The sequence below is a fragment of the Schistocerca serialis genome, chromosome 2 (assembly GCF_023864345.2).
Source record: "Schistocerca serialis cubense isolate TAMUIC-IGC-003099 chromosome 2, iqSchSeri2.2, whole genome shotgun sequence".
Classification (NCBI taxonomy): Eukaryota; Metazoa; Arthropoda; class Insecta; order Orthoptera; family Acrididae; genus Schistocerca; species Schistocerca serialis.
Window position 1 is genome coordinate 401,193,887 of NC_064639.1, and position 144,179 is coordinate 401,338,065.

The 144,179-nt window shown below is 41.1% G+C and overlaps 1 protein-coding gene across 2 annotated transcripts; it reads right to left on the bottom strand.

Annotated features, from left to right (window-relative positions):
• Positions 1-42,085: 42,085 nt before the first annotated feature.
• LOC126457233 (ribonuclease P protein subunit p30) lies at positions 42,086-120,548 on the bottom strand. Of its 2 annotated transcripts, XM_050093362.1 has the most exons (8): positions 120,360-120,545; positions 104,149-104,288; positions 102,722-102,796; positions 90,418-90,486; positions 78,748-78,954; positions 58,774-58,841; positions 55,849-55,928; positions 42,086-42,347 (listed from the first exon to the last, which is right to left on the bottom strand). In XM_050093362.1, exons 1-8 carry the CDS (start codon positions 120,451-120,453, stop codon positions 42,196-42,198), a joined length of 885 nt encoding a protein of 294 aa, XP_049949319.1. In that variant the 5' UTR covers positions 120,454-120,545; the 3' UTR covers positions 42,086-42,195. The 2 variants fall into 2 exon arrangements, with proteins under 2 accessions (XP_049949319.1, XP_049949320.1); XM_050093363.1 differs by lacking the exon at positions 78,748-78,954 and having other exon boundaries at positions 120,360-120,548.
• Positions 120,549-144,179: the final 23,631 nt, after the last annotated feature.

The following is a 144,179-nucleotide window of genomic DNA, read 5'->3' on the forward strand; positions in this document are numbered from 1 at the left end:
TCGTGGCAAGTCGTGAGAGGTAGTCAGCCATAAGGTTTTCTGCTCCCTGTACATGGCAGACGTCCAACGTATATTGTGAAATCAAAGTCCAGGTGGCGGAATCGTCGAGGTGAGGTATTGGCTGGCAGGTTTTTAATAGCGTCAGCCAGAGGTCAGTGGTCCAGCCCTCAATGCCATCTCTGAAGTACCAAACCGCTTTGTATATTGCCAAAAGCTCACAGTCGAAGCTTGACCATATTTTCTGGGAGTTGGTAAGTTTCTGCAAGGAAAACTGTAGGAGTTGGGTTTCACCAGGGACTTCCTGTTGTAGCATCGACCCAATCGTTTGATCGCTAGCATTGGCCATTATAACCATATGGGCATCCAGCAATGGGAGTGCCTGGGTGGCGGTAGTCTGAGCGAGCTTAGTTCTGATGCTCTCGAAAGATGCTTGCATATCAGGAGTCCAAGTAAGCTTACATTTGCCAAACGTGTTCTTGCCGAGAAGCGGCTCTGTGAGTGGCTGTAGTGTTTCTGCAGCATGGATGAGGTGTTGTCCGTAAAAATTAATTACCTCTTTAAAATGGTGCATCTCTTGTAGTCTGTTGGGGGTGGTAGGTTATGGATTTGGTCCATCTTCTACAGGGTGGGGCAGATGCCCAAAGAATCGATGAGGTGGCCTATGAATGAAACACATTTTTGCTGGAGTTGGCATTTTTCCTTGTTGACCACAACACCATGCTCTGTTAGTTTGTCAAATACCACTCAGATGTGTTTTTCATGATCTTGAGCTGTTTGTGAGAAGTTAATTACTACATCCAAGCAACATTAGCAAAAGTGCACGGTAAAAAATAAGCCATCAATGAACCTATGCCAAGTCTGGGCTCCATTCTTTAGTCCAAAGAGCATAAAGAGGAATTTAAATGGGCCAAATGGTGTAATTATTACTGTCTTTGGTACGTCCTTCGTGGCCACTGGGATCTGTGAATAAGCTCTTCTGCAGTCGATCATTCTAAAGATGGTTGCACCAGAGCCAGTTCCTGGGAGAAGTTCTGAATATTGGGATTGGGGTAACTATCAATGACAGTGTATGTGATCAAATGCCTGTAGTCCCCACTTAGGCGCCACATTTTATCTTTTGTCATTCTCATAGTAATCAGTGAGGCCGACACACTGTTCCGTAACAGTTCCTCAATCGCGGCCTTGGCTGTCTTTAGTTTGTGTTGGGCAAGGCGGTGGGGCTGGTGTCAGACCGGTGAACCAGGGGTAGTTTTAATTCTGTGTACAATACCATCATGTATGATGTTAATCTTTTTACGGGGCAGATGTGGAGTGGCACGTGAGGCACACAATCCACTCGCATAGGTTATATCACTGTTTACACCCGACCTGTTCGTGAGGGCAATGTCACTATTTTTGTGCGGCCCGCTTGCGGGAGTGTCATCACCAGAAGTAAGAAGCACTAGACTGATCTGTGGTTCTGAAGGCCTGGTGGTGTCTCGCACACGGGGCTCTCATTGTTGCTGGTGTGATGACAGCTGTTGTTATGTGATATGCAGTTGTGCTCTAGGCTCGGAGCATCGGTTGCACAGGTGTTTATTAGCTGTTCACGAGGTGGCATTGGTGCGGTGGAGGTTGGTATATGCAGTAGGTGCGGTTTTAAGCTCCCCGAACAATGCCTAGCACTTTAGTGTGAGGTCCGGTACTGTTTTAGAGGTAGCAGGAGGCGGTGGAGTCTCGTCCATTGGTAGATGGTCACTGTTTACTCCACTGATTGGCATGCGGCCATCGCGATGTAGTAGTAAGGCCCTATCCAGGTCAGGCAAAAGTTTATAATGCCTCAAAAATTTGCGCCCAACACTGGCTCTATGGTGTCGGCCATGAAAAACGTCCATGGGTGAGGGATGTGGTTGTCCACTTGAACAGTGATAGAGGCCACGCCTATCACGGGAATCGCTGACTCGTTCACAGTGCATAGTTGTACAGCGGATGGTGTACATTTTTCAGGTGGCAGCTGAGGTGGCAGCGTGCTAACATCAGCGCCCATGTTGACAAGATGGTTGTCATAGACGAAGAGCCGCCCGCTGTTAGAATGTAGATGCGGTATATGGTGAGTGTTGTCATGTTTTTTAGCGAGGCAGCTTGAAGCAGGGGAGTGACCCAATGCATCTGTGTAAGGCCGCTGTTCTAGTTTGGGTAGCTGCAAGGTTAATGACAGTGGCACACATCGGCACTGAAGCGTACGCGGAACCAGCATGGGTGGTGTGGCCAAGTAGGCGCAGCGTCCTGGTCAGGTGAGTTTTCACAATTAGGCATGGGTTGATGGCCGGTCATAAATGCGGTGGGTGGCTGCTTACATTCTGCAACAAATGTGGCACCTGGGTCTGTCGTGGCATCTGATTGTTGGTGCCTCGCCGCAGTGGAGACTTGCGGGGCTGTTGTTGGTGTGGCATGGAAGTGACTGTTGGTTGGACGCAGTGAGCACTGTGCCACGGTCTCCCTGGGTGCGGCCATTGTGCAGGCTGCCCACAGCTGGCTGTAGATGTAACAGGTGTTGTCAGAGTTGGAGCTGATGCAAGTGTTTATCAAGGCATTATGTTGCGCTAGGGCAAGCATTCGGTCGGCAAGGCATAACCGGGTTTCCAGCAGTCTGTTGTCATGCATTAGCATGGCCATCTGTATGGTTTCTGGCAGCTTGAGAAGCCATAGTGACCAGAGAGCACGATCTGTTAGGTTTGTGTCGATTCCGAGGCGTATCAATTCGGAGCCGTAACCTGTACCAGAACGCTAACCAGGTATCGTGGTCCAGCGACGTTTTAGCGAAGGCTAGGTGGAGTTGTTGAGGTGAATATGACAGGCAATGTAGTATGAGCGTTTTTGTTGTCTCGTATCTGTCAGTGGTGTCTCGTATCTGTCAGTGGTTAGTGCGTGCAGTAGGAGGTCACTGATAAGATCGGTCTTGGTTTGGAGGTGGGTCAAAAGCACTAAAAATTTGTCATGGTCGTCTGTGATCCTGACCGACTGCATCATGCCCTCGCAAAATGTGAATCATGCTTGTGGAGAATCAACTTGTAGTGGTGGCAGTTGTAGCTCAGTGTGTGCCTGGCGGTAATCTGCCTGGTGGCCAGGGGCCAGGACCTGCTTGAGGTTGTTGTAATCATGCAAAGTACATGCTGCGGGTTCGTGAACACCATCCGGTGGTGCTGGTAGAGACGGCAGGTGGCATTGCGGCACTGTAGTCACGCTTGGCGTGTCGCTCATGCGGGTGGACAGGTCCTGGTTTAGTGACAATCATGGCGAATGGCGCATCGGTGTAGGGCACCCAACGCGGTGGCTATTGTAGGTACTTCTCGTGTTCCCACGGTGTGTGGGTCGTAGTTGCAGTCAGACTGTATAGTATACTGTGGTCGTGAGGTGTGAAAACCCTGCACAGTTGCAGGTACACACGGTGTGCCTGTTTGTTGAGTGACATCACATGGCAGGCGTGGCCCGGAGCGCACGCAGTCGTTGTTGGTGTTGGTGTGATGTCTTGTGATGACGTGATGCGGGTCGTGGCGTGGCCATAACAAGTGTTACATCACCCGGGTGACGTACGAAATGCGCAGAATGTAAAGTTCAGGCTTAGGCCATGGAAAGAGGATGGTCTGGCACAGGAAGGTCATTTGTAGGATGGATATGTCCGCAATAACCCGTAAATATCGGTTCTCTGCAGTGGAAGGTGGTCATGTATGTTGGCGATTGTTTGTCAAAAATTGTGGTACACTGGATTGTGTCTGTAATTTGGTACATTGCACACGGAATGCTGATACACCCAGAGTCATTAGAATGAAAATGGGTGTGGCGTAGTTCATTAACACTGTCACTGATAGGTATATTAGTAGCACTGGTTAGGTGGGATGTGGAGATGGTGGTAGGCAGCCATTGTTTGCTGTATATGGTCACTGCTGATGTAGCACAGTTAATTAACACTTTCACTGCCATGTGCATCATATTTGATGCACATCGGTTTTGCCATTTTCGTCTTGTGCATCATATTCGATCATGCGAGGGTTTGTGAGTATTTACCTGTGGTGCATGGACGATCACACCTGCATTGAAATCAAATGGGCGTCACGTCACATTATACCGGTAGGAGGTAAAAATATTGTGATGTTGGTTTTGTAGTGGCAGCAATGGATGACAGGCAATTGTTACCTGTTTACAGTGTAACATCAGTACGTGTTCCCTGCTGGCACCGACATTTTGTTTACATATGTGGGATTGTGTAGTGCTTGTTTGCAATATGATTTTTGTGGATGTTCGGTGAAAAATGGATTCAAAAGAGGAGAGAATTCGAAAATGGTTGGAGGAATCAAGTTTATCTGATGAATCACTGGAAGTGGTAGTGATTCCAACCCGGATTAGCGTGCTCATTCCTTGAGCAAGTGTAGTAGTGTAGATGAGTAATTCCTTTGAAGAAAAAAAAGGTACACATGCAAGTTACAAATAATACGTCTACAACTGGGGAAACAAAGTTTCATCTTCCACTGACGAAGGCAGTGAAAGTGAGCCATTATCTGAAGAGATCTATCATGCTGATGGGTTCCCTATTTCACGAATAAAGTGGTCTGATGTACAGGGAAATTAAACAGAGGAAGTGTAACAGGTCAGGTGTATCAGGACATCATTTTGCACCAGTATGTCCACCTTTTCAGGGGTGCAGTGGTTCCCACCATCCTTCTGATGGATGATAATGCATGGCCCCACCGAGCTGCCATCATGGAGGAGCACCTTGAAACAGAAGATATCAGGCGAATGGAGTGGCCTGCCTGTTCTCCAGACCTAAACCCCATTGAACACGTCTGGGATGCCCTCAGTTGACGTATTGCTGCAAGTCTTCAAACCCCTAGGACACTTCAGGAGCTCCGACAGGCACTGGTGCTAGAATGGGATACTATACCCAGCAGCTGCTCAACCACCTGATCCAGAGATGCCAACCCATTGTATGGCCTGTGTACATGTGCATGGTGATCATATCCCATATTGATGTTGGGGTACATGCGCAGGAAACAGTGGCGTTTTGTAGCACATGTGTTTTGGGATGGTTTTCTCAGCTTATCACCAATACCGTGGACTTACAGATCTGTGTTGTGTGTGTTCCCTATGTGCCTATGTTATTAGCGCCAGTTTTGTGTAGTGCCACGTTGTGTGGCACCACATTCTGCAATTATCCTTAATTTACGAGCATGAGTGTAGATACACACAAACACATACAAAAACAATACTCAGAGAACCATTACAAATTCACACACTACCCATTCTTGATGTATGCCAGTTTAGGTTGACCCTTTTTTCATCCTTGCCTCATATTGGGAATTCCTTTTCACTGTCCACATAGTAGTTCAGACAGTTCTTAGTCTCATCATTATTGCCATTTTTTTCCTTCGGTGCCGAGCAATACATTTCCTGGCAGTCCTCATTTTATTACATCCGGTAGTTTACACATTTTGTACAATATATTTCATTATTTTGAATCTGAAACTTACAAACAGGTATTAGCATTTGGTAACAAAAACCATTTCTTTTCAAGATGACATCAGGTAGTATAAACATTATAGATATTCAAATTAGGCATCATATTCATGATAAATTCATTATTACGAGTTTACAAGAGAAGACGTCATGCATTAAGAGTCCCAAATTTGTAATTTTCTCTCCCTACTTTCTCATCCAGCAAAATTTTTCCTCCACAGTTACTATTCAGACTTCATGACTTTACACAAAGTTAGGTTATCACATACATTAAGATCAACACAACATTATTAAATACATTGCAAGTTATTTCTGCCAATGTCTGTGGCACTAGAAAAACATCTCACATTTATTTTATATACATTTAGCAGGCCCATTTCCCCTGCCTTTATCACAAACTTTTTTTTTTCATCATCATATCTAACCCTTTCAAAAACTTCTAGACATATTATAGCATTCTTTTCATCTTATTTTCATTACTCTTCCAAACATATAATAGGTTCTACTCATTTACATTCAACATTTGTTTTCCTGTTACCTCCTTTGCTACTGTACCCACTTTTCTTACTCATGCCTATCTATTCTAACAGGGAAAAAGGAAAGATGATAGATTCAGTTCATAGTGACAGAAGAGGAAGATTGACAACACAAAAAGGTTGTCAACAACTCAAGCACCTGGTGTTCATCAGACATGTAGCATTGCATAGATTACAATGCCCTCTGAAGGTTTCAGATCATTCACTTCTATTGAGATATAGTTTTAAGCCTACAATATTGTGCATCCCTAACACTTTCTTCGACTTTGGGTACACTAGGAAGTATGCATTGGCATGTGGAGTTCCTTGCACTTTGAGTGGGCTATTGTAAATATATTTAAATTTATAAATTTCATGAGTTTTTACTAAAACTAAGTCACCAATTTTGAATTTAGTTGTCTTAAGTCCCTTATTATGTCTTTTGGATCTGGCGTCCGCCTTTTCTTTCATTCTTTTTCTAACCAACTCTTTTTTTTTTTTTTTTTTTTTTTTTCAATTTAGGTCAATAACTACAATAGGTGGAAATTGCAAAGTTGCTTCAATAACACATTTATTTTTGCAATTTAACAGAATTTCTTCAGGTGTAAAACCTGCAGTTTCATGATAAAGTGTATTCATAATTTTCTCAAAATCTCTAATAAACCTGACCCAGGCCATGTGATTATGATGGCAGTAGGTTCTAAACAACCTGCCTAAGTCACACATGTATATTTCTACAGGGTTACTGGCTGGGTGATAGGCTGAAATATATTTTACTTGTACATCATTCTGTTCCATGCTTTCTTTCCATATTTTAGATATAAATTGAGGTCCATTATCAGATAACACCGCTTTTGGTTTACCAATCTTATTAACCCTTTGCCTTACGATTTAAGTTCCGTTAGCGTGAGCCGTAAGTGGCTGCAAGGTACAGATGCGCCTTTCGATTGCCAGCACTTACACATGCTAAGGCTGCGGTGCACTATGCCTGGTGGCGTCCGAAGTCATGCAGACGCCCTCGGGATTTGTAAGTACGTATGTGTGACACCAGTAATGTGACATTTCTACAGGTATCATAAATAATGACAATTACTTGCCCATTGGAAATGAACATTCATTGTCTCAAATGCAACAATATATTCACAAATGTTTTATTTCCCTTTATAAGCAAACATACATTGATGAAATACATCTCAATAATAATATTCACAACAGTGCAATAATCTAAGACTGTATAATATTTTGTTCAAAACATTCTGGGACCTGTTACGTTAGTACGTTGGCAAACATATTTTCGAACGCAACGTCTTCACAATGACATGTACACAAATTTAATAGTCTTCGATTGTATGATATCGCAAGACAATCTGGCACATGTAATGCAACCTTGCACTTTTTGCATTCCCACGTTATTTTGCTGCATCATTTATGCTTTCTGCACACTACACATCTCGCAGGATTTACTTTTGATGGTGTTGTACAAATATGTTTGGGAAAATGCGCCCAATGTTGCGTGTGTAGTCTTTGTGGTATATCGTCGGATGCTAATCGTCCCTTCCGATTATATTCCGATAAAGGTGTAGTTTTCAACAACGATTCTGCAATGTGAATCCTATATTCTGCGTAGTTCTGTCATTTGCTGCAATGTATTTTGTAATACAAAAGGTATGTGTTAAATAAAGCAACATCAAATAGGTAAAAGAATACCTTGCGGTATCGTTTCATACATTTTCTCATCACAGGGAAGAATGCGAGTATCTGATCTTGACGATCAATTCCAATCATGCCTCTAGCGTTTTCGACGACACATTTCAGTTTCCATGGTGCATTGTGGAGAGGTGTGTCTGTGGAAATCATTTCTGCTGTTGAATGTTTTGTGGAAAGCATGTAAACGTCTTGTTTATCTTTCCATTTTAGTGCCAATATTCCATTGTAGCTCCTCACTGTACATTCTCCCTTCTTTAATTTTGCCTTCAGGAAGTCTGTGCACATATTTTTTCTGTTTGAGCGCACTGTTCCAATCACATTAGCTTTATTGGTGAGGAGAGTTTTGAGAAGTTTCGGTGAAGAAAACCAGTTATCTAAATACAGAGTATGCCCTTTGTGTAACACTAATGTGATAGTTCTAGAACTACACTTTCAGAGGTACTACCACAAGCATCACATTTGTCACTACCCGTGTATATCTTAAAATCATAGCAGTATCCTGAACTTGACTCACACAATTTATAAATTTTAATACCAAATCTCACTCTTTTAGATGGGTTAAATTGTTTGTAGGATAAGCGCCCCTTAAATTTCATTAATGATTCATCAATGGCAATATTCTCTTGCATTGTGTACATTTCCTTAAATTTTTGCTTGAACATATCTATGACTGGCCTTAGTTTGTACAGCTTATCTGTGTTGTTGGCTAAACTGTTATATGCTAGATGCAGAAATCTACTTATGTGCAGAAATATCCTGAACAGCATCGTTTTCCTAAATATTGGCGTTTTTATAATAGCCCTCCTAGACCAATACATCTGAATCAATGGTTTCCTTACTTCAGCCATGATTATACATAGCACAATGTATATTTTTATTTCATTACAGCCGATAGGAGACCACCTTTGGTCTATTTTTTGTCTCTTCTGTTCACTGTAGAGTACGTCTTGTGCATATCTATTCATCTCAGTTACAATGTTTCCCCAAAATGTACTATTAAATATTAAATAGAAAATGTGTAATTCTCTTACGCTTGAACTCACGTGCTGTAAAGCTGCTTCCTTTATTCCAGGAATTTCTGTATACATCCAGATTGTTGGTTCATTGTCTTCCTTTTGCCACATCCATGACTGATTGTTGCTGGTAGGTTTGCTCTTCTTTGTCAGTAGCATCTTCAATCACCAGCCGCTTACACCGTTTTCATACAGGAGGTAAAACGTCGCTACCACTGTCAAAATACCTGCAAAATCATTGTTGGCTATGCCACCACATGTCTCCCTTTCCTCATGAATCCATTTGCTACATGTCAGGAACATTGTGAAAGTATTTTTGTAATGTCAGCGGGTCCAAATGCGGCGAAGAACACTTCGTATATGTCGCGTGTACTCGATCAGCTCGGCAACGTGTCAGAGACGTTCTGTTTACATTTGGTGCAGCTGACCGACGACGTCTCCCACACGACATGCGGTTGTTCAGCGCGGTAGTTGATGTTTGGCCAGGTTGGCAAGCTACGTCTCTCACATGAGTTGCGCTTGTTCGGTGCGGCAAACATATCATGTCTCTGATACGTCTAGGTGATGTTTGGCCAGGTCGGCAACTACGTCTCTCACACGACATTGTAAGCTAAGGGGTTAAAATATTCAGTCATTTAGCTGAAAACTGTGTTTGCAGTAGCTTTTCTAATAGGGAACAATTTAATAAATTTAGAAAAGACTTCAAAAACCGCTACAGTGTAATCAACATTTCCAGAAGTTCTTGGAAGATCTCCATACAAATCTACTGACGACAGATCAAAAGTATCTTCTGGGATAGCATTCTGCATATAACCTTGGTTAGCAACTTTTGCTCTTTGACAAACATCACATGACTTAATCCTATCAGGCATTTTCTTACTGGCACCCACATTTATTGTTCACATCATTCAATTTTTCTATACATTTCTTAGGACCACAATATCCCAAAGTGAGGTGGAAGTAGTCTATAACTTCAGTTTCAAATTGTAATGGCCAACAAACTTTCCACTCCTCTGTACCTGTATTTTTCCTTCTGTGCAATATTCCATTAAAGATTTCATAAAATTTACCAATTTTGGGGAATTTGGGATTATTGAAATTTATTTTTACTGATTTTCATACTTTGTCTTCGTTTTGATGGAAAAGCATGCTCCTGCAAATTTGTTCAATATTCTTCCTACCCTGAACTACTTTAATATACCTAATGTGAAATTTACCGTCTTCATTTCCTTCTTCTGGTAAATTATTCATGCCCTCAGGCAATCATGACAAAGCACCTGCTACATAATTATCATTGCCTTTAATATGCAAAATTTCATAGTCAAATTGCTGTAAATATAGAGCCCATCGACTTAATCTGCTGGTAAATAAATGACACTCTTTCAAGAAAGTTAATGCTCTATGATCAGTATGGATAATGGTTTTGTGCCCCCATAAATAATTTCAGAATTTCTTTAATCCCCATATAAAAGCTAATGCTTCTTTCTCTGAAACAGTGTAATTCTTTTCATACTTAATTAGAGTCTACTTGCAAAAGCTATCATCTTGTGTTCTTGATTATTTAATTCAGTATTTTTATAGAAAATTTCAACTCTGACACCATTCATTCACACTAATGCCTGTAATCACATGGAACGGTTCACTCAAAACTGGGTGATGTAAAATATTCCTTCTTACCAATTTGATTGTTAACTCTTCAAAATCCTTTTTACATTCATTTGTCCAGATATATGCACTGTTTTTCTTAAGTAAATGTGGACTATTAAATGTTTGCCCCTTCACATATTTGTGATAAAAACTGCAAAGACCTAGAAATGCTTTCAATTGCTTTCGGTTCTTAGGTAGAGGGCATTTTTCTATAGCTTTCAATATTTCTGGGTCTTTTCCAATCCCAGACGTAGTTACGATATGTCCTAAAAACTTTATTTCGTGTTTAACAAAATCACATTTCTTCAACATCAAAGTCATCCCTCCTGCATGAAGAGCAGTGAACGTTTTATTCAACAGCTCGCAATGTTCTTCTCAACTCTCAGTGGCAATTAACAAGTCATCAACGTAGATGAGTCTAGTACAAAGTTCCCTATGCATCATGGAATCCAATGCTCTAATAAAAACAGAGACAGAAGCATTTAAACCAAAGGGCACGACTTTATATTGACAGCATTTCCCTGCAAATAAGAATGCTGTACATTTCCAGGATTCTTCAAGTAGTGAGATCCGCCAATATTCTGCAGTGAGGTCAAGGCTAGTTAAATATTTTACATCATGTAATTATTGTAATAAATTGTCTAAATTTTCTGGTTGGTCTACTTCTCTCCTGACAATTTTATTCAGTGTCCATGCATCAATAACTCGCATGCCACAGTCTCTTTTACTTACTATAATAAGTGGACTATTATATTCACTGTTGCTTCTTTCAATCACTCCCCATTCTAACATTCTGTCAATTTCTACCTTCTGCTTCTTTCTTCGCTAGCGGTACTGGATAGGGTCTTACAAAAAATGGATCATGTTCAAGTGCATCAATATGGTATTCAAAGTTCTTAACCATACCAGGTTTATCAGAAACACTTCCTGATTAATATATAGAATGGTAAATAAATCATCTTTTTGTTCAGATGAAAGTTCTTGGATTTCATCAACAGTTTCCCTAAAACTGTCAGTCTTCACTTCAGTAGACATTAAGTTTTTCAAATCGTTAATTTCATACAAGCTGGACAACCCATCGTTTCCGGGTTTCAATTCTAGCAACATTGACTCTACGTTAGTATCATGTACAGTTTCATTTTCTGCAAATTTAATTTCCAAAGTATTAGATTCCATATTAATTTTATCAATTTCATTCCCAGAATCTAAAAATACTCTTTCTTTGTCCAGTCAGTCAATACCTAGGATCATTTCTGCACTTAATTCAGGTACAACTAAGAAGTCATGTTCAAACTTTTTCCCTTGTATCTCAAATTCAATCAGTACCTGCTTACAAACGGGCTTACTGGATTTGCCAGTTGCTCCTATAATCTTTAGTCCATTCACAGACATGACGACTACTCCTGGTTTACTCGAGATATTCTCAAAACACGACTCTGAAATGGGACTAATTTGAGATCCAGTGTCCAACATTACTTGTAAAACAATCCCACAAATTTTTATTGGGATAATGGTTTGTTTAATAACTAGGGTGACCAGATGCAGTTGTTTAGAAAGGAGAACAAATAGCTTCAAAAAGGAGGACAAAATAAGAAAAAAAGAGGACACATCAAAGGGGTCAACTGCAGATGTGGATACCACCTGTCAGTTTTGGACAAGTCACATGACTGCCGGGAATTACCGGTAAAACTAGTAGTTAATTGTTACTGATGGTCAGGTGGTGGTTAACTGAGCAATATAAAAAAATTAAAAACATTGATTGTGGTGACAGCGTGGCGTCAATTGTTTTATGTCAACAACATGGAATTGTTTACAAAGCGAAAAACGTAAGACCGTTCACCTCCCTTAATTCGACGCACCGCTACCAACATCTACAATTCAAGCAGCAGCTGACGACATGTAAACTGCACTTTAACCTTCTGAATACAAATAAATTGAATGACTATGAAACAATGAAACAAAACCATGACAGTTAATCTGTCGAGTTATTTCTTACCTTTATTGGCCACTGAGACGTATGTTCCAGCTCCACATATCTTACATTCCGCTTCAAATTCATTTCTCCCTTCTTAAAGCCAGATATTTGCAGGAAAGGACATCAGAAAATGTACACTTTCGTTTAGGCATAGCCAAATATTTTACGTAACTCACTCAGTTAAAAATTACACTCACTGATCACCCGAGCACTACAGGAAGCCAAGCCAATACAAAGCGAAGATACAAAATGAAAATTTTAAATAATCGATATTTGCATTCGCTTATAACCAGATCAACGATAACATCGACGATCCTTGTGCTACCTACTAACACTGCCTTCATGCGAGTTTATCACGAAGGCTGTGCCAATAGTTAAAGTATTTAAGAAAAGAGCAATAGAATGGGACGAATTGTAAATTTAACTGTATTATGCTCAACTTTGGGAAAAAGGTGGACACTGTAAAAATCCACCTGGATCCCGGACAAAGAGCTAAAATGGAGGACATGTCCAGATTAATCCGGACGTCTGGTCACCCTATTAATAACCCTATGTTCTGTTTCTTCCCACAACAAATCCTGTTCGATCATTATGTCATTCCAGGAAATGTTACCCATGGACCTTCCCTGTATGTCTAGCAGCTTTTTTGGTTTCTTTATCTCTATGTCTTGAGAGATCTGTTGCAGTTTCTGCCCTTCTATAATGTTATCAGGCGGTTCTTTTGGTTTTGGAATTTCAAATTCCTTCTTAACAGTAAGTGAAGCTTGCACCAGGTCTGTAGGTTTTTGCAAATCATTCGCCAACACCGTACTATCTAGTGGTTCTTTCAGTTTCAGTTCGGTTTCACTTTCTGGATTTTATTTCGAAAAAATTTCATCTCTTTTCTCATATTTATTTTTGGTAAAAGTGTATTCATTTCTGTTTGTTTCTATGTACTCTTCCTCACTTGAACTATCACTGAGTTCTTCTTCATTATCAGATTTGAGTAAGAATGCGATTTTTAAGCAATGAGGTAAATCACCAATGGATGTTTTAATAGCTTTGGTTTTCTGATTATCTTCCACATATAGTGTTTGATTTATGTTCTCAGACACTTCTTCAGTATCACTTTGAATGTCATCGGCTTTTACTTCATATTTTGTATAATTGTCATGTTCGTCAGTAATTCGCTTTCCATCTTCCTCCCCATCATTATTTTTGAATGATTGTGCAAGATTCATACCCATTTTTACTTCATCTATACCATAGAGGATCTCTTCCTCCACACTAAATTTATTTATACTGCCCATGACATTATTTTTCCTGTTACTCCCTTTAATAATGGTCGCTCGCATACCTTCCCCGGCCCCTTCATTTCTTTCATTTTTCTCTTCTACTAATATTGCACGTGTACTTTACGCAGCACTTCCTATCTTCCTTTCACTTCTACTTACTAAATTCTCATCTACTACTATGCCTTCCCCTTTTATAACATCATTGGTTGCATAAATATTTCCACTTTCAGTCACATCTTCCTGCTCCATTTCATTCCATAACAATGCCTTCTTGCACAGTTCTGCTTTCTGGTTATCTCTGTTACATAACACGTTCGTACTGTTCCCAGTTTTGTAGTCATTTACTCTCGAAACTGGTCTACTGAATTCTTCGATACCACTTGTGTCACTTGTTACAGCCATCTTGTGCGCACGGTGGCCATTTGTCTGCTGTGGGCACCAACCCTTTAACTTGTCACAAGATCCTGACCTGTGCACACCACCGTCTGTCACCACTCCGTGTGCCCCGATTAATGCTGTGTTTTTACTTTTAGTAACTTGTTGTTTGCATTAATTACTCTCATTATATGAGAATGGTTTCTTTACCTTGGGCCTGAAACTGCTGTCTGTGTGAACCTGGCCCTTAACACACACGGTTTTTAGTTTTCTGGTTCACCTCTATCTTGAAAATTTCGTGGCGTGAACCCCCTACTGTGAACCGCAACATTACCTCTTCCTCTACCATGACCTCTCTGTACTATGTTTACTCAAAACCTTTCATTTTCTGTTTGTTCCTTGTGGTCATTGTTTTCTGTCGATCGGTTAGTACTGTTCGGACGGAATTCACAATTCCTTTTCCAATGGTCCTCATCCTCAACTCTTTCTAAAAATGCCAAAAAGCTTCTGCGGTTACTTCATACATATCTTTTTGAAACCTCAGGGAGTTTTTTCCATAGTTCCCACACAATTTCGGATTCAGTTCATCTAGATTTTAAATGAATTAACTTTCGATACCATGCTTCAGAAAACTCTTTCATGGAATTTCTTCGTCCCGACATCATACATCCTAGCCAGAATAAATTATCTCCAGAGGTAAACCTGTTTCTTCTCTGACCAATATTCTTCAATGAAATTTCGTTTGAATTCTTCAAATGACATTTGATTTGTCTCTAGGTTTAGCCCCCATCTTTTAGCATCGCCTGCTAAAGCACTGATCATTATATTAGTTTTTTCATGGTCTGTCAAATAATTAGGAAAATTTCTTTCGCAGTTTTTCACAAAGTCAAGAGGATGCCAACCATTATGCTTTTCAGCAGGGTTGAACCTTTCTTCGCCCTCTAATAATTTACTGTAAACTACATTCTCATTGGCATGATTGGGATTTTCTTTTATTTTTTTTTTCCAAGTCATACACTTTGCCTTGGATTTTGGAAGTGTTGTGCTTGCACTTCTTTTCACAAGTAGCGAATTGTTTGCATAATTCCCTGTTTGTTTTTGTCACTGATTGTTTAATTTGAGCAAACTCGGTGTTACACTCTGTTAATACTTCGGATTTCGGACCGAACATCTTTTCGTCATCCTTCATTACAACTAGTGATTCTACTTGGTCTTCAATTTTTATTATTTCTGAATCAAATCGCTCATTGATGTCATTAATTTTTCTTTGAATATTAGCAATATTAGCAATATTACCGTTGATAGCATCAACTTCAAATTTAAGGTCTCTAATTGCATTACTCACCACACCTACTTTTGTGTCCACCTTTTCGATTTCTTTACAGATTTTTATTCCTTGCATTTCGATCTATTTACTCTGTGTTTGTTAGAGTGTCCTAATTTGGTTATTAATGTCACTACTATGAGCAACTATTTGCTGACCCTGTGCTGCAATCTGCGCAGACAATATTTTTAACAAATCTGTCATAATTGGTGACTTTTTGCTTTTCAATTCTCCTGCACCTTCATATTCAAACGCTACTTCTCGTGGCTCAGTTATTTCTCTTTTGATCTTCGGTGAATCAAACATATTCATTGACTCGTTTGCAAATCCACTATCTTCAGTTGGATCGTCTTTCTTATCTTGTCTTACGTGTGCTACATTCATGGTTTGAATTTGGTCATTTACATTTGTGTGGTATTCCACATAGGCTTGTTGTCATTGTATGGCGGCATCTATGAGTGCACCTGCTGAACTACTATTAGCTAGTGCACTTAGCACACACTCATCCTGCTCATCTTCGTTCATTTCCAGTTTTTTGTCCATCTTAGTTATTGTTATGTTTTTATATCTTTAACTTTCAAACTTAGGTAACTTTCTGTTATTTATTTTTTCTTTTGTGTTACATGTTTGTGCCACTGGACGTTTTGTGCTTGATTTACTTTTATTTTTCGCATAATATTTAAGTTTTTTACAGTCTCTAACTGTAAATTTAAATGACATCCTGTCACGCGGTACCACATATAACACTACTACAACGTTTGTTATATCATTATACAGTTTATCTAGTGACGATAAGATTTTGGTTCTGTGATGGTCGCCAAATATAACATTACTACAACGTTTGTTATATCATTATGCAGTTTACCTAGTGACAATAAGATTTTAGTCCTGTCACAAGGAAGCCAAATATAACACTTACTGCTCAACAGATAGTACTATAGCGGGAAAAGCCAAATACAACACTATACTGCACCGTTTGTTATAGTGGCACAATGTTTACTACCAAATATGGTATTATGTTGCAGTAAATGTTACCCTCTGGGAGGATAGAAGTAAACTGACCATGAGTCAGCTAATGGATTTGGATTGTCGAACCAGAACTTAATATAACAGTAGAAATCAGAAAGCTAAAGATTGAAATTTGGAAAAGTTCTTAAGTAACCAAGTTAGCTTAAATGAAATAAAAATTGTCACCAGCCTAATTAGGCATAGTAATGTGGAACATTATTTTTGATTAATCTGTATAGAGTTATGATAAAGGAAAGCTACTATTGCTTCTTACCCAAAGAAGTGCAATGAACTCTACCATAACCAGACAGGTGGTACAGTGATGCTAGCAGTTATAAATAGTATATGCAAGTTCTCATGGAAATCATTAACGACTTATTTCTTCTTGATAGTAATTACTTTGTTATATATGAATTATGTGATCATCAAAAGTTATGAAAGTCAGCACTTAACCTGAAATTGGACATGGACATAGTCCTATTTCAACAGTTACTTTCCAAATAGAACAAACATAATTAAAAGTCACTTGAAACAGGATTTTTACACTCATTAACAAATAATATTATTTCTACTTTTATGGATAAGGGCAATTACAGTAACTTTATCTTTCATAGCCAAAGACTTAGGTGGAGGCCCTCAAACTGTCTTTCCTAATTTTACTACACAAAGCACACAAAACTATAGAATTTCTTCAAAATGCAATTAGTAAACTCATTGTTCAAGAAAGTTTTCTCATATTAAGCAACACAAAAGTGAGGCCCTTAAACCATCCATTACCATAAAGAAAACTAAACACAATTTTCTGAGACAAATTGTGAGATGCAAATTTTGGTATTATTCTTTCACTAATTTTACTCACCTTACAGGACTTTTAAAACAGTTAATGTCAGTGATCTTTTATACAGTTCCTTAAGTATGACTTTAAAAGCAGTTTACTTTAACTAACCTCAAAATAATGTGCTTGCTTTTGTCATTAGCATAACCAGTAAGTTTCACCAACATAATTAAATGCAGTTAATCTTGGAAACACAAATACTTTGAATTAAAACAAATCAAACATTGTGAAGGTTTTCATAAATGCAATACTAACTACTTCCCTTGAGTTTAGTGAAACCCACAGTGTTTCTATATATCTTGTTGCATTCAGAATTAAGCAACACCAACAATCACTTATTTTCGACCATTTTTCACATACAGGATACTCAGATGTTAGCAATTATGTTGAATAGATCCTAAGAAGTACGATGAGAGGAACCAATTCAAGGGTCAGACACATTGTTTAACATAATTTGCCTTATTATTGCATATTAAACAACATTTAAATGTACTGGTCCATAATCTGACCTCTTAGATTTGCTGAAGTGATGGCGCAATATTGGTGGCGAGTACATAGTGGCTACCTGGTCTTTCCTCTGGATGTAATTTGCTCTATTACTTTCTTCTTAGTGACGAAATTACCAACTTTAGAGCCTTTTACAATAATAGAGCACCATTTTAGAGTCGTACACACATCCGACACCTTTCCATATTAATCCAGGTACTGGATGCCTCATTCGGCACTTGCGCTGTTCACTCACTTGCTCCTCAGGACCAGACTTTCCAGTAGCTAGCTGCCGACTGACTGTGGTCTCTCACTTGGCACCCAGACTGAGTGCCACATCCATCTTTTAGCCTGCGCCGACCACATTTTGGTGCGCGCCAACTCACTTCCGTTACAAGTGGGAAATACTGTTACCTTTCATTTTATGCAATGGAAGTCCCTAGGTATGAACCAGCTTATACATAGTTGCAAGCAAACATATTTCATAAAAACCCAACATCTAAACACATTAATAAGTCAAAATAACATAACCATGATTAAATACTATGAACCTTCCTGGCAGATTAAAACTGTGTGCCCGACCGAGACTCGAACTCGGGACCTTTGCCTTTCGCGGGCAAGTGCTCTACCATCTGAGCTACCGAAGCACGACTCACGCCCGGTACTCACAGCTTTACTTCTGCCAGTATCTCGTCTCCTACCTTCCAAACTTTACAGAAGCTCTCCTCATATCAGCGCACACTCCGCTGCAGAGTGAAATTCTCATTATGATTAAATACTACTTTTCTCCAATTAATACAAAGAATTTAAATGGTAAGGAAAAAACATTTTACACTTCATTACAATAGGTCAAAGACATTACATAGTAAAAAAAAAAAATACATACTTAACATTAAACAGAATTAATCAGTACAAAATATTTACAGAATTAATTATGGTGTTAGAAATCCATTGCCTGGCTGCCACAGTTTTATTCTGTTATGGGCTTTTGTGTTTTGCTGGCGCCTTAATTCTACCTTGCCTTTTCTCTGCGGGGGTGTGTTTACATGTTTTCAAAGTTTTTCTTATAGTTCTTTTGCTATTCAGTGTTTTCAGGAGGGTGTTGCAGAATTTTTCTTTGCTTGTGTACTTATTTTTATTGCTTGCATTGTCTGTTTATTACATTTGCCTATTCCAAAATGAGCTACCCACCTCTCCCACCCCCTGCTCAGGCACCTTAGCTGCAAGCGATGGATGCAACGCAGCCAACACAGATGTTTCAGTTTCAGACGCTGCAGATAGCCATGCTGCTAAACACGGTACAGAAGCTACTAACCCATCAAGCCACAGGCAACACCTGTAGCTTCGAGTGCCTTTTCGCCAGTTTAATGAACAAGAGGAATGGCTTGAGTGATTGCAACAGTATGAAGGCCACGTAATTGCTCATAACATACCAGGTACTTTGAAACTACATTACTTTTTATCCACAGTAGCAAGTACAGTCTTTCGCCTCATTCAGAAATTGTTCCCTACTATCACTCCGAGTGAACTTTCCTATGACCAGGTTGTTGATTCGCTAACTAACTATAATGAACAACAAGTGAATATGGTGGCAGCTAGGTACCAATTCTTTCATTGCAAGAAAAGGTCAGAACAAACTTATCATGAGTAGGTAAAGATTTGCAGGCTATGATGAGGAAATACAAATTCAAATGTGGCTGTGGTGCTTTATATTCTGATGTTATGTTGTGTGAAGTGATCATGTACAATGTACGTGATGTCAGACTTAAGAGACCAGATTTTGAAACAATCAGATTTATCATATCATAACAAAGTGCAAATTCTAGATCATTATGATACAGGTGCCGTGCTGACAAATTTGAGCAGCCACCAATTTGTCGGTTTGAGCCATCCCTCACTTGTGATCGGCCCATTAGGCAGCAACAGCATTTTCACGCCAAGACACATGAACAGTTCTATAAACAGAGAACAGAATTGGTGCTATTTACAGTATAAATGCCAACACTGCCCGTCCAGACAAGCACAAAGTTACGCATGTGGCAAGAAAGATCACATCCAATCTGTATGTTTGCTATGGAACAAACAAAAGAACTCTGCTCACTGATAAAAATCTAGTCACAAGGCCCATGTAATCAATGCAGTGTGTTCAAAGCCTGCTGCAGGGATTAGCAAAACTAGCAAGCGAACAGTTTCTTCAGTGCTACGCCAGTCCAACTAAGTTTTTATTCATTTGTATCTTAGTGGAAAATGTGTGAAATTTCAGGTGAACACGGGTGCCTTTGTTACATTGCTGAATTGTAACATGTATGAACTGTTAAGCTCCGCATGCCTGTCTAAAACTAGCACACACCTGATGGCTTATAATGGACAAGACATTGCTGTTCTCAGAAAATGTACTTTGCCTGTCATGTATCGTTTGCATACGCAAAGTGTGACTTTCACTGTGATACAATTATGCGATTTTGAGAACATATTTGGGCTTGATTCGTTTGGCTTTAACATTCAGGAAAATGTGAAGTCAGTAACTGCATTCAACGCAAAAGACAATCTAACTAGCTTACTGAAAGAATTCCCTGAACTTTTTTTGGCTGATTTAGGCAAGGCTAACAATTTTGTTGCACATATCACTATGAAAGACAACGCTTAGTTGAAATTTTGCCCAGCCAGAACAGTTCCCATTGCATTATGGGACAAAGTCGCTGCTGAACTTAAAGAACTGCAAGATAGCGGAGCAATTGCACCCATACACACTAGTCAGTGGGCAAGTTCACTGGTTTTGCTCCCCAAACCTCCAGGTCACATTTGCTTTTGTGTTGACTTTAAGTGTTCACTCAACCCACAGACTGTGACTGATAACTTATCCATTGCTACATCCAGAGGATCTCATGGACAGATTAGGCGCTGGTCGCTACTATCCAAAAATTGTGTGACGCATATCTTCAAATATCACAACATGAGAATCTCAAAGCGTGTGTGTTGTGAACACTCATTTGGGCTTGTTTAAATTTGTTTTTCCCTTTTGGCAGTGCTTCTGAACCTGCCATTTGCCAACGGTATTTGGCACAGCTTACTGCTCAAGTACCAAACTGTTCAAACTATTTGGACGATATTGTCACAGCAGGTTGTACACCACAAGAACACATTGCAAATTTGCATACTTTGTTTTGTGTGTTATTTGAAGCAGGACTAAAGTGTCGACTGGACAAGTGTCATTTTTTAAAACCTAAGTTGGAGAATCTAGGTGATGTCATAAACAGTCAAGAAGTACATACTCTTCAGTTACATTTTTTAGCCATACGAGACCTGTCAGTTCCTCGCAATGTCACAGAATTCCAGTCAGTTTTAGAGAAAATGCACTATTGCATTCAGTTCCTATCGAATGCTGCACAAATCGCTTGCACCAAAAGAACATCCCCTTCGTTTGGACAGATGAGTGCCAAGAAGCTTTCCCAAAACTTAAATGGTGCATTGCTCAGTGATTGGTTCACTTTGATCTTGACAAACCAGTTGTGTTGCTAGTTGACTCCTCCTTACGGAATAGGTACTTTCACTCAGAGTTGGTGATAAAGACAGGCCTATTGCTTTCACATCAAAAGTGTTGTCCAAAGCTCAGTGAAGTAATTCACCAATAGAGAAAGAGGCATTGGGTATTGTGTATGGTGTCATCAAATTCCACCACTATCTGTACGGTAGAAAATTCTACTTAGTAACTGATCACAAGCCATTGCAGTACTTGTTTCATCCGACGAAGCTGGTTCCTGTACGAACTGCCCAAAAATTGCTAAGATGGGCGTTGTTGTTGTCTCAATACCAGCACAAGAGTGTGTATTGTCTGACAACTCAACATGTTAATGCGGATGGACTTTCACATCTCACAATTGGCCCTGATAGACTTTGACACTTCTGCTGCATCTTGATGTCACATCGATGCTCACGTTTCTTGATTGCTTCAATCCTTTCCTCTGAATTATAGAAAAATTGCAAAGGCCACGAAAGCTGATTCAGATTTGAACATTTTGCTAAAATACATTCGCACATGTTAGCCTTACTCATTGCATAGAATAAAGAACTCTGTGGTGTGCCGATACTTTAGCATAGCCATTGCCTCACTATACAGCAAGGTGTGATTCTTGTTCAAAATGACAGAAGACGGTCACGTGTGTCTATCCCCAAAGTTTTGCAAAGAGAAGTGTTGCAGTTACTTCACCAAGGACATTGTTCGTACGAAACAATTAGCGCATTGACACTGTACTTGGCAGGGTATGGATGCCGAAATAGAACAGATGATGTCACAGTGGCACGCATGAGTGGAAAATCAGTCTGCTCCACCACAAAAATTCTCTGCTCGGCTCAAGTCGGAATCACCATGACAACATGTGCACATAGGCTTTGTAGGACCTTTTTGAAACACTCATTGGTTGATTGTGGCAGTCTCTTATAGCTAGTTTCCTTTTGCTGTGCCAATGAACTCAATAACGCCACATAGCACAATTCAGGCATTGTCCTCAATTTTTTTGCCTCGAAGGTTTGCCTGAAGTTAGTGTCAGACAATGGCACTCAGTTCAGGTCAAATGAATTTGAAACATTCTGTGAACATAATGGCATACACCATCTAACTAGAGCACCATTCAGTCTGCAGTCCAGTGGCAAAGCAGAACATTTTGTCAGAACCTTCATGCAGTAGATGGCCAAACTTCACCCGGCACACACCTGGGATTAAGCATAGCAACTGTTTCTCGCCCCCTATCATTTGCATCCATGAGATGGATCATCGCTAGCGGAATTGCTTCACGGCCACTGCCATCGGACACTACTCCACCTGCTCCACCCTCCTAAGCATTCGACACTGAAGGAAGGTCATAAAAATCGCTTTGTGCTGCATGATATTGTGTTTTTCAGGGTTTTTAGTGGCAGAAGATGGTGGGCGCAAAGTGAGTTCCTTCATCAACTTGGCGCATACATGTAACTCATTTCAGGTCCAGATGGATTATAGTGCCAGCGACATAATCAAATTCGACAGTCATGGGCATAGTCATCCTTCTGTATCTCTTCCCCCAGGTTCACAGATCCCTAGGACAGCACAGCCACAGCAGCCACAACACTGTGAGATGGCCCCATGGAGACAGAGCCTTTGCCTCCTCTTGTCCTACTGGTGGAGCTGGAACTGCCCACGCTGCAGCAGCCGATATCTTCTACATATGGGTAAGGGCCTCAAGAGGTGGACACTTACCCTTCTGGGTGTTTTCTGGGGAATGTTTCCACCAGAGCGCAAGCCAGATGGTGGGATATGACCGATAGTCTGATGTTCCCTACAGCCACAGCTTCCAGTCCATCGCAGCGTCCACCCTCCAGTCTCCCCTCCCGTTGTCTTGTTCCTTATATGACGATGGTCCTTCACTTTGGGGGGGGGGGGGGGGCGAATGTTATGGCATAAAGCCAAGTGACGGCACCCCAGTCGGGAACAATAGAGAAGAGATGGCTATGAGAAGACGTCAGCCAATCGCATGCTGACACACACGACAACGTGACAGTAGTGGCACCTATGTGAAGAGGACATTAGAGCCACAACCGACTGGTGACGCCCCAGTTGAAAAGCAGCTTCAAGATTAGGCACTTGTATAGTAGTGTCAATTCTTGTCAACTCACTTGTTTGTTCTATGTAGCACAGACTTGGAACTGTTTATACTGAACAAGTTTGCTAATTTTGTATGTCACCCTTTGCTTGCGACACGTGTGTGTAATTGCGAAGTTATGTTTTGTATCTTTTTGTTTGGTAATAAAACTCATTAATACGATTTGTTTGAATTGTTTATCTATCGAACTGAGTTCGTAGTATTCCTAGACTCCACATAACTGATGACGGGGGGGGGGAGGGGGGGGGGATGTGGAGACATAATAGAAGGTATTAACAGTTTTTCTACTTCTGGTTACTATGGTTTGTGTTCTATTACCATTACCATTCCTGTTATTATTATTATTATTATTATTATTACTGTTGTTATAAGTACTATGGTTCCTCCTGTTATCATTCTGTCTATTTTGCTGGTTGTGTTGATACTTGTTAACCCTGTCCTCTTCCTCAGAACCTTTGTCAGGTTTATTAACATGTTTCAAAAAATTCTCTAATGAATCATGGGGGCCGCAAACAAGGCCCCAATGAGCCCTCATTGGTAGACATCTTTTCAAGGCATCAATAAGAATAAGATGGTCAAAAGATTTTTCCAGGTGAGGTGTGTTTCTCAGAATATTCTTGCATCAAGAGATTACCTGATCTGTACCTATTAGATTAAAAAATGCTCATTTGATGCCCACCAATTTACTTTCGGACCAGAATTTCTTCAAAAACATCTGTTAGAATTCATTAAATGTTATGTTTGGCTTTACAATTTGATTAGCTCCTGATAACGCTTCGCCATTAAGGAAACATTTGGCTCGTTTAATTTTTGCAGAATCAGGCAAGTTCAGAGGGAAACTATCCCTACGTCGCTATAGGAAATCCACTGTGTGTATTCTGAAATCCCTGGGGAAGTATTCAAGAGATAAATTGTTACAAAATTTCTGCCAATTTGCAGATGTGACACATTTGTTTCAACATCACTTAATTGGGTGTTAACACTGATAGTATGGCTATGAATTTGATCATTATTTAATTTTGGTTCCTGTTTGATGATTTAATTTTCCTGCTTTATACATTCATGTATAATTTTGAATTCAGAGTTCCTTCTAACTACCTCAGGATGAATAACATCTTCAACACTCTCCACATGCAACCATACGTGATCAATCTTATCGTTTACTGTTTGAATTTCAAGGTCAGTCAACTCATGTAATTGATTAAGTTTTGAAAGAGAGTTTGCTACTTGTTCCTGTGTAGCCTGAATTTTCCTTTCCATTGTCTTAACAGTGTCATTTAGATTAACAATACTCTTTTTTAGGTCATTGTTTTAACTTGTAAGTTCAGTCTTTAAATCATTATTCTGACTTGTAAGCTTATGATCCTAGAGTTGAGACTGACTTGTAAGCTTATGATCCAAGAGTTGTGATAATCTTTCTAATAAACCAAGGGCCTGTTCATTTGGAGAAAATCCTAAGAAATGTGATGCCTCAGATGACTGTTGCAGGTTCAGTGTCAATAATTGAGTATACGAAACCTCTCCAGTTGTATCAAGATTTTCTGTGCTTGCCCTATTTGAAGATAATATTGGGCACAAAAAATGAAAATAAATCTACCTAGCCAGACCATCGCCACACGTAACCTCACAATTATCCTGCATATCAACTACCACACGACAAAAGAAAGTTACAAAAATGATAGTCTGAGGAAAAGTAATTTAAAACCTGTACTTATCTCAAATGTGGTCCAATGATGAGTTGCCACACCACACTTTCTGTCTCTTTCCAACTGTTGCCTGATATTTGATAATCACACGTCACAATTAGACTCTGAAATGTAGTGCAAATATCTGTACACAGACTTACACATATCCCAGCTCAGTGACACCATATTAAAATGCCAACCTTAAATGTGTGAGAGGAGGGAATCATTTTAATTACCACTGATGCTGAATGAGAGAAAAAAAAAATACAGTTTCTGGAGTTCTGTCTATGGTTGTACAGTGGTAATAGTGAATTCTCAGTCATACCACCAGAGCAGTTTGGGCGTTCACCTTTCACAAGCATAAAGACTAGAAATTTTCAATCACAGTAAATGAAAGTTCACATAACAAATTAGCTGCTCCATATGATGAGATACTGAACTTTGGTATCCTCGGGGTCTGTTGTTTCAGAAAGTCCCAGAATTTGGCTTTGCTGATGTACTAATATTTAAATAAAACACAGGGTATATCACTTTTCTTGTCTTATGTTGTGACCGATTATCGTGTGCATTAGTGGACTATACAGTGGCCGTCTGACAGCCTCTGAAAGACTCTCACACAAACAGCTTCTGTACAACAATAATGACTGACCTCAAGGGTCACGTGCCATTTCCTTTTATATAAAACTAAACAATTGAATACATTGTTAAATGTAAGATTTACAAAATAACAATTAAAAGTCATATTGCCCTACATGTTCTGATATTCAATTAGGAAAAGTTTACTTAATTTCATAAATTTCAACGAATTTTACAATACAACAATTTAAATCACAGTTCAGTTAATCATAAACAAATCACTTTGAATAAAATATTGTTAACAGCATTTTCGTTTGCTCTTGAGTAGAGCTATGATTTTAAGTAATCATACTAAATAAACATTGTAGCTTTTCAGAAATAGGGGAGAAGTAAATTTCGAAAAATATGTGGTGCAACATGACTGCACATTTCGTATCACGAAATTTCAAAGTTGGATTACTAACGAATGGCTTACTCCCTTTAGTTGCTAATGTAAATCGAGTAGTGTATTAACATGAAATTTAATCTGAGATAGTAAGCTCATTTGTAGTAATTTTTTAAAGGCCAGGTTACGATTGGAACTGGGTATAGACATAACAGTGTAAGTCAAGAAAGTTAAAAATTCGAGCTAAAATGACCTCTTCAGAGAATATTAACATGAGGAAGGAATTTCACACAAGGATGGGAAGATAGTTCCATTTCATAGCCAAACACATGAAGTTATGCAGGCTAAAGTCTGACAAACCCAAATAATGGCAGAACTTTGTAAATTATATAATAGGAAAAACAGTCAAGTGAATGTTACAGGTGAACTAAATATTAACATAACTTTAGGAGATTTTTCTGTGGAGCTGAGGATATTGCTCCTGAGGAAAGCTGCTACTCACCATATAGCAGAGATGCTGAGTTGTGATAGACACAACAAGAAGATTCACACAATTACAGCTTTCGGCCATTAAGGCCTTTGTCAGCAATAGAAACAAAAACACACACACACACACACACACACACACACCCCTCACTCATGCAAACGCAACTTGCACACACGTCTGCAGTCTCAGACAACTGAAACCACACTGCAAGCAGCAGCACCTGTGCATGATGGGAGTGGCGACTGGGAGAAGGCTGGGGCGGGGAAGGTGTGGGATAGTATGGTGGGGGTGGCGGACAGTGAAGTGCTGCAGTTTAGACAGAGGGCAGGAGAGAAGGTGGGAAGGGGGAGGGGGGGGGAATAAGTAGCACAAGGGGGGGGGGGGGGAAGAAAGAAATTAAAAGACTGGGTGTGGCGGTGAAATGACGGCTGTGTAGTGCTGGAATGGGAATAGGGAGGGGGCTGGATGGGCGAGGACAGTGACTAACAAAGGTTGAGGCCAGGAGGGTTACAGGAACATAGGATGTACAGCAGGCAAAGTTCCCACCTGTGCAATTCAGAAAATCTGGCATTGGTGGGAAAGATCTATATGGCTCAGGCTGTGAAGCAGCCATTGAGATGAGGGATATCATGTTTGGCAGCATGTTCAGTAACAGGGTGGTCCATTTGTTTTTTGCCCACAGTTTGTCGATGGCCATTCATGCAGAGAGACAGCTTGTTGATTGTCATGCCTACATAGAATGCAGCAGAGTGGTTGCAGCTTAGCTTGCAAATCATGACTGGTTTCACAAGTAGCCCTGCCTTTGATGGGATAGGTGATGTTAGTGACTGGACTGGAGTAGGTGATGGGAGGAGGATGTATGGGACAGGTCTTGCATCTAGGTCTATTACAGGGGTATGAGTCATGAGGTAAGGGATTGGGAGCAGGGGTTGTGTAGGATGGACGAGTGTATTGTGTGGGTTGGGTGGATGAAGGAATACCACTGTAGGAGGGGTGGGAAGGATAGTAAGCAGGACATTTCTCATTTCAGGGCACGACGAGAGGTAATCGAAGCCCTGGCGGAGAATGTAATTCAGTTGCTCCAGTCCCAGATGGTACTGAGTTATGAGGGGAATGCTCCTCTGTTGCCAGACTGGGACTTTGAGAGATGGTGGCAGACTGGAAAGATAAGGCATGGGAGATTTGTTTTTGTACAAGGTTGGGAGTATAATTACGGTCAGTGAAGGCTTCAGTGAGACCCTTGGTATATTTTGAGAGGGACTAATCGTCACTGCAGATGCATGACCATGGGTGGCTAGGCTGTACGGAAGCGACCTCTTGGTATGTAATGGGTGGCAGCTGTCGAAGTAGAGGTATTGCTTGTGGTTAGTAGGTTTGATATGGGCGGAGGTACTGATGTAGCCATCTCTGAGGTGGATGTCACCATCTAGGGAGGTGGCTTGTTGGGTTGAGTAGGACCAGGTGAAGCAAATGGGGGGGGAAGTTGTTGAGCTTCTGGAGGAATGTGAATAGTGTGTCCTCATCTTCAATCCAGATAGCAAAGATGTCATCAATGAATTTGAACCAGGAGACGGGTTTGGGATTCTGGGCGTTTAGAAAGGATTCTTGTAGATCACTCCTGAATAAATTGACATAGGACAATGCCATGTGGATGCCCATAGCTGCATCCCTGATTTGTTTGTAGGTAATGCCTTCAAAGGAGAAGTAATTGTGAGTGAGAATATAGTTGGTCATGGTGACTGGAAACGAGGCTGTTGGCTTGGAATCCATCAGCACTGGGAAAGATAGTGTTCAATAGTGGTAAGGCCATGGGCATTAGGGGTGTCAGTGTAAAGGGAGGTGGCATCAGTAGTGACAAGCAGGGCACGGTGTTATAAACGGACAGGAACTGTGGAGAGTCGGTGGAGGAAATGGTTGGTATCTTTTATATAGGAGGATAGGTTCTGGGTAATAGATTGAAGATGTTGGTCTATGAGGGCTGAGATTCTCTCAGTGGGGGCACAGTAACCAGCCACAATGGGGCGTCCTGGGTGGTTGGGTTTATGGACTTTAGGAAGCATGTAGAAGGTGGGTGTGTGGGAGCGGTAGGGGTAAGTACAGAGATGGACTCTGGGGAGAGGTTCTGGGATGTGCCCAAGGATTTGAGTAGTGACTGGAGATCCCGCTGGATTTCTGGAATGGGGTCGCTGTGGCAAGGTTTATAGGTGGAAGTATCTGACAGCTGATGGAGTTCTCCCACCACGTAATCCTTGTGGTTCAAAACAACGGTGGTGGAGCCTTTGTCTGCAGGTAGGATTATAAGGTCGGGATCAGTTTTTAGACGGTAGACCGGTTCCTTCTGCAGATGTAAGTTTAGTGTGCATTTTGACAGATTTGGGGAATTACGGTGAGGCAAGGTTCGAGGTTAAGAAATTCTGGAAAGTTAACAGGTGTTTGTTTGGAGGCAGTGGGGATGGATAACGGTTGGATAGAGGACTGTACTGAGTTAGGCATGGTTCAATATTGGTCTTTGGTTGAGTCTGATTGGTTGGGTTGGAGGTCTTTAACTAGTCCTGCATGACTGAATTTGGGAGTGGGGTATAAAAGGTGAGGCCTTTGGATAGGACTGACATTTCTGTGGGACTAAGGCTTTTGGAGGAAAGGTATTTCTCTCCTTTCCGCTACTTACGTCCCCCCCCCCCCCTCCCACCTTCTCTCCTGCCCTCCATTTAAACTACAGCACTTCACTGTCCGCCACCCACACCATTCTATCCCTCCCCCTCCCTGCACCAGCCTCCTCCTTATCACCACCCAGTCGCCACTCACATCATGCACTGGTGCTGCTGCTCACAGAGTGGTTTCAGTTGTCTGAGACTGCAGACATGTGTGCAAGTTGCGTTTGCATGAGTGTAGTTGGTTGGTTGGTTGATTGGGGTTGAAGGGAACAAACAGCAAGGTCATCAGCCTCTTGTTTCAAATGTGGTCCATTCAGACAGTTTGACATCCCAGAAAAGTCAGAAACATAAAAGGTAAAAGGCCAAAAAATGTAAAAGTGCAGTTGTGTTGTCAATGTGTGTGTGTGTGTGTGTGTGTGTGTGTGTGTGTGTGTGTGTGTGTGTGTGTGTGTGTGTCTATTGCTGACAAAGACCTTAATAGCCACAAGCTATAATTGTGTGAATCTTTTTGTTGTGCCTATCATGACTCAGCATCTCCACCATATGGCGAGTAGCATCTTTCCTTCTCTGATATTGTTACATTCCATTCTTTGATATTCCTCCTGAGTCAGCTGCAACCTCCCCCCCCCCCCCATCCCCCATTCCTCCAACCATCCAATGCCCTCGGCACTTAGCCCCTACTAGGCAGCAGTACCAGTGAGCCAATGTCTGCAGAGTTCTGTGTGGTCAGGTCAGGTCTATACTTACTGGATTGAAAAGAAATTCCCAGGCCAACAGTGAGTCACACAGCCTGCAGGAAGATGTTAAATTAAATGTCTCACGGATGGTGCACCACGTACAGCCACATTAGGGTTTCACATGACACATGGCAACGCTGTAGTCGGTGCCACAGTATACAGTTACCACCACAGCTTCAAGCTGCAGTTTTGTCTGCATTTCTATGACTACTGCCTACATTATTGTCTCACTACCAAGGACAATATGACTCAACTTATTTACTCTCTTATCTTGTATGGGCTATTAGAATGATTTGACTTTCCTTTGTGATAACAATGTATCGTGTCCCTGGACTTGAGTGTGTATACAGTTTTGGATTTTTATTATTTTCAGCTGACAACCAATGCATTACAGTTATCAGGCTGTCCGATATCTGTATCTGAATGTACACTGTGATGTTGTACAAAACTAGGATGCCAGTCTTTTGAACTTTCATTATTTTGCTAAGGAGTTTTCTTAAATTCACAGGCAGCCCCAGTTTAGTAGTATGCAGCAGCTACTCAATGCGGGGAGCAGCCAACCAGACAGTAATGTCTAATTACTTCTGGAATATATATTGCTTACTTACTATGGTTGCAGTTTTCACAACCAACTGCACCTCTGTAACCGGTTACGTCATCTCAGCACATAGTGCACCTAGTTCAGTTTTGGATTTTTTTTTCTTCTCTTGCCAGATATGACAGCAACAGCCACATCGATTACTGCCAGGAGCCATGTGTGCCAAAAGTTCACAGGTGGTTGCATGTCTCATGGACCCTACCTAGTATCGACACTCTTGCCAAGACCTTGGGCAGACTGGCTCCTGTCCGCAAACGGACCGTCCTGTGTTGGAGATCTTTCCATGCATCCCACAGGCATGAATAAATTTCTATATAGGAAGTTCAAAAGGAAGTATTAGCTCATTTGCTGATTGCACACCCTCTCATCCATCCTTGACATAGATTCTCTGAATTAGCACTTGCAGGGTATAATAAACATCTTTCTGGGAACACTACGTAAGATTAGTGTAGATTAGATTAGATTAGCTGTACTTTTTGTTCTAATAGATTTATAGTGAGGAAATCCTATAGAATGTATAACATGTCTAAAAACAAGAATACACAGAAAATATTTACAAAGAAGGAAATATATACTAATGTTACTTCCACAGGTCCCAACTGAAATGGTCCTCATGGATGCAGAATAAGTAAAAAAATCTTAAACAATTTTCATTTAAAAGGTAATAGTACATTTATCACAAAAAATGTAAATGTTCTATACACTGAGATGCATATGAGTACTATTAAGACTATTGTAGCCATGCATCCTCAAATAGGATAATCATTTTGCATCACTTTTTACATTAATTGCATTAACACATTGAATTCTTAGATTATAGCAGCCATGTATCATCAAACAGGAATATAATTTTACAACACTTTTTTTAAATTCATCACATTACTACACCGAATTTGTACAGAAATCAGACTGTACATTAATATTTGCACTATCTGATATTATTAACAATATAATGGAAGGAAACATTCCACGTGGGAAAAATTATATATAAAAACAAAGATGAGGTGACTTACCGAACAAAAGCGCTGGCAGGTCGATAGACACACAAACAAACACAAACATACACACAAAATTCAAGCTTTCGCAACAAACTGTTGCCTCGTCAGGAAAGAGGGAAGGAGAGGGGAAGACGAAAGGAAGTGGGTTTTAAAGGAGAGGGTAAGGAGTCATTCCAATCCCGGGAGCGGAAAGACTTACCTTAGGGGGAAAAAAGGACAGGTATACACTCGCACACACGCACATATCCATCCACACATACAGACACAAGCAGTCTGCTTGTGTCTGTATGTGTGGATGGATATGTGCGTGTGTGCGAGTGTATACCTGTCCTTTTTTCCCCCTAAGGTAAGTCTTTCCGCTCCCGGGATTGGAATGACTCCTTACCCTCTCCTTTAAAACCCACTTCCTTTCGTCTTCCCCTCTCCTTCCCTCTTTCCTGATGAGGCAACAGTTTGTTGCGAAAGCTTGAATTTTGTGTGTATGTTTGTGTTTGTTTGTGTGTCTATCGACCTGCCAGCGCTTTTGTTCGGTAAGTCACCTCATCTTTGTTTTTATATATGATATTATTAACACATATACATAGTAGTTCTTCCATGGATTAGTAAGCATTGGCCACCAATAAATCCTTTAGGCTCCTCTTAAATTGAACTTTATTAGTAGTTAAACTATTATGGCCACTGGCAAGATATTGAAAATGTGCGATTCTCAATAATGGACAACTTTCTGGGCCAAAGTAAGCGACTATAATCTTTGTGGTGGAACAAATATAATGGGAAGCAGTAGTTATTTAAACAGGCCTTTGCAGGACATTCTTGACTTCACACCACAAATAATTATTATTACAAATAAAACTTTAGTTTGCCTTAATGAGTTGCCCCGAAAAATAATCTCATATAATACTGTGGAATGAAGGTAAGCAAAGCATCTGCACTGCAAATAGAGGTTTATTTAGCCACTTCACTAGTTCTGTGGTATGCTTCTCCCATTTGGATTTATTATGAAACTATAATCCCAAGAATTTAACACTATCAAATTCTACTATCTGCTTGTCATGATATTTTAGGCATGTAACAGGGAAGAGTTCTCATAAGTTCTAACCTCCATATAGTGTGTTTTTTCAACGTTTAATGACAAAGAATTGACTAGGAACTGTTTGTTAATGTCCAAGAAAATTTTATTAGCCAATCTTTCTAAGACCACACCTGTTGTGCTATTTACAGCAATGTTTATATCATCTGCAAATAAAAGAAACTTGGCATCTGGTATTGTTACTGTTGTAGACAAGTCAAAGTAAGAGCGCTAAGACAGAACCTTGAGAGGGGTCAATTGTAATTACTGTACTGGCCCGAAAAAAAAAAGAAAGTGAATGAGTGTGAGTGTGTGTGTGTGTGTGTGTGTGTGTGTGTGAGAAAGAGAGAGAGAGAGAGAGAGAGAGAGAGAGCATTTGCAACAATACAACCAGCATCTGTAACCAAAATTGGTGGCAAGTTATTTTACTAAGAAACAATGTTAACTTTCAGCAGTATTTAATGGGCGTTAACATCGTGCAAGTCTGTCAATATTGCTTCATTAGCTTATAATTCAGTTTCAGATGAAAACTGGTAAGAAAGCTGTTCTATGCCACAATGAGTGACTGTTCAGACCTAAAAGCATCATCAAGCCAAGGAATCCCGTGCTATTGTGCCAAAACCACAACCAACAGAGACGTTGGAAGAAAGTATGGATTGCACAAATCTAACATAAGACATTGCAATGCTTCAGAAGAAAAATGAGAGAAGGGAGTTTCAACAAGAAAATCTTTCAGGGGACTGAAATGTGGCAAATATTTGGGACTTAAAGAAGTTCTTTCCTACATGCAAAATAAGAAGAAAGATGGGGTACCTATCTCATGAGAAATAGCCCAACTGAAGGCCTCAGAAATCGTAAGTTATAAATGTGCCACAAGCTTGGTTTCTGCAGAGAAATGGCTCTGCTCTCCAATGAAGTACTGTACTAGCACAGAAAATACCAACAGAATTCGATGAGAAAGTAAAGTTCTATGTACTGAGTTGGCAGAAAATCCTAAGAAATTTTGGTCTTATGTCAAAGCGGTAGGTGGATCAAAACAAAATGTCCAGACACTCTGTGACCAAAACGGTGCTGAAACAGAGGATGACAGACTAAAAGCCGAAATACTAAATGTCTTTATCCTAAGCTGTTTCACAGAGGAAGACTGCACTGTAGTTCCTTCTCTAGATTGTCGCACAGATGACAAAATGGTAAATATCGAAATAGACGACAGAGGGATAGAGAAACAATTAAAATTGCTTAAAAGAAGAAAGACCGCTGGACCTGATGGGATACCAGTTCGATTTTACACAGAGTACGCGAAGGAACTTGCCCCCCTTCTTGCAGTGGTGTACCGTAGGTCTCTAGAAGAGCGTAGCGTTCCAAAGGATTGGAAAAGGGCACAGGTCATCCCCGTTTTCAAGAAGGGACGTCGAACAGATGTGCAGAACTATAGGCCTGTATCTCTTAACGTCTATCAGTTGTAGAATTTTGAAACACACATTATGTTTGAGTATGATGACTTTTCTGGAGACTAGAAATCTTCTCTGCAGGAATCAGCATGGGTTTCGAAAAAGACGATCGTGTGAAACCCAGCTCGCCCTATTCGTCCACGAGACTCAGAGGGCCATAGACACGGGTTCCCAGGTAGATGCCGTGTTTCTTGACTTCCGCAAGGCGTTCGATACAGTTCCCCACAGTCGTTTAATGAAAAAAGTAAGAGCACATGGACTATCAGACCAATTGTGTGATTGGATTGAAGAGTTTCTAGATAACAGAACACAGCATGTCATTCTCAATGGAGAGAAGTCTTCCGAAGTAAGAGTGATTTCAGGTGTGCCGCAAGGGAGTATCGTGGGGCTGTTGCTATTCACAGTATACATAAATGACCTTGTGGATGACATCGGAAGTTCACTGAGGCTTTTTGCGGATGATGCTGTGGTATATCGAGAGGTTGTAACAATGGAAAATTGTACTGAAATGCAGCAGGATCTGCAGCGAACTGACGCATGGTGCAGGGAATGGCAATTGAATCTCAATGTAGACAAGTGTAATGTGCTGCGAATACATAGAAAGATAGATCCCTTATCATTTAGCTACAAAATAGCAGGTCAGCAACTGGAAGCAGTTAATTCCATAAATTATCTGAGAGTAAACATTAGGAGTGATTTAAAATGGAATGATCATATAAAGTTGATTGGTGGTAAAGCAGATGCCAGACTGAGATTCATTGGAAGAATCCTAAGGAAATGCAATCCAAAAACAAAGGAAGTAGGTTACAGTATGCTTGTTCGCCCACTGCTTGAATAATGCTCAGCAGTGTGGGATCCATACCAGAGAGGGTTGATAGAAGAGATAGAGAAGATCCAACGGAGAGCAGCGCGCTTCGTTACAGTATCATTTAGTAATCGCGAAAGCGTTACAGAGATGATAGATAAACTCCAGTGGAAGACTCTGCAGGAGAGACGCTCAGTAGCTCGATACGGGCTTTTGTTGAAGTTTCGAGAACATACCTTCACCGAGGAGTCAAGCGATATATTGCTCCCTCCTACATATATCTCGTGAAGAGACCACGCGGATAAAATCAGAGAGATTAGAGCCCAGACAGAGGCATACTGACAATCCTTCTTTCCATGAACAGTACGAGACTGGAATAGAAGGGAGAACCGATAGAGGTACTGAAGGTACCCTCCGCCATACACCGTCAGGTGGCTTGCGGAGTATGGATGTAGATGTAGATACTGGTTAATTTCCAGTAATGTGTCATCAAGTTGCCAAAATGTCTCTCAGTCCCTTTTTATCAAGCTGGCAATGCTGACAAAAAATGCCAGTATTTTCTGACATGCTGAGGAAGACGACAGCATACATGAAAGGGACAAAAAATATCCCATTAAGAGGGACTGGGAGTAATTGTGATATCAGCTGTTATGGCCAACGGGGAAAAGTTATCTCCTTAAATCATTATGAAGAGGAACACTGCAAGCACAGCAAAATTTCTTAAGAAGTTAGTGATTTGCTGCCAGGAAGAGGACTGTATGACAATGCAACAGGTTGTTGACTGGCTCTCTACTGTTTGGAATAACAGACCTCGGAACCACTTTCTCAGAGAGCTATGTTAGTTTTGGATGCTTTGAAAGGACGCCTAGCTGCTGAATGTGGCCATAAACAGTCCGTTCAAGGACAATCTATGAAAAATGTATTCAGATGGGTCCCTGGAAGAAGACCATGCCCTTACAGTGACTGGTAAGATTAAGAAGCCATCAGTAACCCTTCTGTGAAAGTGGATTCTTGCTTCATGGTCGCCAATATTATCAGAGTCCATCATCAAGAGGTTCAAAAAATGCTGGATACTGAATGCACTGGGTGGCAGTGAGGATAATGTGGCATATTGTAGGAAGAGAATGAAGAAAATGATGAGAGAGTTAGAGTGAAGAAATGAGTACCAGTACTTATAGTGATGACACAGAATAGTACAAAATATGCTACCGGTATGTGAAGCACCAATATATTATCCCATATGTGAGAACAAATGTTTATGGTACATATCTATCCCTTACACGTAACTACAAGTAAATTTCTGGTAACATTTCTCTTCTCAACCAGAGTACTGTTTATTTCCACAAAAAAAATATATTTTTTTAATTTATTCTTCAAAATTTAGTTGGGAGAGGGGGCAGATTATTTGTGTTGATGGCTTATTATTGGGTCAATATGGTAGTTCCCAGTCAGATATGCCTGATATTTAATACATGTCTGTTTCCTATAGACACACTCTGTTCCCTTTCAGAGATATAAGCTTTTAACCATTTTGCAGCATTCCAATATTCCACTTTACTTAAAAGGATGTAGTGATTTATCAGTCAACTGCCTCTGACAGATCACGAAATATACCAGTAGCTTTTAATTTATTGTCAAATGAATTAAATACATTCTTGCTGTATGTGTAGATAGTCAATATTGAAACCCTTTAGAAATCTGAACCGTGGCTTTGACAACATATTATTTGTTACCAGATAGTTAAAAAGCCTTTTCTAAAATTTTCAAAAATTCTGGAAAAATTGAAACTGGACAGAAATCTGATGGTGTTTCTTCATTTCCTTTCTAAAACAGTAGCTCAACTTCTGCATATTTCAACCACACAGGAAATGTTCCATTGATAATGGCTGGTTACACAAATAACATGTTACTAAACTCAGGATCACACTCTCAGTTTACCTTTGTTGGTATTTTAGCACATTCACTAGACCTTTTTATTCCAAAAATTTTATGGTGGACAATACTTCTGATGGTGTAGAGAGGGTCTATTCATATTACAGAATTATTTGTAATGACATGTCTGAGACATTCCATGACAGCATATACTGAACCTGACAATCCATCTTTTCAGTAACAATTATGAAATGCTTGTTAAAAAGTATTGCAACGCAGCATTAATCTGTTAACCACATATAATTTATTCTTAATGCTATCTGCTCCTCTTCCTCTCTGGTTCTGCCAGTCTTCTCCTTCACTGTACTCCAATTGTCTTAATGTTGCTATAGGATGTGCCAATCTTTTTCTCATAATGTATTTGTTTCGATGTCTGTATTACTAACTTCAAAACTGTTTTCAAATAAGGTATACACTTTATTAATGAACTTGTTCTTTCATTCATGCCATAAGCACTTTATACGTCACTCCCTATCTTGTTTTGGAGGAGATTCCTAGATTAATCAACTTTTAGCTTCCTGACTACTCTCCTGAATTCATATTTATTAGATTTTATATCATGATCAGTATTAACATGGAACAAAAGGAACAGCACATCACGGGGTAAGAGGCCATTGACAATTAGGTCACAATATAATTTTGTTCATTAGACCTCTCTGTAATGATGGTATTAACGGCTGTTTTTGACCAATTAGGTAGCCTAGTTGGGAAGTTCAGAGTAACAGTTAAGTTGAACGATAATGTTACTGACTATAATTAATTCTCCTAGGAAAAATTTTCAATAAAAATCTACATAAAAATCATCTTCATTTTTTGCTATTAAATAGTCCAACAGAGCATAAGGTGATTCATGAACAGATTTAAAGTACTTGCCAGTGCTCAACATACACTTGCTATTGCGAAGGATTTATTATGGAACTCCACTTCTTTCACACATGCTTCCATATGCAGCTCTAGGCAAAATATGTGAATGTCAAGGTTCTTAAATTTATGACCACTCATGATGAATGTCACAGTTACTCCTTTCTCCATTGCTGTTTTACAAAAATGAGATGGTAACCTCAATCCTATAACACTTAACAGCCTACATCAGTAGTCACATGATATTAATAGGGGGGCAGGTTATATAAACTGGGTTTAATGACTAATTCATTGAAGCAGACATCATCATCATCTGCTCTGCCCACAGGCAGGTTTTCACATGGCAACTCAATGCTCTCCTGTCTTTCAACATACTGAGTGATCAAAAAGTCAGTATAAATTTGAAAACTGAATAAACCACAGAATAATGTAGATAGAGAGGTACAAATTGACACACATGCTTGGAATGACATGGGGTTTTATTAGAATAAAAAAAATACGAAAGTTCAATAAAGCGTCGTCTGGTGATGATGGTGAGCTCAGCCGCCACTTTCGTCATGCTTGACCTTCCAGGTCCCCAGACCTCAGTCCGTGTGATTATTGGCTTTGGGGCTAACTGAAGTCAAAAGTGTATCGTGATCGACTGACATCTCTACGGATGCTGAAAGACAACATCCGACGCCAATGCCTCACCATAACTCAGGACATGCTTTAAAGTGCTGTTCACAACATTATTCCTTGACTACAGCTATTTTTGAGGTATGATGGTGGACATAGTGAGAATTTCCTGTAAACATCATCATCTTTGCTTTGTCTTACTTTGTTATGCTAATTATTGCTATTCTGATCAGATGAAGTGCCATCTCTCTGACATTTTTTGAACTTTTGTATTTTTTGGGTTCTAATAAAACCCCATGTCATTCCAAGCATGTGTGTCAATTTGTACCTCTCTATCTACATTATTCCGTGATTTATTCAGTTTTCAAATTTATGCTGAGTTTTTTATCACCCGGTACATTTCAGATCCAGGTGATTTTCACTTCTCTTTATATGCCGTCTATATCTTATGTTTCCTCCTCCTCTTCTTCAACCTCCTCCCACAAACCACACCTTCCAAAGTATCTGTTATCAAGCGCTCCCTTCTCAATGTCTCATCCAGTTTTTCTTCCTTTCTCTTAAAACTTGCAGCACTCTTCTACTCTCACCAACCCTTTCCAACACTATTTTCCTACTCACTCTTTCCATCCAGCTTATCTTCTCCATTGTCCTCAATATCCACATCTCGAATGCTCGAGCTTTTTTTTCATCTTCTCATCTATGTACCTGTTTCTGTCCCACAGAGTGCCACATTCAAGGCAAAACACTTGCCAAGCCTTTTCTTGGCACCTTTATCTAGTTTGCCACTAACAACCTCCTCTTTATAGTGAATGTCTCCTTCACAATTGCAATGCGAATTTTCACCTCCTGGTGGCTTCTCAGGTCCTCAGTGATTGTACTTCCAAGATATGTAATTGGTCTTACTTGGCTAGTAATAATTTGTCCTATCTTAATATTTGCAATCTCCTTTCTGTGTTGATCACTATATTATTTGTTTTTGCAATATTGATTCTCGCCTCATGCTCCACACAAGCTTCACTCAAATCTTTTAGCATTCTATTTGCAGTTTCTTCACTTTCTGCCAATAATACCATGTCACCAGCAAATGTTATACATTTTATTATCTTCCCACCAACACATATTCCTCTTTTTCCATCTAAGCCTTAATCTGAATTGTTCCTCCCCAATCCATCTGTCCAACTTAGTATATAGCCTTCTGTTCAGTAATCTGAGCAATACTTTTGTTGCATGAGAAATTAGACCAATAGCCCTATGCTTTTCACATGTTTCAGCATTTCTCTCGTCTCACTTGGTATCATCACCATCGCAAAAAAAGTTATTAGACCACTCCCCTTTGTTGTATATCTCATTACAGGTGTAGACTAGTTCCTTCCTTCCCCCGTTTTCCGAACTCTTCAACTCTTCTTCTGGCAAATTATTGATTCCACATAAGGTCCAATTCTTCATCACAATGCAGATAAGTAGTTTATTAATTTTACTTTTTAGTTCTTAAATATTTTGATACCATAAAGATAGCCAGCATTTCACATTGCATTTGGAGAAAACAATACTGCTGAATGCTACAAATTTTAATAAACAACTGTTTGTGCTGATATGGCATCAGGAAGGGGATCTAACCATCAACTGTCCCTAAAACTGCTAAGTCCAGTATAATAATGCCGACCTCTTAGCGAAACACGAAAATGCAATGAATAGGAGGAAGAGTAAGAAGAAGAAGAAGGAGGAGGAGGAGGAGGAGGAGGAGGAGGAGGGGGATGTGGAGAGAAAATTCTCAAAATGAAGATCTATTTCAATCCTATCCTCTCTTAAAGCTTTATTTCTTTCTGTCCTCCCTACTCTAAAACAGGTTTTCCTCTGATACTTGTAACTAACTTTGTCATTTGTGACAGTGCCTACCCCTGTTAGGTTTCTTCTATTGGCCCAGCCAGTTTAAAGTTCCTGCCCTGTTGAGGTGAAGGCTATGCCTAGTACAATCCCATCTACTGACAGATATAACTTCATTGGTGTGGAAAGAACTATTTCATAATTAACCTGTAGTACACAGAATAATCATCGACAATGCAAAGCAAGCATTGTAATTGCAGAAATTGAAAATATTTTATGAAACATAGTATTCTGTTGCTATTGTTGTGGTTGTGGTGGTGGTCTTCAGTCTCAAGATTGGTTTGATGCAACTCTCCCATTAATCTTTCTGTGCAAGCCTCTTCATCTCTGCATAACTACTGCAGCCTAGAACCATTTGAACCTGCTTACTGGCCTGTATTTCCTATCCACTCTACTTCAGTCATTATCAGTTATTTTTCTGCCCAAACATCAAAACTCTTCTACTACTCTGAGTGTCTCATTTCCTAACATAATTCTCTCAGCATAATTTGCCATAATTAGAGTACATTCTTTTACCCTCATCGTACTTTTGTTGATGTTCACCTTGTACCCTCTTTTCAACACACACATTCCACACACCCATCTTAAGGTCCTCTGTCGTCTTTAACAGAATTACATTGTCATCGGAGAAACTAAAATTTCTATTTCTTCTCCCTGAACTTTAATTCCATTTCCCAATTTCTTTGTTTCCTTCACAATTTACTCAATGAAAATATTGAATAAAGCTGGAGATAGGTTACAAGCTTATCTTACTCCCTTCTCAACTACAGTATCCTTTCATTTCATTTGACTCTTACAAATGAAATCTATTTTCTGTACAAGTTCTAGATAATCTTTTACTCCTTGTATTTTGCCCCTAATACCTTAAGAATTTCAGAAAGTGTACTCTAGGTAACACAGTCGAAAGCTTTCCCTAAATCTACAGATACCATACACATAGATTTACTTTTCTTAAATTTCTCTTCTGAGGTACACCAAAGGGTCAGTATTGCCAGACATGTTCGTACATTTCTCTGGAACCCAAAATGATCTTCCATAATGTCAGCCGGCACCAGTTTCTCCATTCTTGAGTAACAAATTCCTGCCAGCAACCACGAGTTATTATTCACTCCTGTCAGCATCTTCCTTCTTTGGAATTCAAATGATTACACTTTTCTTAACATCTAAGAGTATTTCGCCTGTCCCACATATCTTACACATCAGATGGAATAATTTTGTCATGGCTGGTTCTTCCAAGGATCTCAATAATTCTTATCTGCTCCAGGATCCTTGTTTTGTCTTATGTTTAGGTGCCCTGTCAGAGTATCATATATCTCCCATCTCATCTTCCCCTACTTATTCTCCTCTTTCTATAATATTGTCCTCAAATTTGTTTCCCTTATATAGACTCCCTACATATTCCCTCTACCTTTCATCTTCATCTTCTCTGTTTAGTACCGGCCTGCCATCTGAACTCTTGATATTCATACAGTTGCACAGACAATATCTATCTTTCCCTTAGTCATGCATGCTTTTATAGCCTTGCAATTGTCCTCTACTCATTCCTGCTTAGTCATTTTGCACTTTCTGTCAATCTCATTTTCTTTTATGTCTTTGTCCATTTCACCTACTGCATGTGCTGCATTTTTATGTTTTCTCATTTCGTCAATGAAATACAATATCTACTGTGTTATGTGAAGATTTCTACTAGGCCTTGTCTTTTTACCTACTTGATCATCTGCTACCTTCCCTAGCTCATTTCCCAAAGCCATCCATTCATCTTCCACATCATCATGATTTATCCCCATGCAACATGAATCAAATTAACTAAATAAGTAAATAACTTGTTTTCCCCTGTTCCAGTCAATCATTGCCTAATGCTATCTTTGAAACTCTCACCAACTTTCAATTTCTCCAGGTTCCATATCCTTAATTTCCTCCCTCTCTGCAATTTCTTCAGTTTCAGTCTAGTCCACAAGTGTCCCTGGAAATATTTTGTAGTTTAAAATCTGGTTCTGAAATTCCTGTCTTTATCAATACACAATCAATCTTAAACCTTCTGGAATCTCCTTACAACACTAATATTAGGATGGAAATATGAAGAATTTTATTAAAAAATCACACAAATAATAACAATAATTTATGCTGATAACAGTCAAAGTTGTTTACAACAGTACAATTAAAAATACGTATATCACTGTTTCATTTTCTTTTGTGTGGGTCCCAAATCTTCTTCATCCATGTTCACTTCCTGGTCACAGATGTTTGTTATTGACACTTCATTACTTCTTCCTGGTGATGTATCACTTTGTATACACGCAATGATCTTGCCACAACGTCGGCCATCTGTAAAATAAAATCAAGGAAATTATATTAAATACAGTAAAAATCACTGCCAAATACTGCTGCAGTCAGAAAGGAAGGGAGGAACATTACGGTTTGACATGGCACTGACAGTGAAATCCTTATATATGAAGCACGAGTTCTGATAGGTGGAGGACAATGAACAGAATTTGCAGTTTCAACCCATATGGAACACCCAATCACTGGCCTTAACTGATTTTGTCACTAAACGGAATACCTAAATCTGCATGGTTGGATTTGAATTTAAACCCCACCATTCCCACGTAGGTGTACAGAGTCTTGTTCATTGCACCATCTAACTCAGTACTGCTGAAGCAATAGAGTCCTGCTGACATACGAAAGAACAGTCTGTGCCATATATGCTATTTCCCCCACTACGGGTGGGGGCAACAGGATAACGTGACAAAACCCAGTGCACAGAAGCTTCCCAACCTTAAGCAAGATAATCCACATAGTCCAAAAACTGATGTATTTTGATTTTTATTCATACATTAAACCAAAATGAATGAATAGTAGTTAAAGACTCACAGTGTTTAGAATTCAATACAGTTTCCACTTCTTGTGTCAGCAGCATGGTCCATTTCCCATTCTCTTGTTCAACAAGGAATACAGCAGATGTGCAAGCAGTATTTGTGGCAATAATATAAAAGTATATTGTACTTCATACCCTGTTGATGAAAGACATTTTTATTGTGTACATGAACACAACGTTGGTTGACTGGTTGATTTGGGACAGGGGACCAAACAGTGAGGCCATCGGTCCCATCGGATCAGGATGGATGGGGAAGAAGTCGGCTGTGCCCTTTCAAATGAACCAGCCCAGCATTTGACTGAAGTGATTTAGGCAAATCACAGAAAACCTAAATTGGGATGGCTGAACATGGGTTTGAACCGTCGTCCTCCCAATGCACCACCTCGCTCAATGTAAATAAAAGGCTGCTTGTTCCATAAAAACACGGGAGAACTGCCGGATATCAGTAACGTCCTGCCACGATATTTCGGCGCAGAGTCTTCTGGCCATCTTCAGGTGAGTGCCACTGTAGTAGTACTGGCGAGTACGCGCTGAGCTCCGCTATTTAAAGCTGTACTGAGGTGACATTGCGCATGCGCTGCTCAGCATGCGTGTTCATAATGGCTCCGTGCGCTGTGCCTCGCGCCCTCCACTGTGAAAGCCTGGCGTATCGATATCAGGTCGATTTCCGTCTTTATGCAGATAACTACGTCGACTACAAAGTTTCTCTAAACAGGATTCCAAGCAGAGTTTAGCTGATAACCGTTATCTCGATAGATGAGAGTCTCGTTGTTGATAATCGAGCTCCAAAAGTTTGATGTATGGGCCAAAATTTTTGTGTCGTCGTAATTCATGGAATGCTCTGTGGAAATACAATGTTCGGCGATTGCGGACTTGGTGGGTTGGAGAAGGCGAGTATGCCGTTGGTGTTCCACAATGCGTTCCTGCACAGTTCGTGTTGTTTGCCCTATATATGATTTGCCGCATTCACACGGAATTTTGTAAACACCTGGTTTACGAAGGCCCAGGTCGTCTTTAACGGATCCCACCAGTGATGAAATTTTGGAAGGAGGGCGAAAGATGACTCTCACTTGATACTTTCTCAATATTCTGCCTATCTGTGAAGAAATATTCCCAATAAATGGTAGATAAACAGTCGACCTGAAGGCCCCTTCCTCTTCCTTGTTCCGTCGTTTGTAGGTCTTCATCACTCTGTTCACTTGCCTTGGTGAAAAGCCATTCTTCATGGAACAATCAGTCTGGGAAAGCTTTAAACATCATGAATAACTATGTCTTATCATATGAATATAATAGAGGGAAACATTCCACGCAGGAAAAATCCTTTCGTCTTTCCCTCTTTCCTGACGAAGCAACCATTGGTTGCGAAAGCTATGATTTTGTGTGTATGTATGTGTTTGTGTTTCTATCGACCTGCCAGCGCTTTCATATGGTAAGTCACATCATCTTTGTTTTTAAATATATGTCTTTTATCAATTATATAAAAGTTGCAAGACATCTTGAGGTCATAAGATACTGTTGGGAGCAAGGTAAGTGACAAAGCACTTGTTTAGTTAGACAAGAAAGAAGAAGAAAATCATCTGTGGCCTTTCAGATGAAAAATCTGGACATAGCCCTGAAGTGAGTTAAGGAAGTAATGGAAAACTAAAATCTAGATGGGTTTTTATAATTTTATGCCTACTATTTTCATAGCAAAAACAGTGGTTCAACAGCAGTACACCAGTAGGATCAGCAATGGTTTTTATTAAGAAACCATTCCATGACCCACTTGACACAATTCAAGTACATAAAATGTAACAAACAGCGAAGTAACACTGGTAGTGAAACTAAGGGTATGCAATGCATAGAATATCTATCCCACTATCTTGCCTGAATATCCTTTTAAACAAATAATTATACCTTGCATAGGCAACAGTAACAGTATTATTGAAACAAAGTAAGACAATGAGTGTATTTAGGAGAATATATACTTATCTAATGACAAAACATGAACAACTAAACCAGGTCAGATCACACTTTAAAATATTGATGACTATCAATATCATATATGAATCAGCCTCCATAATCGGGTACCAATAATCCATACTGAATTTGAAAACCTTATTCAATGACCTCATCCCAAGGCTTAACTTATTTCTGCTTTAGTTGGTCAGCATTTATAGCGGAGCAGGTTAGTACCCAGGACGTTGTGTAACATTTGCTCAATGAAGTAACACAGTTGCGTCTTAAGCAGGTAGTGAAACTGAATGAAGAAGAGAAGGTGAAAATTTTGATAAGACTTGATCTTGAGGCCTTATCCCTGGTGTGTAGTACTATAACTTGATCACCTAACTTTCTGAAAAACCTGCCGGCTGCATACGTCACAATGTTTTTCAAGAACTGAAAACAGTAAAAGCTCCAGGACAGTAGAGTGAGGAGAAGCTGTTAAGGGAAACACATTGTAAATTAGTGGGTACAGCATACAAAGTTATGAGATGGTATGAAAAACTGAGGGATGTACTATGTCATTGGAAAAGAAGTCAGTATTACAGGGAACAATAGAACGATATCACACAGAAGAGCAGTGAAGGTCTTAAGCAGTTTATGGATTGGATTAGGAGAATAAATGCTCAGACTTGTGAGTTCAGAAGAAATGGAAGTGTGAATGAGGCAATAACCTACAAAGCACGGTCGTGTTCTCTTTATAAATTACCAGGTCATAGCTAACTGTTTTACTGGATGGACAGCAGTAGTACCCTCTAGGTGCTAAAGCAGAGATAACCACACTGCCACAAGCAATTTCCGAAGGCCCAGGAAGCTAGCTAAACATATGTGGAAGCTAGCCACAAAATGTGTGTGGTCCCTAAAGTTAAGATTCCCTGGCTAAGATTCCACAGGAATGGGGAAGGTACTCTGGATTGCTGCTGGCACAAAATTGCCAGTGCACACATAATGTATGCTAGAGATCCTGCCAGAGAATGAAGAACTGGACAGGAGGAAATGTTTCATGGGGCAGAGCATATCATGTGCTGTAGAAGGGCATTTAGGTTATATAATGCCTGTTGCCGCTGACAATTTTGGTGAAGAGAAAGGAAAGCTATAATGTGATAACCTAATAGCCAGTTTGGAAGTAGTAGAAGTGGATGAATTCAGATGGGAGCTAGATGCACAAAGCCCATACCAGGGAAACCACTCCATCACGTTATGAGAAAATCTGCATGCTTACAGAAAATGGAGAGGAAATAATTTGTTGATTTATTAACATAATGTGCTGCACTGTTTGATATGGAAGACCCAGTACTGGCCGCCTCTATAATGTATCACTGTATACTGACTAGGATTGCATTGCCTGTTTATTGGAAGCAGTATCACCACCAAAAATAGGTGGTGGAGGAGAGTCACAGCCTGCAGTTGCATGACAATGTCACAGACACATGCACCAGCTCACAGGTCTCTCCAACTGTACATGTACCTAAAAGGTGCTGAGACAGAGCCAGACCTTATTGGTTCTGTTATGATTACTGTCACTTGTACCAGTGCACAACAAATCACAAAGATGCTACACAATCTGCGGCAATGTAGGTACTTCACCACTGTGACTTTACAAAATATATACCATCAATTACAATTAATGCCATAATATTGGAATCAAACATCTCCTCAGGCTATTATCAGTGTCATAGATTGCCTTCCAGGTTGAGAAGCATGCCACCTACACTACAGAGGCATTCTACAATATTTGAAGCCTGATAAGTGCATTGTGTACCTGGATGACATAATAGCATCTCTCAGTGACATTTAGGAACATACTAACCATTTGTGTCACTTACTGGAAAGACTAAAACATGTCTGACTGAAATGAGCTTAGTGAAATGCCTTTCTCAATGAAATCAGTTATCTACAGCATGTCATCAGCAACAAATGTGCCCTGACCCTTGGTTACTAAAAGCAGTGCAAGGATCAAGAATTACCTACTCCTCTGAACGGTATGCTCCAACATACCACAGATACAGATACAGATATTGTGCAGTGCCCTAACAGCCTGCACATAGCTTTTTTGTAGTATCATTTACCCTTGCAACCATTAAGGAATGGAAACAATAACCTAATGGGACAGGTATAACTAAACATAACCTTAGATTTGTGTGTTATCATCATTGTATCAGGACTGTTGCTAGGCACAACTAAGAATACATGTCTCGTGCTTAACATTGAGAGATGCTCAACTAAATAACTATGTACTATTTCTGTGAGTTATAAACTACAAATTATTGATTGTGTGTAGAATGATTACACACAAGCAAGTTTAGCATGTGAGTCTGGTGTACATAAAGAAATAATCAGGAATGGATTAAAGAAGAAAATAACCTTACAAGTTTTGTAAATTCAGTTGAAAATGATGTGGGAATGGACAGAAAAAGAACGGAAATAGCAAAAGACAGTGTATTTGATGAACATCTTTATAGATGGGTTTTAATAAAGCAAAGTGAAGGTGTACTACTTTATGAGCCAACTGATACAGCCCAAACTACAAAATTTCATTTTGATTTACATGGCAATTTGAATCTGCTTCACACTGTCCTGAAATTCTACATAAAGCAATTGTAGATAAAAATTTAAACGATCATTGGCTATATAATAGTGACAAAAGAGCACTTTATTATTAACTGCTTCCTACCAGAACTTTTGATGTAAAATATTCAGGAAATAAGACAGGTTTCAAAATGAATAAAAACAGTACTGTCTTCTCTGCCATAAAGAAATCAAATATTCATAAGTTAAAAACACTGTGCAGGCAACAGGAAAAGTCTGAGATACTTTGTATGTAAACATGTCATCACTATAGTTCAATTATATGCAAAGAATGCTTGAATGACATGTGAAATCTTTGTAGAGAAGATTCAAGAGTTAGTTCCATCAGTCAGAAAGCACCTCTCACCACTCAAGCTGAGAAAAGAAGCTTACTGATCTTGGATCAATGTCTAGTTCACCCACCTGCTCATGTATTGCAGTAAGAAGATAGAAAAATAAAACCTTCGTGTTTGCAAACACACACACACACACACACACACACACACACACACACACACACACACACACCATGTTAGTATATAAGGTTCATTATCACATTGACTGCTCACTTCAGCAGATAAAAAAAATGAGAATGTTCTTGAAATTTGTAAATCTGACGACTTGCTTATTCAGTAGGTGTGCTGTGGAAAAGAATCAGTCTGACAAGTATTAGGAATTGCTTGAACAAGTGTTTCATTGAACAAAACACAGCAGATGAATAATGCACTGACACAGGTTTCAACAGCAATGACATCCAGTCTGCACATGAAGTTCTGTAGTATTGTACTGATCTTGAAGGCTTGAACTGTTGAGCAGTCATCAATGAGAAACTGAATTTAAAGATCACAGATGACAAATACATTACTGATGCTGTAATAAATGATGCTGCCAGTGCAGTCAAAAATGAGGAGGAGAAGGATGAAAGCATAGAATATGTTCTCAGTAAACGTGAAATATTGAATAATATAAACAAAATAATTATGTGGGTGGAAAGGCAAGGCGATGTAAACTATACTCAGTTGCTTTACCTAATGGACATAAAATAATACACATAAAAGAAAATTCATGACGTGACTATGTGAAAAAAGTTAGTGGTCTTCTTTACAGCAGTAGAAAAATAAAACTACACAGCTTGCTGACAGTGTTGTAAAAAGTCTGTATTTTGAGTGTATTTTATACATGGTATTGCTGTACAATATTTTATTTGGAGCTACTGTTGTGTTACAGTTTGGTCACCATTTGAGTGAAGTTTATTTAACTGGTGTATTTAGTAAATTTTTTAAATGTTTTATTTCTAATGCTCTTTAAATTTAAATACTGTACAAAATACAGAACCATATAACACTGCATTGTGCACTTTTCCAATCTTTCCACACTTTTTTTGTCATTCCACAGCTCACTCTTTATATACAGCAATTGTAGGGCTTCTATTGTATTACCAATAGGTCATAAGGAGGCTTTCACATAGCTGAAGAGTCATCTGGTGCCACAGACCGTTCTTATATAACCCAGCTACTAAAAGCCATTCATCTTGTCAAGTGATGCTAGCAAACACACTTATACATGGCATTCCATATTTTAACGCTACCTTTCAGGGCAACATTTAAATGTGCTTACAGGCCACACTACACTTAAACGGCTATGAAGGATCCCAACAACTGTTTAATGATGAGGTGCTGAAATCGAGCGAGTCTGAGACTGAAGTGGTACACTGCCTTAAAAAGCAATGGCAAATGCAGAGGTGTTGAGTCACAGTACACAAAAATCCTGTATTCATCTTCTCCATCACAGCATGACTTCTTTAAGTCATGACCTGCAGTTAAATCATTAATGGCTAAAATCCTGCCTGCACAAAGAATTAAAGTTCTTTTATCAATCTTATGAAAAACATTTAAAAATAGAGACAGTGATAAATTAGATTCATGCTTTGTCAGAGGGCACATGATCATCTAACAATAGCATGGAGGCACCAAGATATCAATGCACATCTCAAGCACGCAGTCCCACAGGTTCACCAGGCAGGTGGGTCAGTTGTTTTCTGGCTAGAATCACAACTACGGGCGAGTTGAGGGCTGTGCAGCATTCGGACAGGGACCTCAATGTATACTCTAGCACTACAGCCAACATTTTGACAATGGACTCATATTTCACCCACCTCTTGAACATTTTACTCCAGTATGTAAGGATCTAGAGAATGAAATGGCTTGTGGTTATCTTCTGACATGAAACTGACTGAGCAGGCTTGGGGTCAGTCAAGACTTGCTCAGCATCATCACTAGAACCCTCTTCACATACTGGGTGACATCAGAATGGCTACTGTCCAAGAGTGGGACAATCTTGAGCCGCAATGTCTCGACATAATTGTGGACAGCAAGCCATGGACGATTCAAGCGTGTTCCACCACATTGGAACAATATGGTGTTGAATGTCATCAAGAAGCCAGTTTTTGTTTCACAGATACAAACTTTCAAAACATTGTCTAAGGCTTATTCTCTCATTCCCCAGACCCCTTGAGTCTCAGACACACACACACACACACACACACACACACACACACACACACACACAGTCTCTGGCTAGTGAAGCCAGACTGTGAGCAGCAGCGCACGATAGAAGAAGCAAGCCATATGTGTCGAATATTAAAACTTCAGAAAACCGTCATTAGAAATATGCACAATGTAGGGCGAAGAAAATCATGTCACCCACTCCTAAAAAGTCTAAGTATATTAAGTGTTCCCTCACTATACATATAAGAGCTGATTATCTTTGTACACAGTAACCCCTTATTTATTTGTAGCAAATCTTTTTCAACATGATTACAACACCATAAATCAAAATAATTTTGTGCTACCCACCCACTATTTGAAACTTTATGCTCAAACTCCACATTATACGGGTTTGAAAATTTATAACAAAGTGAAAGGAAGAGAATTGCTCAGCAAAAATTTAGAAACACTGAAAAAAATCCTTATATGAGAAACTAGTGCAGAAATGTTACTATTCAGTAGAAGAATTAGGACTGTTAATCTTAAAAGTCTGTTACTTCTGCAGAAAAATTATTAATTGCTTAATTAAGTAATTATTCAGTACTGTATATTATATTACTGGTATTATAATGAAAAATGTAAACCAGTTTTTGTGTTTTGACGAGTCTCCTGTACTTTAAGTCAATGGCTCGAAATTGTATGTTATGAGACAATAAACTTCTACTTCTGAGTGATGGAGAGAAGGAAGATGCTGGGACGGCGAGGGGGAAGTGGAAGGGGAGGGATAACAGGATAGGGGCGGGGGACGGTAAAGGCTGCTTGTGGGAGTGTGCAGGGATGAGATGGAGAAGAGGGTAGGGCAGCTAGGTGCTGTCGGCAAGTTAGGAGGAGGAACGGGGGTGCATGGGTGATGAGGCAGCAGAAAAGGAGAGAAGTAAAAAGACTATGGGTGTGTTGGTGGAACAGAGGTTTGTGTAATGGTGAAATGGGAACAGGGAAGGGTCTAGATGGGTAAGGACAATGACTAATGAAGGTTGAGGCCATGAGGGTTACAGGAATGTAGGATATACTGCAGGGAAAGTTCCGACCTACGCAGTTAAGAAAAGCTCTTGTTGGTGGGAAAGATCCAGATGGGACAGGCTGCAAAGCAGTCACTGAAATGAGGAACATCCTGTTGAGCAGTCCGCTCAGCAGCAGGGTGGTCCTTGTTTCTTGGCCAGTTTGTCAGTGACTAGTCATGTGAACAGACAACTTGTTGGTTATAATGGCCACATTGAATGCAGCACAGTGGTTGCAGCTTAGCTTATCGATCATATGACTGGCTTCACAGATAGCCCTGCATTTGATGGGACAGATGACGCTTGGACGGGACTGGGGTAGGTGGTGGTGGAATGATATATGGGATAGGTCTTGCATCTAAGTCTATTACAGGGATACGAGCCCAGAGGCATGCGATTGGGAGCAGGGAGGGGTAGGGATGAACAAGGACAATGTGTAGGAAGGATAGTGAATACGACATTCCTCACTTCAAGGTACAATGAAAGGTAGTCAAAACCCTGGTGGAGAACATAATTCAGTTGCTCCAGTCCTGGGTGGTACTGAGTCATGAGGGGAATGCTCCTCTGTGGCCAGATGATGGGACTTTAGGAAGTGGTGGTAGGTGAGAGGAGATATAATGAATTGGAGATCTGTTTTTGTACAAGGTTGTCACCCAGTAACTATGGTCTGTGAAGGCCTCACTGAGACCCTTGGTATATTTTTAGAGGGACCACTCAGGACTTCTCCGTATGGAATGGGTGGAAGCTGTCTAAGTGAACATATTGCTTGTGGTCAGTAGGTTTTATATGGACGGAGGTACTGATGTAGCCATCTTTGAGGTGGAGGTCAACATCCAGGAAGGTGGCTTGTTGGGTTGAGTAGGACCAGGTGAAGCAAATGGCAGGGAAGGTGTTGAGGTTCTGGAGAAATGTGGATAGGGTGTCCTCACCCTTGATCCACATCACGAAAAAGTCATCAATGAATCTGAACCATTCTGGGTGTTTATTAAGGATTCCTCTAGATGGCCCATGAATAGGTCAGCATACGATGGTGCCACGTGGGAGCCCAAAGCCATACCCTGGAATTGTTTGCAGGTAATGCCTTCAAAGGAGAAGTAACTGTGGGTGAGAATATTGTTGGTCATGGAGATTTGGAAGGAGGTTTTAGGTTTAGAATCTGTTGGGCATTGAAAATGGCAGTGTTCTATAGCAGTAAGAATGTGAAGTGTAAAGGGAGATGGCATCAACAGTGACAAGCAAGGCACCTTGTGGTAAAGGAACAGGAACTGTGGAGAATTGATGGAAGAAATGGTTGGTATCTTTTATATAGGAGGGTAGGTTGCGGGTAATAGGCTTAAGATGTTGGTGTATGAGAGCAGAGATTCCCTCCGTGGGGGCACAGAAACTGGCCACAATGGGGCATACGAGTGGTTGGGTTTACGGACTTTAGGAATCATGCAGAAGGTAGGAGTGCAGGGAGTGGTAGGGGTGAGGAGAGTGATGGACTTATGGAAGAGGTTCTAGAATGGGCCTAAGGATTCGAAGAGACTGGAGACCCTGTTGGATTTCCGGAAAAGGGTCCCTGTGGTATGGTTTGTAGGTGAATGAATCTGGTAGCTGACAGAGTCCTTCTGCCAGGTAATCCTTGCAGTTCAAAAGAACAATGGTGGAGCCTTTGTCAGCATGTAGGATTATAAGGTCAGGGTCAGTTTTTAGGTGGTGGATTGCGATTCTTTCTGTGAATGTAAGGTTAGTTTGCATGTTGAAGGATATGAGGAATGATGGTGAGGCCAGGTTTGAGGTTAAGAAATTCTGGAAAGTTAACAGGAGTGATGTGGGGGCAGTGGGGGTGGATCACAGTTGGATGGAGGAATGAACTAATTTGGGCAGGGTTCAACATTGTCCTTTGGTTGAGTCTGATTGGTAGTGTTGATGGCAAGAAAATGTTTCCACTGTGAGGTTGCAAGAAAGAGAGAACGCCTTTAACAAGTCCCACATGACTGAATTTGAGAGTGGGGTAAAATGTGAAGCCTTTGGAAAAGACTGATGCTTCTGCAGTGCTAAGGCTTTTGGAAGAAAGGTTCATGACTGTGTTTCAGGTCCATTTGGGTTCTGGATTCTGTATGGTGGTGGGAGGGAGTTTTTGAGGGCGGGGTACATGTAGTAGGTCTGCGAGAGGGAGATGTGTGGGAGGTTTGTAGGTGGTTGTAGAGGTGGTGGATAGTGGCAGTCCAAGGCAGGACTATAAAGTGAACAGGGTGGAGAGGGCTTTTGAGGTGGTGTTGTGGATTTTGCTCCAGGTCGGGGGGGGGGGGGGGGGGGGGGGGGGGCAAGAGTTTCAATGTGTGATACGAGATCCTGGAATTTGGGATTGAATAGCAGGATAATTTTGCTGATAGAGAGAGCTACTGCAAGGAAGTTTGGGCCTGATTGATATGGTTTTGTAGGACTATGTTGGTGAGGGTTAAGAACTGGTGGAATCTGAACAGATGTAGATCACTGTGGAAGGATAGGTGGCAGCAGGAGATTGGTAATTTGATAGTAAGGCCATTTGGGGGGATTCCATGAGCCAAGCAACAATGCAGGAATAGTATGTGGAACTGGGTTCTGGCTAGGGATAAGGAAACTTTTCTGTACTGACGCAGATAAAAGGAACAAGGATCATGGTGCTGGATAAAAATGCATAAAAATAGGTAAATAACATACAAATATGCCTGAACAAATTCACAAAAATACACCCAAAACGTGAGAAAAATCTTGAAAAGGATGAAACAGATTAAGTAAGGGGAAACAAGATGAAATCTGAGGAAGTAAGCCGATAACAAAAGGCAAAAACCAACTGAAATTGGCTTGAATGCACAAAGAGATCAAAGAAAAAAATAAAATAAAAAGATTGTAATGTGGGTGGATAAGTGTGAAAAAGAGGAACAGATGTGACTAGATTAGATGAAGTTAATAGGTGCAGACTGGAACAGAGAGGAGAAAGGGTGGAGGGGGGGGGGGGCTTGGTGGGTGGGGCAGAAGTTCATGTGGCACAGGAAGGTACAACAAATAATATGCAAAAATACTCGGAGTGACATAGGAAGAGTGATGAATTTGAAGGTACTGGTATAGGATACATGATAACGGCAGGAGTGATGTGGGACATGAGATGCTGCACCAACAATCAGTGCGGTCTTGCTGAGGTCTCTTATGCATGGCCAAGATGGTTCATATGGTGTGGCTTGTAAGCAGAGCATGCAGTTCGGTTTGCAAGGTAACAAGAGAAAAATACGAAAGAAGAGACACTGAGTATAGTAATGCATTAGAAAATAGTAACATGGGAAAACAGTACTGGATTACAGGATGAAAGAAAAGCCTTCAGGCAGAATCAAACAATGGAAAACCCAGCACTGAATGTAAACACTATTATGAAAAGGATAGTTGCTACTGACCACATAGCAGAGATACTGAGTTGCACATAGGTACAATAAAAAGACCGTCAGAAAGTGAGTTTTCGGCCAATTAGGCCTTCGTCGGAAATACATAACACACATACACACACACACACACACACACACGGCCACAGTCACTAGCTGCTGAAGCCAAACAGTGAGCAGCAGTGCATGATGGGAGAAGCAACTGAGTGGTGGGGATAAGGAGGCTGGGATGGGGAGGGGGAGGGATAGCAGGATAGGGGCAAGGGATGGTAAAGTGCGGCTTGTGGGATAGTACAGGGACGAGGTGGAGAGAGGGTAGGGCAGCAAGGTGCAATCAGGAGGTTAATAGGAGGGGCATGAGGGAGGGGGGGGGGGGGGGGGGAGTAATGGAAAAGGAAAGAAGTAAAAAGACTGAGTGTGTTGGTGGGATAGAGGATTAAGTGGTGCTGGAATGTGAATAGAGAAGGTTCTAGACGAGTAAGGACAATGACTAGCAAATATATATAGGAAGATGGTATCGTACCATCTTCCTACAGATAAGGCTTACCAGCCAATGATCTTCTTCAGTGCGAATGCACTCACATTGCTCAAACTGTTACGAGAATCGGTAGATTGACTGCCACAAGTAATGAGTATAGTGGGCAGTGGCACTACAATGTAGTGTGTGGACAGTAATTTGGAAATGTGGGTCTCGTGGGGAGCGTGCTGAAGATAAATCCCTATAGTTGCATTATCCTCTGTGTCCATGTTGGCTCAGTCGGATAGAGCATCTGCCATGCAAGCAGGAGATCCCGGGTTCGAGTCCTGGTTGGGGCACACATTTTCAACTGTCCCCGTCGATATTTATCAATGCCCGTGAGCAGCTAATGGTCTGTCTTTCATTGTAATTTCATGACTAACAAAGGTTGAGGCCAGGAGGGTTATGGGAACATAGGATATTAATTTTAAGGGTTCCCCTGAAGATACTTCCCAAGGGAGTAGGAGAAACTGATCAACAGAAAGTTCTTTACTTCAGTCTTAAATTCCAATACATTATGCACAAGACATTTGAGTATCTTACTCCTGCGTATCAAACATGTTATGGTGCCCAGTATCTACCTTACGTCAAATTTTTGTGATTAATTTTAATAGTGCTCTATAGGTGGCATCAAAAGACTTTATGTCTCATGAATTTCCATTCACACAAGAGAACTTTTTTGGACACTAGTTTCTGAAAGTAGGTAAGGAAATACTGGTTACTTAATAAGGTTGGTTTTTGCACCTTTCAAGAAGCACATTTGTAGAATGAAAAACTACATTCTGTACCTATTCACAGAAGTTGTTGCAGTTGCAAAAAGCTAACACTGTCATGAAAATTCAACAGCATCCAAAAGTTTGTCAGTAAGTGCTCCTAGGGAAAACATGCATACTTGGAAGTAAACTCTAAATTAGTTTAGAACAAAACACTATAATTACTGGTACCTGCATGTGTAAGTAAGGCTCTGCATGTAGAGCTAACTGCTTTCTTTGTCTGTTCCTCACTCAGTCCAAAAATTAGCCCTCTGAGTCAGTATTAAGGCAAAATATTAAACAAAAAATAAACTAAAAAAATTTCAATTTTTGAGGTCATGAGATGCAGATGTGCATCTAGAAAAGTATGATAAAATGCTAAGCCTCACACACACACACACACACACACACACACACACACACACACACACACAGGAGAGAGAGAGAGAGAGAGAGAGAGAGAGAGAGAGAGAGAGAGAGAGAGAAAGGGGGGGGGGGAGAGGGGGAGAGAGAGAGAGAGAGAGAGAGAGAGAGAGAGAGAGAGAGAGAGAGAATGTGCCCAAGTACCAGCTCGTCAGTGCTAATGAAGAACTTAATACAAATGTTCAGCGCTGTATAATTCTTTTCTACATGTCTCTCTGCTAATTAGTGAATTTTCTATTTTGTGAGCAGTGATCTATCATCATACACGTGATTATATGCTATTGTAGAGAACTGGTTGTCTTTCACTTTATTTCAGTTTCTTGGTAGAATTATGTTAAAAGAAGATACCTGTTTAAAATAATACTATTTGCACACTCACATAAACTCATTACAGTACAGATATATAACTCAAGCATTTGAAAGAAATATATGTTAATTAACAAAATGGAAAGAAACAGTAACGATAAGTTAAACAATATAGCCACCTAAAAAGTCTATGGTATTTTCTGTATCCGGAGAAAAATTTTCACTCAGTGCAGCTGAAAAAACATTTTCAAAACAAATTTTTAGAAAATACTATTTTCAGTAACTTGTAAGTATACATCTCAGTGTTAAAGAAACATAATAAACAGCACAATGACAGGGAGGTAATCAACCACAGCTTGCTGATGCTAAAAGTACTTAGAGGCCCGCCACAAGACTTCTTACCAGTAGGTTCAATAAATACACGGGTATTATGTAAATATTCTGTGAACTAAAATGGAAATCCCTGGAAAGAAGATATTCTTTTTGCAAAATACTATTGAGAAACTATAGAGAATCAGCATTTATGACAGAATGCAGAATGGTTCTCCCATCACCAATGTTTATCTCACGTAAGGACCACGAAGAAGAATAAGAGAAATCAAACATTGTACAGAAGTTTACAGGCAATCATTTATGCCCCTCACTCCACTTGTGAGTGGAACAGGAAAGGGAACAACCAGCAGTAGTACAAGATATCCTTGCCATACACCATATGGTGGCTTACAGAATATGTATGTAGAACTACACTGATCAGCTGGTACGTCTGCCTTCGGCACATACAACAGCAGCGATGTGTTGTGGCATGGAGGCAATGAGGCCTTGGTAGGTGACTGGAGGGAATTGGCACAGCATCTACACACACAAGTCACCTAATTACTGTAAGTTCCAGGTAGGGGGGCGATGAGCTTTGACACCACATTCAATCACATCCCAGATGTATTTGATGGGGTTCAGATCTGATGGGCTGGAGGAGAGCACATCAAGTGCAACTTGCCGCTGTGTTCTCGAACCACTCCATCACACTTGTGGCCTTGTGACACGGTGCATTAACTTGTTGAAAAATACCACTGCTATCAGGAAACATGATCGTCTTGAAGGGATGTAAGTCATCTGCAAGCAGTGTATGATACTCCTTGGCTGTCATGGTGCCTTGCATGAGCTCCACTGGACCTATGGATGCCCACATGAATGTTCCCCAGAGCATAACGGAGCTGCCGCCAGCTAGTCTCTGGGCCGCAGTGGCAGGTGTAAAGCAGTTGTTCCCCTGCAAGACTAATGCCTTCCCATCAGCATCTCTACTCTGCATATCAGACTATGCAATGCTCTGCCGCTGTGTCAATGGTCACACGCTCATTTCAGTTGTAGTTGCCGATGTCACGGTGTTAAGGATGGTACATGCACGGGTCATCGGCTGTGGAGGCCCATCGTTAGGAGTGATCGGTGCACTATGTGTTCGGACACTTTTTGTACTCTGCTCACCATTAAAGCCCGATTTTAGTTTCGCCACAGTTCACCACCTGTCCTGTTTTACCAGTCTGCTCAGTCAACAATGCCGACACCTGTAATGAGGGGTGGCTGCCCAACCCCATGATGTACGGATGTGGTTTCACCACGTAATGAAGACACTCCCCACAGCACTCCTTGAACACCTGAAAAGTTGTGCAGTTTCTGAAACGTTTGTGCTAAACCTCTCGGCCATCATAATCTGTCCGTGGGCTAACTCAGATATATCGCACACCTTCTCCTTTCTACACACAGACAGTACGCTAACTGATACTAAATGCACTGTGCATTTGTCTGACTAGCAGTCCTTCCTTCCCACGTGATGCTGCTGTTGTCTGGATGGGTTTATATCGATTGCAGGTCGGGGGTCATAATGTTCTGGCTGATCAGTATATATTCCGTGGACAATAAGTGTCATGTTGTAACAGGACATCATTAAATAGCAATCTACATTATTCCATTTGATAGTAAGCAGTAGTGAGTTTAGAGAAGTCTGACTAAGACGCACTAGTGACAGCTGTTCTCTTTACCAACAGTGTCCTATGATCATGGGTCATAGCTTGTTGATACCAAACAACTTACTTTTTTACAGTTTTCATAACCACCCATAAACATAACCTCTTTAGTTGTAATGAAGAGACGTAGCATCTATCCTTCATCACTTTCTTAATTTTCAGTTGATGGAAATGATTCCCAGTATTTCAGAGTTCTGTAGATTCTGTTAAATATACATGCACATGCACACACCTACCCACACAGATGTATGTTAATACAAACAGAAATATAAATTATATAATACCCCATTCCATGCTAGAACTGAGCTATGAATTACAAAAACTTAATGCTACGTATGCTGGACTTTTAAAAAGAAATGCAAAAGGATACAAGTTCACTATATCATATGGCCCTCTAATATATTTTGATTCTCGTGCGCCACTTGAAATTATGACATTCTGAAATAAAAGAAAATAATTGTAAGAACAGCTTTCATACCAACTTTGAAAACTAGATTCCACCATAGTCTCCATTTTATATGTTAATAAGATAAACTGCTCTTAACTGCTACACAATTAGCAGAGTAGTTAATAATATCTACTTTGCCCTTCTTGTTTTTACTTTTAAGAGTATAGAGGAACTCTGAGAGTAAAAGGATTACATATGGCTCAATCATAAAACAGTAATTTGTACAGCAGCATTCAGTGACATAATATAATGTAAATGCAGCTGATAAATTACTATTCCTAGTACTTGTGCTAGAATAAAAATTACACCATTAAACTGTTAATTACCACAAGCTGACTTTTCAATAATCACTCAACATGAATAGATGTTTCCAGTTATTTGTCATACATGAACAGATCAATATACACTTTAATTCACTGAAAATAAAATATTTTAATTTCTAATTGTATTCTTCATTTAACACAAAAACTGAAACAAAAAAATATACCTACCATGTAAAGTGGCTAATAATTCATTTAAAAAACCAAAATGGATTAAGCAACATGACTTGGATTGCACACGTTTTTAAGGAGCAATCTGTCATTGGTGAATAGGAAAATCTTTTGCAGCCAAGATAGCTCTGTGTTTTATTTTAATCAAAAATGACTGGTTTCGACAGAATCATGCAGAGTTTTTCCTGTGACATGCTTGCGTCACAAATGGGCCTTCTATGGTGCACCTCCACTCCTGGGCACGCAATTAGTGCAATGCATATTTTATATGTTCTTTTTATATGTTTGACAAGCCAACATGATGTCATTTCCTATGAGTGGGAAGTGTTCTCATTGTAACGGTGACATAAATGCATGTTGATAAGAATTTTCCGAAGATACAATGATAGCAGCAAGATTTTGATGAACCAATCATGGTGAAATAAAATAAAATACCAAGTGATCTTGGCCACAGAAAATTTTCCTATTCAACATGAGTTAGTGTTTCCATTTTTACAAACTCACAAACTCATTTCATATGAATGGTGGGTTGTTTTTTCTGATTATACCACTACTGAGAGAACATTAAACCCTACACTGCAACTGCTCAGCAGCCAAAACTAGTAGTCTCCCAGATACCTTCCTTAACCTTTTACATACTGAGTAATCTGTAATTAAACTTTCAGTTTTTACATCCTAAGGCCACTTGATAACTCTGAGGTATCAGAAAATATTTTCAGAAAATTAAATATCTTTAATCCATTGTAAAAGACTTAAAACATTAACAATATAATGCGTGCAACTCAAAATTAATTTATTTATTTTGTTTACATCTCTGACCAATGACGTTTTATTCTGGGGAAAAAAAATTTCAAGCTTGTGAGGGGTTGTTACTTTGGGAGTAACTTCCACGTAAAATTTAGCATTCACAGTTTGTCCAGAAGGCACAACCTTCCATTGAACCACACCACAAAGGGTCAAAAAAGCAAATGAGCACAGTTTTGACCCTTGACTTGCTCATGTTGGCTTGCTTCGGACACGGGGAATTGGTGGTGTGCCACTCAACGCTCTGGCGTTTGGTCTCCAGGTCGTACACAAAACACCAGGACTCGTCACCGGTAATTACATTGTGAAGAAAATTTAGGCTTTCTTGGACACAGTTCAGAATTACCTAGCAAATTTGCACATGATTCAGTTTTTGTTCGTCACTTAGGATTTTTGGCACAAACTTAGAGCACACCTTTTGCATGGCCAAATGCTCAGTAACAAATTTTTCGGATGATACCGTACAACATCCCCAACTCATCAACGGTCAGACAAATGTTTAAGTGCCAGTCGGGGTGCAGGAGTGCCTTCACTTTGGCCACATTTTCATCAATCCTTGAAGCTGATGACCAGCACGCCGGTCATCTTCGATGAGCTCCATCCCCTTCCGGAACAGCTTGTGCCACTCTAACACTGTTGACCGTCTCAGGGCAGCATCCTCATAAGTGTTCTTAATTATTCTGAGGGTCTCAGTTGCGGTTTTCCCCGAGTTTCATGCAGAATTTGACGGCATAGCTCTGCTCGAGATTTTTCTCTATCTTGAAATGTGACTGCACTACTGAACGAAGGATCACAAAAACTGACGTGCTCTCTCTTTGCTTCCCTGCAGGCGACTGGAAAAAATATCGGTCTCTCCGGAAGGCTCCACACTATCACATACACGCAGTCCAACCCTCTCCATTGCTCCATTCGTACTACAGAAATTCAGCCCTACTACTTAGTGATCACACCCTGTAGATATGGTGTTATTGTGGATTAGATGGGATGAAGAGGGAAAGAGACAATGGGAACTGGAAAAAGATAACAGGTAATAAGCAAAAGGAGAAAGCAACAGAAATCACATTTGAGGTTCTCGTTACAAATCAATTTCACTTATTACCTGAAATAGGAGAGGAGCCTCAAACAGTTTTTGAGCAAAGTAGAGTACCACTGGCACTTAGCAACAAGTTTAAGGTTACGTCGGTACAAAATTCAAGTAGAAAGAAAAAGAGTCCTGCTGCTAGCTTCTGTCGTGGAAGAGGTACAGGCCAAATGCTACTGTTAAGCTAGGTGTAGACTACCAGGTCACAAGCATCATGAAACATAGTGCCAAATTTAGCCAGGTGACAGAACATACGGTGTTTTGTGTAGAGATTTTGATGAAGTGGAAAATTCTGAAGTGTCTTTCTAAACACCACGTAACCACAGGGATAGAAAAGTTAAATATCTGGGATTATAGACTAGTGTCATTTTTGTGTAGTGTGAACATGGAAAAAAGAGGAGTTGCAACATATGTAAAAGTTGGACACAACCTCAAAAAACATTGAAACAAGCAGCTGTGGTGTAGATCAGCAACTACAAGAATGCACTTTTGAGTTGTTATTGCAGAACATTTCTTGTGTACTTTTAACAGTCTATAGATACCGTCTAGGAAACTTCCAGCTTTTTATGTTAATGACTTACCACTTAACATTTAACAAGCAGAATTGGTAGTTTTTGCACACGATACTAGTGTTGTAATAAAATCCCTTAAAGAGAAAAAACAAAAGAAGAGATTGCAAATGATGTTTTCCATAGAATTAGTAAGTGGTTCTCAGAAAATGGACTATCCCTAAATTTTGGAAAAAACACATTGTATTCAGTTCTGTACAACAATTACAGTCATATCAATAATTGGTGTAGCATATGAACAGGAGTCAGTAAATGGGGTAGAATGCTCCAAGTTTTTAGGTGCATAAACTGCCGAAAACTTGAAGTGAAAGGAGCATATTACTATGCTTCTCAAACAATTAAGTTCAGCCACTTTTGCCCTTTGTATAATCACTAATCTTGGAAACAAATGAATTAACCTCCTGTATGATGTATGTGAGAGGTTGATGTATGTGTGAGTTGCGTTTGCATGAGTGTGTATGTGTGTGTTTGTCGCCTAATTTTGACAAGGCCTTATTGGCCGAAAACTATATTTGAGACAGTCTTTTTGTTGTGCCTAAATGCGACTCAGCATTTCCGCTATATGGTGAGTAGCAACTCTCCTTTTCAAAATACTGTTACATTCCATCCTGGATTTTCCATTGCTTGAATTAACCTCCTGACATATTTTGCATCCTTCCACTCAACAATATCTTACAGAATAATTTTCTGGGTTAACTCATCACTTAGAAAGAAAGTATTGATCGTACAAAAGTGAGCAGTAATAGAAATATGTAATGTTCACGCACAAACATTATAAAGGTACCTCTTCAAGGGGAGAGGCTTCAAACTGCACTATCACAATACCTATATTTACTAATGAAATTCATCATAAATAATCTATCACAATTTGAGGAGAACAGTGATATCCATACCTATAACACTAAAGGAAGAAACGACATTTATTATCCTTTGTTAAAGCTGTCAGCAGCTCAGAAGAAATCAATATACAGCAATAAAAAATTTTAGTCACTTGCCCAGTACCACAAAATGTCTGACAGGTAGCAAAGCAAGTACACATATCCTGTAAACTGGCTGCTCCACTTCATAACTATGAGAACTCCAGATACATTATTGAGCTACCTATCACACAAGAAAAAACAGTTAGTAGTTTGTGGAGATCTCAACACACATTTCTTAAAAGATTCTTACAGGAGAAATTAACTGAATCAGTATTTGGTCATTTCAATCTTCCAACTTGTATGCAGCAAGATAGCAGGATCCTAACTGGTAACACTTTTTAAAGGCAGTGCTCAGGCTAAAACAATTAATGTGTACCAAGTACAAGAGGCCCTAAACATCATATGTACAATAATACTAGGACAAAGCATGGATGACTACTACACATTGTGCCAACAAACTTATAATATATGGGAGAGTAAGTGGATACATACGTATCATGGGAGCTGAAGTTGGGAGGTGAACAACTATGCCAGGTGAAGCTTAAGACTGTACAGCAAATGTACACCAAAGACCTCAAGTAGGGTCAAAATATACTGCTCTGTGTCACTAAACATTTCATTTATAAAAAGAGAATGTATGTATATTTTATAAAATATGAAGAAGTAACAAAATCTAATGTAAAACTTACAACAATATGGAAAGGACAGATTGTTACTCTTTACACAAAGCAGACGTCCAGTCACATGCAGGCAATCTGAAAAAGTATGCTAGAACTGTTCAGCTTTCAGACTGTTTTAGTGTGCAAAAACAACTAAGTATATGCACCCATGTCAGAACACTAAGAGAAAAAAGGAGTTAAAAGCAAGTGCACCTTAAGCCCAACTGACAAAAGGAAAGACAGCTAAAAAGAAGGACTTCCCCTCAGAAAAAGGTCCATAAAATACACTTTAGAGACAATGGATGTCCTGAACTAAGCATTAAATGTCGTTTGCCATATTGCTACGATGAATAAAAAGTAAAACATGGTCAACAGCCCACGCGTCATTCATTAAAACAGCCGACAACTGAGACACAAACATAAATTACAATGTAAGTGGTTAAAAAAGGGCATTCAGTCAGGAAATGGCAAGCTGCCAAAGGTTGATGACAATGAGAAAGAGTGGTGGGGGATCACCACTTACCAAATAGCAATGGCTAAAATCACAGTAGCCAATATGCAACTTAGCTAAAATAATTTACTCGCAGCGAGAGGGCCAAGAGGAGGTCGGCCAAGCTGCTGGGAGAGGTTCAATTCCTCGGAGCTCATTTCCATGAAGGGAACACCAGTGGTGTTGCCAAAGTGACAGATGGCAACATGGAAGATCATCGGAAGGAATGGAAGAACTAGGAGACTGCAGCCTTGGCAGTAGTGTCAGCGGCCTTGTTTCCCATCAGACCGATGTGATGAGGGACCACATAAACATCACAGTGGCTCCATCAAGAGTGAGCAAGTGGAAGCTTTCTTGGACCCATTGCATCGCGGGATGGACGGTGTACAGCATACAGATGCTCTGAAGAGCACTGAGAGAGTCGAAGCAAATTACACAATCTGAAAGCCTGTGTCGCCTGAGAGATGGTGAAGAGCTCCGCTGTAAATACTGAGCAGTGTTCCAGAAACCGATACTGAAATGACAAAGGCACACCCGACACCACGGTCAGTCTAAGAACCAGCAATGTACCCAAAGGTACTATCGCGAATTCCTGTGCAAAAGTTGAGAGACATATGGTGATAGAGCGAGTCTGTAGTAGTGTTCTTAGGAAGCGAATGAAGTCTAAGCTGAACATGGGCCACTGCATGAAGCCAAGTTGGTGAAGGGCTCATACCCATCAGGTAAGTGGCAGGTAGTGTCAAGTTAACCCTTTCACAGGAGCATTTTTTGTAGCAACTCAGTGAAGATAATTTTTTTGCTATCCTATTAGAATTGTGAACAACTTACTATGTAAATTTTTTGATAATTTTATTTTTGTGATTTAGGATAAAAAACTATGGTAGTACATATATCACCACAGCACCTTTGTGAGGTATTAAAACTGCGGTGGTAAATGGATTTCCACTTCCCTTTTGTGACTTTTTATGTGTTGCCATTATATTACACATAAAAAAATTAATGAACAGTGTTTTCGGTTTTTATTTTATGTTTTCTTTTACTTTATTTTAAAAATATTTGTTACCAATATTAAAGTTTACTTACCAAAATGTGAAAACAATCCTAGAAACTTTATCAAACAAATGTATGAGCTGATACAGATAACAATGGATGTATATGGGAGAAGCGAAGCAATGTACTCTGACAACAGAAGTGATCGCATGACAAACAGAGATTGATTGATTAATTGTTGTAGCAGTTTTCACACACCTGGTGCAGTGTACTACCAACAGATGTCAGGCGTTGACAGAGGTGTTAAGATGTATTCCCAAAAGCTTTGGGACATACCTAAGTTGGTTGTTCAAGTGCTTCCCAAGGACCACAAATGAGAGATTCCAGAAGCTACTTTGGCGGTAATCATAGTATACTTCCCAAGCCCCTCCCAGAAACTACTTTGGTGGTAACCATACTTCCCAATAACCATTAAAATACCGTTGTTTGGTGAGATATATGCTTTCCACAGTCCTAAAGGCTATATTTCACAATAAACAGAAACTACAGCTGGTGCAGTGGACTGCCATTAAATGCCAGTAGTGTACAGAAGTGGTAACACAAATTCCCATAAATGCTGTACAGAAATACATATAGTGGGAAATATATCCCCTACAGCCCATGAATGGGTTAAGCTGCCAGAGCAATAGCCAAAAGCGAACCAGAAGGTAACAGAGAAGAGGTATGTGCCCCATACTGGCGGTCAAAGGAGTTGTTGAAGAAGGAGGCAAGGGTGGATGGCCAGGCATGGCAGACAAATGGCATGCGTTTCCACTGAGGAAAACATCACATCAGTATGACAATGGTAGTTTGGCAGCTTCTGCATACAGACTCTCAACCAGGCTACTGTAAAAATCACCAGTGGCCGAACAGATGCCACAATGGTGGATTGTATTTAGATGGCATAAGATGGACAGATGTCTAGATGGGTAAACAAAACACCCATAGTCTAGTTTCGATCACACAAGGAGGAGGAGGAGGATATTAGTGTTTAACGTCCCGTCGACAACGAGGTCATTAGAGATGGAGCGCAAGCACGGGTGAGGGAAGGATGGAGAAGGAAATCGGCCGTGCCCTTTCAAAGGAACCATCCCGGCATTTGCCTGAAGCGATTTAGGGAAATCACGGAAAACCCAAATCAGGATGGCCGGAGACGGGATTGAACCGTCGATCACACAAGGGATTGGTACTGTTAGGCGTCGCTCATACTAAGGCGACATAAGATAAGTGATATGTAATAAGAAATATATTGTGACGATACATTGCTAGGAAGGTTCATGACAGCGGGCGATAAATCGGTGTGACATGGGCAATAAAAATGTGGTGTGAACACAAGTCTCATTACTTCAGTTACATATAAGAGCTCAAGTGAGGAAGACATTGTAGTGGCTTATTGGCTCAGGCATAGGATGAGAAAAAGGAAATACTGGGCACATCCCTACAATCTTACAAACGTGCACCACAGCTCAGCTCAGCTCTTGTTTCTCGAGAGCTGTCACAACATGAATCAAAATTCAGCGAGTGTTATCGAATGAATCCTGAAAACTTCAATTTTCTGAAGTGCCTAGTGTCACAAACCCTTGAAAAGAAAAAAGATACACACTTCAGGAAGGCTATTTCTCCAGATGAAAAACTTCTGATTACTATAAGGTAAACAGAAATAAATGTAAACAGTAGTATTAATGAAATTGAGAAGTTTTATTTTTATAGTGGTTAATAATATTTTACAAATTGTACCAATTAGTTTCACTTTCTTGTGGCAATGGGGTAATCGGATTGAGTCCCGAAGTCAATGCAATATTGCTCACGTCAGACTGAGTTTGTGAGATGTCATTATGGGATGATGAACTCAAAGTAGAAGGACTGAAACCAGCTGAAACACTGGATTCCACATTCTATTCTTTGTCTTCTTCCAACAACTTATGTAAAAAGATACGTTGTTTTTATTTTGAAAATCCTCCTCTGATGCATGCTAAGATTTTTCAGATCAGGTAAAAGAGAAAGTAGGAAATGCTGATCAGCATCTTCGTCACTTTTATTAGCAGATTTTTTCATTTTCATCTATTCTATAAAAGCATCGTCGACTTGGTCTTTTACCTTTTGTTTTTCGTGTGTTTCACTTGAGCTTTTACAAGAGGGTTTTTCAAGTAATTGGGCGGAAGAAGCTTTGTCAGGCATTTTCTCTTCAACAAATGTGTCGCTTTTATCGTTTTGAGTAATACTGGACTCCTCTACTCCTGTATGTTCAACACGAAGATTGCTGGACGTATTTCCTCCTTTCAAATATGGTTGCAGAAAAGCTCAATGCTTAGTCAAATAATAAGTTTTCTTTGAGTTCTGGTTAGCACCAGACTTTGGTGGTCTCAGCGAATGCACATATGCTGTTCTGATATTCTTCCATTGCTCTCGACAGTTCTTTTCTGAGACAAGATTTTAAAAAGTAGACATCAACAGGATTTATTTAAAAATTTTGTTTGATAAAATGAAAACACAGTGAGACTTATGCAACAATTTATTATTTAAAACCCTCAATTTAGTTAACATATATGTTATAGCTCTAATTTTGTTTTAATTGTAGTGTCAAACTTGTTGAAAACAAAGAAAAAAATTTTTTGTAACTTTTTCTGGTATCTAGCTACTGGAAGCAGTTTTCAGGACCTTTCCTTGCAATGTTACAGAGGTAAATCAAATGTCAGTTACATTGTTCATTTGACTTGTGCTGCTATATGGTCTCACAATTGCTGATATGCCACAACCAATGGAGGAAACTTGGAGGCAAATATCAAAACATTATTATGAGTTATAGAATTTACCAAACTGTATTGGTTCTCTCAATGGCAAACATTTCTGCATTCAGTGTTCCCCAAATACTGGGTCCACAATTATAATTATAAAAGATTCTTTTCAACAATTCTAATGGCTTTGTCTGACGCAGATGGAATGTTCACCGCAACAGAGGTTGGAGACTATGGACAGAATAGTGACGGTGCTGTGTTCCACAAATCAACACTTGGAGAATTATTGCACAGTAATAAATTGAGAAAACCCGAAGCAACTCCCTAGCCGGGTGAGGCAAATGACAATCCTTTTCTGTTCTACTTTGTGGCAGATGAATCATTCCCTCTCTAGCATTATATAATGTGGCCCTTTCCAAAAAGAGTTTTAAATGATGCGAGAAGAATATTCAACTTTCGACTATTGAGAGGCAGAAAAAGTGTGGAATTCAGGTTTGGAATGCTAACCTCAACATTTCGTCTTTGACCAACCAATTTATACCAACAGAAGTAATGCTGTGCAGACTATTAAGGCAGCATGTGTGGTTCATAATTTTATACGCAGACGAGAAGGCCAATCGTATGTTCCACAACAATTGAATAAGTGTTCTGTGATACCAGCATTACCAGATAAAAGTGCTTTCAGTCAAAGCAATAATTTGAATGAAGCAAATCGCTTATGAAATAAACTAGGTGAATACTTTCTGAAACCAACTGGTGGAATCCCTACACAATGGAGATGTGCAGGTTTACAAGACCAAGCCATTTAGTACAACAAATTCTATATATACCTGTAAACAGTTCAAATTAAAATTAAAAAATATGAAAATATAAAATAAAACAGTTGGGCATACTTTATTATTTGTTAATTTAAAATAATGTTAAGTTCTTAAATTTATCATGTTAATGAAAATTTAATTTGAAGGAACATTTTTGTAAATGAATTATACTTAATCTTTGAAATATAATTGAATTACTTATTTCGTGTGAGGATTTCAAAATATTTACAATATGAGTTAATAATATTACAATTTAATTACTTATTTGTCTTTTACGTAATAAATAAATAAATCATGCACTTACCTTCTTTTATTTCTGATGAAATTTCCCTCCATGTGGCATTCATCATATCTGTCTTACTGTATGCGGCAATGGAATAATTCCAGATGCACTAACAAGCTTTCACTAAATTAATGAAATGAAGTACAGATTGTCTTCTCTTCTTCCCATCACGTTAACAGCTCGAAATATCGTACACTACTAATTGCCACAGAGACCGGCAAGCGGCACTCGGAGAGACATGTCACTTACGATATGTCGCACAATTGCGCCGCTGTGAACCTTTTCTATCGCCACCCTTTAGATTTCAAGTATCTGTCCATTCGGGTGATGTATTGTAGGTCGCTTTGATATATCGCTTATCTTATATCACCTTAGTATGAACGGTGCCTTACAGCATAAAGTAAAGAGCTGGCATTCCAGTCAGAAATGGCAGAATAGAGAAGGCTGTGAGAGGAAGTCAGCCAATTGCACGCTGACCGGATCTCCCTCTAAGATGACAACGTGACGGCAGCAGCCCCTAGGTGAAGAGGACATAAGTGCATGCATGACTGGTTGCAGCCCAGTTCAGGAGTAGCTTCAAGACTAGTGACTTGTGCAGCAGCGGCAGGACTGTTTATACTGCAAAACATTGCTTATTTTGCATGTTGCCCTTTGCTTGTGACACATCTGTGTAACAAAAAGTTAAGTATTGGAACTGCTCCTTTTGTAATAAAACTCATTAATACGATTTGCTTGAATTGTTGTCTAGTGATCGGAGAAAGCAAGTTTCCTAGACACCTCATATTTGAGGACTAGACAGGATTTAACATTTGGCGATGAGAGGTCGACAGATCCCATAGCAGCAACCCAGTGTCTTACAGTGTTTTTGCTAATCAGTGTTTTCAGGTAGGCATTGCAGAAATTTTCTTTACTTTTGTGTTTATTTTTATTGCTTGCATTTTCTGTTTATTGCATTTGTCTATTCCAAGATGAACAACCCACCTCACCCACCCCTGCTCAAGCACTGCCTTTTCGCCAGTCCAGTGAACAAGAAGAGGAATGGCTCGAGTAGTTGCAACAGTATGAAGCCCATGTAATTGCTCACAACGTACCAGGTACTGTGAAACTACATTACTTTTTGTCCACAGTAGGAAGTGCAGTATTTTGCCTCATTCAGAAATTATTCCCTAACACCATTACACGTGAACTTTCCTATGATCACATTGTAGATTCGCTGACTAACTATTATGAACAACAAGTGTATGTGGTGGCAGCTAGGACCAATTCTTTTGTTGAAAGAAAAAGCCAGAACAAACTTATCATAAATAGGTAACAGATTTCCAGGGTATGGCAAGGAAATGCAAATTCAAATGCCCTTTTGGTGCTTTATATTCAGATATTATGCTGCATGATGCGATCATGGACAATGTACCTGATGTCAGACTTAGAGAAAAGATTTTGAAACAATCAGATTTATCATTTCAGCACATAGTGCAAATTCTAGATCAGTGTGATTCAGGTGCTACAGGCACCGATTAATATGAGTGACCATCGATTTGTCGGGTTGAGTTGGACCTTGCTTAAAACTGGCCCAATAGGCAGCAACAGCCCGACTCGCGACACCACGTAAACAGTGGCGAACAGAATTAAGTTGTGCCCTCAGTGCTATTCATGGCACGAACACCGAGACTGCCCATCCCAACAAGTGCAGTGTTACACTTGTGGTAAGAAAGGTCACGTATAATCCAGTTGTTTTCAACAGAACTAACACAAGAATTCTGCCCACTCACAAAAATCTAGTCACGAGACCCATGTAATCAATGCAGCGTATTCAAAGCCTGCTGCAGGCATTAGCAAAACTAGCAAGTGAACAGTTTCTTCAGTGATACGCCAGTCTAACAAATTTTTTGTTCATTTGCATATTGGTGAAAAACGTATGAAATTTAAACTGGACATGGGTGCCCCTGTTACATATGAACTGTTAGGCTCCCCACGCCCATCTAAAACTAGCACGCACCTGACAGCTTATAATGGACAAGACATTCCCGTTCTCGGAAAATGTACTTTGCATGCCATGCGTGGCTCGCATATACAAACTGTGACTTTCACTGTGCTACAATCATGCGATTGTGAGAACATCTTCGGCCTTGATTTGTTTGGATTTAACATTCAGGACAATGTGTTATCAGTGACTGCATTCAAAGCTAAAGACAGTGTAGCTAACTTGCTGAAACAATTCCCTGAACTCTTTTCTGATGGTTTAGGCACACATATCACTATAAAAGACAATGCTCAGTTGAAATTTTGCCGGGCCACAACTGTTCCCATTGCATTACGGAACAAAGTTGCTGCTGAACTTAAAGAATTGCAAGATAGCGGGGCTATTGCACCTATACAAGCTAGTCAATGGGCAAGTCCACTGGTTTTATTCCCCCAATATTCAGGTCACATTCGCCTTTGTGTTGACTTTACGTCTACAGTCAACCCACATACTGTGATTGATCCTTAACCACTGCCACGCCCAAAGTATCTCATGGAAAGATTAGACGCTGGTCTCTACTATTCAAAAATTGATTGTGTGGCGCATATCTTCAGGTACCACAAGATGAAGAATCTCACAGCGTATGTGTTGTGAACAATCATATTGGCTTGTCTGAATATTGTTTTTGCCTTTTGGCAGTACTTTCGCAGCCGTCATTTTTCAATGGTATTTAGAACAGCTGACTCCTCAAGTACCAAACTGACCCAACTATTTTGAGGATATTGCCGCAACAGGTCTTACAGCTGAAGAACACATTGCAAATTTGCATGCTTTGTTTCATGTGTTATCTGATGAAAGACTAAAGTGCAGACTGGACAAGTGTGATTTTTTTAAACCCGAGTTGCACTATCTTGGTCAGGCTATAAATAGTCAAGGTGTACATCCTCTTCAGTCAATTTGTTAGCCATATGTGACCTCCCAGTTCCTTGCAATGTCATAGAATTGCTGTCAGTCTTGGGCAAAATGAACTATTATATTTGGTTCATACCAAATGCTGCACAGATCACTGCTCCATTGCATTGCTTGTGTCCCAAGAATGTTCCCTTTGTTTGGACAGATGAGTGCAAAGAAACTTTTTAAAAACTTAAAGATGCATTGCTCGGTGATTGATGCTTGGTTCACTTTGATCCTCACAAACTAGTTGTGTTGCAAGTTGACACTTCCTCACATGGAATTGGTGCAGTGGTTTCGCAGATTTGGTGATAAAGACAGGCCTACTGCTTTCACATGAAATGTGTGTCCAAAGCTCTGTGCAGTTATTCACAAATAGAGAAAGAGGCATTGGCTATTGTGTATGGTGCCACCAAATTCCACCACTATTTGTATGAGAGAAAATTCTACAGTAATGGATAACAAGCCATTGCAGTCCCTGTTTCATCCAACGAAGCCATTTCCTGTACGAACTGCCCAAAAATTGCAAAGAAGGGCTTTGTTATAGTTTCAATAACAGTACAAGATTGTGTATCGTCCGACAGCTCAACATAGTAATGTAGACACACTTTCTTGTCTTGCAACTGGCCCTGATACAGACTTTGACGCTTCTGTTGTATCTTGTTGTCACATCGATGCTCACGATTCTGAATTGCTTCAATCCTTTCCTCTGAAAATTGTACAGGCCACGGAAGCTGATTCAGATTTGAACATTTTGCTAAAACACCTTCACACAGCTTGGCCTCGCTCATTACATAGCATAAAGAACTCTGTAATGCGTCACTATTTTGCACATTGACATAGCCTCACTATATAGCAAGGTGAGATTCTAGTTCAAAATGACAGTGGACAGTCACATGTGTTGATCCCCAAAGTTTTGCAGAAATAAGTGTTGCAGTTACTTCACCAAGGACACTGAAAGGTTTGCTTGTGCAAAACAGTTAGCACGTTGACACTGTATTTGGTAGGGTATGGACACCCAAATAGAACAGATGATATCACAGTGTCACGCTTGGCCCAAGTCGCAATCACCGTGGCAACGTGTGCACATAGACTTTGCGGGATCTGTTTGAAACACTCGTCGGTTAATTTGTGGTAGACTCTTACAGCAAGTTTCCTTTTGCTGTGTCAGTGAGCCCGACAACGTCACATAGCACAAATCAGGCATTGTTCTTTATTTTTTGCCTCGAAGGTCTGTGTGAAGCCATAGTGTTGGACAATGGCCTTCAGTTCACGTCAAATGAATTTAAAACATTTTGTGAACGCAGAGGCATACAGCATCTAACTAGTGCAGTGTTCCATCCACAGTCAACCCAAAGTAGAACATTTTGTGAGAACCTTCATGCAGCAGATGGCCAAACTTCACACCACACACACCAGTGATCAAGCACTGCAACTGTTTCTCACCTCCTATCGTTCGCATCCAGGAGATGGAGCATCGGTGGCACAATTGCTTCACGGCCGCCGCCATCAGACACTGTTCCACCTTCCTCAGCAACCAGTGCCGAAGGAAGGCCGCAAGTATCATTTTGCGTCACATGATATTGTGTTTTACATGGTTTTTAGCGGCAGCAGACGGTGAGCAAGAGGCAAAATCCTTCATTGACTTGGCGCATGCATGTATCTCATTTCAGGCCCAGATGGATTGCAGTGCCACCATCACAATCAAATTTGCCACTGTCATGTGCACGGTGATCCTTCTGTATCTCCTCCACAAGATTCACAGATACTGAGGACAGCACAGCCACAGCAGCTGCTAGAGGGTGGCAGCACGACACTGCAGGATGACGCCATGGAGACGGAGCCTTCGTCTCCTCCACCTCCTCTCATCCTACTGATGGAGCTGGACCCGCCCACGCCACAGCACCAAAACCTTCTACATCTTGTTATAAGCCTCAGGAGGTGGACATGTACCCTTCTGGATGTTTCCCAGAGGCTGTTTCCACCAGAGCGAAGGCCAGATGGTGGAGTACGACTTGAAGTCTGACGTCCCCTGCAGCCACAGCTTCCAGTCCATTACGGCATCCACGCTCCTGCCTCCCCTCCTGTTGTCGTGCTCTTTATATGATGATGATCCGTCACTATGGGGGGGTTACGGCATAAAGTCGAGCATCAGCACACCAGTACACCAGCCAGGAACGACAGAACAGAGAAGGCTGTGAGAAGAAGTCAACCAATCGCACGCTGATCGGACCTCCCTCCAGGACGACAATGTGACAGCAACGCCCCTAGGTGAAGAGGAGATAAGCGCCACATCCGACTGGTTGCGGCCACATTCAAGAGCAGCTTCAAGACTAGTGATTTATATAGCAGCAACTTAGAATTGTTTATACTGAAGAATATTGCTTATTTTGCATGTTGCCCTTTTCACGCGACATGTGTAAAGCAAAGTTAAATATGGTAATTGCTCATTTTGTAATAAAACTCATTAATATGATTTGCTTGAATTGTTGGCTAGCGATCCGAGAAAGCGGGTTTCCTAGACACCTCATATTTGAAAGCTATCAAGCTTAGAAAGCTACCAATTGTGTTTACATGTAGGTGGGGTAGGGGTCAGAAAATAGGTGGGGCAGGGGTCAGCAAATGGATAGTACACGTGTCAGAGAGAACAAACCACTTGAGATGACGGGCAAGCTGGGCAGTGCATAAAGATAGGTCCAAATGGGAACAGGAGTCCGAAAGGAATGTGGGTGCTTGTCTTAAGGCAGATGGAGTGAAGTTGGTTGAGAAGGTCGGCCAAGAGGATTACCTCTGTGACAGATTCTGGGAGAGCGCCAAAGGGGATGGTGTGCATGGAAGTCTGTCCTGGTGACACTGAATGATGGAAGGATGTAGGTGGTACAAAGAGAAAAGGTGAAGAGAGGAAGGAAAATATGGACTGCAACAGCTTGCAGCCGGGTGTTCAGTGAGATGGTTTAACTATGAACATAATTCTGGATGAGCAGCATGACTTCCACATGAGATGGAATGCTATCCTTGGGGTGGGGAATGGGGTGGGGGGGGATGGTAAAATTGTATCAGAAAGAAACGCGAGATGTCAAAGTGGTCATGAGGATGCAATTTAGTTTCCTGGAGGCAGAGATCAAGTGGATGCTATGATTCCAAGAGCAGCCGTAATTCCTCCTTGTTGGATCTAAGACTGTGAATGTGTCATTGGGGGTGGGGGGTGGGGAGTCATGATGGGGAAGGGGAGGGGGGAAAAATGAAGGGGTGTCACCTCAGCAGTTGCCAAGTGCCAACTTTTAAAGACTCTCTGCTACAGGGCGCAGAGGCTGGAGGAACCTACTCCATGGGATCTACAGAGGCATCTGTGTTCTCTCGGCTGGTCTGTAGATTCCACATGTGCACCAGCGACATGGAGGTCGGCTGGATGAGGGTATCACATGGCGACATTGATGAAGATGATATCCAAGTTGACGAAGGAGAAGACCATTTGCCTTTGTTGGATTTCTTGGAGTCTTTGCAGTTGTCAGATGAAGATTCAGAATTTTTTTTTGGCTGGAGGGGCATAAAATGCGTTCGCGTGAGTATTCTTTCCATCCCGTCAGACCTGCTGGATGCGTAGCAGATGATTTTGCTGTGTGAGGTGAAAATTTGGTGGCTTGTTGCACAGCTGGAGGAGAAGGAGACGGTGATGCTACCAGGACACTGGGCAATTTTACAAGTGTGGTGGTGAATTTAAGGTCGCAAGTCTGCGTGGCCATGTCCTTTGTGGAGTGAGTTTGTAGCAAGAATGGGATTGTAAGTGCCACGTGGTAAAACGCATGGCTTCCAACTAGCCATCAAATTGCGAATGATAGGGTAACCCATTTTTCCTTGACCTGGATCTCCTGGATGGCCTGCTCATCGAGATACATAGAACATACTTGGAAGGATGCTACACTGTCATTTTGTAATTGATACAGTGGGGAGAAGAATGCAGGCATCGTCCTCGTGAGCATCCCTTCCAAAGTAACACTTTTGGCCAGGTTTCAACAGAACATTTGAGAGTGGCTGTAGTGGTGACACTGGTAGCAGTGCATTGGTTCGAAAAGTATGGTCTGCTTTGATCCTTGATGGAAGCACTACTCCATCAAACATGAGAAAAAGAGTGCACGTGAGCAATAAGGATGCATTAAACTCTTTATCACTCAATGGACTGCAGTGATGCCCTGATCAGAAAGATAAGTTTCGATTTCTGCCATGGTCACACCATTGAGCAGCCTAGTGTAAATAACATCATGTGAAGAATTCAGCATTTGATGGGCCTCGACATGAAAGGATAGCCGTGGAGAAGCGAAGTTGCAAGCAGTTGTTGTGCTGGAGAATCACAATTAGTCTTCAAAAGCAAAGTGTCATTGCATAAATGAGAGCAGAATTTCACAGGGCAATTGCATCAATACCTTTCTGAATAATAAGTGGATTAACTGCAGCGAAGCCACACGGGATTAGCTGAGTGGTCTAAGGCGCTGCAGTCATGGACTGTGCGGCTGCTCCCGGCGGAGGTTCGAGTCCTCCCTCGGGCATGTGTGTGTGTGTGTGTGTGTGTGTGTGTGTGTGTTTGTCCTTACGACAATTTAGGTTAAGTAGTGTGTAAGCTTAGGGACTGATGACCTTAGCAGTTAAGTCCTATAAGATTTCACACACATTTGAACATTATTGAACTGTAGCGAAGGACTGACCGTCTTCAGTATGTGAAACCACGAGGAACCAAGGTGCAGCTGGGAGGGGGTCTTTGAATCATTAGTCTCATTCCATTTATGTTTAGTAGACGTAGACTGAGAAGAAGGTGATTGGCTCATTGCAAGAAAATCCCCCATGATTGCCAGTATCTCCAATGACATACTCCTTCTAACTGCCCCCCCCCCCCTTCCCCTTCAGAGGCGGGCTCACCTGTCTTAGGTTATTGTCACACCTCCCAAACTCCTGACAAAGGGACTAATTGGCAATCTGGGAAGGTAACAGCTCAGCAATCACTTCTCCCTGGGCCTGGCATGTACCAGGGATACATGTGAACCCTACCTGTTGACCCGGGCTGGGAATTACATGTTACCCAGCCACCTGTTCTGTATCAGACATGTGAGCAGGCCTTCAGGAGCACACAAAGAGGAAAAAATGGAACCTCAAATGCCGAAATAGAGGAAAGATAGGAGAAGGGGAATGAGGAAAGGGAAATAAAAAGGAACGAAAAAACAGTGGAGGGACTGTTCCGGTGTCAGGCCCCAAGGGAGGGGAAAGGGTAGCAGAAGGGTAGACACGCAGCATGGAAGGGAAAAGTGGTGAAAAGGCTGGGGGCCCATGATGCCAAGCGCAAATTCACCAAAGCATGGTGAGCCCCCTTGTGAGAGGAGACGGGGAGAACAGAGGGGAGAAAGTGGGGGAAGAGGACTGCATACATGCATCAGAAGGCTATAAGGCGTGTGTAGTACTGGAATGGAAGCAGGGAAGGGGATATCCCAAACCTACAAGCTCCTTCTTGGTCCCCAAAATTAACTATATCCTCACATACAATTACTTATCCTTTGAAGGCATCACTTACAAACAAATACTTGGCATAGCAATGGGCACCTGCATGGCACCATACTATGCAAACGTGTTCATATGCCATCTACAGGAATCCTTCATAGCCACCCAGAATCCCAAATCTCTTATCTCATTCAGATTAACTTATGGCATCTTTTATGATCTGGAATGAGGATGAGGGCACCATGCCTACATTCCTCCAGAACCTCAATACCTTCCCTCCCATTCACTTCACCTGGTCCTCCTTAGTCCAACAAACCACCTTCCTAGGTGTCAACCTCCACCTCAAGGATGGTACATCAGCACCTCAGTCCACATCAAACCTAATACCACTAACAACACCTTTACTTTGACATTTATCACCCATTCCATCCCAAGTGTCCACAAACAGATCTCTGGTGCCTTGTCTCTGCAGCCACCTACCAACCCCCAACCCTCACACGTCAACTGTCTGATCGCAATGGAGCACTCTTCTTGTGACTCAGAAACACCCAAGACTGGAACAACAGAATCACATTCCTTGCCAGGGTTTCAACTACTTCTAACATGTCCTGAAATGAGAAAAATCCTCCTGACCCCTCAAGCAGTGGTATTCTGCCATCCATCCAACCCACACAATGTCCTTGTCTGTTCCTACCACAACCCTGCTTCCAATGCCTTGCCTCATGGCTCGTATCCCTGCATTAGACAGAGTATGCAAGACATATACCACTGTCTTCCCACGGCCATCCAATCCAGTCCCATCACAGGCATCTCCTATACAGTCAAAAGTGGGCCATCTATGAAAGCAGCCATGGATCTACAAAATTGGCTGTAACCCCTGTGCCAAGACTACCAATAAGCTGTCTGTCTGCATGAATGGACTTCATCAAATTGTGGCTGAGAGACAAGGTGGGGCCACCCAGCTGCTGACCATGCTGCTTCAGTCTGATGACTGCTTCACTGCCTGTGTCACCAAGGTTGCTTTTCAGAACAACACACATGGTAACTCTCGCTACAACATATCCTTCATTCCTGTAACCCAGCTGACCTCAACCTGCTCTACTCCTTGTCATCCACCTGCCTATCCTCTTCCCTACTCCCCCTCCAGTATTACACGCGCCTTATATCCCATCAATGTGAGTACATAGTCCTTATACCTCCCCACCCCCTCCCCAACTCTACAGCAAAACATTCTGATACCCACCCAGCAGCCCTATCCTGTCCTCACTACATTCCTACATGCTCCTGTAGGCCATCCTCTCCCTCTTACCCTGCCCTACCACTATTTACCCCAGGTTGATTGCTACTCACCATACATGCAGTTGCAGTCAGGCCTTAGTGTCCAGAGACGACTGTACCTTGTGTGTGACTGTACCTTGTGTGTGTGTTGGTTTTGTCTGTGTGAATGTGTGTGTGTGTGTGTGTGTGTTCTCTCTTATCCAAAAGCTGAACAGTTCTAACATGCTTTTTACTGTGCCTGTCTGTGACACAATGCCTCCTCTATGTTGTGAACAGCAGTCTGTCCTTTCCATATTGTTGTTATTCCTTCCTGGACTTTCCACTATTTAATAAATAAGACTTACCTTAGACTTCCCAAATGTGTGGTACATATGTGCCACATATATAGTGTTTCTTCTGGCTGTTGAATCAAGAATAGCAGGTGCATACATTATTTCAAAGAAAGTTCCTCTTTCCACTGCTAGGTTATACATTTTCCGGTTAATTCGTATAGAAGTTCGGCTTTCACAATCTAGAGATATAATATCAATATCCAGATTACTGCAGGCACTCTGAAATGTTTTAGATATTTTCAGTTAAGTCAACTAATAAGATTAATTTTGATATTTAATTCATTCACACACTACTTTCTATGGCAATGAATGATATAAGCACAATTCAAAAAATTGCCTCCAAAATTATTTATGGATGAATGAGTTATGGTGGGTCAATGTTAGAGACATTATTTCTTTGGCACCATTCCATACTATATTGATATAAATACTTAACTCATTCAAGCATTTATAATAGTACAGAATGCTGTACATAGTGTGATTGCACAAAAGAGCTTAACAGTCCATTCTACCAATGCTTCATGATGGTTAAATATTGAATATGGTTTTCCCTTTTAAAAACAGGTAACTGTCCAATACCATGTTATCATACGGATAGCATGAAGCAATTTCCCAGTGTTAGCATGTTGTTTATGTTATAAAAATAAAGTAACATAACCACAGATCAAGTAATAAAGGGTACAAAATGTATAAGGAGAATATCTTATACATCAAATGTTAAGCTCGGCAAAACATATAGATTGTTTTAAAGCAAAGGGTGCATAATGTGTGAATGTGACAGAAAAACTTCCTCATGCATCTACTAATTTCTCTTAATGGTAGGTATCACAGCCATGAACATTAGGACACAGACTTTTCAGCCAAAGCTAGATAGATAGATATTCAGTGATCACTGGCCCTGCAGAACATGTGCTGCTTCCACAAACTGCCTCCATTCCTTCCTGTTTTGTGCCCGGCTCCACCAGGTGTCTTCAATTCCCAGGGCTGCTAGGTCCTTCGCCAGGTGGTCCATCCAGTGCTGCCTTGGTCGTCCAATGGGGCGTTTGGTTTTTGGTTTCTACACTACTGCCATCTTCGCCTGTCTTCCATCTGGCATACGGGCTACGTGGCCCACCATTGTATTCTTTTGCTCTTTATCTTCTGTAGGATAGCTGGTTGTCGCATCAGAAGGTAGATTTCCTCATTTTTCCTCCTCCTCCATTCTCCATTACCTAAAACTGGTCCCCATATCTTCCTCATTACTCTTCTTTCAAATATTAATAGTTTATCCCTTTCTTGCTTAGTCATGCTCCATGTTTCTGAACCGTACATTACTGCTTGGCATATCACTGTGTCATAGATTTTCATCTTCTTGTTCACTGAGATCGATTTAGAGCCAAGCGTCTCTCTAAGGGTATGCATGCATTTTGTTCCCACTGCTATTCTTTCCTTGATGTCAATTTTTATGTTGGTGCCCGTGGTAAACCATGATCCCAAGTATTTGAACTGGTCTACTCTCTTGAACCTCTTGCCATCTATCTCAAGAAATTCTATCTGCTCTTGTCTTCTTCCTAATTGCATGAACTCTGTTTTGTCTCGATTCACTTTGAGCCCTACCTTCCGTGCATAATTGTCCATTTGCTGATACATTTCTTTCAACACGTGCTTTGATTCACTTAATAGTACTATGTCATCTGCATATGTGAGACAATTGAAGTTACCGTCCATCTCTACTCCAGCCCACTCCTGTTGCCTGCACTCTTTTATTACTTTCTCTAAGATGACACTGAACAGAACACATGAGAGCATCCCCTTGTCTGACACCTGTCTCAATCTCAAATGTTTCTGATGTGGCTCCTCGGAAACATACTGCTGCCTTTGACTCTTCCATACAAGCTTGCGCCATTCTCACTAGCTTCTCAGGGATTCTTAAGTCCCGCATTGCATTGTATAGGATATTCCTGTGGATGCTCTCATATGCACATTGAAAATCGACGAACAGGCTGTAGATATCTTTATCATATTCCCAATGTTTTTCAAACAATTGTCTTAGTGTGAAAATGTGATCTATTGTCGATCAGTTTGGTCGAAAGCCAGCTTGGTACTCCTGTGTGTTGTTCTCTAAGTTACCGCATTCCATTTTGCTTCCCTTCTTGTACAAAGCTAGTTGTGTAAATAAGAAGAGGTCTTAATACACAAGGCTCTACCCAAAATATCCAAGAATTTCACTGTACTGATCGAACTAGTGGCAGTACAACATTCTTCTGCCAGAGCTCTCGAAGTACATGCCTTTGCTACTGTGTAATAAATTTATGTCATCTTCGGTGCACACCGTTGTGACTTATAGTGGTGCATGTCAGGACACGTTTCAGTGCTTCTGCAAATTGTGAAATGGATAATGTAAAGCAGCAATGGATTTGCATAAAATTCTGTTTCAAGTTGATGAAAACTGCATCCAAAACCCACCGCATGCTAACAGAGGCATTTGGTAAGAATGCACTGAGTCAAGCAAGATCATGTGAGTAGTTCAAGTGCTTCCAGGAAGGCCAAGAATCTGTGGAAGATGACAAACATTCTGGTCAACTGTCACCATGCACAACATCAGAAACGAACATGAAAGTGCATGATGTGAATCACGAAGACCGAAGTCAGTCAATTCATAATTTCTGTAACACACTTAACCTGTTCTATGGTACATGTCAATTAATGCTAGCCATTGAACTGAACACGAGACAAATTGTACTAAAGTTTGTCCCTTGCCTTCTCAGGATCAACAAACGAAACCCCAGGATTCATACACGCACTGGGCTACACTAAAGAGTTTGAGAGTGTCCAAAACTCTTATCCAGAACCATAATAGATAATGTATCTTGGGTCTACAGTTATGACTCTGAAACAAAGCAGCAATCGTCACATTGGAAAATGCCATTTTCTCCAAGGCAAAAAAAAGCTCAACAAGTTCACAGCAACATGAAATCAATGCTGATTTCCCTACCCCCCCCCCCCCTCAATGTTTTGGGAATAGTGCATAAGGAGTTTGTTTCACGTAGTCAGACTTTCAATGGGCAGTTTTACTGCGAGGTTTTGAGGTGACTGAAGGAAAATGTTTGTTGCAAATGTCCAGAGTTATCCAAACAGACAGACTGGTTGACACACCATGACAACACATCTGCGCAAACCTTGCTTGCTGTGAAGGAATTCCTGGTCAAAAACAATATGGCAATGGTCTTCCACCCTCCCTACCTGCCAGACCTAGCCCTGAGCGATTTCTATCTGTTGCCCAAGATGAAAATTGCATTGAAAAAGGTGATTTTTTGACTTGATTGAAGACATCCAAGTGGAATTGCAACAGGTCCTGAACACCCTTCACCCTGCAGACTTCCAAGAGTACTTCCAAAAATGGGACCAATGCTGGAATCATTGGATACATGTTCGAGGTTAGTACTCTGAAGTTGATGGGGGACATAAGTACAGTTTTCTAATTTTTACAATGAAATTCTAAGATATTTTGGGTAGCACCTCATATATACAGTACGAGTGGGAAAATGTTGCCTTCATTCATCTACTAAATGCATCATCAGCCCATCTATCCCACTGCTACTATCACAAATCAATATACTCAATATCAATATACTCATATATTATATTTAGTGCAGCTGTTGCTCAGCAAAGTGTGTGTGCACAACTAAAAACCTATTGCACACTTTTATAACCAGCCATAGTGGTTGCCTTCAAGTGGGCGAGCTTGCTACACACAACAAAGTGAGAAATTTCAATAACTGTTAATTTCCAACAAGCGCCATTTGGTTCCACGTCTTCTCAACACAGACTCCTCTATGATTGACCACTAGAAATCATCTTCATTCATCCTCTTCTTCTGCATCCTTTCTGGCCAAAATCTATACTAGGATCCTGTATTTGCCCCTCACTGTCTGGACTTTATCCTACTTCATTTCATTACATTACACCCCTCCCTCCCTCCCTTTTCCTTTCCCTTGTTTATTTCTTCTATTGTTACTCTTCTTGTACTTAACCCAGTTCCTTTCTGGGCCTATTATGGCTTCTCTACCTCTTTCCACACAGATTTCTTAATAGTCTTCCAATATTTAGTTTGTTGTCCTTCCCTCTCCCCCTCCCCTGCTACCCACAATCCCAAACCCTACAGTCTTGTGGATGACCTAACACTTTCCGCTTGCGAATGTAAGAGCTTCCCCACCTTAGATGAGATGATTATTCAGCCACCAAAGTCACAGCACTGCCCCCCCCCCCCCCCTTTAACATAAAGTAAAGAATTTTCTTGGTTCATCTCTCATCCGTTCACCTGGTTACATATGCCAGTCACCTCCATTTCATTGCCATTCCATTCACCTGGTTACATGTCCCATGTCTCCATTTCATTTTCATTACCATCGTAACATCTTCCACCGTAGCCTGTTCCCTAAACCATTCGTTTGTTTTCCTGCCTTTCTTGATAGTTCCCAATATGCATATTTCCATTGATCATTGGGCACCCCTTGATTTTTGAATGGTTTTCACATTAAAAGTCTATGTCTCACGCTGATAACTCAAATATACACTGACAATAGACTTTTTCAGACACTTAGGAATTGCCAATTCTGACAATTCTACTTAATTTTAAAAAAGTGCTCTGCATTATTACTATTCTTTGTTTATTTCTTTTTCTGGTGATCCCACCATTCTCTTTAACTACCTTAAATACAAAAACTCATCAACTTGTTCTATGACTTCACTGTCAATGTCTACTTTTTTCTGTATGTTTTTAATGTTTTGTATATTATCTATCACAGTTAAAGATGCTTACCAAAATTACAAATTGATTTGGTAATGGGCCACACTTAGGTTGTTGTCAGGCTGTGATTTGTAAATGAATTACCAGTAATGATCCTGAATTGTATTTACATGAATTTTATTTCAGTTCCCAGAGAGTGCCTATGGGCTGGTCTACTTAGTTTGTTGACAAAGGAGGTGGACAATATCTGCACCACATTCTCAGGCTGTGTGGGTAGGTCAATGTTCATCTAGTACTGCACAGTATTTGTACTGTGAAATATACCCCTGTCTTCTTGTTGAAGGATAGTGTATGCATCATATGTTTCACTTAGTCACAGAGAGTGTCCACTTGTATTTTTATCCGAGAAAAGTATGTCATACTTTTATGTGAAGATTTTTGTAATATAAATCAGTTGCACAGCACATTCTGGATGCTACCATATTTCTACATCTGCGTCTACATCTATACTCCACAAACCACCATGAAGTGAATGGCAGATGGTATGTCCCATTGTACCAGTTATTAGGGTTTCTTGCCATTCCAATAATGTATGGAGTGTGGAAAAATGATTGTTTGAATGTCTCTGTGCATGCTGTAATTATTCTAATATTGTCCTCACGATCCTATGTGTGCGATAAGGAGGGGGGTTGTAGTATATTCCTACAGTCATCATTTAAAGCTGGTTTTTGAAATTTTGTTCATAGACTTTCTCAGGATAGTTTGCGTCTATCTTCAGAGAGTGCCAGTTCAGTTCCTTCAGTATCTCTGTGATACTCTCCCAAGGAGAAAAGAAACCTTTGACCAGTTTTGATGCCCTTCTCCGAATACATTCAATATCCCCTGTTAATTCTATTTGGTAGAGATTGTACACACTTGACCAATATTCTAGAATGGGTCACAAGAGTGATTTTTAGGCAATCTCCTTTGTAGACTGATTGCTCTTCCCCAGTATTCTACCAACAAATGGAAGTCTACCATCTGCTTTACCCACGACTAAGCCTATGTGATCATTCCATTTCATATCCCCACAAAGTGTTACACCCAGGCATTTTTATGAGTTGGCCAATTCCAACAGTAACTCATTGATATTATAGTCCTAGTATACCACTTTTTTTCATTTTGTGAAACTTGGTGCACAATTTTACATTTATGAACTTTTGTAGCAAGTTGCCAATTTCTGCACCACTTTGAAATCTTATCAAGATCTGACTAAATATTTATGCAGCTTCTTTCAGACAGTAAATCATTATGGATAACTTCATTATCAGCAAAGCATCATTAATATACAACATGAACAACAAGGGTCCTAACACACTTCCCTGGGGCACACCTGAAGTTACTACCACATATGAAAATAACTCTTCATCCTAGATAACATACTGTGTTCTTCCTACCAAAAAGTTCTGAATCAGACGCAAATTTCACTTGATATCCCATATGATCGTACTTTTGACAATATGCATAGGTGTAGTACTGAGTCACATGCTTATCCAGGATCAAGAAATACTTTATCTACCTTACTGCTGAGATCCAGCACTTCCAGTATATCATGTGAGAAAAGTGAGAGTTGGGTTTCACAAGATTGATGTTTTCGGAATCAATGCTGGTTGGCATTGAGGAGGTCATTCTGCTCAATATACCTCATTATGTTGTCAGCTTGGAATATGTTCTAATAATCTACAACAAATCAATGTCAAGGACATGGATGGTAGTTTTGAGAATCATTTTACTACCCTTCTTGTAGACGGGTGTGACCTGTGCTTTTTTCCATGAACTGGGTATTGTTTTCTGTTCAAGGGATCTAGGATGGATTACAGTTAAAAAAAAAAGGGGCTAACACACTTTCAAATTCAGTACAGAATCCCATAAAGATTCTATAAGGTCCTGGAGCTTTGTTCAGTTTTAACAATTTCAGCTGTTTCTTAACACTACTGACACTAATGCTTCACTTATCTTTTCAGTGGCACGAATTTAAACTGCGGCAATTCTCCTAGGACTTCCTCTGTAAAGGAACATTTGAAAATGGAGTTAACCATTTCAGTTTTTGCTTTGCTACCCTCAATTTCAGTTCCTATTTCATTCACTAGGAACTGGATGCTAACTTTGGTGCCACTAACAGCCTTTAGATACAACCACAATTTCTTTGGGTTTTGTGGAAGATCATTTGACAAGAATCTGCTATGGACTGAACGCTTCAAGCATTGCTCTCTTGACAGGCATACACAGAGTGCATATTGTGTCCTTTCGCGTCCATTACTGTCATTTCCCCAAGGTGTACCACAATTTGTCATATGTTTCAACTGACAAGCAGTATTATAGTGAAAAGTGATTAACCTGTGGAAAATAGGCAACTGAAATGGAACTGCCACTGGTTATTAACTACAATGCCATCTATATTACCGAAGTAAGTAAAATAATTTATATTTTGACATATCTTGCCACACAGCTATCACTCAAGATGATACATCAAAAATATTTTTATTTAACTTCTTGTCAGCTGACACACACTCATTCGCTAAAGTCATTTCACTCCTACCGCTGGACTGTGGCAGACCTTATATAATGCGTACCTAGACTCCTCCCTATTCTCCTCTGTGAACACCTGTCTTGTAACTGCTGCAAAGCAGGCAAGCTTTAGCAATGCACAATGCACTGGATTTCCTGGGACACTGAGGGTCAAACAGTTGGCTGTGCTTTTCAGTCCTGCCCAGAACATCCCTACCAATTTACCCACCAAAATTCCCCATGCATCACTCGTTATATACAATCTTCCTTACAATAAACCACAAGCATAAAGCTGTCAGCACCAGCATTCAGCTATACTGCATCACAGATGTCTGTTTCACGTTGCCTTTCCTTCCTCTCCAGTCTGAAATACTGACGATTGAGCCTTACACTGTAGTTTTTCAGATTACAAATGCCAGTTTTGATTTCTCATGAGAACCAGGATTTACTCCTCTTAGTAACAGACATTTGTTCTTAGTGCATGTACCATTACTCATTACCCTACTCTGTTTTGGTCATGAGCTTGTCCCTGAAGCCTCATGTTACTCTGGTAGCGATTTGCTGTTTAACAGCTCCCATTGTGGTATCATCACACCCACTCTTAAACTAAATTACCCTTGGTGGTACACTCTCGATGCCACTCAGTTTTACTGATGACCATCTGTTACAAACATTTGACAACCACATCACTTATGATTCTGATTCTTATTGGATGTTAAGCTGACCAAACAGCTAAGGTCATTAGTCTCCCGTTCACCCCCAAGAACAGAAGCAGTGTTTGGTTTGGTTTGGTTTGTGGGGTGCTCAACTCCACTGTCATCAGCACCCGTGCAAAGTCCCAATTTTTACACAGTCCAATTTTTACACAATCCAATGTAGCCACTGTCACGAATGATGATGATGATGATGAAATGATGAGGATAACACAATCACCCAGTCCCCAGGCAGAGAAAATCACCAACCTGGCTGGGAATTGAACCCAGGACCTGATAATCCAGAGGCAACAATGCTAGCCACTAGACCATGAGCTGAGGACCAGAAGCAGTGTACCCAATCTCTTTGCGTACAGAGTACATTCTGTGTGCAAGTGTGAGAAAATATTCTAAATGTTCGCGCAGCATGTTTCCAAGGTGGAACATGGGAATCACCCTGGTATTCAACTAGTGGGATGTGGAAAACTGCCTAAAACACCACATCCATGGTCACTGGCACACCAATACTTCATTGTTAATCCACCACGCAGATTCAATCCAGGACTGGCATACCTTCACATCACGGAAGCAGGTCATGTTGACACATATTTCTACCTGGGCTATAGCAATGAACAATGCACTGGATTGCCTGGTACACTAAGTGATACTTGGTATAAGAGACCAGACGCATTTTGTATAGTAGATGGCCTTGTACATTGCATAATTTGTTTTCACCTTAAAGGGGCTAGGTTACAACTACTATAACAGGGACTAACAGTAGATAAAACACTTTCACATTTACTGCCCCTATTGCGCATGCTGCTCCAAAATCTACACCCCTGGAAATGGAAAAAAGAACACATTGACACCGGTGTGTCAGACCCACCATACTTGCTCCGGACACTGCGAGAGGGCTGTACAAGCAATGATCACACGCACGGCACAGCGGACACACCAGGAACCGCGGTGTTGGCCGTCGAATGGCGCTAGCTGCGCAGCATTTGTGCACCGCCGCCGTCAGTGTCAGCCAGTTTGCCGTGGCATACGGAGCTCCATCGCAGTCTTTAACACTGGTAGCATGCCGCGACAGCGTGGACGTGAACCATACGTGCAGTTGACGGACTTTGAGCGAGGGCGTATAGTGGGCATGCGGGAGGCCGGGTGGACGTACCGCCGAATTGCTCAACACATGGGGCGTGAGGTCTCCACAGTACATCGATGTTGTCGCCAATGGTCGGCGGAAGGTGCACGTGCCCGTCGACCTGGGACCGGACCGCAGCGACGCACGGATGCACGCCAAGACCGTAGGATCCTACGCAGTGCCGTAGGGGACCGCACCGCCACTTCCCAGCAAATTATGGACACTGTTGCTCCTGGGGTATCGGCGAGGACCATTCGCAACTGGGGTATCGGCGAGGACCATTCGCAACCGTCTCCATGAAGCTGGGCTACGGTCCCGCACACCGTTAGGCCGTCTTCCACTCACGCCCCAACATTGTGCAGCCCGCCTCCAGTGGTGTCGCGACAGACGTGAATGGAGGGACGAATGGAGACGTGTCATCTTTAGCGATGAGAGTCACTTCTGCCTTGGTGCCAATGATGGTCGTATGCGTGTTTGGTGCCGTGCAGGTGAGCGCCACAATCAGGACTGCATACGACCGAGGCACACAGGGCCAACACCCGGCATCATGGTGTGGGGAGCGATCTCCTACACTGGCCGTACACCACTGGTGATCGTCGAGGGGACACTGAATAGTGCACGGTACATCCAAACCGTCATCGAACCCATCGTTCTACCATTCCTAGACCGGCAAGGGAACTTGCTGTTCCAACAGGACAATGCACGTCTGCATGTATCCCGTGCCACCCAACGTGCTCTAGAAGGTGTAAGTCAACTACCCTGGCCAGCAAGATCTCCGGATCTGTCCCCCATTGAGCATGTTTGGGACTGGATGAAGCGTCGTCTCACGCGGTCTGCACGTCCAGCACGAACGCTGGTCCAACTGAGGCGCCAGGTGGAAATGGCATGGCAAGCCGTTCCACAGGACTACATCCAGCATCTCTACGATCATCTCCATGGGAGAATAGCAGCCTACATTGCTGCGAAAGGTGGATATACACTGTACTAGTGCCGACATTGTGCATGCTCTGTTGCCTGTGTCTATGTGCCTGTGGTTCTGTCAGTGTGATCATGTGATGTATCTGACCCCAGGAATGTGTCAATAAAGTTTCCCCTTCCTGGGACAATGAATTCATGGTGTTCTTATTTCAATTTCCAGGAGTGTAAAATTAGAGTTTTAGCATCAATTGCAATTGTTCTTTTTCTTAAGCCTCCTTTGGTAAATAGAATAGGAATTTTAAAGATGCCTTGGACAAAAGGAGAAGTATTAACAAAACTGTATTAGTTATAAGATTCACCCCTCCATACTCCTTTCTTGTGGAACCATTGACAGAATTCGATCATTTGGCAACTCATTGAAAGGTCCCTCTATAAATTTGAGGGTACCGATGACCTAAACCACCAATCATCATTTAAATTGGACCTCTTTACTCTTTAAACACCACTTGATTTACCTCTAATGCCCTCCAGATGGAGTGTTGCATTTCCTATAGAATATGGTTCATAGGGCACAAGCAGCCTGACAGGCATCATCAACCCTCAGCAGCCACAAATCTGCTCAACTTTGTAAGAATGATTCTTTAATGACAATTCCCCTGTAACTAATTGTGCCCCAAGAAGCACTTAACGACTATAAATATTGTAAATCTTTGTCCCTAAATACAAAATTAATTATTATACAATAACAACTGTTACGCTCCTGCAGCTTGTACGGCTTCTATCAATGAACAGTCTGTCCGAAAGAGCCTTCCACAATTCACTACTTTTGTAAACTCGTTGCTCCAATTCTACAGAAGGGGGGCGAGGAATGCACAATGGGCGACCCAATTGGAGGGGTCGGGAACAAAATATCCAAATTTTTTATTTCCTGGATTGTTCCAGTAATTATGTTTGATACCGTTGAGAAACAGCTCACAGCATTTTATTGTCCCACCCACTAGGCTTAGTAGGGTTCTCATGGTGAGGATTGCTGGTGGAGAGATGCCTTGGCAAAGCCTTGGTCACAATCCTTAACCAGTACGAGAGTAGGAAACAATCACATGTTCACAGATCTGGGCAGCTGAGGGCCAATGCAGAGAATTTCCAGTCTCTTGGCTGCTGTCTTCTGACATGTCCCTCCCCTGCTCTCCTAGGTTCCCTCCAGAACTCTGGCCATCACAGCCCCTCTAAACTCATGACAACTTCTTTAGGTGCACCATATGCATCCCTTATGAATAAAATAAATGCCAAGGGATTTTTACCAGATTAAATTTGGTCCTCATTTATCCAATTATGTAACTATCCTGGATGCCCACCTATCCGTCACTCTTGTCCCACTCTGCACATTGATGCACACACGCGCACGCACACAGTACGTGCTGAGAACACCCGTGGGGAAACAACAGTAACGATTTTATTCCCAGTTGCAGGCCACAGGATTGGCACATGTGACTCACAGGGATTGGTGCTGATGTAAGATTTGAGAAAAGGGTAGTTGGCTATCATCTGTTCATCCAGATAGGATACAAGACACATGGCAGATATAGGATTCAGGAGAAGGATAGTATCAATTGCAGGCGATGTTTAAAAGTTAAAAACCAGTTAAAGCAAGTTACCTGAAATGCTGATTGCGTTTTTGGCACAGCTGCTAGGATCTTATACTTCTTCAGGTTTTTCGACTGATTCTGAAACAAAACCATTAGAAATTTTAACATATCAAAATCATGAGTATTACACAGTTCTTCCTTTTGTTTATCATAATTTTTAAAAGCTACTTTTAAAAAATGGTAGCTCAGAGAGACACAATTTTATTTTGATAAACAACAATAAGCAAATGTACACAAAAGAACCACTTACTAATATGGTTTGCTGTAACACTCATAAAGGAATCAAACAGTAAGTTTTCAGACCTAGCAAGTCCTCTGTCAGGGAAAATACTAAACAGAAAAGTATGTCATGAATGACAAGGAGTACCAACTATCAGTACAGAAAACTGTGGATATGGGATTCCCTGAAAGCAGTTTCTTTGGGACACATTTTTTCATGTAACACATACTTGATTTTCACAGCAATGTTCAATCAAGAAAATCTCTACTTTTTGTACATAACAAAAATTTAATCATCACTATGTCAAATTTAGAACTGAAATAAATAACAGCATGCATAACCAAAATTACAAGCCTTTCACCACTGTTGCCTTTATTTATATTAAATTTTTAAAGCTGAATGTAAAAGTCATCAGTGGACAATCTGATATCCAAAACTGGTTTAATATACAGAAACTGATACTTAACTTGAAAAAATAAAGTGTAGAAATTTTGAGTTTTCAACAACAATCATAACCGCCATGCTTCGGGCATGGATGTGTGTGATGTCCTTAGGTTAGTTAGGTTTAAGTAGTTCTAAGTTCTAGGGGACTGATGACCACAGATGTTAAGTCCCATAGTGCTCAGAGCCATTTGAACCATTTGAACAACAATCATAAAAATATGCACTACTTTAATATAATTTTAATCTGACAAAAGATTGTAATAGTACACAACATACAATTTCTTGGGATCAATACAGACAACAGGCCACACCAGAATGGACACACTTTGAACACCGAAAGCCATGAGTAACGTTTTCTTTACCCAAAGGATATTAATCAAAACTGCAGTGAAGAGAATGCAAAATTTATCTACTATGCTTACATGCAACCTTTTGTAAAGGTAAGTTACACTTCAATGTTTTCCCTACTGTGAGACAGTTTGTTTAGATTACAATCACCATCATTTTTATTTATGTACTGCTGTATCTTCATTAAGTGTTCACACAAACCATGTAATTCTTCTTTTATGTAGACTCTTTCCCTAATGCAACTTTTTTGGTGCTGGAAACTGTAAACTTCATTCAAATTCTTAACTTTCTAGCAATTAAGAGACAGCATTTCTTCAAAAATAAGATTGTATTGATCCTTCACTTACAAAACAAAAACAATTCATAAAGATTCGTATTCATACAAGCACTATAAAAAAATTACATCCATTCTGTTTAACATTAATGATAGTTCTCTTAGCCCTTTCTGAAAGACAACATTATTCTTAATGTCATGGCGTGCACAGTTCCATGGCATGCCTCACATCTCCAGGCCAGGACATGGCAGCATGGAATAAATTGCTAAACCAGCAAGTCCCGTGAATTGTAGTAAAGCTGCTATCATTGTCCTTGTGCAAACCTGTGGCATCCATCAATATTTGCGCACTTGCCAAACAGTATGCCTTTTTAGACTGACAAACTATAAAAACATATCTAAAAACACAGATGATGTGACTTACCGAACGAAAGTGCTGACAGGTCGATAGACACACAAATAAACACAAACATACACACGAAATTCAAGCTTTCGCAACAAACTGTTGCCTCATCAGGAAAGAGGGAAGGAGAGGGAAAGACGAAAGGATGTGGGTTTTAAGGGAGAGGGTAAGGAGTCATTCCAATCCCGGGAGCGGAAAGACTTACCTTAGGGGGAAAAAAGGACAGGTATACACTCGCGCGCGCACGCGCGCACACACACACACACACACACACACACACACACACACACATCCATCCGCACATACACAGACACAAGCAGACAACTGGTGCTATGTCTGCTTGTGTCTGTGTATGTGCAGATGGATATGTGTGTGTGCGTGCGAGTGTATACCTGTCCTGCCTGCAGGTGAGTGATGGACGTACATGTGTTTGACATAGAACAGGCAAGCTGCTTATTCCAGAGGTCACGTGCAGATGATGCAGAGGTCCTATCTCAGACTTCATTATATGGGGGTGGTGGGTGGGGGTAGGGGCTGGGGGTGTGGGATGGGGGGAGTGGGGTGGTTGGTGGGTGGAGCAGCATCAGTTGCTTAGTAAAATCTCAGTTACATTTGGCATTTCTGCTGGGTAAAGTGACAACTGCCTGCTACATGTTACAGCAGAGGTTCCCAACCTTTCTTAGACTATTACTCCTGAGTGCAACCATACCTCAGCTTCTCGGAATCAGTGCAAGCTAACTTAAGTCCATATTCCAAAGTAGCATCCAGTCCACGTCCTATCAAAGTTCCTCAATATTAACACCTTAGTGAAACTCCATTGCACACTCTACAGATTTCATTGCAACTCACTCAGGCATTCCCCGGGTCAGCTTACATGGTCTCATCAGAGGGCATTTCTCTCGACAAGTGCCATTTGAGTCACGGCTCCACGGCAGTCGACAGTAATGTTGTGCAAGTTACCCTGTTTCCTTAGTAACATCGGGTGGCGCCACTACACAATCGGTGATAAATTATGGAATATTGCAATACGGCTTCTGAAAGCCAGGCTTTCACGATATGTTTAGACAGCAGTTACAGGATAGTCTGAAAGACTGCAATGATAAAGAGAGAGTGTTAAAAAACTAAATAAAAATAAAAAAGGTTACTAAGATAAACTTATGAACAGTATGTAAATTTGTATAGAAAAGAGTCTTGCGGTTCACACCAGGAACACAGTTTATTTTGCCCTACATCCTGAGCATGCTTCCTTATGCCAGAGTTCAACCAAAGACCACTGTGTGTGTGTGTGTGTGTGTGTGTGTGTGTGTGTGTGTTTTGATCAATACAGCATACAGTCTCACTCTGCAGCTGGAGATGGCCTCATCGCCACCAGGCTGGTTCACTTCATGGTGGAAATGTCATATCAGAGTAACTGTTGTCAGCGTGTGTACAGCAATGTATAGATATACTTTTTTAAACTATGCATTTTATGATTGTTTTGTTCATTGGGCAGTTTGCTTTTTCAAATGATGAGTTAAAATTTCAGGCTCCTGCAATAAGTAAAGGAAATACCTCTATGGGGTAGTATGAATCACTTTCATTCGCTGGTGTATATTTTGCATGCTGTGCTTTGCATGGTTTATGGTGTATACCTAACACAGTTTTATTATTTGTGCCTAGATGTTCCTTAAACCAAGTATAGAAACTGTTTGGGCTGTCCTATGTAGGGTTTTTTGCACTCTATACATTTTATTTTTTATGCTACAACCCCATAAATATGTAGACACCTGTGGTTGGTGACAATCTCATTAAACTTGTTCTGGGTATACTGCCACACAATCTCATAAAATTATTCAAATGCTAAAATACTAAAAGATCTTACATTTCCCCCATGTTGAAGTCACATTTCCCCCACGTTGAAGTCACATTTCCCCCATGTTGAAGCAGCTTTTCTCAAGGTGTAAACTGATTTAGCTGAAGATGCTTCAATAGCTACACTTAATTTTTCCACATCATAGTCAATACTATTGTGTAGTCTCAATTTAATGGAAACTTGTGTATGAAATTCTATACTGAGGTTTTAGAAAAAAATTTCAATTTTTTTTATTTCCTCTGTATGGAAGCATTGTATTTTTTGTATTTCTGTTGCGTATGACTTAGCCTCTTGGAAATCGTTAAATTTTGCTTTCAATTATTTAAATCATTTTGATTATGTCAGTCAGTATAAAATCATTGGCTGTTGCAAGCTGCTTAAGCATGTCTCGTATGTGCTGCTTTTCAATTTCTATCAAGAGTGGTTTCAAAAGTCTGTTACTTCTGCTGCTAAACAAAGCCATCTTGTGTTGTATAGCATGGGAGGAATTTGTGCTCATTATGTTATCTTAAAAGCTTATTTACCATACATTTTGAGCATCTGCCCTCCATTATTTTAGATATGATTAGTCTAAAACATTTAAAGCTTTATATTGATCATGTTCAATTGTAAAGATGATTTTTAGAATTATAACAAATGATCTGAATGAAGTGGCGCAACTGCTGCGGCACCATGAATAAGATGGCACCTGTTGAGAAGAGTGCCCTCTGGCAAGACCACATACGACGGCCCGGGGCCTGCCTGAGTGAGTTGTGATGCGACAGGCATCAAAACAAAAATAGGCTGCACAATTTCAATGAAATAAATTCAAAACAAAAACATGGAAACACCACAACCTCTAAAGCAGATAAAGTAAACCTGTTAATCATTATAGACAAACAAGAATGTATACAGAAAACTCAGAAGTTTTTTATGGAGAATGGTATAGAACACACGGATTACAATCCTGGAAAGATGATTCAAAATAACCTAAAAAGCGAACAGTGTGACACACAATTTTTATTTGTTCCTGCAGAGAAAAGTAACTTTATAAATATGAACCCCAGAACACACATAAGAAAAGTGCAAAAAACATTGCACAACAGACCAAAATACTAGTGTAAAGAAGCTGACTCAGGACAATGGACTGAATTGACAGTGTTCTTGAAGTGAAGTGCAAGAGATTCTTCTATTCTAATTTAACTTTATATACTGTCCACAAACTTTTCTTTGTAACTGTTTTATTTAAAACGTAATGACTCTAATCCTCTTGATAAGACACATATGAAGTGTAACATCTCCTAAATGTACATCCTTCCATTCTAAAACTGAAACCAACTAGTTGCTCCGCAAATATAAGTGTAACCATACACACTGTTTTCTTTACCATGTGCATGTTTCAGGTTAGTTAGGTAAAATCAAACACCGTATGTCTCTAATTTATTTTAACATATCTGAAGTAGTTCAACAAGGAACAAAACTTCTAATAAATGTGACAGGGCATTTCATTAAAGGACATTATAGCATACAACTGTAACAATCTAACTCATTTTTGTAATCCACTGCAATAGCAGTGCATCAAGCAGAACTGTTGACTATGCTGTCTGGTGAATGTGGATCTTATTGTTCATATCAGTTTTAAAATAGTTCTCACAATTCAGATAGAGTGGTGAATGTTTTATCAGAAGAGTTCCCTGAACTGTTTTTTGAAGAGTTCCCTGAACTGATTTATCAGAAGATTTCCCTGATATTTAAAGATTGAAATTCCAAATTTCTCTGGCCCAATTTCTGATTTATGTGAGAGCAAGTTTTAGTTTCTAGTTTTCAAAATAAAAAATTACATATTTCGAATTGCGTAACACTTACTAGAGATTATTCCAAGTTCAACTAGGATTGAAAAATGGATACACATAGACAGGAAACAGATAATTCTTATTTGTTAAAGAAATAATGTTCAATTGTAATACTATGTAGCACAGTAACAGCAGACAAATTTAAAACTTCATTCACACAGAGAAAATTCATAATAGATAAATAGTAAACATTATAATATCATTAAAAAAAGAAAGTAAGAAGGAAAGCAACAAACTGATAAGGCCCTGATGTCAATGTGATAGTCAAAAGACCACCATAGGTTTGTTAAACTAAGTCAAATGTCAGTACATAAAAATGTGCACAAAGTTACGGTATTCATAACACTAGAGTCACAATTGGAAAGTTATAGTTTTAGCAACTCATAACACTTTTATACAATAAATTGATAATAATTCATTAGTCACCAGACCAACAAAGAGCTACTCTAAGGCAACCAACCTAACACAATAAATGAAATTTATGCAGTGTCAAGCCTTTGAACACAAGCACAAACACAGTGTGCTGGATTATTTCTTATGTAGTGGTCGATTACTATCTAAATGTAAGTCAACAAGTGTGTTGCCCAAAGGTTAAGCTCAGGCACAGCATGACCCAGAAAGAAGTTTGATGGGGTCGTATCTATGATTATCACCTGGCACTGTGTGAGCTGGATGTTGTTTTCCAGTCAAAATTATATCTGTCAAATGAGGCCATCATATCATAGCATATGGTGAGTGCGCATCTCCAATTGTTATTCAAGGGGACTGCACATCTTCACTTCGCCAACGCAGTTATTCATCAAAGTCATTTATCTGAACTTACGGTGTGAAAATTAAGTTCAAGTTTCCCCTCATTTCTGGCAGTCCATAGGATGTTCACAATGACAAAGTGACAATGTGTGACAGAAGAAAGAGAATCTCTGTTTGTTGTGTGATTGCAGTTGTGTTGCTCCTTTAATTCTTTCCCAAAAGCATATCAAAGGTTATGTACTTTCTTCCCTACACTGTCATGTCAGGCTCCAGATATTTCAGTTTTCCTATTTGGAAAACTTAAGAGACTGGCCCCCTTTTTTCACTGGACTGGAATACGAAAAACATTATAGATCTAAATGAGCAGAAAGATCCCGGTAGCCTTCAATAAAAGCCAAAGGTGCATTAAAAAAGAAAAAGATATTGGTAACAATACGAGAGAAGGAAAGTTGCTACTCACCATATAGCGGAGATGCTGAGCCGCGATAGGCACAATAAAAAGATTCACACAATCATAGCTTTCGGCCATTAAGGCCTTTGTCAGCAGTAGACAAACAAACACACACACACACACACACACACACACACACACACACACACAAGCGCAGCTTACACACACACACACACACCTGCAGTCTCAGAGAGCTGAAACTACACTGCGAGCAGCAGCAGCACCAGTGCATGATGGGAGTGGTGACTGGGTGGGGGTAAGGAGGAGGCTGGGGTGGGGAGGGGAAGGGATAGTATGGTGGGAGTGGTGGACAGTGAAGTGTTGCAGTTTAGATGGAAGGTAGGAGAGAAGGTGCGGAGGGGGGAGGGGGTAAGTGGCAGAAAGGAGAAAAGTAAAAATAAAAGAAATTAAAAGACTGGGTGTGGCGGTGAAATGACGGCTGTGTAGTGCTGGAATGGGAACAGGGAGAGGGATGGATGGTTGAGGACAGTGACTAACAAAGGTTGAGGTCAGGAGGGTTACGGGAACGCAGGATGTACTGTAGGGAAAGTTCCCACCTGCGCAATCAGAAAAGCTGGTGTTGGTGGGAAGAATCCATATGGCACAGGCTGTGAAGCAGTCACTGAGATGAGGGATATCATGTTTGGCAGTGTGTTCAGCTACAGGGTGGTCGACTTGTTTTTTGGCCACAGTTTGTCGGTGGCCATTCATGAGGACAGACAGGTGGTTGGTTGTCATGCCTACATAGAACGCAGCACAGTGGTTGCAGCTTAGCTTGTAGATCACATGACTGGTTTCACAAGTAGTGGTGGTGGTGGTTAGTGTTTAACGTCCCGTCGACAACGAGGTCATTAGAGACGGAGCGCAAGCTCGGGTTAGGGAAGGATTAGGAAGGAAATCGGCCGTGCCCTTTCAAAGGAACCATCCCGGCATTTGCCTGAAAGGATTTAGGGAAACCACGGAAAACCTAAATCAGGATGGCCGGAGACGGGATTGAACCGTCGTCCTCCCGAATGCGAGTCCAGTGTGCTAACCACTGCGCCACCTCGCTCGGTTTCACAAGTAGTCCTGCCTTTGATGTGATAGGTAATGTTAGTGAGCGGACTGGAGTAAGTGGCGGTAGGAAAATGTATGGGACTGGTCTTGCATCTAAGCCTATTACAGGGGTTTGAGCCATGAGGTAAGGGATTGGGAGCAGGGGTTGTGTAAGGATGGACGAGTATATTGTGTAGGTTCGGTGGACGGCAGAATATCACGGTAGGAGGGGTGGGAAGGATAGTGGGTAGGACATTTCTCATTTCAGGGCACAACGAGAAGTAATCGAAACCCTGGCGGAGAATGTAATTCAGTTGCTCCAGTCCCGGATGGTAGTGAGTTATGAGGGGAATGCTCCTCTGTGGCCGGACTGTGGGACTACGGGAGGTGGCGAGAGACTTGAAAGATAAGGCATGGGAGATTTGTTTCTGTACACGGGTGGGAGGATAATTACTGTCAGTGAAGGCTTCAGTGCGACCCTTGGTATATTTAGAGAGGGACTGCTCGTCACTGCAGATGCGATGACCACGGGTGGCTAGGCTGTACAGAAGGGACTTCTTGGTATGAAACGGGTGGCAGCTGTCGAAGTGGAGGTATTACTGGTGGTTAGTAGGTTTGATATGGATGGAGGTACTGATGTAGCCATCTCTGAGGTAGAGATCAACATCTAGGAAGGTGGCTTGTTGGGTTGAGTAGGACCAGGTGAAGCAAATGGGGGAGAAGTAGTTGAGGTTCTAGGGGAATGTGAATAAGGTGTCCTCGCCTTCAATCCAGATAGCAAAGATATAGGTTGTGTAGCAGCAGGCTCAGTTCAGGTGACTGTTGATGAGAAAATTGTGCGAATTGTACAATTATCAAAGCGAGCTGCACAATGTATTATTGAAAAAAGTGAGACTCACACAAGCAAATGGATTGCCTAAATTGCACAGTTCTGGCAGTCAGCTGCATGCATAAACAAACAAGACTTTGTATGGCTGGCATTCTGCACCTCTTTAATGCTTCTCCAAGAGCAAAACTGGTGCACTGTTCTATGAATCACCAATTCTTTCTAGCAATGTGAGAGTTGTACTCACATCTGGTGATGGACCAGGATTAGTCTCTTCATTCATTTCAAAATAAGAAAACAAAACAATGAGCAACAAACAACCCAAAGCATTTAGTAACAGGTAGTATGCAATTGCTTCCTTAGGCTGGCAGTGTTCTAAAAATGGTGGCATACTTCTAGTGATATCTCATGCAACTATAGTTCAAAACATCCCCCACCTAAAACTGCCACATGAATGTATTTGAATAACATTTCTGTATTGTGTTTCTGCCCATTGGTCAACACAAGCTTTAAGTTTATGTTCATTGTGATGTCTGCAGCAAATCATCCTCACTACTGGTTCCACCTGCCTTTTCATAATTATAATAGCATAAATATAGACTAAAATAGTTTTACTCTTCTGGTAATAATTTAAGGTTTATTGTAGTTCTCTCTCTTTCAAATGGAGTACTTTGCTATTACAAATATGATATCGCTTTGGCCTTCACACCCACTTTCATTCACCGACACCAACTGAAGAAATTAGTTCTTACCTACATCTTTTCATTATTTGTATGCCACTTGTTTATTACTGGAATCATATATTGCAAATTTACTAATTCATGTAAGTTTATGCTCTTACTATGGCATTTGTCTTTGACTGGGGGTTCAACTTCCTACATATGCAATGGGTTTTTTTTTCCAAAAAGCTAATTTCAGCACTGCTTTCTATGCGAATAACCATTATGCTTTTAATAAGGCACTCATGAACATTTGTTTAATATAGCTTTTTGTTCAACACTTCCATTTCATTATAATTTGTTACCTGGGTACCTTCCCAGTGACAATGTAATCCACCTGTTACAATAATTTTGAGGCATAATGTAATCAGCATTTCATAATAATTTTACGGCATACTTCCACCATTAACTTGAAGTAACTCATGTCACATAGAACAATAATAATGATGTAAGGTTTATTTTTGGCAACCATTGTTCTAATTATTACAAAACAGAATGAAATGACAAATAGTGTCTCACCCCTTTTTATACATGGAAGTACATTACAATACTTCATAAATGTGAAACAATAAGTTTACTACACTGTCTCGGCTCCAGTGGAGTAAGAAATTTTTTCAATTTCACAAAAAAAGCCATTTCATCTACACTGCAGCTTAAGTTATTAGTTTCATAAATTGTAGCTTTGCTTACAATTGTTTTATGGTCATTTGAGTCTCTTTGTATTAGACTAAAATTTAGGAGCAGAAAATGTAATTACTATTTCATTCATTAACTAGAAAAAATATGAAACAAACAGCCACACTTCTCACCACTTGGAGCACTAATATCACTACAGCTGTCAAACAGTAACTACTTCTATAACAATACATGTCATTAGTGTAGATGTTAGACTGTATTTTGAAACACACACTCAATTATAGATTCTCCTGTAACAGGTTGGACGAGGTAGTTCCTCTGATCAGAAGAAAGGAAGTATTAATACATATTTAGTGAAGCACCATGAGTTTCAGTCTGACCTTCAGTTGTTGGCTGCTTCACTTTTCTAGTTTTCTAACTGTAACAACACAGTGACCACCTTTAGCCAACTACATTAAGTAACACTGGCATAGTTGAAATGTGCATAAATGTTTACTTAATGAATCCGATGCTGAATTTCACACTGCTGAAATTAATCCATCCTTTAGGACTCTTTGTACTGAAGAGCAGTACTTCTATAACAAAATACTCCCTCCCCCGTCCCCCACAAGCGCGCGAACTTGCGCGTGCTCACATGCACATGCACACGCACACACAGGATTGTATGTTCAGCTGGCACAATATACACTGAAGCGCCAAAGAAACTGGTATAGGCATGCATATTCAAATACAGAGATATCTGAACAGGCAAAATATGGCGCTGCAGTCGGCAATGCCTATGTAAGATAACAAGTGTCTGGTGCAGTTGTTAAATCGGTTACTGCTGCTACAATGGCAGTTTATCAAGATTTAAGTGAGTTTGAATGTGGCGTTATAGTCAGCGCATGAGCAATGGGACACAGCATCTCAGAGGTAGCGATGAAGTGGGGATTTTCCCGTATGATCATTTCATGAGTGCCCCCTGAATATCATGAATCTGGTAAAACATAAAATCTCCAACATTTCTGTGGTCAGGAAAAGATCGAGCAAGAACAGGACCAAAGATGACTGAAGAGAACTGTTCAACATCACAGAAGTGCAACACTTCCACAAATTGTTGCGGATTTCAGTGCTGGGCCATCAACAAGTGTCGTGTGTGAACCATACAATGGAACTTCATCGATATGGTCTTTCGGAGCTGAAGGCCCACTTGTGTACCCTCGATGACTGCACGACACATAGCTTTACACCTCGCCTCAGCCTGTCAACAGTGACATTGGACTGATGATGACTGGGAAACATGTTGCCTGATCAGACAAGTCTCGTTTCAGATTGTATCGAGCAGACGGACGTGTACGGGTTTGGAGACAACAACAAACCCTGCAAGTCAGCAGGGGCAGTTCAAGCTGGTGGAGGCTCTGTAATGGGGCGGAGGCTTTATAATGGTGTGGGACATGTGCAGTTGGAGTGACATGGGCCCCCTGATATGTCTGGAATTTACTCTGACAGCTGACAAGTATTTAAGCATCCTGTCTGATCACCTGCATCCATTTATGTCCATTGTGCATTCTCACAGACTTGGGCAATTCCAGCAAGGCAATGCAACACCCCGCACATCCAGAATTGCTACAGAGTAGCTCCAGGAACACTCTTCTGAGTTTAAACACTTCTGCTGGACACCACACTCTACAGAAATGAACGTTATTGAGCATATCTGGGATGCCTTGCAACATGCTGTTCAGAAGGGATCTCCACCCCCTCATACCCTTATGGATTTATGGACAGCCCTGCAGGATTCATGGTGTCAATTCCCTACAGCACTCCAACTAGTAGATTCCATGCCATGTCGTGTTGTGGCACTCCTGTGTCCTCACAGGGCCCTTCATGATATTAGGCAGGGGTACCAATTTCTTTGGCTCTTCAGTGTAGCAGCACTAGTGTGTGAGTATGTGTGAGGGGCAGGAGGGTGAACACGACTTTATGCATGCTTTGGCTCATTAAAGGATCCATCTTTTCATTCTTTTTCTGTGCATGTCAGACGGTTCAATGCCTCCATTATTTGGTAAGTTCTCTCCTTCACTCTTAAATTATTTCCATTGAGCTAGAACTTTCCTCTTGATAAAGATACAATTATTTAATAGTGAAAGTGTGGCTGAAATAATTTACCTCAAATAATTTCTATCTGCTGTATATGAAATTATAATTTAAAAACTATATATGGAGGGATCAGATAAGTGTTCTTACTCTTATTGTTGGTGTGGTCTTCAGTTCATAGACTAGTTTGATGCAGTTCTCCTGCTATTACAGTTTTCTAAATAATCGGAAACAGTTAAGATCCTTTATACTAAAGTGGAACAAGACTTGTAAATCACTGCCATGTATTTCAGACTTTGAAAATTCATGACAACAGAGTAAAGTGTGATGCTAATGAAGTTTTGTTTTTAGAATGTTTAACAGTCATGTATCATTAGATTATGACTCTTTGATTACCAGGAAGGATGTTACTAAAATATTTTCACAAAGCAAGGAATACTGTACACATACCAGCATGTGAAATTGTTGCTGATCAGAAAATGGAAATGTCAGCCTGTGTACTAAGGTCAATTTGTCACCAAATTCCTGAAACAAAGAATTTCTTTATTGTGCACACAGAAAATGATAGCTACAGTCATTCACTGTTCTAACTAATATTTAGCATGTAAGATACACAAATCCAATAGATAAAGAAATTTTAACCTATAAAAATTGAGTTCTTCAGTTCATATCAAAATGTTTTCATGCTTTCACAGCAGACATCAGAAAACGTGAAGTCAGAACTGTTGCTCACAAAAGGGAATTGCAAATTATTACGTTTAAACCACATGTAACCTCAACATGTGTCAATTATATGTGAACTCTGAGACATTCAGAATGAAAAGTTAGTTCCAATCCAAAAGACATGGAAATGAATCTTTTCGACAAATTAAAACTATGAACAAGACAACTCAAAGATATCGCATACATTCTTTTTCACCATCAAAGTTTAACATAAACTTTGGCTAAACAATATAGCATTGCTGGTATCTCTATATCTGCTCTGCAAATATGATTGCAGTCAAAACATATGTTTTCCATTTCATATTTGCATGTTGTTGCTTCATGAGTAGTTTCCTAGAAACAACAAGAAAAATTACTAATTGCGGCCTAATGAAACACATGATTACACTTCTCTGTACAGATTTTAGTTGCACTGATATCTACAATTTGCTTTTCAGTAACAGCATGTATTACATACAATCCATCATTAAAAAGTATGCATGATTCTTACACATAGCAGGAATGATGCATTCAACTTAGACGGATAGTATTTTCAGAATACAGAAGCACATTACAAGAATTATATCTGATCTTAATTGCAGAACATCCAGCAGGAAGTTTTCAGTAACCTTGGCATTTTGCCAACTGTTTCACACACATGTACTCACTAATTTCCACAACTATTCCTCTTTGATCAAAATATAGTAAAGCATGCATATAACACTAAAAGCACTAAACCTCCACAAATACTTCAAGGGTGTAACATTAGTATAAAAAGGAATCAGGTAAGTAGGCACACATGTATTCAACAACCTCAAAGAGTATATTAAATAAACTATGGGTAATGTGGTGGAGTTTACAACTGAACAAAGACCTTTTTGTCGAGTAACCCCTTCTACTCCACTGAAGAGTATCTTCAAAGGATTTAGTAAAATTCATGTTTTAGTTTATTTAGTAATTAGTATTACAATACAATTATATTTCGTGTAATCTTATGCAATGTCACTTCATTTCTCTTAAATAAATCGTACAACCTTGACATATTTCAACATCTCCAAGATGTGGAATGTGACTAATGTAAGGTAATGTGCTGAGCAGATGGGAGTCCTATGACAGACTCCACAAATAACAATGCAAGAATTGGACAAATTATCTTTGAATGTCTTCAACAATACCTTAACAAGTGCACTTATTTCTAGCGGCTCTGGTACAATATCGGTAACTTCACGTATTTCTCCTTTCTTCTTTTTCTTCTTCTTTGTGTCACTGCCTAGATCTTCGATTTCATAATTGAGAGCTACAGTCTTGTAGCCATCTGAAATAAGCCACAATAACACTTTTAAAAAATTAAGACCAAAAGAACACAAGACGTAGATTATGTTGTTGATGTAATTTAAAATTACTCCTTTGCATTCCCAAGATGTTTTATTATTATTTCAGTTTTGCATATTGACATGTCACATCTAAACTTTATTTTGCACTACCTTCTGCTTTGTCACACTTTAGTATGATGTTTCTGCCATTCTTTCACCTGCTTTTTTTAAAGAGGATTTTCAGCCCCAGAGCTTAATAGTAGTTTGTACACTTTTACAAGATCTGTCCAGAAAGTACATGCCACTTCGTTCTACCACCACCATAGCATTAGTGTCACAGTTTTGCCAGCTGAAAATTTATCATCAACGTGTGGAGATTTATGGTAAAAATTTAATGACTGATGGTGAAAACATGGGCAAGACAATTCAATGATCAATGAACCAATGTTCATGATGAAGCACAGAGTGGCCAGCCTTCTGTTGTCAATGATGGTTTGGTTGAGAAAATGAATAAGAAAATACATGAAAAACAGACTTTTCACAATAAGAATACTCGTGATGACTTTCCACAAATTTCAGAAACTCTTTTTCTTAAAATTGTCACAAATCACTTAAATTTTTACGAATTGTGTCCCTGTTGGTTTACAAAAATGCTTACAGATGTTCACAAAATGAAGCGACTTGGGAGTGCCTTAACATTTCTTACCCGAGACAGTGATAAGGGAGACAAGTTCTTAAGCAAAACTTGGGTTTGTCATGTCATTCCATAATCAAAACAACAGTCGAGGGAATGGTTGCTAAAACAAATCAACAATTAGTTGTGATTTGTTTATCTCAATACAGCAGTATATGCAAGCTGGTTTTGTTAGGACTTACACAATATATAGAATCAAATCTCGAACTTTATTGTGTATATGGAAGGACAGGGGGGGTGGGGGGGGGGGGGGCAGGGGGCGGGGGGTCATAGAGCTTTTGTATCATTTCCAAATTCTCGTAAGTAAATGAAGGCATTTTCTTAATCTATTACAATAACAACTACAACAGTGAGAAAATTATCGAGACTGTGAAGCCTGGAAGCTATGCTGCAAAAAAGAATTTTTTTTATTTATGTTAAAAAGACACAGATGTAACTTGCGGACATTGGGAGAGGTGGACTGTAGCACCACAGCTCTCCTTACCCTTCCCCCGTATTTGCCTCTGTGCATATGCCATGATCTGACTATAAGGAAAGGACAACAGAGAGGCGTTTCCATCAGTTAGCACATGGTTTTGAGGTACTATGAGAAGTACAGTCATGTCACAACTATTGTTGAATTTTTAAACTGATTTAACATGAGTTCATGGAGAGACAGTGTATTTTGTATTAACTACATGAAACACTTTTTCCCTGGTTCACAAAACTTTATTATCTTCGTATGACTTTGGTTTCGGATTGTAAGCCCACTTTCCAGTACAAAACTGTTCCCAAAGATGTCAACTAAGTGAAGATAAACACATCACTTCTCAGACTATTGCTTTTCAAGGTAAACTGTAAAAGTTATCTCTACTGACCATTTGTCAGAGTTACATTTGCATTTTAAAGCCTTATGACATCCATTGGAATAATATTTACTGTCATTAAGACTAAACATACAATACAATGGAGTTATTAGCACAGGGATAATTAAACTGAGTATGCTCATTCAGTAGTAAATGTGGGGATGCACTTATCTTTTTTTTCTTTCTAAGTGAGTGAGCTTCCCCTCTACATCTGTTACATAATTGTCTTCATGATTTGAGCAATGTGCAGCAAAGGATCTAGTGTCTTTGACATTCAGCTTCAATTATGTTCTCTGAATTATGCAATTTGCCTTTCATAGGTAAAATTTCTGTCCCACAGACACAGGTAGATGTTTCTTCAGTTCAAAAGAGAAACACCTTGTCATCAAGTGAGATGTATAAGATCATATGCCAGGAGTGGCAAACCTGTTATAGAAGTCAGACTGAGTGGTCAATCTCTACTAGGCTCAAAGAACACAATACACAATGGAGATTAAAGAAGGCAGATTCATCCTTTTCTGAACACTGCTTACACCATGATTACAAATATGTAATTTATGTAATTGATGTACAAGTCACACAAAGGGAAAGGGTGCAAAGCACACTCAACGAGAAATATCAGAAATTAAAAACAGGTATGTTCATCCTCACATTTACTACTGAATCAGTAGACTCAGCTCAATTATTTACCCCTTTTAGATTATGTTGCACCTTCTATGTAGGAGTGGAACCTTGGTGCCTTGATTCATAAACAGGTAATCACGCAAATATGGGGTTTTGTGTTCTTAGTGTTATTGCAATGTATGTTTAGTTGTAGTTGGAATAATATTACCCTAATGGATGTCATAAGATATTACTATACAAATGTAACTGTGTCAAAATAGCCAACAGAGAGTGTGATGACATGTTCACTTAACCAGCACCACATCACTTTCAGTGTTCACATTTGATGCCATTGGTGAGAGAACGAAATGAGAGCTCCTACTTTCCTTGCTGCCAGCATCACTGCAGAACAAGTGGGGACAGCTGCATGTTAGCAGCATGGCCCGCAGTCTCTTCCATCATTCACGCTCCATGAAGGTTGCACTTTAAGGTTAGAACTGTTAATCGATTGTTATGACAGATTTGCTTGTTACTGGATTTGGCCTTTTCCAGTTGTTTCTGTCCACCTGTCTGTGTCACCGCCAGTGTTTGAACATAACAATTATATTTACTGAGTGCTTTTATTTGCAGTAAAACTGTAGATTTCTACAGCTTTTGGCAAGATCAATCTGTTTCCTTTTTTGTTCTGCAAGCACAATGGATCTGGTGTTGATTCCGTTGTTACAACAGCAGCAGCAGCAGCTCGAAATGCAACAACAGCAATCAGACTTCTTCATAAGTTGTTTATGACTTCACAGGGTACTGTGATCTTCTGCACACACTCGTGGCACACCAACCTGCACTCCCAGATTTTCCACTGTTCCAAGAGATGAAGGAAGAGGGGGACATGTACTTACTGTGGTTGCAGTAGAATTATGCAGCATTTCTGGTAGTGGACCTGACTTTATAAAAATGCTTTTTCTTGTCTTGGATCGAGCCCAAAATGTTCATTTTCTTCTGAAACTTTTTCTGTTAAAGGACCCTGTAACATTGTCATTTTCTCAAATGCACAAGTTTCTCAATGACTATTATCTTAAGCAAAACCATGCTGTGATTTCCTACAGAGATGTTCACCAACGACAGAAACCTGGTCAATCGTGTCAGGTATGGGTAGCCGACCTCCGAGAGCTAAGTCAGAAATGAAAGTTTATCTGTGCTCATTGTCATCAGTTCTATGCAAGCTCTCTGATTCACAATGTTGCTGTCTATTCGGCTCTGGACAGAGAGGTGCCTCAGGAGGCATTGCATTTGAAGATGCCACAGTCAAGGAGGTCCTGACTATCATTCAGTGTCACAGGCTGTGACTGAACAGCTTTAGGATGTAGTGGGAGTAGTGGTGGGGCATTGGGATCTGTAGCAATGGTATAATCCACTGACACTCTCTTCATTTTCTTCATGGTCACATCATTCACCCTTCGAATATGGCTCTTTCCACCACAGTTCCCCATCATGTCTTGATTGCTTCCAAGCACACACCCATAGTCACATAAATGTGCACACTGCACAGCCTGCCATAAATAAGGCCATGCGGTGTCTCTGTCATGACTACCTGTGTGGCCAGTCCTTGGATGCAAATTTCCTAGAGGTTCATAGTGTAATGCAGATGCTCAGCCAGGAGGCCTCAGCATTTCCAGCAAGATTTAAATTAAACTGCAATTTCAGCAATAGCCATTCCATTTCCAGATTGATACCAAGGCCTGTGTGTATCTCATCAATCTTGAAAACTACCACTGCTGGGGTCACCCTTCTCTTTCCTCCACCAACTGCCATTTGGTTGGTCATGGTGATCAGCCAATTTCTATTCATGGCCACTTCAAAATGTGTGTTAAGTATCAGCATTTCAAAAGGGGGCAGTCACATTTTTGCCTGTCAAAAGTGCGACACCACAAACATTTTTGGTCGCAATGTGTTCAAAGCACTTTGTTTTCAAATTCAGGATGCAGCGCATCTCCTATCTGACTCCCTCTCATTCCAGGCATTACAACAACCACCACCATGAGTTTGGTCATCTTTTTCACTGTGATTTTGTGCTGCAAAAGACTATAAGGAGCACATCACCCTTAAACCAATGGTCGTTCCCAAATTTTGTAAGCTTGGCAAATTCCATTTGCTCTGCCACTGGCAGTTAAGAAGGAATTGGTCAGGTAGTATGATCCGGCTATCACTGAACCTATTCCCTCCAGCCAGTGGGCTATGCCTCTGGTAGTTATCTGAAAGTCTACAGTGCATTAATTTCTGCAGGGATTTTAAGTCCACCACTAACATCTGTAGATGATAAAAAACCCATTCTCTGTCTGGGAGAAATACTCAAACAACTGGTGGGCAACGAGTGTTTCCTAAAATTTACTCAGCAGAACTGTACCTGCAGCTTCAGCTGGGGTCTCCATCTCAACAAATTGTAGCCATTAACAATCCCTTTGGGTTGTACCATTTTATGCACCTGCTGTTCGACATTGTAAGCACTCCCACCATTTTTTTGAGATTTTTAGACCAGTTAATGTGAGGTTTTCCATGATGTGCAAACTATCTTGTTGATATCAGTGTCACAGATTCCTCATGGCAGGAACATCTAGTTAACCTCTACATTCCCTTCACTAAATTGCAAAGGCGAAGTGCAATCTGAGAAAATTAAAGATTTTTAGACAGAAATTATATATTTGAGACATCTTCTTTTGAAGAACAGTGTGAAACCTACAAAGCACTACATAGGAACAGCAGAACATAAAGAAAGTTTGTTAATTTCAGGACAGAATAATATATTATTCAAAATTTCTCACTAATAAGGCAGACATAATTATCGGTTGAACAAGTTGTGAAAAAATGATGTTCCTTTCATTTTGTTAGCAGCCTGTGATAGAGCATTCACCCACACAAAGTCGCTGCCATGACTTGGCACCTTTACACCAGGTTGACACTCATCCCAGCAACGAATACTTGCCAATAAAGGGTGAAGTGGCATTAGCTCACAAATACTGATGGCTCTGAGCAATTTCTTGAGTGTGCCTCCAAAACACTGAGAGCCACTGTACACAATTATTCTCACACCAACCATAGGCCATCTGTGGCACTGTCTGGGCCCCCTTCACGACTTTCCGACAGGATCATGCAACATCTCCAGCGTTGGGCTTTGTTTCTGAGTGAGTGCATAGCACTATGAGAGATCCATAGCACAGTATGCTGCGCTGACACACCTACTCATGGGATCTGACCCAGCCATCACCAAAGCTGAAATTGTCAATCTCTATATCAATGCTCACTTACAGCACACAGTGCATATACTTCTAATGATGGTCCATTGCACTGTGCAGGCCACTCAGCAAGATCCTGAGCTGCAACAGATGGTCGATTTCATGTGCAATGGTTGTCCCATGTGCCTGCCTGCAAATGAGCCAGGTCTGTTCTGTACTTATTTTCTCCTCTGTCATCGGCTGGCAGTAGTCAACAACACTCTCCTCCTTGGCACCAATTTGGATGAACCGCAGGTCATCAAGCTTTCAGTCCTGCAGGGTCGTATCCTTGTTCTCTTACACCATGGCCACTAGGTCATGACCCAGATGAAGGTTCTCGTACTGCATTTTGTCTATTGGTCTGGCATCAACTGAGCTATTGAGAGGATCATCTGCGAGAACAAATAGTGTGCTGAACAGCAGGTGGCGCCACCACGAACTTTTCCTCTATGGTCCACACAACATCAGCAGTGGAACCAAATTCACGTTGGCTTTGCGAGACCCTTCTGTCACCACGTGGTTGATGGTGGTCGATACATTGTCCAATTATCCATACACTGTGCAGATTTGTTTCTCCACCATGATAGCTACAGTGTAGGGTCTCACCCACGTCTTTGTGACTGAAAGGTTGCCCCAGATGACTGTGTCTCAAATAGCCACAGTTCACATCAGCATTGTTTCAAGATTTCTGTGCCAGAAATGGTATTGCATGTCCACACCACTTCATGCACAATCAAACGATGAGGCAGAGAGTATTGTGTGCACCTTTAAATGCAGTTAAATAAAGTGCTTGGCAGATTCGTCAGTAGACCCAGTAATGACTCTGTTTGTCAGCACCTACAAGACCGCACTGCTGCGTGGCAAAAGCCCTGGACAATGCAGTCCCATGCCGATGTGCACTTATGCCTTTCACAATAGACCCCAGGCAGCCTCAATTGGCAGCCTGGAAGGTCGATGGTGCGAGTGAGGTGCAGCAGCGAAGTTCACTTTGGACACCAGTAGCGAGTCACTCTCCCACCATCAGATCCAGCAGTGCCTTTGGTTTTGTTTTGTTTTAGGACGTAAAAACAACTAGGGTCAGATGAGGCCATGTCAGAACCACAAAACACAAAGAAAACCAGGAGTTAAAAAAGACTACACACGAACACCAATTGACGGAAGGAAAGACAGCTATAAACAGTGACTGGAGAAAGGTCCATCAAATATGCCACAAAGATTAAATGTCCTTCGCCACATTGTTACTACAAATAAAAAGTAAAACGTGGTTGACAACCCGTTTGTCGTTCACTCAAACAGCCAATAATCAGACGGCAAACATAAATGTGAACACAAGTGGTTAAAAAAAGCTGTTTTTGTCAGGAAATGGCAAACCGTCAGAGGTAGAGGGTAATGAGCACATAATGTAGAGGGGGCACCAGTTAAGAAATGGGGATGGCTACAAAGACAGTGCCCGATACGCAACCTAGCTAAAATGGACCTTGCAGTGAGAGGGCGCAAGAGGAAGTTGTCCAAGCTGATGTTAAGAGGTTTAATAGCCTGGAGCTTGTTCCCATGAATGGAGGACGAGTGGTGATGCCAAGGTGACACTATCTGTTGACAGTGGCAACACAGAAATCATTGGAAGGAATGGAAGAACTAGCAGGCCGAGGACTGCAGTATTGGGAACAGTGCCAGCAGCCTCGTTTCCCATCAGACTGTCATGAACAAGAACCCACATAAACATCATAACGGCTCCTTCGAAAGTGAGCAAGCAACAGCTCTCCTGGATGCATTGCACTGATGGATGAACAACATACAGTACACTGAGGCTCTGAAGGCCACTGAGAGAGGGTTGTTTGGGGAGGGAACCAGAAAGCAAGGTCATCGGTCTCATCGGATTAGGAAAGGATGGGGAAGGAAGTCGGCCGTGCCCTTTCAGAGGAACCATCCCGGCATTTGCCTGGAGTGATTTAGGAAAATCATGGAAAACCTAAATCAAGATGGTCGGACGCGGGATTGAACCGTCATCCTCCCAAACGCGAGTCCAGTGTCTAACCACTGCGCCACCTCGCTCGGTGCCACTGAGAGAGCCAGAGCAGATAACGCAAGCGAAAAGCCTGGGTCACCGGATGTACTGTGTGGCCTGATACAGGTTGAAGAGCTCTGCTGTAAATACTGAGCAGTGGTCTGGAAGCCGATATCGAAAAACGTTGGTACCAATGACGAAGGCACACCAGACACCACAATCAGCCTGACAGCCATCAGTGTACACAAAGATACTACAGCAAAGTTCCATGCAAAGGTTGAGGAACTTATGGCAATAGAGTGAGGCTGGAGTTGTGTTTTTAGGAAGCAAATGAAGTCCAAGGTGAACATGGGCCACTGCACAGAGCCAAGGTGGTGCAGTGGTTAGTAAATTGTGAGACTTGAGAATGGGCATATGATTAGTAAAACTGAATAGTTAAAATTTCTAGGTGTTCAGATTGTAAGCTGTCATGGAAAACCCACATTCAGGATCATGTTCAAAGTAATGCTGCCATTTTTACTATTCAAACGATATCAGAAGTGAGTGATCGTTCAACGCGAAAATTAGTCTATTTTGCTTATTTTCATTTGCTTATGTCATATGGTATTATATTTTGGGGTAACTCTTCCCATTCTGTAAGGATATTTTTGGCTCAGAAACAGGCGGTTCAGGGAATAGGTGGTGTAAGTTCACGAACCTATTGTCAACCCCTGTTCACGAGTCTGGGTATTTTGACATTGTCCTCTCAATATATAAACTCCTTACTCTCATTTCTTGTTAACAATATTAGCTTATTCCAAAGAATATTCAGCTTTCACTCAGTTAATACTCAGCAGAAATCAAACCTGCATTTGAATTGCACTTCCTTAACTCTTGTGCAGAAAGGTGTGGGAGTATACTGCTGCATCCATTTTCAATAAGCTACCACTAGAATTCATAAATATTAGCAGCAATCCATGTGCTTTCAAATTGAAACAGAAGAGTTTCCTCATGCATCATTTCTTCTATTCTGTCGAGGAGTTGCTTGAAAAATTAAGGTGATTCTTGTTGTATTGTTGATTGCATTTACGTAAACTTATGGCTTAACTTTTCACAGGTTCATAAACGTTTTATTTTTATCTGTTATTACTTTTATCTTGTAATTTCATGTACTGACACATTCCATAGTCTTGGAGATTTGCTCCTCAATTTGGTCCTACGGAACTTGATGTGTAAATAAAATAAAGAAAGAATGAAATGGTTGGTGGTGCACGCCGGTGACACAGAGGACGGCTGGGCAAGGGTATCAGGTGGCAACACTGTCAAAGAGGATCTCCGAGTCAGTGAAGGAAAAGACCGTTTGCCTTTGTTGAACTTCTTTGAGCCTTTCCAGTTGGCGGAGGAAGACTCAGATGTTTGTTGGCTGGAGGGACGTAGAAAGTCTTTGCGGGAGTATTTCTTCTGTCCTTTCCAGCCTACCGGTTGTGAAGCAGGTGACTTCACCCCGTGAGGTGAAAGTTTGTGGCTTGTTGCACAGTTGGAGGGGGAGACCGGGATGCTACCACGACACTGGGTGATTTCACAACTGCAGTGCTAAATTTGAGGTCGCACGTCTGCGTGGCCATGTCATTTGTGGAGCAATATGCAGCAAGCAATAACAGTACTGTAGGCACCAGATGGTAAAATGCAGGGTTTGAGATCAGCCAACAAAATGTGACTGACTGGGTAAGGTACTTTTTGCTTCACCCAGATCTCTTGTATATCCTGCTCATCCAGATACACAGGACAATCTCAGGAGGCGGCAGCACAGTCGCTGTTGCAGTTGATACAGCGGGGAGGAGGAGGCAGACAATCACCCTCATGACACTAGTAGCGGTGCATTGGTTTCGGAAGTTACGGTCATACTGCAATAACTTCATGGCTTGCTTTGATCTTTAATGGAAGCACTACTCTATGAAAAGTGAGAAAAAGAGGGCATGTCAGCATTAAGGATGCATCTACTTTTTTCATCACCCGATGGACTGCAATGGCACTCAATGGACTGCAATGGCACCCTGATCAGAGAGGTACATTTGGATTTCTGCCTCAGTCAGACCACCAAGCAGCCTAGTGTAAATAACACCACGGGAAGAATTCAGCGTGCAATGGGCCTTGACACTAACAGAATAGCTGCGGATGTGGAAAGCTGCAAGTAGTTGTGCTTGAGAATCAGACGTAGTCTCCAAGAGCAAAGTGCCATTTCATTAATGACAGCAGGATTTCACAGGGCCAGCCATTGCATCAACACCTTTCTGTATAATAACAGATTTATCGTAGCAAAGAATTGACTGTCTTCAGTGTGTGAAAGCACAAGGAACCATGGTGCAGCTGGGAGGGTCTTCGAATAGTTAGCTTCCTTCCGGTTACGTTTGGTAGACACTGATGGTGAAAAAGATGATTGGCTCATTGTGAGAAAATCCCCTGCGACTGCTAGCATCTCCAATGGTACACTCCTTCCAACTGGTGGTCACCTTCATAAGGATGCTCAACCACCTTAGTGATTGTTCGCACCTCAGGTCACACATCCCAAACACCTGACAAAGGGAAGAATCGGCAATTTAGGAAGGTAGCAGCTCAGGCAATCACCCCTCTCTCAGCCTGGCCTTTACCAGGGGATACGTGCGAATCCTACCTGTCAACCCAGGGCTGGGAATTACGTGTTACTCAGTCACCTGCTACACGTCAGACACAGGGGCTGCCCTTCAGGAGCGACCAGGGAGGAAGAAGAAAAAGAGGAACCTCAAACGCCAATGCAGAGTAAGAATAGGAAAGGGGAAGGAAAAAAAGAAAGAAGGAACGAAAGACAGTGGAGAGACTGTTCTGATATTGGCGACTGAATATGCAGAACACACTTCCATAAACATCCCAGACAGGTTCCCCAAGGGAGGGGAAAGGGAATAGCAAAGGCTAGACATGCAGCACGGAAGGGAAAAGATGCTGCAAAGACTGGAGCCCCATGGTAGCCAAGCACAAAACCATCACAGAGCAGTGAACCCTCTGAGGGCAGTGCCCTCGGTGGGCACTAACCCATCACACCCACAGCCACAGCAGACGCTGGTGGGCAGTCCACTCATAAGCATCTCTTCATTCCAGGAGCCAGGTGGTATGAGGTGCCATCATTTGAGGAGCTGTAGGGTTGATCTCAAGATGTGGCCACCAGCCACATTGAGCCTACTCTCAACTTTCAATGGTAGTGCATCTGTGGTGTAAGCCCTATCTGTTTGGCCTCCCACTTTTTTCCACTGATAACTGTGGTGCCAGTTCTCCTAAGGGTGGAGAGTTGTGACAGTGTGTCCACATACACAATAACCATTACATGAAATTAGAGCATCTGCTTCACTAATTCCTAGCACTACCGTTGGCTGAGTGGGGACAACTGCAAGCCAGCAATGTGGCCTGGACTCTCTTGCATCATTCGCATTCTTTGAATGCTGTACTTGTCGATTATGACTGCTCAGTGATTGTTATGATAGACTTGCCTGTTACTAGACTGCTTCTGCCCATGTGTCTGCATAGTCACCGGTGCTCATTCATGACAGTTGCATTTACTGTGTATTTTCTTATTTGTATTTAAACTGTACATATTACAGAGATAACTTTTATGGTTTAAAACTAGAAGTGATAAATTAAGAAGTTGACAGGTTTTTATCTTTGTTTGTTACCAGCTTTGGTAACATTTTTGTACTGTAAAATGGATTTAAAACCAGAAATCTAGGTTATACAAAACAATAAAGTTTTATGAAACAAGGAAAGAAGTGTTTTGTTCAGTTAATTAATATTAATGATTAATTTTTAGAAGAATTCTAGTGCTCATTTTTATCTCAGCATAAAACTACACCATTCCAGTAGTACACTCACTGTCTACCAGAGGAAATATGCATCTGACTGTTTATTGCTTAGATTCACGTTGTTTGCCATATTTAAGAGGTAACAGGTTCCAGCTACCAGAATTGGGGAGAGGTGCCTCAAGATATTGTGGGAGTATGAAATACGGTGGCTTACGGAGTGTGTATGTAGATGTATATGTACCACACTGGAGTGCACACTCGCCAGTTATGAGAGAAACAGAAATCACACAGCCAAAAACAACAAAAATTCACTCATAATTATCTATTCTGCAGGAATGCAACAACTTCAGATGAATTTACTTCCTATGTACAGCTTATAAGATACTGCTGCTGTTAGGATAGCTAACACCATAGTTGAGGATATATTTGAATTCCAAAAAGCAAGGTTTACAGAAGGAAAAGTCAAACATTGAGCAACTGCATATAATGAGGCAAGTGTTATCAATGAGCCGGGAATTTTGCACAGATATTCACTGCCTTTTTGTGGACTTCCAAAAAGCACGCAAGCAATATAGCAAAAGCTGAAAAAGGTGCAAGTTCCAAGATAACTAATGAAACTAGCACAAGCTTGTGTTCAAGAGACAACATGCATACTGAAAGTGAATGAAAAGCTGTTTGAGAAGTTCAACCTACGTGAATCATGTAATATTAATAGCACAGAATGAGCAAGATCTGGTTCAGATGGTAAGAGTGTTCATGGAAGAGGCAATGAGAGCAGACATGAAGATGAATATGGATAAGATTCAATACCTCACAGCAAGCAGAGAAAACAATAACAAAGCTTCAGATGTGGATGATAAAGTCTCTTAAAGTGTGAAAGAGTTCTAATCTCTTGGGCAATACAAAGTTGAAGGAATAAGACAGACCAGGAAATAATGGTAAGAACTCAACCATTAAGTAGGTCAATATTTACACTCAGAAAGTTATTGAAGTCTTTGATTACACTGAGGTCCACAAAGATTAGGATGCACAGGACTGTAATACGACCTGTGGTCCTAAATGCAGGAGAGACCTGGACTCCGACCCAGAACAAAGAATAACAATTGTTGATATCTGAGATTGCTGCTCAGACATATATTTTTGGACCAGTAAAGGATACAGACAACCAGAGAAAAAGCAAAAACAGTGACCTACAGGAGTTGTATAAATCACTGGATATTGTTGCAGTGATTACTGAGAGGAGACTGAAATGATAGGGCCACATAATTCAGCGAGAAGGCCAAATCACCAGGCAGATGGTGGAAGAGAAAATCAAAGGTAACAGACCAGGGCAAGATAGATTGATAGGATTACACAGGATATGAGTATGATGGGACTAGCTGTAGAAGAATACATGACCGAAGAAATGGAAAAGACTGATTGGCAAGACCAAAGACTGACTGCAGTTTGTGTGGCCACCATAGTAAATAAGTAAATTACCTATTCTCCATCAAAATATGCTGTCTATTAAAAATAAAGTACACTAGCCTGAAACTGAATAATAGTCTCTGAACAGCATAGTAGTATATATTAGGCAGCACTGAAGCAAGAGACACTGAAATACTGTACACAGTCTTGTCCTTCTATGAAACAGCAAGATGCTACTGCAAGACTAAGTTGAAAGGTGAGGGATCGTGTATTTACATCAAAAGCGGCACATATTTTAATGCTAAAGAAATTCTGATAGCAATTTGTGCTGATAAACATTTTGCGCTATCAGCCGTTCAATTAATGAGCTAGGCATCCTTAAAAAGTTAATCATTTTGTGTGTGTACATTCACCTAGTGGTAATATGAACACTTTCTGCAACAACTTAACTTAAATCTTGGAAATGAATATCAATATCAGCATTGAGGGTGAAATTAGTTATAAGTTCCTAAACATTCTAAACATTTTTGGAATGGTATGAATACAGTATCATAAAGTTCAGCATCAACCTTATACCATGTAATTACAGGTATTGATGGAGGAAAAGTGTATAGTTTTTATAAAAGATCTTGGTCTCTCTGCTCATTACTGTCAGATAATACAGCTCAAGAGAAGCTTGGTAAAACCTGCAAAATTGCAGTCTTTGAATGGATCTTCACAAAATAAAAATTGCAAGGGCATACTGCCCTCCAAATCTCTGAACACGGTACACTCACCAGTCAACATTAGTGTGACACTGTACTCCTTCCCATGTGCACAGGCAAGAGTGTATTTGGCCCCAACTTCATTTTTATGGAAGACAATGTCTGATCACATTGAACTGTGCAGGTGGAGACGTTCTTAGAAGAAGAGGATATTCAACAAACGGACTGGCCTGCCCATCCCCCAGACTTAAATCTCATTGAGCACTTGTGGGACACGTTGGGGAGACATAATATTGCAGCATGTCCACAAACAAAGACAAACATTCAGCAGTACTCAACTCCACTGGTGTAGGAATTAAACACCCTACCACAATCTCGTAGTAAGCATGTCGCAGAGCACGCGCTGCTATCCATCATGATGACACATCCTATCTCATCTTTTGTAGAATTCAGGGGCCCATAATAAATTGTGGAAACTTCAGTATAATTATTGCCTCTGAATAGAAGTGTCATTTCCATTCATCTCATAGCGTATTCCATCAGTTACCTTCTGTTCTATACCATAGCAGTTTTTTCTATGTATGGTCCAAGTTTCACCAAGCTATGTTACCTGACAGTGACGCATCATGCAGAAGGTACTTGCATCGTTATACATTTAGCAAAAATTAACCCTTTAGTTACATCTGAATTCTGAGGATACTTGTAATTCTGCTAGCAACTGATTGTAGTTTTGAGAAAAAAAGACTATCACTGGCAACTGCCAGATTCTCCGCTGTTGTATATCAAGCAACTCTAGAGAGGACATTAAATGCATTTGTGGTATTGAACCATGCAACAGGATCTTTGGCTCCACCATATGATGTGGTTGCTGTACTGAACAACACAAATGAGAGACAGATTGAACTTCATACTTTCAATGTGTTCCGAGTCAACTAATTCCAAGGAACAAAATACTAGCAGGTAGTTTTTCGACATTCCCACATGTCACATCCACCCCTGGTTGTGGTAGGACCATCTTACTCCCACAGAGTTTTTATGCAAATAATGTCCTGTGTATACACAAAATTTGGGGAAACTGGTTCAGACATTCCTGAGTTATGGTTTTATGTTATGCCTTTTCACTCCAAACCCTCAGCATAGGAAGCTATAGAGGTGCTACCGTCATAGTAAATTTTTCCCAACAGTAAGTGAAACTGGTAGAAATTCCTTCACATATTACACAGTTATGCCGATATGTCACTGTCTTGCCACCCCCTACAGTCAAATCTTGTACTGAAACATCACTGTGACTGTCACCAGTAAGTCTATGAACCCCAAAAATTATGGATTCAATACTAACATCAGTCACCATTGAATCATAGCTTCTTACAATAATACATGTATTACAGACATCTCCTCCTCCCCCATCTCTCTATCACCACTTTCCCCTCTAAACGACCATCTCCCTGCTGTCTACAAGCATATTCACTTCATCCCTCTCTATGACCATGTTCATACCCCACCCCCTTTCTGTCCATCTCCACTTCCACCCTCTCTCTCTGTCAATTTCCTCTTTCCCCGTTTCTCTGTCCACCTCCTTCCCTCCTCCCACTCACTGTCCATCTCGTCTTCGATCCTCTCTCTCACTGTCATTTTTCTCTATGCCCCCCTTCTCTCTGTCCATCTCCTCCTCTAGCGAAAAACCAATTCTTGAATACAGCAAGAAGGTTCAAGCAGATGTAGGCTGCATTAGTTATGTAGAAATGAAGGTGCTTGCAGAAGACAGACTACTGAGGAGACCTGCGTCAAACAAGTCTTCGGGCTGAAGACCACCACAAGGACAAGAAAAACACATTCATTTTTGCTCCTCCTACATCTACTACCATACTCTGTAAACCACAGTAAATTGCATGACAGGAAATACATCCCTTGGTTCCAGTTATTATGACCTTCTCCTGATGAAATTGCCAAGATACTCTTTTAACCACAAAACATACAACTATTACGTGAGATTTACAATGAAAACAGTTTTGCTGAGTACTGTATTTTCATCATGCCTGAAATAATAAACCTCTGAAACCGACACAAATGGACGTTCAGAATTTCATTATAGTATACAGTTTCTAATTACGACTTTCATACATATGAATTATTAATTACGTTAAAGTAATACAGTAGAGTCTTAATGCGAAATCGTTATTGCACACTTTTGAAACTTGTGATTCATTCGGTATTTGACTGTTTCCTTGTGGTTTTGCTAGAAGCAACACTCTGCTTCTGCATTAGAGAAAAGAAGACACACTGAAACTATGTCTAGACCTTAAGCCCAAGCAATTCTCTGCAGTAGGAAATACCGATGGCCTCCTGCTAATTTGATTTAGCCAGCTGTGTATAGCTATAATGCACGATGTGTTTTCGCTAAACCCATACTGAAACAGGACTTTTTTTCTATTTAGCAGAACTGACTGTTACATATGTACTATAAAGTCAGCTAACGCCAACATTCTTTTGGTTTATTATTATCATTATTCTCGTTTGGGCCCTACTAGAACTCGCGCTAGGTACAGCAATGGGCATCTCGGGTTTTGTTTTAGCCAAGCTAAGACAGGACTAACCTGTTCTCCTTAGGAAACGGGATGAGTATTCTGTTTCAAGCAACCGTCTAAAAAAAGTACGTCAAATTACAAACACAGTATTGTCTGAAACAGATTATCAACTGGACAACATTTGTTTACATGTTATAATTTATAAGAAGTAAACTTACAAGTCACAAGTGTATCGCAGATGTCACGTAATCTTGTCACCTCTTGTTCGTTTATGGCGATATTTAAATCATAGAATGCTTTGTAGTTGTTCATTTTTGTCTTCTTTATTCACGGCTGTATATTCACCAAGCACATGTGACACATGGTGACTGTATACAAACAAAATTTCGCTCCCAAACGGTGTTGCCAACACTACGCACAAAGATCTCGCTGCTCTATGCAACACAGCCTATGCAAGTCATGATATCATCACTTGTAACTATTTCTTAGCCAAATAGCAGATAAACATATTTTGCCGCTATCACGCTTATATATAGAGATTACTGTTCCCTGTACAGTACATTCTATTTCCTCACGGCTGTGATGACACGCTACACTCTACAGTCTTGTTCATGGCGGTAGATTGTTGAACTAGTGCGTCTTGCGTCTAGGATGAATTGCTTGTAATTGGAAATTGAAAATACAGGGTGGGGCAAATAAGAGTGGCACTGAGAACAGAGTTCCAGGGTGCAGAGAAACACAGCAAAGGATCCTGGTCAGCAAGATGCTGGTTTTTGTACCATGGGCCACAGCACCTGTTGTACGTTGGTCCATGGCCCAAGGTACAACATGATGTTTTAAATATTTTTGTTTCGATCTCCTATTTGTTTACTTTATTTATAGGAAAATGCCACCAATAAAACTCGAAAAACCAGGAAAAAGGTGGACAGTGATGCACTCTCTCAAGCTGTAAAGTATGTTTTATCCAATAAAACTAAGGTTAGATCTGCAGCAAAGAAGTGTGGACATTCAAGAACTGCCTTGACAAGACATTTTTTAACTATGCTGGGCAATGAAGAAGACAGATTTGAATTTGTATCCAGAAACGATGTAAAAAATAGTGTTTTCAGAACAACAAGAAATGGAACCAGTGGAATACTTCAAGCAAGCAGCAAGACTGAATTATGGACTGACAAAAGGAAAGCATTGAAACTTGCTTATGATAATGCTGTAGCCAATGATGTAAGTATTCCAGATGCATGGGATAAAAACAAATCAGGAGGTTTAATGTGGTTTAGAGGTTTCATTCCCTTTCGTTAAGAAAACCAGCAGCAACAAGCTTGTCTCGAACTAAGGTCTTCAGTTATGCAAATGTTTCCGAATTTTTTAACTGTTATGTCAAGGACTCATTTTCCACCAAGCAAAATTTAAAATCTTGATCAAACTGGAAATTCAACTCTAATTCCACCAAAAGTTATTGTGAGAAAGGCACCAAGCAGATTGGTAGCATGACTTCTGGAGAGAGAGGAGTGAATATTACGATGATAGTTGCTGTCAGTGCCATAGGAAATCGTGTTCCACCGTTGCTAATATTCCCGTGTGTGCACTTTAAGGACCACAGGTTATTCGGATCCCCAGCTGGAACTATCGGACGAGCAAATCCATCAAGGTGGTCAAATGAAGAACTCTTTCTAGATTTTTTAAACCATTTTATATCATGTGAGAAGCCAACTGTCACAGAACTGGTCCTGGACAACCACGAGTCTCACATACCTTTGAACGCAATTGATCTATGCAGGACTAGTGGTGTAGTTTTATTAACTTTGCCTTCGCATACATCGCACAAACTGCAACCATTTGACTGCACAGTGTTTGGACCATCTAAAGCTTTCTACAACACTGCCATGAATGGATGGATGTTGACTAATCCTGGGAAACCAGCGTCAGTTTATGATATCTCAGGCATTGATAGCGTTCACCAAGGAAAATACTGAAAAGGGCTTTAAGATTACTGAAATTTGTCTAGTAGATGAGAATATTTTTGGTGACTTTGAATTCCTGAATGCAAATGTTACCGATAGACCTTATGAGTCTGATGAACCAAAGGAAATTGAAGAAATTGTCCACACTGCTCTCTCAACTGGGAGCACAGTTGACAGAAGATAATCATATATCATCAGAAATGTTGCGTCTATATCCCAAAGCAGGACCACGGAAGATAACTTGTGGACAAAGTGCTGGAAAGACTAGAATCCTAACGGATACACAAAAGAGAAATGAAATTGAAAACAAGAAAAAAGACAAGAAGAAGAATAAATTCCCAGTCACACGTTGTCTGGAATTTCCAGACCCTTCCTCTGAAGACGAAAATTGTGAAATAAATTTGAACAATACAAGTGGTGATGATCTGGAAATATTAAGATCACAGTTCCTCGAAAACGAAATTGATGATTTTGAAATTGGAACAGAGCTGAAAGAAGGAGAATATGGTGTGACCTGTCTTGCTGGAAAAAAGAATATTTCATACTATGTATCAAAAGTCATTGGTAATGAGTATGAAGTTCAGTAACTAAAGATAATTGGGAAAAGCAATAAATTCTCTATGCCAAGACCGGACACCTTGTACCTATGGAACATGTTGTACTGAAGCTTCGTAAAGCTTCCTCTGTTGGAGCATCCCATAGGCAAAGTTCATGGTTGTATTTCCCTGTAGACTTCACCACAATGTATGATGTAAAGTGATGCATAAAGAGTGTCATGATGTATTATACTATACACTAATAAAATGTATGGTATTGATGTAATAAAAACTGTATATTTGTGTTTTATTTAAAAATATAATTTAATGGTCCAAGGTACAACGTCCTCTATTTGTCCCATCCTGTACATCCCAGCAATTTCCATGTACAAGCAGGGGAGCTGATGTATTCTTCCTAGGGGTTTTGCTATGGTTGCTGCTTTCCATTCTCTCCAAGTTCTTTCTTCACCTACTAACATTTACTTTTTTTCCCATTTTCTTCCCAATCCATATTTTCCTTCCATCATGGATGACACCTCCTCACTTCCAAACACACACACACACACACACACACACACACACACACACACACATGCACGCACGACAGCACACCATGCAACTCGGTAACTTTCCTGCAAGTATACGATTATCGAACATGAGGCCCTGAGCATTTTCAGTGGATAGTATACTACTTTTCTTTTTGTGTAGCAAGTCTAACATCCTACTGGTCTATATAGTCCCCTCCACAGGCCTAGCAGTTTCAGAGCCCTGTAGTAGGGACTGCCAGTGGCACAAGTCCATCATTAACGTAATCTCTGGTCATGCTTCAGTGGCCACTGATGCAGGGTCAGTTCGAGAACATTTTCCCACACAAGCGAATTGTTATTTGCCCCCCCCCCTTCCCCCTCCATTACACACTTTCTCCCAAGTCAGTTTCGCTACTAACTGTGATATACACTCTATACAAGTCTTAAACTTGGGTGGTCTTTCTGCCTCTCTCAGTGTGGCGCCCCAAGCCATCACTGTGATACTACACTACTGGCCATTAAAATTGCTATACCACGAAGATGACGCGCTACAGACGCGAAATTTAACCGATAGGAAAAAGATGCTGTGATATGCAAATGATTAGCTTTTCAGGGCTGGTGGCAACACCTACAACATGCTGACATGAGGAAAGTTTCCAACCGATTTCTCATACACTAACAGCAGTTGACCGGCGTTGCCTGGTGAAACGTTATTGTGATGCTTCATGTAAGGAGGAGAAATGCGTACCATCATGTTTCCGACTTTGATAAAGGTCGGATTGTAGCTTATCGTGATTGTGGTTTATCGTATCGCAACATTGCTCCTTTGGTTGAGATCCAATGACTGTTAGCAGAATATGGAATCGGTGGATTCAGGAGGGTAATACAGAACGTCATGCTGGATGCCAATGGCCTCATATCGCTAGCAGTGGAGATGACAGGCATCTTATCCACGTGGCTGTAACGGATCGTGCAGCCACATCTCGATTCCTGAGTCAACAGATGGGGACGTTTGCAAGACAACAACCATCTGCATGAACAGTTCAATGACGTTTGCAGTAGCATGGACTATCGGCTTGGAGACCATGGCTGTGGTTCCCCTTGATGCTGCATCACAGACAGGAGCGCCTGCGATGGTGTACTCAACGACGAACCTGGGTGCATGAATGGCAAAACATCATTTTTTCAAATGAACCCAGGTTCTGTTTGCAGCAACATGAAGGTCACATCTGTGTTTGACAACATCACGGTGAACGCACATTGGAAGCGTGTATTTGTCATAGCCATACTGGCGTATCACCCGGTGTGATGGTATGGTGTGCCATTGGTTACACGTCTCGGTCACCCCTTGTTCACATTGATGGCACTTTGAACAGTGGACATTACATTTGAGATGTGTTATGACCCGTGGCTCTACCCTTCATCTGTTCCCTGCGAAACCCTACATTTCAGCAGGATAATGCACAACCGCATGTTGCAGGTCCTGTACGGACCTTTCTGGATACAGAAAATGTTCGACACATGCCCTGGCCAGCACATTCTCCAGATCTCTCACCAACTGAAAACGTCTGGTCAATGGTGGCCGAGCAACTGGCTTGTCACAATACGCCAGTCACTACAGTGGCATCGCGTTGAAGCTGCATGGGTAGCTGTACCTGTACATGCCATCCAAACTCTGTTTAACTCAATGCCCAGGCATATCAAGGCCGTTATGATTGTTCTGGGTACTGATTTCTCAGGATCTATGCACCCAAATTGCGTGAAAGTGTTATCACGTCAGTTCTAGTATAATACATTTGTCCAATGAATACCCATTTATCACCTGCATTTCTTCTTGCTGTAGCAATTTTAATGGCCAGTAGTGTAATTCAGGAGGGTAATACGGAATGCCGTGCTGGATCCCAATGGCCTCATATCACTAGCAGTCGAGATGACAGTCATCTTATCCACATGGCTGTAACGGATCGTGCCAATTAGTCCTGGAATCTACCGCACATAGATAGGTGTGTCAGTTGAAAGTCATTTGTCACAGAGAATTAGGATCTTGGCTTAATCATCAGATTGTGTGGAATGTGTATTCTCCATCACAAAATCCTTAAGCTCAAAGTGTGCTGCAAACCAATGGAGTGAATAACTACTGACGCATGACTGCCATTAGTGGGCAATCTCTGGAGTGCCTGCCACTCCTTACGTGGTAATGACATGGTCCTTGACCTTGTAATTGAAAACAACTCAGTGGAATGGGTATGTCATCAGGGAGTATAAGTTCCCAAACAAAAAAGGGACATGGTACCAGAGTAGTGTAAGCTGTAATACAGCATGTTTTTACAGTAATAAAAAATCAAGAAGGATTATTGGTTAGGCATTGCTTCCCTACATAAACGTAGGAAGAACAGATCAACCAGAAACAGCAGTCGTTTGATTCATGAAAATGGTCCTAAATGGCTTGGATAGGAATGAAGTAAACTGTTGGATACTCTTAGATTAAACCAAAGCCTTAGATCTAATCAGCCATGACTTACTGCTTAGTACGGTCTTGCTTAGATTGTTATGGGGTCAGGGGACTGTCCTTCAAATGGATCAAACCTTATCTCTCTGATAGACAATAGAAAGTACTGGTGACCTACAGCATTATATCTCTGAGGCAATAAATGGTTTAGGGATAACATTTTGGTCATAGATAAGGGAAAAAACAGTATGAATGTTTTTAAGTAAAATTATAAGTAAAGCTAAAAGAAGCATAAAAGTGAAGTTTGGTAATCATTCTATTGTGCAAGCTCCATCCACAAAATTTCAAGGCGTGTAGGTGGATGAGTAAAAAACTGAGTAAATCCTGTTATGTGCTGAGAATGCTTCCTACAACTACTACATCCAAACTCTGCAAATCACCATGAGATGCATGGCAGAGGGAATGTCCCATTGTACCAGTTATTAGGGTTTCTTCCTGTTCCATTCACAAGTGGAGAGCAGGAAGAATGATTGTTTGAATGCCTCTGTGCATGCAGTAATTATTCTAATCTTATCCTCATGATCCATAGTTAATGTCTGTCTTCGAGAGTCTTCCATTTCAGTTCCTTCAGTATCTCTGTGACACTCTCCCATGGATTAAAACAAACCCATGACAATTCATGCTGCCCTTCTCTGTATACATTAAACATTCCGTGCAAGTTCTATTTTGTATAGGTCCCACACACTTCAGCAGTATTCTAGAACTGGTCACATGGGTGATTTGTAAGCAACCTCCTTTGTAAACTAATTGCATTTTCCCAGAATTCTATCAATAAACCAAAATCTACCACCTGCTTTATCCATGATTGAACCCTTGTGATCATTCCATTTCATATTCCTGCAAAGTGTTACACCAAGGTATTTGTATGAGTTGGTCAATTCCAAGAGTTACTTATTGATATTATAGTCAAAGGACACTACATTTTTTTTTCATTTTGTGAAAAGCACAATTTTACATTTTTGAACATTTAAAGGAAGTTGCCAATCTCTGCACCACTTTGAAATCTTATCAAGATCTGATAGAATATTTATGCAGCTTCTTTCAGATAGTATTTTATTATAGATAACTGCATCATTTGCAAAAAGCCTGATTTTACTATTAATATTGTCTTCATGGCCATTAATGAACAACATGATCAGCACTGGTCCCAACATACTTCATACAGCTGACAATTACTCTCCACCCAAGATAAAATGCTGTGTCCTCCCTAACAAAAAGTCGTCAGTCGAGTCACAAATGTCACTTGATGCCCCACATGATCATACTTTTGACAATAAGCATAGGTGTGGTAATGAGTCAAATGCTATTCAGAAATCAATAAACACTGCATCTACCTGCTTACCTTGATCTGAAGTTTTCGGTATGTGATGTGAGAAAAGTATGAGTTGGGTTTCATGTGATCGATGTTTCTGAAATCCATGCTGATTGGCATTGAGGAGGTAATTCTGTTCAAGATAACTCAGTATATTTAAGCTCAGAATATGTTCTAAGATTCTACAACAAATTGATGTCAAGGATAGATGTATGTTTGAGCTCAGAAGAGTGTGACCTGTGCCTTTTTCCAAGAACTGGGCATTGTGTTTTCTTCGAGGGATCTATAATAGATTAAAGTTAGAAGATGGGCTGACTCAGCCATAAATTCAGTATAAGAATTGGACATGGACTCTATTGGGCCCTGGAGCTTTGTTCAGTTTTTAACAATTTCATCTGTTTCTCAACATCACTGACACTAATACTTATTTCACTCATCCTTTCAGTGGTACAAGGAGTAAATTGGGGCAATTCTCCTTGGTTTACCTTTGTAAAGGAACATTTGAAAATGGAGTTTAGCACTTCAGCTTTTGCTTTGCTGCCCTCAATTTCAGTTCCTGTCTTATTTGCTAGGGACTATACACTACCTTCGGTGACACTAACAGCATTTACACATGAACAGCTCAGTGTCAGTTAGACCATCAGTGAGAGAGCACTTCAATTTCCTGCTGCTAATAAGGTGAGTACACCATTCGTTTGTTGCATATCTTTACGAGCTTCAAACAGGAGTGACTGCAGTAATGTATAGGAACTGTGATTGTTGTGTACAGATGTGAGCTGAGTTGGTGACCCTTCACTCACAGCTCCAGCCGGCTTTGGCTTCCATCACACAGCTTGAGGCTGCTGCCAAGTGGCGTCACTGTGGGCGATCGGACGCGGGGATGCGAGGGACGTCGAGCACATCCCACGTGTCCTCCAAACGGTCCACTGCTGTGGCCACCCCGGGCACTGCCTGCACTGAGGTTGACCCCTCACCCGTGGTCGAATGGGAGATCATTTCAAAGTCTGGCATGCCGCGAAAAACTTACCAAGGGGCCGATCATAGGGCCTCCCCGGTTCATTTGACGAACAGGTTTCGGGTATTATCTGTGGCTGATGATGTCTCTGAGTCGGATACAGTCATCCACCCTGTTCCAAAGGAATCTTCTCGGCCCGCAAGGTCTGGGCATTCACAAACGGTGGGTTTGCTGGTAGTTGGGAGCTCATTTTCCATAAAACTAAGTGGTACTGACTCTAATCTGCCAGTTTGTGGTAAGTCTAACTCATCAGCAAGTTTTATGATTTCATTAGTCTGATATTTGTTTCGAAGTTTATTTAGATGGAGGCCATGAGTCTTATGAAAGCTTTTACCGTAGTCAGTTATGTCTACAAAAGAGACATTTTTAAAGTATTTACAAAGTTTCCTTATTTCTTTATTTACTTGTGCCACTTCTATGTTCATTCACAACCAGACTGAAAGATCATGCCAAAATTGTTAAAGCAAGAAGAAACACAATTTATGGAACACAGCACTTTGTAGAGCATTAGGCAAGATACAATACAGGTTGTGCATAGCACTGCACACATTGACTGGACAGCAGTAATGCAGGTTGCAGAATAGGCCTAGCACTTGGTGGTGATCACTTAAATAACATTGTTTCCTTCGCAACATACCAGAGTATGCCTGGAGGCCAACCCAGGTGGCCTCTATAAGTGGGCCTCTGAGCTGTATGAATGCCCAATCTCCGAAATCATGCACATCTTGAGTGAAGATACATCACTCTTCTCATCTATGGGGATGGGAAAATGACATAAATACATAAAAATACTTGGCACAAAAAAATACATGGTAGAGAGAAATTGCATGGTACTGAAAAAATGCACTGGAACTGAAAAACACTGCTACCGAAAAAGCAATGTTACCATGAAAAAAAAAGCACTAACCTCACAAGGCACTGAGATTATGAGTTATGGTAAGCACCAATGATGTTCCTCACAGCAGTTTCATTGCCTGATGATGGTGGCTGCTGCAGCATGTGGTGGGCAGGCACCGGCAAGTAGGAGCGGAACTGATGACGGGCAGGTTGGCATGTTGTCTTCCCTCTCGTGAGAGGCCATAGGGAAGGACCAGGGATAGTAACACCCCGTTGAGGTCAGCAGTCAGTGCTGGTGGCAGTAATAGGGGCATCATAGATGACAGCCACACAGGACCCAGCGACAGAGGTGGCAGTGGCTGCAGCATCAGATGCAGCAAGGGTTGCACTGGCGATGGCAGTCGAGGAGTGGGGGCAGAGTCAGGAAATCCAGACAGTGATCTACCAGGCAGTGACTCCTGTTGCAATGTGAACTGAACCATCTATGACACAGGAACATGCATTGGCAGTGGCAGGGGTAGGGGAGGTGATGGACCCTCCGAAACAGACCCCACTGTACGTGGCTGGAGCTGGTCAAAGTGACGGGATGTCTCCAGACAGGAGTGCAGACAATACACAGGCACTGCTCCCAATGATGCTTGATGATGGTTGGAACCCAGTTCAGCTGGCGATCAAAACCACAAGACCAGACAGGCGTACCTGGCCGGAATCATCTCAAAGCCAGCTATGCCGACAAATGTGACATCGGATGCAGCAGGGGAAGGAGGGTATATTGTTGGTGTCCACGTAGCAGCGCAGCCAGGCTCTTGTCCCCCACCAGAGTGAAACAGTAAAAATTCAATAAAAGGTCTAAAGCAGCTTCAGGGGACCTGCCAAATACATACTTCTGCATCTGAGTTTTAAATGTCCAAACCATGCATTCGGCCTCACTATTGGATTGAGGTTGAAATGGGGGAGCTGTAAGATGACAAACACCACTAGCCTGACAAAAAGATGCAAATTCTTGAGAAACAAACTGGGGGCTGTTATCGGTAACCGTGTTATGTGGAAGACCCTCAATTGCAAAAATCTCAGACAGGGCCAAAAGAGTCGCCGCCACAGACAGCAAACCATGTACATAAACTTGGAATAGGCGTCCACTACAATGAGCCAATACTGATTTAGGAAGGCCCAAGCAAAATTGAGATTTAGATGCTCTTACAGGCACTGTAGCATCGTCCAGGTGGAAAAAGATGCCTGCAGGTCCACCTGTTGCTGAACACGGGGAGTGCAAGCAGTAATAAGCCATGTGATGTCCCTGTCTATGCCTGGCTAATACACATGCCAGTGGGCCAAAGCTTTGGGGCCCCTTGTGTTTTTCTGGCCAACCGTGCCACACAAAAGAGAGGACCTGACTAAGTACAGGATCTGCAGCAATGTGTGATGCTATCGTGGTACTAGTGATGAGAAAACCATCGACTGTGTTCTGGTTCTCATTTTCTAAATAAAAAAAAAGCAACTCATCCTGGTCGAACACCACGTCTGGCCCAATGGGAAGGTGAGATAAGGCACTGGTCTTGATGTTGTGCTGTTGGCTGGTAATAGATCTTATAATGACAATCGGAGAGGAGGTGATCTCATCACTGCAAACAATGTGCTGCCTTGTCCAGCATAGAAGCTGAAGAGTTAAAAAGAGCAACCAATGGATTGTGATGTGTGATTAAGTGGAACTTTGAACTGTACAAGAAGATGTGAATTTCTTGAGTGTGAACACAGTCACTAAAGCCTCCTTCAATCTGAGAATACTGCTGCTGATGTCTTAGAAGCATAAGCAATCTGTAATTCAGACCTGTCTGCTTATTTGTGTGCCAACACCACCCCAAGATGAAGTTAAGGGGTGTGTGAAAAACCTCGAAACTTACGCTCTCAATTGATGGCTGAAAAATCTGAGATTTGGCAAGATTGGACTTGAGATCCACAGACTACAAAACAGAAAACAATGATCGGAGACTGCTAAGGTGGTCTTCAGTGGAAGAGCCTGAAACAGTGATATCATCAAGGTAACTTATGCAGCCAGTCACAGAGGCTGTCAGTTGTTCTGAAAAATTCTGGGCATGCTAGCGATGACAAGAGGCAAGCATTGAGATTGGTACAGGCCAAAAGGTGTATTGGCAATGAGAAGGTGATTGGTGGCATCATGCAAGGGGAGAAGGAGGTACACTTCCAACAAATCAATCTTGGGAAAGTAGTGGCCATCTGATAATTTTTTGAGCAACTTATCAGGATGGGGCAAAGGGTATGTATCTATCACGGACTATGCATCAATCACGATACTGAAGTTGCTGCAGAGGCAAAGCTTACCGACTGGTTTCTTAACAATGACCAGTGGTGTAGCCCATTCACTGGAAGAAACAGGTCAAATTACATCAATCAATGCCAAATGGTGTAATTCATCCTCGACAGAGTTGGGCAATGTGACGGGCACCTGCCATACCTGAAACAAGTGGGATTGGGGGGACTCTTTCATGGTAATGAGTGCCTGAAACCCTTAAGCACAACCAAGCCCAGGGGAAAATAGAGAAGAAAACTCAGAGCAGGGGGACTCCAGCTGTTGATACAGAACTTCATCTGACACTAAATTTACCTCATCAACAAAGGAGAAACTGAAAGTGTTAAAAACACATTTAACCCAAACAAGTCTGCAGCATGGAGATGATTCCTAACAAGGAAGGTCAGAGGGTGAGCAATAGATTTGTAAGAGACAGGAGTGGAGAACTGACCTAAGACTGGAATCTGCTGTTTATTGTAGCTAACCAACTTCCGTGGAACCCATGTGAGAGGAGGGGAGCCCAACAATTTGTTCAGGGAGACTGTCTGAGATACAGTTTATGTCCATTGGTACTGCTGTGTCCACCAAGTTTGAAGAGGAGTTACATACTGACGCAATGTGGCCTTTCTTTCAACAATTATCACAAACAGCCCAATGCTTAGGGTATGCAGCACACTCGTGCTGGATCATGCAGCACAGGCAAGGTGAGGGGGGCACACGGTCACTGTTGTGATGTGACCTGTAGCTGCTGTGGCCATATCCAACGCTGGATGCTGCCCCATGTGACGCTGAGTCAAAGATTGTACTGCAACAATGGCTTCCTTCTTGTCCTGAATACTTGCACTGTGCCTAAAAATGTTTGACTGAGCATGCAGTGTCAGATGAAAGTTAAAGCTCAAGCTTTTGAAGATTAATAACAACTTCTTTGTCAGGAGATGACAGTCAGCTGGGAGAAAAATCTGCTTCCTTTACAGTGGCATTCCAGCTAGTCATCAGTTGGACGATGTTGCTTGGGATTCTACCACATTACCATTTTCCTGAATTTCACAAGCAAATCCCACCCTTCAATTGAAGTCACTGCCAATAGAAGTTGGAATTCTAGGTGATGTCACCTAACCAGTTACAAGCTCGAATTCCACTATGCAGAAAGCAGACCTTACTCCCAGCAGACAGTCATCTCCTGACTAAGAAAACAGTGTTAATCTTTGGAAGCTCAAATCTTAACTCTGATATGATGCAGTTCAAACACAAGAAGATTTTGTAGAAGAATGCCAACACAAAAAACTTTTGTGTCATATCAGATTATTCTTTGGGGAGAATATAATGTACCATGTTCACCAACTGGAATAACTGTGCATGAAATGTTTACAGCTCCTCAGCACATTAGCTTTCCTGCAGTGCTGCAGGATAAGAACACAAGTAGCAGAGATGAAACATCATATTCATTTGGTTTCACAGACAGGATTCTAAGAAGGACAAGCCATGCCACTGTAATAGAGAGAACTCAAAACACCAGGTAGGTCTACAATCTTGACATTAATTCACGTAGTTTATTTAACTGTCATCTCTTTCTGTTGACAGACTTGTCTGCATTTCATTGGAACTGGGCAGTTACAACAGCCACTGCTCAGTAGCACACCAGCCTAAGCAAAGTGACCATGAGGTAAATAAACAAGTTTGAATGCCTCACCAGAAGACATGGAGTGCCTGCAAAAGCAGGGGCTTAGAACATTCTTATCAATCTCTATGATCAATGTTTGAATGCTGAAACTATTTTGGCCCTGAGTAAATGTTTAAATTTTGGGTCAGTGCTGCAGCAACTGCCACATCATGGACATATCAATGGAGTGCAACAGTCTGTTAGGCACCTCTAACAAGCTGCAGAAGATGAGGTAAGATGAGCAGCAGGCTGTGCTATGGCTAAGGCTAAGCAAACAAAGTTCAACATCAGCTTTGCAGAGAGGCAAGGTCTTTGATTGTGTCTGTGGTCCTTAATTCTGCACGCACCATAAAAAAGTCAGAGTTTCTGATAGCACATATCACTTACTCAAGGGGGACCCAATGTCCACAAGCAGCAGGTAAATAGGACAGCTTTTAGAAAAACTCTAGCTTCCTGATAAGGTTGTTAAGAGCCTCATATCTCATACTGCCAGACCACTTAGACATGTGGTTTGACAAAACTACAAAAAGAGGGCATTCCACTCAGCCTAATCATTAATACCATAGTGTCTCCCAAATAAAAATTGATAAAACATCAGACAAAGTTCTGGGCACCTAAAGTCATCAACTGCAGCCATCACATCTGGAACTGTGGAGCTTTTGTTGAGATAATTAAAGGGTACTGTTAGTTCTTAGCAGCATTATGGTGAACCTAGACATGGTGTCTTTATCTAGAAAAGTATTGATAGTAGACACATTGGAACTTCTAACTGCCCATTTTCCACCTTGCATTATCTAACTTTTTCAACACATCTTGACAACCACTTGCTTTCTGTACTGTTGGAAATGTTATGAAATGACTGATGGTAAGGCCTATGGGCTCTCCATTATCATCAGACATTGCTACCTTCTTTTTGGAAGATTTTGAAGAACAAGCTTTATGTTCTGCTCCTCTCTGGCCAGTCTGTTTTTATAGGTATGTGTTAGATACATTTTTAATCTGGCCTCATGGAATGAGTGCAATGCATCAGTTTTTGGATCACTTGAACTCCATACATACTGCCATAAAATTTACTGTAGAAGTATAAATGACAGGCAAGTTGCCATTTTTGGATGTGTTGGTTGAATGTAAACTGAATGGATGGTTAAGTCATTCTGTTTGTTCATTTTGTTTTTAGGGCGCAAAAACAACTAGAGTCATACATGCCCATGTCAAAACTATAGAACACAAAGGCAGAGACGAGTTAAAAAATGACTACACATCAATCCCAATTGATGTAAGAGAAGACAGCTAAACCAGGGACATGGAGAAAGGTCTATAAAATACACCAGAAAGAAATGAAAGTCCAGAACTAAAATTTAAATGGACTTCACCATATTGCTATGATGGATAAAAAGTAAAATGCAGTGGACAACCCACTCTTTGTTTTCTAAAATGGCTGATAACTCAGACAGAAAACCCAAGCGGGAACATAAGTGGTTAAAAATGGGCATTCTGTCAGGAAATGGTGGACGGTTAAAACTTGGGTGCAATGCATACAATGTGGTGGGGGAGCGCCACTTAACAAATGTGATGGCTAAAAAGCATTGCCCAATATGCAACCTAGTTAAAATGACCTCCTCATACCGGGAGAGATGATAGGAGGTCGTACAAGCTGATGGGAGAGGCTTAATAACTTGGAGCTTATTTCCATGAAGGGAGGACCAGTGGCAATGCCAAAGAGACACCACCCCCCGACAGATGGCAACACAGAGATCATTGGAGGGAATATAAGAACTAGTGGGCTGAGGTATGAGGACTGCAGCTTTGGTAGGAGTATCAGCAGCCTTTTTCCTGTCAGATCGACATGAGCAGGAACTCACATAAACAGCACATTGGCTCCATCAAGAGTGAGCAAATGATAGCTTTCTTGGACCCTTGCACTAAGGGATGGATGGTGTGGAGCATACAGAGGCTTTGAAGGGCCCTGAGAGAGTCAGAGAGATGATGCTGTTGAAAAACCTGTGCCACACGATGTACTGTGTGGCCTGATACAGAGTGAAGAGCTCTGTTGTAAATACTGAGCAGTGATCTGGAAGCGAATACCAAAAAACATTGGTGCCAATGATGAAGGCACACCTGACACCATGGTCAGTCTGAGAGCCACCAGAGTACACAAAGGTACTATTGAAAAGTTCCTTGAGAAGAAATAGAGTAAGGCTGGAGTAGCTTACACAAAGGTACTATTGCGAAGTTCCATGCGAAGGTCATGAAACTGTAGGCGATAAAGCGAGGTTGGAGTAGCGTGCTTAGAAAGTGAATGAAGGTCAAAGTGAACACAGGCCACCACATGAAGCCAAACTGCTGAAGTGTTCACACCCACCATGAAAGTTGCAGAGAGTGAGAAGTTAAGCTGCGAGAACCAAAAGCAAACTCCAGAAGGTTACAGAGAAGAGGCATGCACCCCATACCGATGATCAAAGGTGTCATCAAATAAGAAGGCATAGGGTGTGTGGCCACGCACGGCAGACAGATGGCAGGCATACCTGCTGAGGAGAAAGTCACAGCTGTAAGACAGCGGTAGCTCAGCAGCTTCTGCATACAGACTCTCAACCGGGCTAGTGTAAAAGGCGCCAGTGGCCAAGTGGAGGCCACGCTGGTGGATAGTATTGAGATGACATAAGAGGGATAGATGTGCAGCTGCATAAACAAGGCGCCCATAATCTAGTTAAGAATGGACTAGGGACTGGTACAAATGGAGGAGGGTGGTTCGATCTACACCCCAGGAAGGATCATTGAAGGCATGTAGGACATTGAGGGGCCTCGTACAGTGGGCTGCCAGGTAAAACATATGGAAGGAACAAGAGACTTTCCTATGTAGCATGAGCCACAGAAATTTTGTAGTTTCAATGAATGGAAGAGCAAGAGCCCCAAGATGTAAACATGGTGGGAGAAACCAACTGCATTGTCATAAATTCATACAAATGGTTTTGTCAGGGAAGAAATGGAAGCCATTGTCGATGCTCCATGAGTAAAGACAATCGAGACATTGCTGAACATGCCATTCAATGAGACAAGTCTGTGGAGAACTGCAATAAATGGCAAAATCATCAACAAAAAGGAAGTCGGAGATGCCCGGTAGGAGACAGGCCATTATAGGGTTAATGGCAATAGCAAAGAGGATGACGAAGAGGATGTAACCCTGAGGCACACAGTTTTCCTGGATGAGCCCACCCAAGATCACCTTGCAGACACTTATTTAAGCAACTTGAGATATTCACAGAACCTTCGCAATACATATATTCGCTTGTGCAATTTGTCATTAATAACCCATCCCAATTCATAAGTAACAGTGAAGTGCATAGCTACAATGCTAGAAGGAAGTATGATCATCACTATTCTGGATTAAATCTCACTTTGGCACAGGAAGGGGTGAATTATGCTGCCACAAAAACCTATTAAAAGAATTCTTGAATGACAACTCCTTCTACTCAATAGATGGGTTCTTAGATATGAAGTAGTAACTGTAAAAAAAAAAAAATAAATAAATAAATAAAATAAAATAAAAAATTAAAAAAATGAAAATAAAAATAAAAATAAATAAATTATTTTGTGTAAAGAAAACTTACATTAAAGTGACACATTCCACATCATCATGAAATGTTGTATTCATGATCTATGGAACAAGGATTAATGTATGTATGTATGTATGAAGATGTCTGACAAGGCAGAGCCCACACAGATCTTGAAAACTTGGTCTGTTAAAAATTTCATAAGGAAATGGGGCAGGTGGCCACATAAGCCCCATGTGTAGAGAGTACGAAGGATACCAGTCCTCCAGGAGGTGTCGTAGACTTTCTCCAAATCAAAAAACATGGTCACAGTCTGGTATTTCCACAGAAAACCATTCATGACATGGGTGGACAAAGTGATGACTTGGTCAACAGCAGAATGGCGTGCTCAAAATCCACACTTTGCAGTGGTTAGTAAATTGTGAGACTTGAGCCATCTGCTAACTGGGTGTGAATCATATGTTCCATCATCTTGCAAACACAGCTGGTGAGAGAGAAGGAAAGTGTTTGTACTTACTGGGTTTAAGTATGGGCATCACAGTGACTTCATGCAAGCCTCTGGGAAATGTACCCTCTGCCCAGATGTGGTTGTATGTATTAAGCAGAATGTTCTTGCCCGCAAGAGAGAGCTGCTGCAACATCTGAATGTGAACAGCATCTGGCCCTGGGGCAGAGGATCAGGATGAAGTGATAGCATGATCTAGCTCCCTAGGTGGCTCTGCAGCACTCATGATTCTGAGAAGATAAGGATATCACCTGAGCCTCCTCCCCTTGTTTCTGATGGAGAAAGGCAGGGGGATAATGAGAAGAGCTCAAAATTGCTACAAAATGGTGGCCCAAGGTGTTGGAGATAGCATTAGGGTCCACAATGACATCATCTGATACTGTCAGGCTGGAAATGAGGGAGTAGATCATGGTCCTAGAGAGCCATTGGAGGTTGGCCTACACAACAGAGTAGGGAGCAGAACTGTTAGAAGAACTGGTGAATGAAATCCAGCTAGCTTTCTTGCTATCCTGAATAATGCAACATCACTGTGCACACATCTGTTTATAATGAATTCAGTTTGCCATTGTGGAGAGCACATCTCCATGCACATATTGCTTCGCAGCATGCCTCAGTCCGCCAAGAGACTGGGACATGGTGTGGTAAAGAGGAAATGTGGAGAATTGGAAAGTTCGGCAGTGGTAAGGATAATGTTTGTAAGATAGTCCACCTTGTATTACAACTGGGAAAATCACGTTTGTCGAAGGTTGCTAGGGAGTAGTAAAGCCACCACTTGCCCTTAGTAAGCTGCCATTTGGGTGTTAACTCAGGTGGGGTAGGAATTAGAAAATGGATAGCACATGGGAAATGGTTACTTGAGGAAGTGTCAGATACAATGGACCACTCAAGATGATGGGCAGCCTGGGCAGTGTAGAAGGACAGGTCCAAATGGGAATAGGTATGCAAGGAGTCAGAAAGGACTGTAGGAGCTCCCGTGTTAAGGCAGAAGACATTAAGTTGGTCAAGAAGGTCAGCCAAGAGGGCACCTCTCTGACAGGTGCTGGAGAAACCCAAAGGGGATGGTGTACATTAAAGTCACTGAGCAGCAGAAATGGGTGAGGTAGCTGCCCAATAAGCTGGAGGAGATCTGCCCTGCTGACATCGAATGACAGAGGGATATAAATAGTACAAAGGGAAAACGTCAGGTGAGGAAGGAAAAGGTGAACTGCAACAGCTTGAAGATGGGTAGTCAGGGAGATGGGTTGACTATCTACATCATCCCGTATGAGCAGCATGATTCCTCCATGAGATGGAATGCTGACCTCAGGGGAAGGTCAAAACAGACTGGGAAGAAATGCGAAAGCTCAGAGCAGTCATGAGGATGCAATTTTGTTTCCTGAAGGCAGAGTACAAGGGGATGCTGCAATTCTAAAAGCAGCCATAAATCCTCTTTGTTGGAGCAAAGCCTCCAAACATTCCACTGGATGGGTCATGATGAGGAAAAAATGAAGGAGTGTCACCTCAGCAGCTGCCGAGTGCCAGCCCGTGAAGATTCGCTGCTACAGAGCACAGAGGCAGGAGGATCCTGCTTCATGAGGTCCACAGAAGCATCTGCTTTCTTGTGCTATTGTTCTGCAGAGTCCAATGCAGAAAAATGGTTGGTGGTGTGCAATACCGACACAGAGGCTGACCGAGCGAAGGTATCATGTGGTGCCACCATCAAAGAGGATCCTCAAGTTGGCAAAGGAGAAGACCGTTTGCCATTGATGGACTTCTTCAAGACTTTTCAGTTAGCAGAAGACGACCCAGGTGTTTGTTGGCTGGAAGGACATAGGAAGTCTTCATGGGAGTATTCCTTCTGTTCTTTCCGGCCTGCCGGTTGTGTAGCTGGTGACTTCACCCCTTGAGGCAAGAGTTTGATGGCTTGTTGCACAGCTGGACAAGAGGATAGTGATGCTACCTTGACACTGAGTGATTTCACAACCTCAGAACTAAATTTGAGGTCACATGCCTGCATGGCCATGTCCTTCACGGAGCGAGATGTAGCAAGAACAGTACTGTAAGTGCCAGACGATATAACGCAGGGCTTGGGACTAGCCAATAACTTGTGAGTGACTGGGTAAGGAACTTTTTCTTTTACCCACATCTCCTGGACAACTCACTCATTGAGATACGTGGGCAATCTTGAGATGTGGTAGCATGGTTGACATTGAACTTGATACAGTGTGGAGAAGGAGGCAAACAGTCACCCTTGTGCACATCCCTACCACAGGTACACATTTGGCTGTGTGTTGACAAGACATTCAAGTGTGGTTGAAATGATGACACTGGTAGCAGCACATCACAGTTGGAATGTACAGTCATACTGTGATAACTTCATAGCCTGCTTTGATCTCGGACGGTAGCACCCCTCTATCAAATGTGAGAAAAGGAGTGTGTGTGGGCAGTAAGGAGGAATCTACATTTTTCTTTGTCTCATGGATGGCAATGACACTCTGATCAGAGAGGTATGTTTGGATTTTGGCCTCAGTCAGACTGTTGAACAGCCTAGTGTAAATAACACCACAAGAAGAATTCAGAGTTCTATGGACTTGAATGAACAGGATAGTCATGGAGATGTGAAGTGGTAAGCAGCTGCTGTGCTTGAGAATCGGAAGTAGTCCCCAGCACAAAGTTCCATTCAGTAAACAAGAGCAGGATTTCACAGGGCCGGCAATTGCATCAACACCTTTCTGAATAAGAAACAAATTTGCCATTATGAAGGACTGACTGTCTTCACTACGCGAAACCATGAGGAACAGTGGTTCAGCTGCAAGGGTCTTTGAATCATTAGTGTCATTCCGCTTACATTTTGTAGACATTGACTGTGAAGATGATGGGTTCATTGTGAGAAAATCCCCCATGATTGCCAGCATCTCCAATTGAGCGCTCCTTCCAACTGTGGGCCCGCTGCCAGAGAGCAGTGCACCCACCATAGGTGATTGTTCACAACTCCCAAACACCTGACAGAGGGACCAATTGGCAACTTGGGAAGGTAGAGCTCAAGCAGTCACCCCTCCCTGGGCCTGGCTTGTACCAGGAGGTATGTGTGAACCCTACCTGACAATCCCGGGCTGGGAATTAAGTGGTACCCAGACACCTGTTACATGTCAGACACATGGGCCAGCCTTCAGGATCACACAGAGAGGAAGAATAAAAAGAGGAAACTCAAACACTGAAGCAGAGGAAGGATAGGAGAAGGTAAACAAAGAAAGGAAAAGGGAATGAAAAACAGTGGTGAGACTGTTCTTACGTCAGCAATGGACAATGTGGAACATTCCCAATAACATCCGACATGTTCCCCAAGGGAGGGGAAAAAGAATAGCAAGAGGATAGACACACGGCATGGAAGGGAAAAGATTCTGCAAAGCCTGGGGCCCCCTGGCAACCAAGTGCAAGTGCACCAAAGAGTGGCGAGCCCACTGGGGAGAGGTTATTCCATGCACAGTCAGTTTCACATCATGATCACCTCAGATCTGAACTGAAACAACTTAAGATTGTGTTTAGGAAATATGGATGTAAACCACATCAAATTAGAGCTGCATTTGATGATAAATGTAGGCAAAAATCCATCCAGATAATGGAAAAAGACAAACCCATAGCATTCCTTCAATTCTGTGAGGTGACCTCAAGCAAAAGTGGACACATATTGTGCCCATATGGTATTAGACCAGTATTCTGACTTCTGTGGAAAATTAAGGATTTGCTACATCCAGTGAAAGACAGCCTGGATATGAGAGTATCTTATGTCTATAGTATGACATGTAAAGGTGGTGAAAATAACTTAGGGCAGGCAGTCTGCACCGTAGCCAAGTGCTGTGCTGAACATAGATGACACATCAAATGTAGAAATCTTGAGAAATCATGGGTTAAGGAACACAGCCATATGGAAAGGGACAAGATCAAGTTTGGGAAAACAAAAGTCCTCTCCCATGTATCAACCTACTGGGATTTTGTAATCAAAGAAGCTACATAATTTTGCATATGCAATAACAGTTGTAACAGAGATGGAGGTTACAATCTGCACTGTGCCTGGAAATAAGCAATTGAGACAGTGTCTTCAAAGAAATATGACCAAAAATAATAACTTTTAAGGAGATAGATGAAGCTAGAGCTGGTCTATGTTCCCCTCTCAGCAATTAATCACAGGCCTTCCAAATAACTTCCGGGAATTCAGCCAGGTAACACTTTCAGTGACCACCGATATTTCGGCGGGAGAACACCCCACCATTTTCAAGGCAAACTGCAACAGACAGGTGACGTACATGCAAATTTAAAACCTCGGTTCTTGGACTGAAGCAGGAAAGATAACACACACACTGAACACTAGTTCCACCAAAGTCAGAGACTACGAATTCACAGGTGAGGTAGCATTGAATCTGTCCTTCTGTTTTTTGACAAGGGAGAGAGCCAGATTCCAAACAGAATTTAAACAAAAACCTCCATCCCTGTTAACAAGGTTGCTTGCTAATTTAATCTCAACTGCCTACTTAATAACACTGTCCCAATAGCTGGACGTGCACGCCAATATCTCGATGTTAATATATAACATGGGGTGAACAGTATGCAAGCAATGTTTGGCAATAGCAGATCTACTTGGCTGCTGTAATCATGTGTGTGGTTTATGCTCAGTACATCAGTCCTCCACGGTCCTGATAGTTTGACCAATATATGCCATGCCACATCTACAAGGAATACGATATACACCCGCCTTACGCAGACCAAGATCATCCTTAACAGAACTTGAAAGCGCTCTAATTTTAGATGGAGGTCAGAAAACACATTTCACATCGTATTTCCATAAAATTTGACTGATCATGTTGGAAGTGTTTCCTACGTAAGACAAAAAGGCAGTAGATTTAGGTATCGACTCAGAATTATCATTAATCACCCAATGTACAGTTGGTCGACAGTGCAACGCACATTCAGTCTGTCTATCATTTTAACCATTTTGACAAAATGTAACTTGAAGATGGGACAAGATTGTGTTACTCTTTGAAAGTCTGAGTTTTAACTCCAATTAGTTGCAATCTGAACACTGAAAAGATTTTATACACAAATCTGGAAGGTCTGGACAAATCTGGATGATATCAGGCTTTTGCTGAAAAAGTTCCTTATACTACTATGAAGATCATGTCACTTTTGAGTGATATGAATCACCCTGGATGAAGCATTATATGGAATATGTTAATGCAGACCTCCAGGACAGAAGGACTTTCACATATCGGTATGATTCATACATTGCCCTTCACTCTGTCTCATCATACACAGCATAGTTTGCAACTACGTGCTTCTGGTAAGATTTTACCTGCACAGTTAAATGGCAGAAGCATCAAGTCTGACTAAAGTTGCATCCATCTTACGCAACTGCCTTCTGATGTGTTCTCTAAGTCTTTTTATGATAAATGCATCTGCAAAAGATAACTGTAGAATCAATATAGTTACAGTTCAAATAGCTACTAACACTAGCAAAATACTGTAGTGTGGCCAAAGCCTGGATATTACAGAAAAAAACATTTTTATGTGTGGACTACAGCTTTAGCTCTCTCACTAGGAAATTATCTGTAATTTAACTTTATCTGTAATTTAACTGACTAATTCTTAGTAAACTACACTCCTGGAAATTGAAATAAGAACACCGTGAATTCATTGTCCCAGGAAGGGGAAACTTTATTGACACATTCCTGGGGTCAGATACATCACATGATCACACTGACAGAACCACAGGCACATAGACACAGGCAACAGAGCATGCACAATGTCGGCACTAGTACAGTGTATATCCACCTTTCGCAGCAATGCAGGCTGCTATTCTCCCATGGAGACGATCGTAGAGATGCTGGATGTAGTCCTGTGGAACGGCTTGCCATGCCATTTCCACCTGGCGCCTCAGTTGGACCAGCGTTCGTGCTGGATGTGCAGACCGCGTGAGACGACGCTTCATCCAGTCCCAAACATGCTCAATGGGGGACAGATCCGGAGATCTTGCTGGCCAGGGTAGTTGACTTACACCTTCTAGAGCACGTTGGGTGGCACGGGATACATGCGGACGTGCATTGTCCTGTTGGAACAGCAAGTTCCCTTGCCGGTCTAGGAATGGTAGAACGATGGGTTCGATGACGGTTTGGATGTACCGTGCACTATTCAGTGTCCCCTCGACGATCACCAGTGGTGTACGGCCAGTGTAGGAGATCGCTCCCCACACCATGATGCCGGGTGTTGGCCCTGTGTGCCTCGGTCGTATGCAGTCCTGATTGTGGCGCTCACCTGCACGGCGCCAAACACGCATACGACCATCATTGGCACCAAGGCAGAAGCGACTCTCATCGCTGAAGACGACACGTCTCCATTCGTCCCTCCATTCACGCCTGTCGCGACACCACTGGAGGCGGGCTGCACGATGTTGGGGCGTGAGCGGAAGACGGCCTAACGGTGTGCGGGACCGTAGCCCAGCTTCATGGAGATGGTTGCGAATGGTCCTCGCCGATACCCCAGGAGCAACAGTGTCCCTAATTTGCTGGGAAGTGGCGGTGCGGTCCCCTACGGCACTGCGTAGGATCCTACGGTCTTGGCGTGCATCCGTGCGTCGCTGCGGTCCGGTCCCAGGTCGACGGGTACGTGCACCTTCCGCCGACCACTGGCGACAACATCGATGTACTGTGGAGACCTCACGCCCCACGTGTTGAGCAATTCGGCGGTACGTCCACCCGGCCTCCCGCATGCCCACTATATGCCCTCGCTCAAAGTCCATCAACTGCACATACGGTTCACGTCCACGCTGTCGCGGCATGCTACCAGTGTTAAAGACTGTGATGGAGCTCCGTATGCCACGGCAAACTGGCTGACACTGACGGCGGCGGTGCACAAATGCTGCGCAGCTAGCGCCATTCGACGGCCAACACCGCGGTTCCTGGTGTGTCCGCTGTGCCGTGCGTGTGATCGTTGCTTGTACATCCCTCTCGCAGTGTCCGGAGCAAGTATGGTGGGTCTGACACACCGGTGTCAATGTGTTCTTTTTTCCATTTCCAGGAGTGTGTTACTATGAAAAGTGCTTGACTTGCCGTAGAATTGTAAGGTTGGGGCTTTGGTGTGATGGGTGCTGTAGTTTTTTCCATGTGGGTGACTGTAGTGGTATGGGAATAGGGGAAGTAAATGAGACTCATCAGTGGTTTTGTAGGATTTGTAGTAGAGGTAGGAAGATACTAGAACAGGAGGGGAAAATTGCCACCCTTCAGGCTGAGTTAGACAAGGCCAGGGGAGATCTTGACAGGTTAAGAAGGGAGAAGGGTAAAGAGAGGT

Bases quoted from the DNA above. Each gene is read 5' to 3' on its own strand.
- LOC126457233 (XM_050093362.1), bottom strand. From the start codon at position 120,453: ATGAACAACTACAAAGCATTCTATGATTTAAATATCGCCATAAACGAA. The intron at 104,289-120,359 runs GTAAGTTTACTT...GGCTTATTTCAG, and splicing joins CTGCGATACACTTGTGACTT to ATGGCTACAAGACTGTAGCT. The intron at 78,955-90,417 runs GTAACTTGCTTT...AAAACATTTCAG, and splicing joins AAACGCAATCAGCATTTCAG to AGTGCCTGCAGTAATCTGGA.